Here is a 138,925-nt window from a genome sequence, read left to right on the forward strand (position 1 = left end):
AAGTGGCTATCTGACTATGCATCACGTTTATTGCAGGTCACAATAGCAAAATTGTGTTCTACTAAGTAATAGAGATGCTTGTTAAAAACTGTTGAATAATTGAGAGAGTGCAGTAGTCAGTAAAAGTGAAATTTTGTTCTGAAACTGGGGAATCTACTTATGTTAGTTGCGTCGAGCAACTTAAATTCTTCTTGTGTGATTAGGTTATTGCAAACATCAAAATGTTTGTAAATTTTGCTAATAAACAGAATTTACAATGCAGGTGGAATCATTTTAATTTCAAGTTGCAAATGTAACTGCCTATGAAATACACGACACCTTAAATTTAAAACTTTATTCTGATGGATTATGAAAGCCGGAAATGAGGAACATTACAGGTGATCACAATAACAGAGGAGGAATTTGGTTTAATAAAAGTACATGTTAGTGGTTTGGAGTTAAGACATACAGTCATCATTATTTCCATCTACATTCTGCATTTTTTACATTCTGGTCTTTCACACTTGGAATCTTTGTTTGATGCAAAGCTTTATACAGTATTTGAGCCTTTTGCTTTAAAGCATGTGATAACAAATTCAACGTATCACTGTATAAGCTCAACATAATTAGCAGGGAAGAGCCCACGGTGTCCTCTGCAGCATCCACTCCACCAGCCCTCATCAATCATCTCAATATCTGTGATAAGGTCCTGAGGTTGAAATGAGATCTCATCATCTCCACCTGTGAAGCACAAGCCAAATATATCTATTCAATCGGCAGTCACTTGAAATATATTCTTTAAATGTCTTAATTTACACAAGTCTAATTTGTTTGCATATCTGCAGTTGTTTGAAAAAGTGTTTGTCCTCTTGTCTTGATTTCCTATACTTTGGCATGTTTGTCACAATTAAATGTTTCAGATCACCAAACAAATTTAAATATTAAACAAAGATAACACGAGTAAAGACAAACTACAGTTTTTAAATGAAGGTCTTTATTATTAAAGGAAAAAGAAATCCAAACCTACAGGGCCCTGTGTGAAAAAGTGATTGCACCCTAAACCTAATAAATGGTTGGGCCACCCTTAGCAGCAACAGCTGCAATAATGCATTTGTGATGACTGGCAATGAGTCTTTTACAACACTCTGGAAGAATTTTGGCCTACTCATCTTTCTCATCTTTGCAGAAGCATTGTAATTCAGGCACATTGGAGGGTTTCCGAGCATGAACCACATTTTTAAGGTCATGACACACCATCTCATCTTAAGGTTAGGACTTTGACTAGGCCACTCCAAAGTGTTTTTTTTAAGCCATTAGAGGTGGACTTGCTGGTGTATTTTGGATCATTGTAGTGCTGCATAACCCAAGTGCACTTCAGTTTGAGGTCACAAACAGCGGCACAATCTCCTTCAGGATTTTTTGGTAGACAGCAGAATTCATAGTTCCATTTATCACAGCAAGTCTTCTATGTCATCAATCAGCAAAACAGCCCCAGAACATCACACTACCACCACCACCATATTTTACTGTTGGTATGATGTTCCTTTTCTGAAATGCTGTGCTACTTCTATGCCAGATGTAATGGGACATACACCTTCCAAAAAGTTCAACTTTTGTCTGATCAGTACACAGAGTATTCTACCAAAAAGTCTTGGGGGTCATCAAGATGTTTTCTGACAAAACTGAGACAAGCCTTTATATGTTTTTATTGCTCAGCAGCAGTTCTTATGATGGAGTCATGAATCCTGACCATAACTGAGGCAAGTGAGGCCTGCAGGTTTTTGGATGTTGTTATGGGGTCTTTTGCGACCTCTTGGATGAGTCGTCACTGCGCTTTTGGTTATTCCTAGGAGGGTTCACCACTGTTCCATGTTTTCACCATTTATGGGTAATGGCTCTCACTGTGGTTCGCTGGAGTTCCAAAGCTTTAGAAATGGCTTTATAACTTTCTCTAGACCGACAGATTTCAATTACTTTGTTTATCATGTGCTCCAGAATATTTTTCGATCACGGCATGAACTCTAGCTTTTGAGGACCTTTTGGTCTACTTCACTGTCAGGCAGGTCCTATTTAATTGATTTCTTGATTGAGAACAGGTGTGGCAGTAATCAGGTCAGAGTGTGGCTGGCTTGGGAATTTGAATGAAGTTTCCCAAAAATGGGATAAACCACAGATAATTTATGTTTTAAGGTGGAGGGGCCAACACTTATTCACACAGAGCCCTATAGGTTTGGATTTCTTTTTCCCTTAATAATAAAGACCTTCATTTAAAAAACTGCATCTTGTGTTTACTTTTCATATCTTTGTCTAGTATTTAAAATTGTTTGGTGATCTGAAACATTTAAGTGTGACAAATATGTAAAAGAATAGTAAACTAGGAACGGGGCAAACATTTTTTCACGCAACTGTATATGTTCTGTACAACCATCAGATGGGCTCTTCCTTACCTCCATATGCCTCCAGCTTTATACAGCAGGACACATCCTTCATCAGATATAAATAGAGGATATGGAGTAAATTGGTTGAAAAAGATATTTTATTATATAAATAAGTATAGCAAGTAGAACAAGTGAGTAAAGTGCATCAAAAACAGACAAACCAACAGTGCCAGCTAGCAGAAAAACATGGTTAAAAGTAATAAGAATATCACTAGTACTGAAGTGTCTGCTACAGACCTTTCTATTTGTGGTAAGCCATGCCTACTCTCATGTCTTGTGCATTGCCACTTGGCTATAAGGCTTTAAGGGCTTCTTCCTTTTCAGTACTAGTGATATTCTTATTACTATCAACCAAGTTTTTCTGCTAGCTGGCACTGTTGGTTTGTTTGTCTGTCTTTGATGCACTTTACTCACTTTTTATACTTGCTATATGTATTTATATAATAAAATATCTTTGTAACCAATTTACTCCATATCCTCCCATATTTATGTCTTATTTGGAGTTGGTTATTTCCCTTTGGGATTTATTGGACATCCTTGTGTGGGCAGCACGGTGGCTCAGTGGTTAGCACTGCAGCCTTGTAGCGCTGGGGTCCTGGGTTCGAATCCCACCAAGGACAACATCTGCAAGGAGTTTGTATGTTCTCCCCGTGTTTGCGTGGGTTTCCTCCGGGCCCTCTGGTTTCCTCCCACATTCCAAAGACATACTGATAGGGAATTTAGATTGTGAGCCCCATCGGGGACAGTGATGATGATGTGTGCAAACTGTAAAGCGCTGCGGAATATGTTAGCGCTATATAAAAATAAAGATTATTATTATTAATTCTTTATGCAAATAGTATGCAACCTGGTTTCTTGTTTCCATACTCCATCAGACACCCTATTTTGGAGATATTTTTTTCCTAAAAGCATTGCTTCTTAGTTCTTACCTGTAGCACCTAACAGGACACAGTATTGCTGAAAATAGTAAAGTTTTCAATCCAGCAATACCAGTGATTTAAAAAACAAAATATCTTTATTCCAAATATATTAAAACATAGTGAAAAATGACCTCCTTATGTGATTTCATTACCCTCTTCCCCTTTCTATTTTTCATGTCCAATTTGTCACCATGTTTTTAAATAGTTTTGGAATAACGATATTATTTTAAATCCTCGATAGCTGGATGAAAACCGTGCTATTTTCAGTATTACTGTCACTTAAGAACCAGCTGGGAGTCATCATCCGTGTATCCCTTTTATCTCTGAAACTTTGGTTCCGAAAGTCAGACAAACTGTGGGTGAGCTGATAATTTTACTTTATATTTTGTATGTTACCACCTAGAATACCTACAGCCCTATAGTGCAGAACTGCAGTGGGCACCATCTGCCACCATAAAGTCTTATATTTTTATTTCATGCTAAAAGGAGTCACCTTTGGTATGTCTGTTAATGAATATTGAATGGTATATGTCTGGATCTGTTGTATTTGCAGACACTGCCAATTATAAGGAAACATGTATAAACAGAGCATGAACTAAACTGTAAAATAAATCCAGGATAATTCATAGTGCTTTATAGTTAGTTGCACTGTTCTCTATTCAATAATATGAGTAACATTACTCGATTCAACAAATTATCCCTGGTGACCTTGTTTGTGTAGTAAAAACGTAATCCTGAGATCTCGCTAAACCTACTGTGACCATCTGGCGGATATGTTGCTTATTTAAACAGATATATTTGTGAAAGTCACCATTGTATATAACACTAGCGATATAAAACCTGGCAATCAAGGTCACTGAGCAGACATGCAGAATAATGCATCATGTAAAAATGCTAAATGCACTTTAAACTGGTTGTTACTTCTGCATGGTACTGTGATGGTGTGAGCTGGAGTAAGTGTGTAGAAAACGACTGCTCTCTACAGAAGGACCAATCTTTCTAAGTAAGAAGATTATCCAAATGAATGACTAATGAGTTTGATTAAAGCGGACACATGTACAGTGAAATGACAGAAGACTCAGCTAACAATCTAATATGCGTAGAGGTTCCAGTTCTACCCTACAAATAATGATCAGGGAAATAAGGTTAGAAAATAGAATTTAGCACCTTACCCTTTTGTTTTCCAGGAGATTACCCACTGCCCCAGAAGTCTATCAGCAGCTTTCCCCACTCTTTCTGCAGAAAACATGTGAACATTCGGCTGCACTGTAAGTGCCTGTGTATTAGGGGGTGCGTATTTTTGGACTCCATATAAGGGGCAAATAATTGAATAATGAACGGCAGAGAAAGACATTGATCCAAATATAATCCAGTATGAGCTACACTGTACAAATTGGTCTCAGATCATCAGTGACCTCTCATGATTACCTCTTTAACAATATCTTATCTGTCGCACTTCTGATATTTTTCAAGAAATGCAAAGACAGCTTACCTCCTTCATAATCATACAACGCCACTGCAGTGATTCCTGAGGCTCCTGTTTGACCACATGGTTTAGAAGATTCTGAAAACAGAGACATCTAAATTAGCACTTACCATATTGCATGATTTCAAGTCCCTGGGCCCCAATGCAAAATATATAACAAGACCCCCATCTACCATGTGCCACATACAATACTGGTAAATGCTTATGTGGCAGAGGGGCTATTGTAACTCCTCAGGTATTAGCACCTATAACTGATAAGTCTTTAACCCCAGTAAGAAGAAGGATCAGACCGGGGGTACCTCTTTTACGCCGGGTCCGTAACTGTTGGGGCCGTGTCCTCTGTTGTCAGGGGGAAAGCTTAGAGAACCGGGCCAACCTTTGCACTTGTTAGCAGGGGTTGTGGCTAGGTTAAAAAAGCCAGAGCGCACGCGGAGACAGGCAGACTTGGCGGGAAGAGACAACGTGCTGCAGGGAAAAGGTAGTGCTCTGTCCCCCAAGCACCACAACAGCGCAGGCCCATGCCGCAGCATACACTCCGTCGGTCACTGGGACTGTGACCAGAGGTGTGCTGAGCGTCCGTTGGATCCCGCGGCGCAAGGTGCCATATACTCTGGGCTCGTGAGTACCGCGTGCTTGCCGCCTAAGAAAGACCGGGCTCACTACCATGAACTGTACCCTGATTCCCCGGTGCATATTGGTCAGGCTGTGACTGTGACCCGCTCTATACTCTGCATCTTGGGACTAGGAACCCACTACAGACATCAGAGACTAACCGCTGCTGTCAGGACCCTGCTCATCTACATCATGCGGAACACATTGGACTAATCGCGCGTTAACCATTGTTGGCGCCATCGTCTAGCCTCGTGGACTCTCTAGTCTGGGAGCCGTCTGGACCCGATAAATTATAACTTGAGAACTGTTGTTACTTTTCCTCTGCCTGCATTCAACCCCCAAATTGCATTCCCTCATCTCACATTATCCGCAATTACCCAGTTTATTCTTCATCTCTCTGCGTGGAGTATATACCTGTTAAAAGTAAATACGTTAACCCTTGCTCTGCCTCCTGTCCGTTACTGCATCCCGCAACCTGCTCACACTCCTATAGCTATGCCTTAAAAATGTTGGGCCCCAATGCAAAATCTATGGCAATACACAAATCCCTCAATGTAAAATTTACAATACTAATATCTTCTTATGTGGCAGAGAACCTCTACTGGGCTCCAGAGCCCAGCTGTGATTGCTCATGCAGCTATGCCCATGTTTCCAACTTTCTTATTTATGCTATGTACCATGTTTCCCCAAAAATAAGACAGGGTATTATATTATTTCTTTGGTCCGAAAAATGCTCTAGGGCTTATTTTCAGGGGATGTCTTACATTTTTCCATGAACAACAATCCACATTTATTCTTTAACAAAATATCAACATTTATTCAAATATATTCATTATATTCATGTCATGACATTCTGGAGCATCATCATGACTCTCTAAACCCTGAATTCCATGATGAAATTCTTGAGATCCTACGGTCTTTCCATTTCCCTTGTACAACAATCTACATTAACTGGTATTCATGAAAAAAAATCAACATTTATTCAAACAGTCATGTCATCATGTTCTGTATCATCATAACTATATATATATTATATATATATATATATATATATATATTGTAAGGCAGTGACCCTTGTCACATCTAGGGGGTGCTGTGTGTTCTCCCTAGGATGCGTATGGAGGTGTATTGAGGCTATGTGTTAGGCGTCAGGTTCCTGCCTCTGCACAGGAGGAATCCCGAGCCTTGCCTACTGCGGTCTCCCATTCGGTCCCAACCGCAGAGGAGCATGCCCAGCAAAGACGTCGATCCCGGCGTCTTGCCCAGACTAGTTATGTAGGTCTGGTTGCTGCTGCCATCTCTGGTTCAACTACAGCAATCTGCACTAGTCAGTCGCGAGCAGCTCCTGAGACTAAGTCCTTCTTTCAGGCTACTGAGCATGCCGGTGGTTCAACCTCCATTGGAGCTCAGGAGCCACATGCTCAGGTCCTATTGCTGTTCCGATTGGACCATGGGTAAGGTCCTGGAAGGACGCTACTATAAAAGACTTGCATGGCCACACGGGCATTCGCTAGTATAGACAGTTATTGTAGCTTGTGTGTGTGATGATGGATGCATGTGTGGCCCCCCTGAGGCTCAGTCGCCACAGAGGTACTGCACCTTCTCCTAAGGTGTGGTGCCCCACCATCCAGGTAAGTTGGAGGCTCCTGACCACGCTCCAACACTCGCACCCCACACAATAGAGTAGTTCAGCAAAACCACATTGCGGCTCCTTGCTTAGAGAGAGAAGCAGAGCACCTTTGGTGGTTCCCTGCTTGGAACACTATACATGCTGGGAGGTGGGTCGAGTTCAGAATATATATATATGAGCGGGATGGTTTAGGATTACAAGTCAGTCTGACAGGAGGTCAGTGAGAGAGCAAGCCACTCGGGAGGAGTGGGGATCCCTGGAAGAGGGATGAAGGAAGGAGTGCTGCAGCTGCCTCAGTGATCTGAGCCAGCTGGCGCGGGAAAGGAAAGAAGGAGAAGGACATTGAACTGAAGCCTGAGCTTCCATAGAAGGGAAAAGACAAGTATGGAACGTAGGAGTAAAAGGGAACACAGAGGACGTGGGTGAGATGAAGAACACTGCCTAGAAGTTCTAAGCGCAAGGCCGGGGCCCGGTCCCCGAGGTTGTATGGACACTAATGGTTCTGCAGCAGACACCGGTGGAGTAGTGGGCTGTAAATGCACTACTCCCATCTAAGACTTGAGGGCACAACAGCAACACGGATAGAGAGCCGGGACTTAGGAGTAGAGAGTCCCCGAAGCAGGCTACAGCTGTCTGCCGTGCAAGTAGAGTTCTTGGGAACATCTGTCAGGAGGAACTCCAGTGTAACACAGTACTAGGAGATCTTCACACTTAAGGCGCTATAGAGGAGACGTTCAGAAAAGGCACATACAGTAAGTAGGCGGAGTGTGGAAGGGATCATTCCATCTTGCCTGGAGGTTGACTGAGTCCCTGACCCAGAGGACACAGCACAGAAGTGGGTACTACAGACTGTGAGTAAAGCTTTGGAACTACATGCCCTGGTGTCCTCCATTCCTTCCTGCGTCTGTCCGCCTGGCACTGCTACATCCCCTGCGCTGGACACTACACCATCTAAGTGTCTCCACATCTACACTGCCCTGGGACAACAGCCCTGCCTGTGGAGGGCTATACCATCCTTGCTGCACCACACCATCTGTCCCAGAGGATCTGTCTGCAGCGTCGGCTTGACACCTCCCTTGCCGAACACCACAGGTGGCGTTACAAACTATTCGTTTAATAACATTCCCATCTTCCTATTACTTGGGCGCCCAGGGCCACGGTCCAGGTCACCGCCACTGCGACACATCCCGCTGATACCGGCCCGGTACCGAGTACCCCACGGCCCTGTGAGGGCGATCCGCATGTAACTGGTGATTGACTCATTATGAAACCCCTCCCTTTGATACGCATGTTGTAGGGTTATCTTAGTCTGAGTCGGCGCCTTGCGCTAGTCTAGCGCCACAGTGCTTCCAAGTCAGAGCACCTCTCTTAGCGCCATATTGTGCCATCCAGCACAAGGCACTTACTGTAAGTAGCAGCATCCGCCAGCGCGGCGCTGTGCGCAGGTCTAGCACTTTCCTTACCCAGTTAGGGTGGCTAGTGGAGTCTGCGAGAGCGGTGAAGTGCACACTTAGTGCGTTATTATTCAGTTTCTTTCTTGCTGGCACCGCTCCAGTGGCGCCGAGCACTAGTGGACTAGAAGGACTCTAACCCCGTGTCCTTAGGGCAGAGTCCTGTGTCTGTATTCTAGCGCTCATCCGGCCGAGCCCTGTGAGCTTAACAGGCTTCGGCATTTACATTGTGCGGCAACGCGGTTCTGTGAAGCAACAGAACTCTCTCCTGTACACACCGGGTGACGCTAACCTGCGTGTGTTCATTTATTATTTGCCGTATAGCCTCCGCCATTACTGAGAAGCAGGTAACAATTCTGCATGGTGGACCCTGGGCTGTGAACGCACCTTGTTCCTATTCTTTAGTACTGGGTGCGTTCCACTAGCCCTAACACCATGAAAGTGCACTGCAGTCACAGGCGTAGCTGTGGTTGCAATGCAGACTAAAGTGAGTATAGGTCTTGGACTTTTTGCTTTGAACTTTGCTGGGTCAGTGTCTCATCACTGCATACGGTGTTACTGCTGCACTACAATATATATACAGTACATACATATATATATATATATACAAATACAGTATATATATATATATATATATATATATATATATATATATATATACACACACATATACGCACACCAAAAAAAGCAGAATCAGTAAAAAGGTATCCAGGCAGTTACCAAACTGGTAGGCAAGATTTTTATAATGTCTTCATGAATATACATAATTTAATGAATGCTCCACTCAGGGTTACTACAATAGTTTATAAGTTCATATCTTTCCCTATTTATTTGCTATATGTGGTGCAACACAGCAAAAAGTAAAAGTTTATACTAAAACATAACTTTTACTAGGTCACTAAAATGAAAAAAAAAAGTGCTGCCTATAAAAGGGAAAAGAGGCTCCAACCAGAGTACCGCATATAGCCTTTGGCAAAAGGTGGAGGACCACCCTTTTTTTTAAAAAAGAGCAAGAGTAAAAAAAAAAGTTAAAATTCTCATCCGCCAACCACAAGTGAAATCCAGAATCAGAAAACACTCAGGGTATGGTGACGTGACATGGATAACAGCAAGACATCTAACCACACACTACGATATTTCAATGCTGATCTGGGTAAGAAAATGTCTATCTGGCAATCACAAATCATTGCTGGACATAAAAGTATCTGGCTAATTATGACCGGATATAATTCGAGAGTGGTCAGATTCTAAAAGGTCATAATGAAATATTAGCTTACAGTGGTCAGATATGGTGCAGAGAAACAAGCCACAATACCCATATTAGATCATAGTGAATGATAGAAGTGAGTACACCCTACACATGACAGTAGTGACTGCTTGGGCGGGCATCCTATAAACAGTTTACGGCATGTAACACAACTAAGCAATGAAAAAATAGGAACATCCTCACCCAATTAATGTTCATTCATGTAGGGGCCTGTGATGTCAATCCTTGTAAGAATCCATCCCTATGATATGGGATACAGTTTGGGCCTACTGTACATATCCATATTGGGATTACAACAGCCTATTGAGATTATATATTAACTTGATTTGGTATATATTATTTATTGTACTGCTTGGTGGTAATAAGCTGGACATGTTTCTTTTGGGGTGTCTGCTTTCTTTAATTAAAGGGAATCTGTCACCTATTTTTTGGCATATAAGATGGGTGTCTGGGTCCGGTGCCTCCCATCTTCTAGCGATGGCGTCCTCTTCCTTGCTTCTGTCATGGCTCCTGCGCAGGTGTACTGCTCTGGCCTGTTGAGGGCAGAGCAGAGTACTGCAGTGCGCAGGCGCCGGACCTCTCTGACCTTTCTCGGCGCCTGCGCACTCAACAGGACAGAGCAGTACACCTGCGCCGGAACTGCGACGGGAAGCAAAGAAGAGGACGCCATCGCTAGAAGATGGGAGGCGCCGGACCCAGAACGCGACACCCATTGGACCAGGACCGGACCAGACCGCCCTCTCTGTGAGTATAATTTAACTCGTTTTTCTTATCTTTCAGGTTACATTGGGGGCTTATCTACATCATTACAGAATGCTGTAGATAAGCCCCTGATGGAGGTGGCCGCATCTTATAAGCGAAAAAATAAGTGGCAGATTCCCTTTATGGGTCCTGCTATATTCTTTAACTTTTTTTAGGTGCCTGGTCATTTCCTCATTGAACTGCAACTAGGGCTTATTTTTTGAGTAGGACTTATATTTCCAGCCTACTCCAAAAAGGCCGAAAATTCCTTCTTGCGCTTATTTTCGGGGAAACATTGTATCAACAAGAAGTATAATTCTAGGCTGCCTATAAGCTCACCAGTATTGTTCATATTGACTTCAACCACTCTTACCCTCCTTTGGCAATTCTTCATATAAAGCATCATTTTGAGCATTAGGGGGGTCCATGACTTCATAATCTTCAGTTTCTTCCTCTTGTAACCTTGGTGGAGGATCTGGAATATCCTCATACTCTTCGTCTGAAGCACGGTGTGGCACAGAAATATCTTCATAGATCTCACCCTGATTAGATATTTCATCTGGAGTCGGTACACTAGTCTTCATCATAGCAGGGAGTCTCGGTGGAAGAACTGGAGGGGCCTCATATTCAGAATCCACAACTGGAGGAGACTCATATTCAGTATATTCAGAATCCACAACTGGAGGAGACTCATATTCAGAATCAGGAACTGGAGGGGCCTCATATTCAGAATCCAAATCTGGAGGGGCCTCATAATCAGCATACTCAGAATCTACTGATATCTAAATAAGACATAATAAATTAAATTAAATTAATGAAAATGGCTCATAGGGTTTACTTTTTAATCTATTACGTTTACAAGCAGATATTTACTTTTTTTTCAGGAGTTTGTGGAGTCACAGAAATACGAGGAACTGGGACAGGGACAGAGATTGGCTGCTTCAGAGACAGATCAATGTCTGACCTTTGTTGACTCTGCAAAAAGAGAGGGTGATTATATTAATTTACACTCATACCCAACCTCAACATATAGTGGGTGATAAATGTTCAGAGCAAGCAAATATCATGTCACTCTGCTTTCTTAGGGACATTAGGGAGATTTATCAATAGTGGCGTAACTATAGTCCAGTGTGCCTCCCATGCAAGATTTGGACCTGACCCCCCATCCCGCATGTTTATCAGATGTATGGGCTTTTGTAGTATTCTAAATCCTATAGGGACATAAAGTTGCATCTCCTTTCCCCATTATGTAGTAATGTCCCTTCTCTGGCTCCTTCCTGGAATATATGTTCCTTGTCCTGGGTCCATCCTAGTATACATGTCCCCCATCTTGGTATATATGTCCCATATCCAGGACCCCATCCTGCTATATATTGTATATCCCCCATCCTGGTATATATGTCCCTTATCCTGGAACCCCACCCTGCTATGTATATATCCCCCATCCTGGTATATATTGTATATCCTCCATCCTGGTAAAAGTCCCCCATTCCACCACTGTTCTATCATGCATAGAAAAAAATAAAAGATTTTTTGAAGCCTACAGTTGACTTCAGCATGCAAGTGACGGGAGCACATGACATCACTGTCATGCGCCCCCAGTCACATGCACACCGACGTCAGCAGATGGCTTCAGATTAGCCACCATCTGGTCTCAGCACCGCAGTATGCTTCAGCTGAATGTGTGTCTGAGGATGTAAATCCAGGTAAAGTTTGCTTTGACGTCAGAGGGCTCCTCACCTGCATGAGCCTGGTCGTGGTTGCGACCTCTGCGACCATGATCCTTACGCCCCCGTTTATCAAGCTGTCTTATAGAAAAAGTGTGCCTTGTTGCCCATAGCAAACCAGAGCTTAGCTTTAATAAAGCTAACTATGAGGCCGGGGTCAAACGGCCGTATGATCTCTCAAGCGAGAGAATCTGGCCGATTATGTTAGAGATTGAGCCGAGTGTCAGCTGTGTGATTCGATTCTGAGTTTCAGAATCCAAAAACAAAAAAAATCTTCTTGCATAAAAAGCATTTTCTTGTTTGACACCTCCATGTGCAGGATTTAACACTTTTTCAGAAGCAAAAAATCTGCAAAATGTAAAAAATACAAAACTGCCATGGTGAAAGTTCACGAATGTTTGACAATACCATAGTAACAAGCATTTTGGCCAGAAACATAAGAGATTATAAAAAAAGCAAAAAAACACACACAATCATGGAAAATACATGTGCAAAAGCAAAAAGTGAAAAAGCATCTGAGAGACAGATTAATGGGTTAAATCACATATAAAACAGATTAATGGATTTTTACGGTTTATTCATGAACAAAAATAAATTAGATCGCATATATAACCACTTAATAAATATAAAAGAAATCATTTTTGGAGTTCATACCTAAGGGGAATCAGGTATTGAGTTTCAGAATCCAAAAAGCTTCTCGCATGAAAAGCATTTTTTGTTTGTCACCTCCACGTGCAGGATTTAACACTTTTTCAAAAGCAAAAAATCTAAAAGATGCAGAATTACCATAGTGAAAGTTCACAAAATGTTTGGCAGCACCAGAGTAACAAGCATTTTTGCCAGAAATATTAGAAAGGTGCTCAGCAGTTTTTTTTTGAGTTTTCTAGAAGTACATCCTATATAGTGAACATTACATATGTTACAAAAAATACAATAGACGACACTTTGGGAATTGCAATTAATAAATGAAGAAATCTTTTGAACAAATCCAGGATCTGAGAAAAAAAAAATGTCTTTAGTTTTATCATGGGCAAAGCTGCAAACATTACAGCGGCTATCTGCACATTTGTGGAAACCTTCCACAGATAACCATGATTTTTTGCATGAACGCTCTTGGAATAAACTAGGAGAAAGCACATTGCTGAGACTGAAGCCCCTTTTAGCTACATAATGGCATCCTTCACTAATAATGGAGCTAAGTTTGTCATCTTGGTTAAGAACAGGGTGATATTTCTGAATAATTGTTTTAATTGCATTGAATTGAGGACTATAAGGTGTGGAGAAAGTAATTGCAGAGGTAGAAGGCTATGTGCACACACTGCAGATTCACCTGCGGGTTTTTTCCCGCGGAACCGCAGGTAACGTGACCTGCGGTTTTGCCCTGCGGTTTCACACCTCTACTATGTTAAAGGTGTGAAACCGCAGCAGAATCCGCATAAATAATTGACATGCTGCGGGAAAAAAAACCGCAGCAAAACCGCAGCGTGAGCACTGCGGTTTTGAAAACCCATTGGCTAACATGGTAAAGTACCATGTCTGCGGAACTGCTGCGGTTCCGCAGGGCCAAAACCGGAGCAAAACCGCAGCAAAAACCGCAGCGTGTGCACATAGCCGAAGAACCTGTTTTGTTAGAAAAAAATCTGGATTGTTCAGATACCTGATTGAAAGCATGTTTGATTGCACGTTCATTGTAGCCTCTGTTCAGAAGGCGCTGAGAGACGATGCGGCTTTCATTAAGGAAAGAATTATAATCAGAACATAGACTTCTGGTTCTATTGAACTCCCCATAGGGGATTGCATTGATGGTGTGTCTGTCATGTGAGGAAGAAGAGAGAAGCAATGTATTACAGAAAAACAGAAGTATGAATTTTTTGATCCTGAATATTGCCCGATAGCCAAATATCAAGAAAAGACAGCTCGTTACCAATGCCACTGACAGTAAATGATACATTCAAATTATTGGTATTCAAAAAACATGAAAAGAATCTAGAATTTTTTGTGGACCTTTCCAAACAAAGATCAAATCATCCACATATCTACCGAATCAGTGGATATCGGGAGAAAAATTATTAATATCAGAAAAAATATTAGCTAATTGTTCTTCCACCAAATGCAGTGCTCTCCCTGTTTTTTGGTCCATATCTTAGCCAGTATATATCTTGTTTATTTTTATTCAAAATATAATAGATGTTCGCATCCATACATCATTACCACAGGTTTTTCTACATTTTGTTTTAATGTTGGTTGGTTAGAAGGTCCTTTGTAGTAGGCCTGAACCTGCTACTCATTTTTGGAGTATTGGTGTAGAGCCATTAGAAATCGAATTCATATAAGTTTAGAAATGGGTGCCTAAGGCATATGTAAACCGTTGATAACATAGCCATATGTGTGGTCTTATTAAATCCTGTGTTTTGTTTTACATTGTAGTGACTGATGTGACGAGGCGTAGGCGCAGCTGTAGGGACACATATAGGAGGGAGAGACAGCTGAGGGCCCGTAGTGAAGTGGCCGGAACCACCAAGAGGAAATACCTTTACTTCGACCGCCTACATTTACTTGCTCCTGTGATGGATCTGAGACCGTAAGTGCAGGGTTTAATTTTGTACTTTTTATTTTCTGAATGCAAAATATTAATTTTTTTTTTTTACATTGTAGCACCGAGTCAAACCTTACAGAGAGGGAGACGGGTTCCGACTCTGATGTGGTGATAGATTCAGTGTCTGATGTTGCTGCAGGGTCAGGCCCATCTGCAGAACTTCCCAGAGCCACACCCCCACCACCAAGATCTCCACCACCAGAATTTGGTAGCCAGGCAACACATGATGACCAGGGCAACAGTAGCAGGCTCACCATGCCACTGGATACCTCTCCACAGTCGACGAGGCCGGCGCAGGAGAGAAGGAGCAGCTTCAGGAACAAGGAGGCAGGTTGACCAAGGTGTCTTGGACTACTTGTCCACAGCTGCTCATAATGATGGGGAGGAGGCTTATGGGCGCAGTCTGGCACAGTATTTGAGGGCAATTCCCCGTGGGTACAGGCTGCGTACCAGAGGGGCTCTACAAATCGTTTTAGATACCAGCACACCACCCAATAATCCCCGCACTGTGGTTCAGTTTTTAGAAAGGTGGCAGCTGTCGGAGGAAAATCAAATAGATAGGCTGGCTGGACTTGATGTGGCAAGTCAACCATCCTTGGAACCTCTTCCTCCTCCTCCTCCTCTGCCACGGGTGCCAACACCTCCACCACGAGTGGCAACACCTCCGCCTGCACACATCCAGAATGTGGATCCACAGGTCCAATATATGGGCCAGGGCGCACATGCACAATATGGCCACTTTAACTTATGCAATATTGGAGGGTGGCCTCAACATGGGTATGATAGACATGGCCATATTGGGGGATATGGGAAATTTGGGCAGCCCTACCATCAGGACTACCCCCAGCAATTTCCAAATTACCCCTACCCAAACCCCCAAATTGATCCTGCTAGGATGTAACAGATGCCAGAGCCAACTGGCAGCGCACAGGGGGACAGAGATGTGGCCCAGCAACCAAGGCCAAATGTCCAAGCAGGACCACCCCCAACCTACCATGACTTGTAAGTTTTCCTTTGGGACTTTTTTTTGGGTTTGGGTTTTATACAGTGTGTATATTTTTTGTGTCCGAATGTTACATAATAATGTGCTGCTAACATTATGCCATATGGTACTAATATGGTTATTTTCTTTCAGCATTCAAAAAAAAGAAAAACAAGTAATAAACTTGTTAAAATTGACAATGTGTGCCTGTTCATGTTCGGACATGTTCTGTAATGTGTTAAGCCCCCGTTACACACTGCGATATGGCTAGCAATATCGCTGTAAAGTCACCGATTTTGTGACGTTACAGCGATATTGCTAGCGATATCGCTGCATGTGATACTTACCTCCGACCGGCTCCCCCGCTGGTTATCGCTGATCGCGCGAGAAGCTGCTGGACCATTCCTCGTCGTCCACTTCCTGCGGCGCTTCCTGCTGTGACGACGAGCGACGCGTGGAGCCGGGCGGGAGGACGCAGGATCGCCGCGTCTGACAGGTAAGTAGCGATCCCCGTCCCCAGCGATGTCGCTGGTGAGATCTGCCTGTGTGGCAGCTCACTAGCGACCACTCAGCGATTCACCAGCGATCCTGACCGCGTCATATCGCTGGTCGGGATCGCTGGTGAGTCGCTAGGTGTAACGGTACCCTTAGATACATCTAAAACACTAAAGTAGTCACAAAAACACACAAAAGGGCAAGCAAAAATTCTTTATAAGAGCACAACACAATCAAACCACTACATAGATAAGGCATCATCTTGCCAGGGAGTAGCACCCTGAGGTGTAAGAAAATGAGTAGTGAACACATCACGTACTTTGAGTCCCGAGATTGGACGACGGGGTGGGATTACATGTGTCCTAGGCCTAGACACATTGCCAGACTCAACTTCAGCATCATCATGTGAGGGGCAATCATGAATTCGTGTAAAGTTATGTAGGACCACACAGGCTTTAATAACTTCATTGACATTAGCTTCACTCATCTGAATGGCGGACTGTAGGACCCTCCATTTGGCTGAAAGAATACCAAAGGCGCACTCCACCAGTCGCCGAGCACGTGATAGGCGCAAGTTAAATATTCGACGCCAGTGGTCAAGGTTTCGTCGTGGATATGGCCTCATGACATGTCTGGTCAATTGAAACGCCTCATCTGCTGCAAGAACATAAGGCACCGGTTCCAGATTTGAGTCTGGAAGCTGATGTGGTGGTGGTAGGTCCAGCTGATTATTAAGTAGCCGCCGACCCATAATGGAAGAATTGAAGACTCTGGAGTCTCCAGTTCTTCCATAGGCCCCAGTATCTACAATTATAAACCTGCAGTGAGTGTCGACCAGGGCCAACAATACTACAGAAAAATACTGTTTATAATTATAGAATTGGGACCCTGAGTTAAGCGGCTTACGCACACGGATGTGCTTCCCATCCAGGGCTCCAATACATTGTGGAAACTGGCACATGGCCTCAAATCCACGGGAGATACGCAACCAGTCTGCCATTTTGGGCTCCGGCATTACCACATGATGGAGTCTGGACCAGATTTCTGAGCATGTAGACCGGACAATGCCAGAGATCGTTGATTTCCCGATTAAAAATTCTAAATGCAGACCAGCATATGAAAGGCCAGTTGAAAAGAAGCAAAAATAATTAAAAAAAATCATGAGTACACAGCCCAACAAACAACAGATAAAGCTTAAATCACATTTAGAGTCTATCAATTCTAAAGTATGCATGGTGAACATTAAATTACATGCCATGGCTTGGTTCAGTAATACACAAGCATATAATGTTTCTTGGGAAATGTGCTTGTAAATATATAATATTCCATGGCAAATATCTCTAAGATTCAAGGTCTGGAAATGAAATATGCTGCTTCACACATCATCAACATATTCATAGAATCATAGAATCATAGAATCATAGATTCGTAGAGTTGGAAGGGACCTCCTGGGCCATCTGGTCCAACCCCCTGCTCAAAGCAGGATTCGCTAAATCATCCCAGTCAGATGTCTGTCCAGCCTCTGTTTGAAGACTTCCATTGAAGGAGAACTCACCACTTCTCGTGGCAGCCTGTTCCACTCATTGATCACTCTAACTGTCAAAAAGTTTTTTCTAATATCTAATCTGTGTCTCCTCCCATTCAGTTTCATCCCATTGCTTCTAGTCTTTCCTTGTGCAAATGAGAATAAAGTTGATCCTTCTACAATGTGACAGCCCTTTAGATACTTGTAGATAGCTATTAAGTCTCCTCTCAGTCTTCTCTTTTGCAAACTAAACATTCCCAAATCCTGCAACCTTTCCTCATAAGACAGGGTTTGCAGACCGGTCACCATTCTGGTCGCTCTTTTCTGAACTTGCTCCAGTTTATTGATGTCTTTTTTAAAATGTGGTGCCCAAAACTGGACACAATATTCCAGATGAGGTCTGACCAAAGAGGAGTAGAGGGAAATAATGACTTCACGTTATCTAGACTGTATGCTTCTGTTAATACATCCTAGAATTGCATTTGCCTTTTTTGCTGCTGCATCATACTGTTGACTCATATTCAGTCTGTGATCTTTTAGTATACCCAAGTCTTTTTCACATGTGCTGTCACTTAGCCCTATTCCTCCCATTCGATATATGCTTTTTTCATTTTTATTGCCCAGATGTAGTACTTTTCATTTCTCCCTGTTAAAAACCATTCTGTTAGTTGCTGCCCACTTCTCCAGTTTATTTAAATCTTTTTGAATCCTCTCTCTCTTCTCTAGTATTAGCTATCCCTCCTAGCTTTGTGTCATCAGCAAATTTAATCAGTTTACCCTCAATTCCTTCATCTAAATCGTTGATAAAGATGTTGAACAATACAGGGCCCAGGACAGAGCCCTGTGGTATCCCACTTGAGACATTCTTCCAACTGGATGTGCAGCCATTTACGACCACTCTTTGGGTCCGATCACTAAGCCAGTTATGAATCCACCTAACAGTTGCCTTGTCCATTCCATACTTAGTCATTTTTTCAATAAGGATTGTATGAGAGACTTTGTCAAATGCTTTGCTGAAGTCAAGATATACTATATCTACAGCATTTCCTTGATCCACCCAATCAGTGATACCGTCATAGAAGGAAATTAAGTTAGTCTGACATGACTTATTAGTTACAAACCCATGCTGACTCTGTTTAATCACTTCATTCTTATCCAGGTATTGACATACATGTTGTTTAATAATTTGTTCAAAGATCTTTCCTGGTATAGAAGTCAGACTCACCGGCCTATAGTTGCCTGGGTCCACCTTCTTCCCCTTTTTGAAGATAGGAACAACATTTGCTCTTCTCCAGTCTTCTGGCACTTCTCCTGTTCTCCAAGAATTTTCAAAGATTATGGAGAGGGGTTCAAAAATTTCTTCTGCTATCTCTTTCAGTACTCTAGGGTGTAATTCATCTGGACCTGGAGACTTGAATTCATTTAGGTTAGCTAAGTGTTTCCTCACTATCTTTCTGTTTATAGATATCCTGGATTCTTCAATTCCCTTAATAGGACAGTGAATAACAGTTGATGTTACATTTCCTTTCTGAGAGAAAACAGATGCAAAATAGGAATTTAAAAGTTCAGCCTTCTCAACATCCTGACTTACCATTTCATCATTTTCATCCTGTAAAAATCCTATAGCATCTTTGACTTTTCTTTTACTTTTGACATATCCCCAAAATCCTTTATTATTGCTTTTGACATCTCTTGCAAGCCTCAATTCATTTTCAGCTTTAGATAATCTGATTTGTGCCCTGCAGGTTCTGCAGACAGCATTATATTCTTCTTTAGATATGCCTCCCTCTTTCCATTTTATAAACATTTTTTTCTTTCTTTTTAGCATGTGCTTAAGTTCTGTGTTCATCCATCCTGGTTTCCTTAAATGCTTCCTATTCTTCCCTCTTTTCGGAATTGTTAACAACTGTCCTTTGAGAATTTCATTTTTCAAGATTTCCCATCCTTCCTGGACATTTTTGTCTTTAAGGATATCCAGCCATTGGATCCCTCCAATTCTCTTTCTGAATCCCTTAAAATCTGCCTTTCTGAAATCTAACCTTGACGTCTGAGTCTTCACAGGTCTTCCGCCTCTAGTTATCCAAAATTCTAAAATATTGCTTTAAGACATACCGTAAGGTGAGGAGAAGCCGCTCCTCTGCAGAAATAACTTTGCGCATCCTCGTGTCCTGAAACGTGATACCAGGGCGCACAATCTCCAGCAAAAGATCAAATGTAGCAAGGCTCATCTGACAATATTGAAAGAACTTCTCAGGATGGCTATGCAGAGATGTATAGAGACGGTGGAAATGGCCTTTAGATATCCTGCGCACCAAAAGCGGATGGACCCACATTCGTCTACGCCTCCTCGGATCCACAATCACATGGTATTGATCACCAAAACGTCGGGATATAACCCAATAGAAAAGAACACGCTCAGTGCTGTTAAAAGTCAGCCTGTCTGTCATGTTTAGCACTAAGCAGAGCTAACAAAATCCAAGCACTGACTCTATGGCAAAGGTAGCAGGCTCACACCTGTTGGAGTTCCCATAAATATAGGGCGGGATGATGATTTAAATTAGTTTTAGGCCTAAAAACCGTTATTTGTCCATTTTGCAAAGCTCTGAGAAAAAAAAATCGCCAGACGGATGTCAAACGGATTCTTAGATACGAATAAAATCGGATCATCGCAGGAAATTCGGATGACAGACAGATCCCTGGTCAAGAAACCTTTGTGCGATTTCGGTCCGTCAAAATCGGACCGATTTTTTTTATCGTTGTGTGTGACTCCAGCCTAAAAGGGGCTTCAGTCTCAGCAATGTGCTTTCTCCTAGTTTATTCCAAGAGCGTTCATGCAAAAAATCATGGTTATCTGTGGAAGGTTTCCACAAATGTGCAGATAGCCGCTGTAATGTTTGCAGCTTTGCCCATGAGAAAACTAAAGAAATTTTTTCTTTCTCAGTTCCTGGATTTGTTCAAAAGATTTCTTCATTTATTAATTGCAATTCCCAAAGTGTCATCTATTGTATTTTTTGTAACATATGTAATGTTCAATATATAGGATGTACTTCTAGAACACTCAAAAAAAGAATTGCTGAGCACTTTTCTAATATTTCTGGCAAAAATGCTTGTTACTCTGGTGCTGTCAAACATTTTGTGAACTTTCACCATGGAAATTCTGCATCTTTTAGATTTTTTGCTTTTGAAAAAGTGTTACCGTAAATCCTGCACGTGGAGGTGACAAACAAAAAATGCTTTTCATGCGGGAAGCTTTTTGGATTCTGAAACTCAATACCAGATTCCCCTTAGGTATGACCTCCAAATATGATTTAACAAGCATTTTGGCCAGAAACATAAGAGAATCATTGTTTTTTTTTTAATTTTTTTTTAAATCTCTTATGTTTCTGGCCAAAATGCTTGTTACTCTGGCATTGTCAAACATTTGTGAACTTTCACCATGGCAGTTTTGCATTTTGCAGATTTTTTGCTTCTGAAAAAGTGTTAAATCCTGCACATGGAGGTGTCAAACAAGAAAATGCTTTTTATGCGAGAAGTTTTTTTTTTTTTGGATTCTGAAACTCAATATCAGATTCCCCCTGGGTATGAACTTTAAAAATGATTCATTATATTTGTATTGAGTTTTTATACATGTGATTTAATTTATTTTTGTTCATGAATGAACTGCTATACATCCATTGATCTGTTCTACAAGAGATTTAACCCATTAATTTGCCTTTCAGGTGCTTTCTCACTTTGTCTATTGTACATGTGTTTTTCATGATTGTGTGTTTTTTCATAGGTTAATTTATGTGTATATAATTGTGGTTGTACCAGTTTTATGTTTCCTTTGACTAATAGTGCACACCAGGCACTCGAAACGCGTCAGGAAACTTGATTTTAATATGGCTTAATTTTCCACAATAAAATATATATTTTTTCTTTATTCCTGGAGTGCCGTCATTCTCCTTTTTTCGGTGATATCAGCACCTGGCGCCCAGCGACGGAGAGGTGAGTATGTCTTTTTTTTTTATTTGCAGCAGCAGCATATGGGGTATAATCTATGGAGCCACATATGGGGGCATAATCTATGGGGCAGCATATGGGGGTATAATCTATGAAGCATCTTATGGCGGCATAATATATGGAGCATCTTATGGGGGCAGCATATGGAGGCATAATGTATGGAGCATCTTATGGGGGCAGCATATGGGGCATAATCTATGGAGCATCCTATGGGTGCAGCATATGGGGGCATAATCTATGGAGCATTTTATGGAGCAGCATATGGGGCATAATCTATGGAGCATTTTATGGGGGCAGCATATGGGCCATAATCTACAGTTAGGTCCATATATATTTGGACAGAGACAACATTTTTCTAATTTTGGTTCTAGACATTACCACAATGAATTTTAAACAAAACAATTCAGATGCAGTTGGCATTCAGACTTTCAGCTTTCATTTGAGGGTATCCACATTAAAATTGGATGAAGGGTTTAGGAGTTTCAGCACCTTAACATGTGCCACCCTGTTTTTAAAGGGACCAAAAGTAATTGGACAATTGACTCCAAGGCTATTTCATGGACAGGTGTGGGCAATCTCTTCATTATGTCATTCTCAATTAAGCAGATAAAAGGCCTGGAGTTGATTTGAGGTGTGGTGCTTGCATTTGGAAGGTTTTGCTGTGAAGGAAACATTCGGTCAAAGGAGCACTCCATGCAGGTGAAACAAGCCATCCTTAAGCTGAAAAAACCCATCCGAGAAATTGCTACAACATTAGGAGTGGCAAAATCTACAGTTTGGTACATCCTGAGATACTGGTGAACTCATCAATGCAAAAAGACCTGGGCGCCCACGGAAGACAACAGTGGTGGAAGATCCTAGAATAGTCTCCATGGTGAAGAGAAACCCCTTCACAACAGACAACCAAGTGAACAACACTCTCCAGGAGGTAGGCGTATCAATATCCAAATCTACCATAAAGAGAAGACTGCATGAAAGTAAATACAGAGGGTTCACTGCACGGTGCAAGCCACTCATAAGCATCAAGAATCAAACGGCTAGACTGGACTTTGCTAAAAAAAATCTAAAAAAGCCAGCACAGTTGTGGAAGAACATTCTTTGGACAGATGAAACCAAGATCAACCTCTACCAGAATGATGGAAAGAGAAAAGCATGGCGAAGGCGTGGTACAGCTCATGATCCAAAGCATACCACATCATCTGTAAAACACGGCGGAGGCAGTGTGATGGCTTGGGTGTGCATGGCTGCCAGTGGCACTGGGTCACTAGTGTTTATTGATGATGTGACACAGGACAGAAGCAGCCAAATGAATTCTGAGGTATTCAGAGCCATACTGTGTGCTCAGATCCAGCCAAATGCAGCCAAACTGATTGGTCGTCTTTTCATACTACAGATGGACAATGACCCAAAACATAAAGCCAAAGCAACCCAGGAGTTTATTAAAGCAAAGAAGTGGAATATTCTTGAATGGCCAAGTCAGTCACCTGATCTCAACCCAATTGAGCATGCATTTCACTTGTTAAAGACTAAACTTCAGACAGAAAGGCCCACAAACAAACAACAACTGAAAACCACCGCAGTGAAGGCCTGGCAGAGCATCAAAAAGGAGGAAACACAGCGTCTGGTGATGCCCATGAGTTCAAGACTTCAGGCAGTCATTGCCAACAAAGGGTTTTCAACCAAGTACTAGAAATGAACATTTTATTTACAATTATTTAATCTGTTCAATTACTTTTGGTCCCTTTAAAAACACCCGCACATGGTAAGGAGCTGAAACTCCTAAATCCTTCATCCAATTTTAATGTGGATACCCTCAAATGAAAGCTGAAAGTCTGAACTTCAACTGCATCTGAATAGTTTTGTTTAAAATTCATTTTGGTAATGTCTAGAACCAAAATGAGAAAAATGTTGTGTCTGTCCAAATATATATGGACCTAACTGTATGGAGCATCTTATGGGGCAGCATATAGGGGCATAATCTATGGAGCATCTTATGGGGCAGCATATAGGGGCATAATCTGTAGAGCATCTTATGGGGAAGCATATGGGGGCATTATCTATGGAGCATCTTATGGGGCCCATCATGAACTTTATGGAGCATTATATGGGGCTCCTGAGTCAATATGGATATTCAAAAACATTTATCCTAGTGATGTCTCAATTAATTTTACTTTTATTGGTATCTATTTTTACTTTTGAAATTTACCAGTAGCTGATGCAAGTTTTCCCAGTTTTTTTTGCAAAATTAAGGGGGTCAGCTTATACACGGGTCACCTTATACACAAGTATATACGGTAATTACTACTCTATGTGTGAGATTATGCAAAATCACAATTCTTCTTAGGAGTTCATGTCCAGAGGATTTTCTTTGTCCATGTACTGAGATGCACCTACCTCAAGTTTTTACACAATGGAGCTTTATTGTTTTTTGAAAAATTATCTTGCAATAAATGGAATACACTACCCAATATAATGTTTTATGCTAATTATACACATGTTTGCAAAAGTTATAAAGTTTACCTTGAGATACCATTAAGGGAGCATGCAATAACTAGGGGAAGCTGGTTGTACCTGTGCCCCTGGGAACTTGGTAGGACAACAAAATGCCACTCCGTCTTGCCCAGGATATTCAGAAGCAAGGATACAGCTGCAATTGGTGAGCAATCACAATAATGGCGTGTATTATTACTTTATAAGGGCTTGGTTTACAATTAAAATTTTGTGGGGATATTTTATCAACCTTCTGTAAGGAAGATTTAAACAGATTTTTCTAAGGGGTTGTGCATATGGCGCCTTTTAGATGCCTTCACACTTCAATTGTTTTTGAAGCAGAAGACAATGCAAGGAAACATTGTCAGTGCTTTCCCTGAAGTGACATATTGGATTGTTTTTGCAGCAATGTTTATTTTTTTATTTATCCCATATTTTCCCCTTCATGACCCAGCATATTTTGACCTTAATGACCTGGCCATTTTTTGCAATTCTGACCAGTGTCCCTTTATGAGGTAATAACTCAGGAACGCTTCAACGCATCCTAGTGATTCTGAGATTTCTTTTGTGACTTATTGGGCTTCATGTTAGGCCAGTTTCGCACGTCCAGATAATTCCGGTACCGGAAAAACCGGTACCGGAGCTATCCGTGTCCGTGTGTCCGTGTGGATACGTAGGCCATCCGTGTGTGATCCGTGTACTGTCCGTATGTCCATGTGTACCATCCGTGTGCTGTCTGTGTGTCCGTGTATTGAAAAAATTGGTTTAAATGTTAACCCTATGACTTCTAAAAATGCACACAGATGGCACACGGATGCCATCCATGTGCGGTATGTGTTTACATTACATTAGAATGTGTTTACGTGTGTCAGTGTCTCCAGTACGTGAGAAAACTGTCACTACACATACCGGAGCCACTGATGTGTGAAACTGGCCTTAGTGGTAAATTTAGGTCGATAATTTTTGCGGTTATTTGTGAAAAAAATGGAAATTTGGCAAAAATTTTGAAAATTTTGCAATTTTCAAATTTTGAATTTTTATTCTGTTAAACCAGAGAGTTATGTGACACAAAATAGCTAATAAATAATATTTCCCACATGTCTACTTTACATCAGCACAATTTTGGAAACAAAATTTTGTTTTGGTAGGAAGTTATAAGGGTTAAAAGTTGACCAGCGATTTCTCATTTTTACAACAAAATTTACAAAACCATTTTTTTAAGGGACCACCTCACATTTGAAGTCACTTTGAGGGGTCTATATGGCAGAAAATACCCAAAAGTGACACCATTCTAAAAACTGCACCCCTCAAGCTACTCAAAACTACATTCAAGAAGATTATTAACCTTTCAGGTGCTTCACAGGAACTAAAGCAACGTGGAAGGAAAAAATGGACATTTTCATTTTTCCAACATAAATTTTCTTTTAGCATCAATTTTTTCACTTTCACATGGGTAACAGGATAAAATGGATCCTAAAATTTGTTGGGCAATTTCTCCTGAGTACACCAATACCTCATATGTGGTCATAAACCACTGTTTGGGCGCACGGCAGGGCCCGGAAGGAAAGGTGCGCCCTTTGACTTTTTGAATGGAAAATTAGCTCCAATCGTTATCGGACACCATGTCGCATTTGGAGAGCCCCTGTGTGCCTAAACATTGTAGCTCCCGCACAAATGACCCAATTTTGGAAACTAGACCCCCCAAGGAACTTACCTAGATGTGTGGTGAGCACTTTGAACCCCCAAATGCTTCACAGAAGTTTATAACGCAGAGCAGTGAAAATAAAAAATCTTTTTTCTCCACAAAAATGATTTTTTAGCCCACTTTTTTATTTTCACAAGGTTAACAGGAGAAATTGGACCACAAAAGTTGTTGTGCAATTTGTCCTGAGTACACCGATACCCCATACAGTATGTGGGGGGGAACCATTGTTTGGGCACATGGGAGAGCTCAGAAGGGAAGGAGCGCCATTTTGGAATGCAGAGTTTGGTGGAATGTTCTGCGGGCGTTATGTTGCGTTTGCAGAGCCCCTGATGTGCCTAAACAGTAGAAACCCCCGACAAGTGACCCAATTTTGGAAACTAGACCCAAAGGATCTTATCTAGACGTGTGGTAAATCTCTTATGGAATAAAATTCTTGGACTTATGTGCGCTGCTAGACAGAATATCAAATCCAGATCACGTAGATAAATTAACCTTTTATTTCCCAACGCGTTTCGATGTCCATAACACTTCTTCCTCAGGGGATGACATATATCATCATATATCACAGAAGTTTATAACGCAGAGCTGTGAAAATAAAAAATCATTTTTTTTCCTCAAAAAATGATTTTTTTAGCTCGCAATTTTTATTTTCACAAGGGTAACAGGAGAAATTTGACCCTAAAAGTTGTTGCCCAGTTTGTCCTGAGTACGCTGGTACCCCATATGTTGGGGGGACCACTGTCTGGGCACACGTCGGAGCTTGGAAGGGAAGTACTGACGTTTTGAAATGCCGACTTGATGGAATGGTCTGCGGGCGTCATGTTACGTTTGCAGAGCCCCTGATGTGCTAAACAGTGGAAACCCCCCACAAGTGACCCCATTTTGGAAACTAGACCCCAAGGAACTTATCTAGATGTGTGGTGAGCACTTTGAATCCCCAAGTGCTTCACAGAAGTTTATAACGCTGAGCCATGAAAATAAAAAATCTTTTTTTCCTCAAAAAATGATTTTGTAGCCCCAATTTTTTATTTTCCCAAGGGTAACAGGAGAAATTAGACCCCCAAAGTTGTTGTGCAATTTTTCTTGAGTATGCTGATACCCTATATGTGGGGGTAAACCACTGTTTGGGCACATGTCGAGGCTCAGAATGGAGGGAGCACTGTTTGACTTTTTGATCGCAAATTGGCTGGAATAAATGGTGGCGCCATGTCGCGTTTGGAGACCCCCTGATGTACCTAAATAGTGGAAACCCCTCAATTCTAACTCCAACCCTAACCCCAAACCCCCTAACCCTAATCCCAACTTTAACCCTAACCACAAACCTAACCCTAATCTCAACCCCAACCCACCCCTAACCTTAATCTTAACCCTAATTCCAACCCTAACCCTAATTCCAACCCTAACCCTAATCCCAACCCTAATTCCAACCCTATCCCTAATTCCAACCCTAATTCCAACCCTAACTCTATTTCTAACCCTAACCCTACTTCTAACCTTAATGGAAAAATAAAATTATTTTCTTTATTTTATTATTTGTCCCTACCTATGGGGGTGATAAAGAGGGGGTTTATTTACTTTTTTTATTTTGATCACTGTGAGAATTTATCACAGTGATCAAAATGAAAGAATGAATCTGTAGCCGGCAGAATCTGGTGGTGCCCATGATCCAGGACGGCGGGGCACTGGGACGGCCAGAGGGACATAGGAGGTACCGAGGAGGAGTGAGGGGGAAATCAGAACATGGGGGAGCGGAGGCAAGGGGGCGGGGAGCAGATGTTAACGGCGGCGCCAGTCGGGGGCGGGGGCCAATTGGTGCTGTCAGTCGGTGGAGGTGTCGGATCTCGGTCTCCAGCCATGGCAGATGCTATTGCAGCATCGGCCATGGCTGGATTGTAATATTTCACCAAATTTCATTGGTGAAATATTACAAATCGCTCTGATTGGCTGTTTCACATTTAACAGCCAATCAGAGCGATCGTAGCCATGGGGGGGTTAAGCCACCCTCCCTGGGGTGAAGTACAAAGGGTCATGTGTGTGCGGGTCAGGTGACCTTTGAGTGACCCCAGTCCCCCGACCCGCAGGGGGCAATCAATTCATGACGCCACATAGGCGTCATGGGTCGGATTGGCATGACTTTTCATGATGCCTACAGTTGTGGCCAAAAGTATTGACACCCCTGCAATTCTGTCAGATAATACTCAGTTTCTTCCTGAAAATGATTGCAAACACAAATTCTTTGGTATTATTATCTTCATTTAATTTGTCTTAAATGAAAAAACACAAAAGAGAATGAAGCAAAAAGCAAAACATTGATCATTTGACACAAAACTCCAAAAATGGGCCAGACAAAAGTATTGGCACCCTCAGTCTAATACTTGGTTGCACAACCTTTAGCCAAAATAACTGTGACCAACCGCTTCCGGTAACCATCAATGAGTTTCTTACAATGCTCTGCTGGAATTTTAGACCATTCTTCTTTGGCAAACTGCTCCAGGTCCCTGATATTTGAAGGGTGCCTTCTCCAAACTGCCATTTTTAAATCTCTCCACAGGTGTTCTATGGGATTCAGGTCTGGACTCATTGCTGGCCACCTTAGAAGTCTCCAGTGCTTTCTCTCAAACCATTTTCTAGTGCTTTTTGAAGTGTGTTTTGGGTCATTGTCCTGCTGGAAGACCCATGACCTCTGAGGAAGACCCAGCTTTCTCACACTGGGCCCTACATTATGCTGCAAAATTTGTTGGTAGTCTTCTGACTTCATAATGCCATGCACATGGTCAAGCAGTCCAGTGCCAGAGGCAGCAAAGCAACCCCAAAACATCAAGGAACCTCCACCATGTTTGACTGTAGGGACCGTGTTCTTTTCTTTGAATGCCTCTTTTTTTCCTCCTGTAAACTCTATGTTGATACCTTTGCCCAAAAAGCTCTACTTTTGTCTCATCTGACCAGAGAGCATTCTTCCAAAATGTGTTATTCTTTTTCAGGTAAGTTTTGGCAAACTCCAGCCTGGCTTTTTTATGTCTCGGGATAAGAAGTGGGGTCTTCCTGGGTCTCCTACCATAGAGTCCCTTTTCATTCAGACGCCGACGGATAGTACGGGTTGACACTGTTGTACCCTCGGACTGCAGGGCAGCTTGAACTTGTTTGGATGTTTGTCGAGGTTCTTTATGCAACATCCGCACAATCTTGCGTTGAAATCTCTTGTCAATTTTTCTTTTCCGTCCACATCCACCCTCTTTTTTATGTTTGGTGTGGAATTATATCCAATTTGGCTTTAGGACAATTCTTTTTGCGTTTTTTCATTAAGACAAATTAAATGAAGATAATAATACCAAATAATTTGTGTTTGCAATCATTTTCAGGAAGAAACTGAGTATAATCTGACAGAATTGCAGGGGTGTCAATAGTTTTGGCCACAACTGTATGTGGCATCAAAGGTCGGGATGGGGTTAACACAGTGAAGGCTTCCAAGCTGAAGCCACCAAAAGATGGACTGGTCACTTCTTTTAGCTACTTCGTGGCTTTCAAAGTCATTTTTACATTGCTGTGCATATGTTCATTGTTTTCAAGGTTTTTTAGTGCTTTTTCAGGCAGGTTCCAGGTGGAGTTTGCATGCAAAAGACATTGTGCGCACATGTAAGGAGGAAGACCAGGCTGCGGGTACCTGCATTGAGCCGGGTCTGGAACTGTGCCCCATGTTTCCCAGGGGAAGGAATAGGGGACCAGACAGACCCCTTGACCCGGGAAGAGGGGGCATGTTTAAGCGAGAGCTGAAAGCGCGCAAAGCAGGAAGGAGTTTCCCACCGTCAGGGAGAGTGCAGGGGGGTTGGGAGAGGGCTCTGCACCCCGAGCAGCAGCGCTGCGACATACTGTGGTCGACATCTCCTGAGCACTCCAGTGGGACAGTCATTGTGGGAAGCGCCGTGCGCACGGCTAAACGTAGGACCGCGCTTGTGCAGAGAAGTGTAGGCCGGTTACAGGACAATGAGTCACGATCCCCACTGCTGCATCAGCTCACATTTGTTCCCAGGGATTCCTGCAACTTCTTTAACTTTGTCTATTCAGGCTTATGGACTAGGGGCTCAGTTGGTAAAATCGGAGACTGCCCGCTGCCGCCAGAAGACGGAACGCTAATATTGGACCTTATCGGAGGACTCTACACCGGCCGTTGCCGGAACTACAACCCCCATCGGACTGTGGACTAAGGAGCACCAACAGGAGCCACAATAAGTGTTGTTTGAACTTCAGACTGTTGCATTAATTCTTACTGTTTCTTTAATTCTTGTTTACTGCTTATTCACTCCCTGAGAGGAGATTATTCCATCATTACTGTTAAATTAAATAATATTGTTATACCCTACTGCTCTGCAATCCTTGCATACTGCATATCAGCACCTGCTTACACACATACCCTAATGATCCTTCATTCCCGCACTGCCAGTTTCCCCGGCTACAAAAAAAATTTGTTCAGAAAAATCATGTGTTGTCCATTATGACATTACATTTCCACAAAACTGAAGTAGTTGAATACTAGCGCATTAAGAAACTAAAAGAACTAAAGAGATAATGGGGGAGTAGAGCACATTGGCAACTAAGGTATGGCAAAGACTAGAGTGGTTTCCATAGACAGTGTCTGCACTCACTTTCATTTCAACCTAAGGCTATATTCACATGACTGTATGTATGTTCGGACTGAGTGATGTCCGTGGAAATAACGGGCAGCTCTAGAACCAATGTTATTCGACTTTGTTCAGATAACCGCTTTTTTCACACGGATGAAATGTCAGAGAGAAAAAAAATTGCATTCTGCCGTAGTCTCTTCTACATTTTGGATGAGACTTGCCTATTCAAGTCTATAGGTGAGCAAAAAAATCGGATCCCATATGGATCAACCGTGCAGGATCCAATTTTTTATGCTTACATTGCCATTATTGTCATAGGAAAATGATTTAGGTTTTCTAAATGTTATTCACTGCTGAAGAGAACAAGCGATTCTGTTGGATTGGCAGCATAATGCATTTGGTCAAAAACTTTGTGTAATTATTTCATTAAAATAATTTTTAATTAATATGTGTGTGTGTCTTTTTTAAACCTTTACTACTATTGGATTAATAATGGAAAGGTGTCTTATTGACCCGGCTTAATGTCACCTTTCAATTGCAAGAGGACTTTAATCCCTTATTAACCCACATGCCACCAATAAAGGCAGTGGGAATAGAGAGCCTAAGTGCCAGGAAAGGCTCATCTTACAGATGCACCTTTCTGGGGTGACTGGGGGCAGATGTTTGTAGCCCGGGGGGGGCAATATCTGTGGTCCCTCCCTAGGCTATTAATATCTGCCCTCACTCTCTGGTTTTCCCTCTCTGGCGGAGAAAATTGTGTGGGAGCCCACGCAATATTTTCTGCAATCATAGCCTTAAATTTAACCCCTAGAGTTCCAAATTTTTACTAACACAAACTAATAAATTTATTAAACTCTGACATATATAATTCATTTTGATATGCCATAGTTTACTATATGTAAACCATGTGTCAATATCATGTCGGGTTCTGTAATGATTTTACAGAAGCCGGCAATTGACTTAGCAGCTATTATGCTATGTAGAACTCTATGAACTATAAATATATATGTGTCTCAATGACATACATATATGTATTTTATGTGTATATATCTATTCTTTCGTTTGTGTTTTAACCTGTCATTGGGTTCCATTATATGTCCATTTTGCTAGCCGGCGAGAAAATCTTGTCATACGGATATCACACGGATATTTTGATGCAAGTAAATCGCATCCTTGCATCAAAAAGGGATTATATTCGGATCACTGTTCATGAAACATTGATGCAATTCTCGGTGGTAAAAAACGGACCGATTTTTATACGTTATGTGTGACTCCAGCCTTAGGCTCAATCCAGTATACAGTGGGGCAAAAAAGTATTTAGTCAGTCAGCAATAGTGCAAGTTCCACCACTTACAAAGATGAGAGGCGTCTGTAATTTACATCATAGGTAGACCTCAACTATGGGAGACAAACTGAGAAAAAAAAATCCAGAAAATCACATTGTCTGTTTTTTTTTCATTTTATTTGCATATTATGGTGGAAAATAAGTATTTGGTCAGAAACAAAATTTCAGCTCAATACTTTGTGATATATCCTTTGTTGGCAATGACAGAGGTCAAACGTTTTCTGTAAGTCTTCACAAGGTTGCCACACACTGTTGTTGGTATGTTGGCCCATTCCTCCATGCAGATCTCCTCTAGAGCAGTGATGTTTTTGGCTTTTCGCTTGGCAACACGGACTTTCAACTCCCTCCAAAGGTTTTCTATAGGGTTGAGATCTGGAGACTGGCTAGGCCACTCCAGGACCTTGAAATGCTTCTTACGAAGCCACTCCTTCGTTGCCCTGGCGGTGTGCTTTGGATCATTGTCATGTTGAAAGACCCAGCCACATTTCATATTCAATGCCCTTGCTGATGGAAGGAGGTTTGCACTCAAAATCTCACGATACATGGCCCCATTCATTCTTTCATGTACCCGGATCAGTCGTCCTGGCCCCTTTGCAGAGAAACAGCCCCAAAGCATGATGTTTCCACCACCATGCTTTACAGTAGGTATGGTGTTTGATGGATGCAACTCAGTATTCTTTTTCCTCCAAACACGACAAGTTGTGTTTCTACCAAACAGTTCCAGTTTGGTTTCATCAGACCATAGGACATTCTCCCAAAACTCCTCTGGATCATCCAAATGCTCTCTAGCAAACTTCAGATGGGCCCGGACATGTACAGGCTTAAGCAGTGGGACACGTCTGGCACTGCAGGATCTGAGTCCATGGTGGCGTAGTGTGTTACTTATGGTAGGCCTTGTTACATTGGTCCCAGCTCTCTGCAGTTCATTCACTAGGTCCCCCAGCGTGGTTCTGGGATTTTTGCTCACCGTTCTTGTGATCATTCTGACCCCACGGGGTGGGATTTTGCGTGGAGCACCAGATCGAGGGAGATTATCAGTGGTCTTGTATGTCTTCCATTTTCTAATTATTGCTCCCACAGTTGATTTCTTCACTCCAAGCTGGTTGGCTATTGCAGATTCAGTCTTCCCAGCCTGGTGCAAGGCTACAATTTTGTTTCTGGTGTCCTTTGACAGCTCTTTGGTCTTCACCATAGTGGAGTTTGGAGTCAGACTGTTTGAGGGTGTGCACAGGTGTCTTTTTATACTGATAACAAGTTTAAACAGGTGCCATTACTACAGGTAATGAGTGGAGGAAAGAGGAGACTCTTAAAGAAGAAGTTACAGGTCTGTGAGAGCCAGAAATCTTGATTGCTTGTTTCTGACCAAATACTTATTTTCCACCATAATATGCAAATAAAATGAAAAAAACCCAGACAATGTGATTTTCTGGATTTTTTTTTCTCAGTTTGTCTCCCATAGTTGAGGTCTACCTATGATGTAAATTACAGACGCCTCTCATCTTTTTAAGTGGTGGAACTTGCACTATTGCTGACTGACTAAATACTTTTTTGCCCCACTGTATGTGTGCCCTGAAGTCATTGAGCATGAACAGAACAGCATACAGCACAGGAGTTAATGGACTTGATGTCACAAGGACAAACATATTCTGCAGTCCTTTTGTTCTGCACGCAGTTCATTACTAGGTTCATGAATAATAAATGGCACTACAGTATTATATGGTATAGTTGTTCATTTAATATCCACTTTTTGCTTTATCAGTCATTTTTTTCCCTACGGGTTAAGAATAGTGATGAGCGAACGTGCTCAGAGAAGGTGTTATCCGAGCATGCTCGGGTGCTAACTGAGTGTCTTCGGCATGCTTGAAAAATATGTTCGAGACTCCACGGCTGCATGTCTTATGGCGTTTTGACAGTTGCAACACATGCAGAGAATGCCTGTTTGTAAGCCGCGAGACATGCAGTTGCGCGGGGACACGACCATATTTTTCGAGCACGCCGAAGACACTCAGCACACAAGCATGCTCAGATAACACCTTATCCAAGCATGTTCGCTCGTCACTAGTCAAGAATCTTTGTACACTTACTATATGAGTATACCATGTTTGGATATTAGCAAGGAGAATTTCATTTTTTTCTCACCTCCTTCTTTGCTTGTGCCTCTCGCTCCATCTTATCTTTCTTCTGTCTCCTGGCTCTCTCTTCCTCTGCTTTTTGACGATTTTCCTCCTCTGCTACCTTAGCCATATTCTCAAAACGAGATCTTAGGTTCTGAGCTCCACTTGTCACTGAAAGTATTTTATTCAAAGCAAGTGTTCACTATTAAAAAGTTAAATCTAAAGAATCTAAAGGAATGTTTCACACATCAGATTTTTTGTGCTATCTGTTATTTTTGTTGAGAAATATCAGCCCCATAACATTGAATGTGTCTTGTCATATGTTATTTTTTTGTCTACAAAAAAAAAGTCCAGAGACATTTCATCCATATTGTGGAAGAAAGTGTCCGTGGCTCTGTGGGGAAAAAAAATGGAGAGCACACAAATGTGATCTGTTATTGGGCAGTAGTGGTGAAGAATGTTTTTTTTTTTTTTCATCAGAAAAAATGAATGCAACAATGATTGTAAAAATTAACATACAGACCAAAAATTGATCCAGGTTGCTGAAAAAACACAGATCATTTTTCACGTTTGAGATTAAAAAAAAATATACCGTATGTGAATTGTACTAAGCCATAGAAATGAGAAAAGATCACACTGGATCTCAGATAATTATTGACCTCCAGATTTGAAATTTACTCTTTACAATTCTACATTTCTATGTATTTTGACTGAAGAGTATAGATGAGCGTACACTAAGAATGTTTTAGTAAAGCAGCTCGGGCATACACAGAGATAAACAACTAACATAAAGTGCACAGAATTGAGATGATCACAATATGAAAAGTAAATATATTAATTTTATTAAAGCTAAAAACATGTAAAAGAAAACACAGTAGACAAAACAGACTCTTGCATCTTTCATCCAGCCACTAACATTTCTGGATTGTAAGTCATGGGGAAAGCAAAAGAATTGTCAGTGGATCTACGTGAAATGGTAGTTGAACTGTATAAAAGGGATGCAAAAAGATATCCAAGGAATTGATAATGCCAGTCAGCAGCGTTCAAACTGTGATTAACAAATGGAAGATCAGGATCTCTGTAAAAAAAAACCACGGTCAGACCAACAAACATTTTGTCCACAACTGCCTGGAAAATTGTTCTGGATGCAAAGAAAAAACCACAAATAACATAAGATGAAATACTGGACTCTCTGAAACTAGTGGTGTGGCTGTTTCGAGATGCACAAAAAGGAGGCACTTGAATAAAAATGGGTTGCATGGTCGACTCGCCAGAAGAAAGCCATTACTGCACAAATGCCACGAAGTATCTCGCCTATAATATGCAAAACAGCACAGAGACAAGCCTCAAAACTTCTGGAACAAGGTAATTTGGAGTCCAAAATTGAACTTTTTGTCCACAACCATAAATGTTACATTTGGAAAGAGGTCAACAAGGCCTATGATGAAAGGAACACCATTCTTACTATAAAGCACGGAGGTGGATTGCTGATGTTTTGGGGATGTGTGAGCTACAAAGGTAAAGGAAACTTGGTCGAAGTTGAAGAAAAGATGAATGCAGCATGTGATCAGCAAATACTGTAGGCAAATTTGCAATCATCAGCCTGGAAGCTGCGCATGGGACGTACTAGGACATTACAACATGGCGACAATCCAAAACACAAGGCCAAGTCAACCTGTCATTGGCTACAGCAAAACAAAATGAAGGTTCTGGAGTGGTCATCTCAGTCTCCTGTCCTCAATATCCTTGAGCCACTCTGGGGAGATCTCAAGCGCGCAGTTCATGCTAGACAGGCCAGGAATTTACAGGAACTGGAGGCTTTTTGCCAAAAGGAGTGGGTAGCTTTACCATCTGAGAAAATAAAGAACCTCATCCACAACTACCACAAAAGATAAGCTGTCATTGATGTTAGAGGGGGCAATACACGGTATTAAGAAATGGGGTATGCAGGGAGTGTCTCTAGGGGTCCTTTTTACGGGGCTCGTGGCCTTCGGGTTCAGCGATTACGGCTACCGCGTAGTAGCCGCGGGGACAGTACTCCTTGTAGTATGACACCAAGTCCCCCTCCCGCAAAGCCCGGCCGTGACGGATGGAAGTCACATTGATGTATACCTTTTGGCCGGTTGCGAGGTCCTGAATGAACCCGTATCCTTTTTCCAGATTGGTATACACGAGCCGCCCCGTGGATTGGGAAGCCGCCATGCCAGCCTCCCCTCTCTTGTGGAGCAGGCTCCAGACGTCCCGCTCTCTGGCCTTCTTCTTCTGTATGACCTCCACGACCCAAACGGAGGGTCCAGTGTAGGCCGCGGAGTCCGGTGGGCGGGATACGGCCGGGGCTGAGAGCGGGGCAGAAGCGGCCGCCGACTTCGGCGGCCCAGTAGTCGCTGGGGCCGGACGACAGGCAGGGGCAGCCGTGGTTCCTGATGGGTAGGCCACAGAGCCCGACAAGCAGGCCGCAGCCGACTGTGGGGGTGACGCAGATGCGGCCGCAGGGCAGGCCGCAACCGGAGTCGCAGACGGGGCCAGAGTGGCGGCCGGCTTCAGGTGACAGGCCGCTGCTGGCAGGTGGGATGCAGAGGCGCCGGGCGCAGGCTGGTTCCGCCGGGCGGGGTGGCTCAGAGCGGTGGATGAGAGTGTTGGTTGGCCCAGCGGAGGCCGCAAAGCCCTCCGCAACCAGGGCTGTTGGAAAGCAGGAGGCCGCGCGGGGAAGCCGAGTGGTGTGGTCCGCCTGTGGAGCCGCCGGCAGAGCTGGGGGAACTATCACCTTCCACGGTGCCACGGCCTCCAACAGGCCACCCCGCGGCTCCTCCTGCAGCCTCCGATCTTCACCCCGCCGTCCGGCAGGGCTAGCCTCCAGGCTCGTGGTTCCCACGGAGAGGCTCCACGGCGATGTCTTTGGTGGCTGCGCCAGCAGAGCCCGCAGTCGCTTCTCCTCTCCGCCCGATGTCTGGGGGGTTGTCAGTGGCTCCCGAAAGCAGGTCTCCCAGCGAGATTCGATGTCTTGACGCCACCGCCATTCCAGGCGTCCGAGGCCACGGCAGCTGCAGGGTCGCATCGCGTCCGATGTACAGCAGTCGAATGGCGCCAAACAGCCGCAGCCGGTCTTCCCACCCGGGCCGCTCCTGCCCTTGGATGGGGCGATGGTCGGCTTCACCCATCTTCCCGGGTCCAGTATGAGGGGGTGGCGGTCTCCAGATATACAACGCTTCCCCCAGGGGTGAATTTGAGACGGCCCCAGTCTGTCCAAAGCAGCGGCAAACACCTGGGCCTCTTCCTGGTGTTGAAGTACCACGGCCATTTTGTCCGGCTTCTGGTACCGCCCCGGATCTTCTGATGACAGCCCAGGATCCGGAACCAAGTCTCAAATTTGTAATAAACAGGCGGGTAAATTTGTAATCCACAGGTGAGCAAATTTGAAATCAACAGGAGGGCAGCTCAAGTCCTTTTAGTTCTCCTGATGCAGGCTTTCCGCAAAAGTTGTAGTATTGGCGGCGGCGATCCTGCCGACTACACCAAATGTAGTAGGGCCCAGATTGGGGGGTGGTCCACTGCTTACCACGTCCAGACGACACAGACACCAGGCGATGCAAAGACGAGACGGAGGCAGATTTCAGTTGTAACAGATCTGGGTTTATTGGCCGTCCCCCTGACGACCATAGCCATGCACCGCAGTTCCTTTACAGTTCTCCGTTTCCAGGCCCGGGTACCTTCACCTTTCCTTCTGTCGAAGTGACGTCCCTCGCGGATCTTTCGCTGGGGCTGTCCTAGACCAAACTACCACAAGCGTTTCACCTGCCTGAGATTGTCGTCCAATCGGTACCCCCGGGGCCTCGTCTGTCCTGTGGTCCGTTGTGTCAGGGCCACCCCCCTAACTGTCTTTTCCTGTCAGTCCCCTGGTCGAACTCTTCCACCGGTCTCAGTCTTCTGTTCTGAGTCTTCTCCTCCTGAGCTCCTCCCGGGACTAGCCTAACCTGGAACCCTAACTTGTCCTATTTATCCCCTCTCTCACTGGTTCCTATCTCCCCGCCCCCCATGACTAATCGGTTTCTTAAGCCCTAAGCTGATGTCAAGTCCTGAACTACACTCCCCCTGCCATCTTGTGGTCAATTCTAGGTACTGCACTCCCTTTTCTATCTTTCCCAGCTGTTACCCTTATGTCCTTGCCAATCTCCGTCTATAGTGCACAAACGTCCCCTCCTACTTCCAGTCAAGTCTGTCCGTCAAGTCACCTTCCCCACAGGAGACAACGGGAGCGGAAAAATTGCCAGGAGCAGAAGTAGTAGTGGAACGCCGCAGTGTGTCGGCGGGCGTCATCACTCTCTGTTTAAGGAAGCTATTCCGAGCACAAGAGGCACATGCCCGAATATATTTTTTAGTGTCCCGAGCCCTGTGCGGCCACCAATAAGACCCTGCCAGGAGTTTTGTGGTCTGCATGGAGCCACAGTGACCACCCGCCCTGGACGTGTGTGCCCACGTGAGAACCTTCGGCCGAAGGAGAGGGGGGACAAAGGTCTTGCCCAGCGGCACAGAGTTTGGCCATTGCGGGCCCCGTTACTCTGGGGAACAGAGTGCTGACAGTGGTAACCACGAGTGGAACTTAGTGCCGGACGCACCTCGAGGCTTGCGTGAGACACCTCCATGGACTCTGGGAGTGAACACTCTGGCTCGGGTAATTCCGGAGGTTCAATAAGGTTGGGAGCCGAAGTAACCTTCCGACTGGTTTGAGCATGCTCCAGCCCGTGCTCCGAAAAATGGAGATCAATGCTTGTGGCAATGGCAATCAGCTCCTCCAGACTTACAGGAACCTCTCTGGTAGACAGAGCATCCTTAACATGCTCTGCTAAACCTCTCCAAAACACAGGGATGAGGGCTTTGTCAGACCACTCCAGCTCGGAAGCCAGTGTCCGAAAACGAACGGCATACTGGCTAACCGTGAGAGATCCCTGAGTTAATGCAAGTAGCTGAAGAGAGGTATCGTGCGTGACCCATGGTCCCAGGAAGACCTGCTTGATAGATGTTAAGAACTGAGCAGCGGTCCGAACTTCTGGGTCACCACGCTCCCATAGTGGCGTGGCCCACTCCAACGCCCTGCCTGACAGTAGGGAAACAATAAACCCCACCTTAGCCCGTTCCGTAGGGAATCACGCAGCCAGTAACTCCAGCTGGATAGAGCACTGGCTCACGAAACAGCCACAGGAGGCACCATCGCCAGAAAATTTATCGGGCAACGGGAGGCAGGAAACTGTCGGCGCAGGGGAGGACGTGGAAATACGTGAAAACGCCTCTGAGATTGCCTGTACAGCAGTCTCAGTAGACTTCACAGCTGAGATAGCAGTCTCAAGAGTAGCCAACCGGCCCTTTAGCTGCCGAATGTACTGTAGGAGTTGCTGCTGATCTGCCATTACTAGCCAGACCCTGGCGCTAGTATAATGTTAGGAACGGCGGAACGCACTAAATAAAAATAAATAATAAAGTGCATTCACCGCTTGGGGTCCACCGTGCAGTAGGTGTTACACCACTGCTAGATAATGGCAGATGCACAATATGGCGGTATATCGCAGACGGGTTGAACGTCACCCAAGTGCGGTAAGCAATCTCTGTTTGCTCACAGAGATGTCAGCAGAGGTAAACACAAAAGGCTGAGCCTGTTAGTGTCACAGGTCTCAGGTAAATGCACACATGGTATCTGGTCACAGGAGCAGGACCCAAGACAGAGGAGCTGCGTCCGTCTAGAGTCTAGACCTACCATGCGTATGGCGTCGCTACTGCGGACGCCAAAGAGGGCTGCAACTGCAGCGCGGCGTAGAACACTGCCGCTAGTCGACAAAGCAATGAAGCAAGCGCAATGTCGGACGCTAGCACTGTGGATGATGCTGTAGTGGCTTGAGGCTTGCCACGCGCAGGCGCTGACTCTAATCTAAGTCCCTGTACACATTCGTAATATCAGAGGAAGGGGATCTTAATGAGTCATTTGCAGGTTCATACATCCATCATCATTCACACAGTAGCAACTAGAGACTATACTAGCGCATGGCCGAACGGTCATGCGCGCTTTTTATAGCCGGGACCTTCCGGAAGCTTCCAGATCTCCGAGATGGACCAATGAGATCTGGAGCAGGACCTGGGCACATGACTCCCGATCTCCAATGGGAGATCGTCTCGTGAGCATGCCCAGTAGGAGAACAGAGGGACTTGGTCTCTGGAGTGATCTGCTGCAAAGCCTCTGCGGTAGATAGACAGCAGGAGACTGCAGAATGTGAGGTTCTGGATTCCTGCAGAGCATATGCAGAACCCTGACGCCTAACAGTAAACTTTTGATCAGGGTCATTTGGATGTTTTGGGTTGTCATGATTTAAAAAGAGAAAACACAGTAGTTTCACTATAAATGGCTTCACCCAACCACTAACCGTGACTGGAGAAGAAAGCAAAAATTCTGCCCGGGTATGTAAACTGTATGTCATGTTTCATTTTATAGGTGTTCTTGAGATACTGACATTCAACATTTCAATGAAAGTTTTAGTCTGAGTAAAGCGGATATGGTAGTAATGACCTGTACATATGTATAACACTCACGTGCTTCCAGAGGCTGTGTTTTCTCATAGACAGAGCTGGGTGATTCAATCTCACCAAAACCTGAAGCAGACTGTAAAATAGGATGGAGAATGGCTTAATGTTAAACGTTACATGGTGCTGTATTGATTCTGTGGATATGCATTTAAATTATGACCATAAATTTTTATAATTAACGGTCAGTATCACACGTAAATGATGTCACAGAAAAAAGCTGAGTGATATGTTAGCCAAATGGTTAGATTTTGTAGAGTATCACGCTCATACCTTGTCCACACGGTCAGTCTGCACACCATACCGACCGCCAAACCCTTTTGCATGGTCTGCAATAATGAAAATGATTGAGTGAGTCAAGATATATAAATATTCTGGTATTGAAGATTGGGCTATAGAAACAGAGGCTCTCTCCCATAAGTACTCTCCCAAAATCATCTGAGGTGACAACCAATATACAGTCTCTTCCAGTCATACTTTAAGAGAACTTGACACTTCAGATAATGTTATTTATCTGCAGGTAAAGCGCTAATTTGCAGGTAAATCGCATTAGAAAGGTGATTGGCCGCCAGAATGAAAGTGTGACTCCCAGGAGAAAACTAACTTCATTCTTTCTGGGACCTACCGACTGGTAGTCATACAGGTCTGCCAGCGCTCCTAAAGTCACCACTGAAAGCACTCAAAATGCTGTGAGCGGCGGCTATAAGTAAACTCTAGCATTTTGACTGACAGCCGACTCTGCAGTGATGCACTGCACCGTGAGCTGTCAGTCAAAGTGCAGGGGCGTGCTTACAACAAGCTGTAAGCGGTGACTGTAACTGCACCAGCATGCTTGCATGACTCAAAGCTGGTGGCTCCCACATGAAAAAGTTCATTTTCTCTTGGAAACTGTAGATTAACCGCATATCTGAAGGTAAATAGCATTATCTGCTGTGATAGGTTCCCTTTAAAGACTATGTATAACTTTGTATAGATTTTTGGTAATTTGCTTCCTGAATGCAAAGTTAAACAACATTCTTAATAGTCTTTATTAAAAATGTTCAACCATTGCTGCACAAGGTCTGCAAGTCCTTTATCAAGATCAGGGCTGTGCAAAAAATCACAAATGGTTCGGAGTCCATGCTCAATTCTGGTGACTCTCTCTAATCCTCCTTCCCTCCTCTCATTGTTAGGCCATGTTCAGTATTTGGTCAGTATTGTACCTCAGTATGTGTAAGTGTGGCGCCCCTGAGGCTCAGTCGCCACAGAGGTACTGCATCTCCTCCTGAGGTGTGGTATCCCACCATCCAGGTAAGGTGGAGACTCCTGACCACACTCCAACACCTGCACCCCACACCACAAAGGAATGTAGCAAAGCACCTTCGGCGGCTCCCTGCTTGGAGTATAGCAAAGCACCCATTGGTGGCTCCCTGCTTGGAACACGAAACGTGCTGGGAGGTGGGTGGAGTTAGATTACATTACAAGGAGCAGGAAGAGTTTAGCATTAGAGGTCAGTTGGTTGAAGAGCTAGAGAGAAGAAGATCCCCAGAGAGAGGGATAGATGGATGGAAGTGCCGCAGCAGATCCCAGTGACCTGGGTCTGCTGGCACGGGAAAGAGTGAGAGAGAGCAACATAGACTGAAAGCCTGATTCTCCATAGAAAGAAAGGATTAGTATGGAACGTGAGGAGTAAAAGAGAACAGAGGACGTGGGTGAGAAGAGAACCCTTCCTAGAAGTTCTAAGCGCAAGGCCGGGGCCCGGTCCCCGAGGTTGTATGGATACTAATGGTCCTGCAGCAGACACCGGAGGAATAGAAGTAGTGACCACTCTATTCCCACACAAGACTTGGGGGCACAACAGCAACTGGATAGTGAGCCGGGACTTAGTAGCAAGGAATCCCCGAAGCAGGCTACAGCTGTCTGCCGTACAAGTAGAGTTCATAGGAACATCAGACAGGAGGAACTCCAGTGTAGCTCAGTACTAAGAGTACTTCATCTAAAGGCGCTATAAGAGGAGACGTTCAGAAAGGCACATGTTGGTGGAGTGTTGGAAAGGAGTATTCCATCTGGCCTGGGGGTTGACTGAGTCTCTGACCCGGAGGACACGGCACGGAGGCAGGCACCTGTTTATACAACAGACTGTGAGTAAAGCTTTGGAAGTACATGCCCTGGTGTCCTCCACTTATTCCTGCACCAACCTGTCCAGCACTGCTACATCTCTTGTGCCGGACACCACACCAACTATGTGTCACCTCACTTACTCTGCCCTGGGACTACAGCCCTGCCTGTGGAGGGCTATAACATCATTGCTGCACCACACCATCAGTCCCAGAGGATCTGCATGCAGCGTCGGCTTAACACCTCCCTTGCCAAACACCACAGGTGGCGTTACGAACTATTAATTTCCATTACAAAACTTCATTCAATCTCCCTTTTACTTGGGCGCCCAGGGCCACGGACCGGGTCACTGCTGCTGTGACAATCCCCTCTGAGAGACCGGCCCGGTACCGAGTACCCCACAGCCCTGGCAGGGCGACTCATAAGCCAAATCCAAGAGTGGAACAATCAGAGGAAAAGCATAATAGAAACACGTCACCACTTCTGGATTTATCACCCACTCCTAGTTTTGGCTTACAGATTCTGAGGTAAAATACTGACCAAATACTGAATGTGTGAATATGGCCTTAGGCCGAATTCAGGTGTCCTGTCCCTGTATCATAGTCAGAGTATGGACCATGATGCACAGACTGGCCATGGATCTCATTTCCTGACTTGAATTCAACAGCTTAAAGGGTATTTGTCACCACATTTGACCTATATACATTATTATTATGGGCATATAGGTTATAGATTGCAGAAAAAAGTCCAACCTGTGTGTCTCATGGATGATGCCTTATTTTTGATATATCATTTTTTATCACTTTATATAAATTACCTCTTTCAGGCTATGGGTACGCTGCCTGAAGGATAACTCTGCCTCCAGAGATTATTTTACATGAAGGGGAGTTACCAGTGTGATCTGTAACAGTTACCAATGTTACCACTGTGATGTGTAATGGTTACCAGTGTGATTTGACATGGTTACCAGTGTTACTGGTGTGATGTGTAATGGTTACCAGTGTTACCAGTGTGATGTGTAATGATCGCTATCTACTCTCCTGATCTCACTGCAGAGCTGTGTGTGGTTGTAACTGACACATCTGCAGGTTCCTCTCAGTACTTCAATGGAAGTCTTCAAACAGAGGCTGGACAGACATCTGACTGGGATGATTTAGCTAATCCTGCTTTGAGCAGGGGGTTGGACCAGATGGCCCAGGAGGTCCCTTCCAACTCTACAATTCTATGATTCTATGATTCTACTTCAGCTTCCAGCCACAGGCAGACAGGGTGTAATACTGCTGCAATACACTGAGCTCAAGGAGCTGCAAAAAAATGTGTTTGCAAATAAGACAAATTTCATTTTTCCTGTTCTGTGTTAGTTACTTGTCTCACACTGGTAATTCTTCTTCATGTAAGATAAGCTAGTTATCTTCCAGGCAGTGTCCTCCCCATAGCATGGAAAAGGTCCTATACGTAAAGTGATAAAAGTTGTTTTCTGAACAACAAGGCATCTGATATGAGGCATACAGGGGTGACTTTTTTCCAGCAGTTTATAACCAGTATGGCCAAATGAACAGTTTAGATGTCAAATGTGGTGACAGATTATCTTTAACAGGCTTACATGAGACTGCCAAGTTCAGTTCAGGAGACCTGTGGCCAGTCCATGTGTTGTGGTCCGCACAAGGACCATGATAAATGGACTTCTGAATTCGGCCTTAGAAATAACAGTAGGAAGAAAGGTGGTGGTTGTACATGTGGCACCCCTGAGGCTTCAGTCGCCACAGAGGTACTGCACCTTCTCCTAAGGTGTAGTGCCCCACCATCCAGGTAAGGTGGGAACTCCTGACCACGCTCCACACCTGCATTCCACACACAGGATAGTTCAGTGGGGCCACCTAACAGGCTGGGGGTTAGCAGAGCACCCCTCGTGGAACCCTGCTTCGTAACACGAGATGTGCTGGGAGGCGGGTGGAGTGAGATGATATAAAAGAGTGGGAAGAGTGAGAGTTAGGGGTTGTTGGTTAGTTGGAGAGAGAGAGAGAGGAGAGAGAAGATGGGTGTCTGAAGGACGTGCTGCAGCAGGTCCCAGTGATCTGGGCTGCTGGCACGAGAAAGACCAGAGAAAGAGACTGATAAGATTGATAACCTAACCTTCCATAAGAAAGATAGAACAGATCGGAACGAAGGAGAATAGAAGGACGGTGGGAAGCAGGTTGAGAAAGAGAGAGAACCCTTCCAGTCCAGAGAGCGCAAAGGCCGGGGCCCGGTCCCCGAGGTTGATTGGATCTTTAAGTCCGGCAACAGACACCGGAGGAGTAGTGAGCCGCTAACGCCTTGCTCCCATCATAGACTTGGGACACAACAGCAACTGAATAGAGAGCCGGGACGCAGAGTGGAGTCCCCGAAGCAGGCTACAGCTGTCTGTCATACAAGTAAAGACTAGGAACACCTAGAGAGAGGCATTCCAGGGTAACTAAGTACTGGAGTGCTTCGCATCTAAAGGCGCATTGGAGGAGTCGTTCAGTGAAGGTACATATTGGCGGAGTGTGGAAGGGAGAATCCTATCCTACCTGGAGGTTGGCTGGAGCCCTGACCTGGAGAACACAGTACGGAGGCAGGCAGTTGTGTGAACTGCAAACAGTGAGTAAAGCTTTGGAACCGCATACTCTGGTGTCCTCCAGTTATTCCCGCACCACTACACTTGGTACCAGCCTCCATACCATTCTGCGCCTCTCCTCATCCATTGCACCTACACTGCCCTGGGACTACAGCTCCACCTGTGGGGAGCTATACCATCTCTGCTGCACCACGCCATCAGTCCCAGCGGGTCTGCATGCAGCGTTGGCTCAACATCTTACTTGCCAAACACCACGGGTGGCGGCATGAGCTATTCTAATAAACTTTAACACCATTAACATCACCGCCATTGATATTGGGCGCCCAGGGCCATGGACCGGGTCACTGCTGCTGTGACACCTTCCCACCTTGACACCGGCCTGGTACCGAGTACCCCGCTGCCCTGGGTGTGTGAGGGCGACCCATACACATCACACTGTAGACAGGAGATAAAACATCAACAGTCTCGGGGAGGGCAGAGAAATCAATAGAGAAGGATGAAAGCACATGAAGAAGAGATAAGTGCAGACTAGATACTGTGCTGATATATGAGCTAAAGAAGACAACAGCACCCTGTATACACATATAACTAATAAGCTTCACATCCAGCTTATACTACTGTGAGGGACCCTCTCAAAGAGAAATCTTAAATACGGAGCAGGGTTTAAACTGCATATCAAGGGGTTGGAAAATCAATGAGGAAATGAAGATTGTAGACTGAAACTTAAACAAGTTGACAAGTCCTATCTATCAGCAGAAGTTGAGTGTGTTTTTGTTCAAAACCTTGTCACAAAATATAATTGTTCCACAAAATGGAAAAATGTCAAATACAGAGCATATAAGGGGCTCCTCTCCAATGTAGGCACTGTTCTACTGCTTCATAATGTATTAGACATACAGTCGTGGCCAAAAGTTTTGAAATAGACACAAATTTTGGTTTTCACAAAGTTTGCTGCTTGAGTGTTTTTAGTACAATTATCAGCATTTCATAAGATTTTATACTTTTATTTTCAAATACATCAAGTTTATGCATCTTTTGCATAAAACTTGACTAATGGCAATTTATTCTTTTCTAATCAGTGCTTAAATGTTATCACAATTTCTGTGTTTTTGCTTGTCTAGTTACTTTTTGATGATTGACCACAGATTCTCAATGGGTTTGAGAATTGGAGCGTTTTCTGGCCATGGATGCAAAAATTCAATGTTTTGTTCACGGAGCCACTTAGTTATCGCAATTTTACTATTTCGTTGTGACATGGTGCTCCGTCAAGCTGTAAAAAGTATTGTTCATCACCAAATTGCTTCTGTATCATTGGGAGAAGTTGCTCTTGTAAAATATTTAGATACAATTCTTTATTCATGGCAGTGTACTTAGGTAAAAAAAAAAAAATGCGAGTAAGAACATTTCCTTAGATGAAAAGCAACCCCACACATGAATAGTGTCAAGTTGCTTTACTGTTAGCACGACACAGGACTCATGGTAGCGCTCACCTTTTCTTCTCCAGACAATAATTCTTCCAGATGTCCCAAACAGTCTGAAGGGGGCTTCATCAGAGAAAATAAGTTTACCCCAGTCCTCTGCCGTCCATTCACTGTATATCCTGGAAAGTTATTTTCTCTGATGAAGCACTCTTCACACTGTGTGGAACCACTGGAAGAATGATTGCCCAGAGATGAGTAGCTGAGAGTTACCCTGAGTCATCCCAACAGTAAAGCTTCCTGAGATGATTCTTGTGTGGGTTGATTTTCATCTAAGGCAGTGGGTTCACTCACAAATAAATTTCCCTGAGAAAACGGCCATAAAGAATGGTATCTAAACATTCTCCAATAGCAACTTCTCCCAATCATCCAGGAGTGATTAAGTGAAGAACAATGCTTTTCCAGTATCAAAGAGAACTATGCCACTAGGCAAAAGTGATCAGTAATAAGTGGCTTGGTGAACAAATCATTGAAATTTTGGGTCCATGGTAAAGAAACTCCCCAGATCTCAATCCCATTGTGAACTTATGGTTAATCCTCAAAAAGCTGGTGGCCAAAAAAAAAACCCCACAGAAATTGTTCTAACAACCAAGCACTGATTAGAGATGAATGGGTTGTCATTAGTCAAAATTTGGCCCAGAAGGTAATATCCACCGTGTCAGGGCAAATTGCAGAAGTTCTGAAAAATAAAACATCAATTTGTCAATAAAAGTGTAAAAAATGCTTAGAATTGTATTTCAGCAACCCTACAAACACCTGACTAACTGAAGCGCAAAACTTTTGGACTCGACTGTAGCATAAACTGTCTCCGGGTACTGGTTCCAGAATATACAGTAATAAAGATATTGAGTATAGTCTATGGTACCCTTGAGTCACCAGAATTAGTTTAGTGTGACACTAATTACTAGTGGATACAGCTTTGGTTTAATCTAACACTGATGCATATTCTGTTTCATTAATACTGTATGTTATATCATTGTGCCAGAAAATTATTGGTGGTGCCATTTTGTGGCATAATATTTGTAGTAGGTGTATAAAGTTCTGAAGAAAATGATAATGTTCTGAATGAGATGTGGGCTCACACACTGCAGAGACACATATCCAATCTTTGTCTTGGCTGATTAAGTACTGACTGCATGTAACATATAGAGGAAAACAGAGTACAGAAATAAAAAGAATGGTAAAAAAAACACTATAGACAATTTATGACATTTTTAAGCTTTGTCAATTTTATCTAGTGCTATAGTAAAATGAAGGTTTTGCTGTCACAGAGACAGTTTTTCTTTTAATATAACATATTCCTCACTGAGTACAATAATAATAATCTGATTATTACCTGTCTGAGACTCGTGAAGCTCTACTTTTTCTTTATGGCTCCAGTTATGAGCGGATTTATCTTGTCTATCTTTCTGTACCCCAAATTTTCCCCCAAATCCTACAGAATGATCTGATGAGACAAATTAAACAATATCAAATCGAATAACAGTTATTATTTTCCAGCATGAAGAATCTAAAATAAAAGGCACGTTATGTATACTACAATAATACTCTCCCTTTATGTCTGCTAGGTAAAGCCTAACAATCTCCTACCTGTATGAAAATAGAATAGCTCCTTCCAGATTTTACTTACATATTGGGTTCTGATTTTTTTAATTAATGATAATATTTAAATGAGTTTTTAAAGGCTGTAAGTCATCAATATCAGAGTTGTGACAGCAAATGTTCAGTGGTAGTCAGACCATCACTAATATGATATTAAAGGGCTATCTCTTAAAGGAAGTGTATCATCAGAAAATGTTTATATCAATTTTTTGTGTTACATATATGTTTAAAAAAATAGGCAATGTTTTTTTCTTTTTCATGACACGACCTTTAAAAAAAATAAAATGAGTAATCTTGCAACTTTTACTGGCCACTGACTTTTTAGGCTCTTTCAGGAAGAGTTTACTGGTGTTTTCTTATAAGGAGAGGCAGGTGTACAATGACAAGTAATGCCTCTATACACAGCTTATAACACAAAATCCTTCAATCACAATAGGTAATTTCACACATGACCTTGCTCTTCCTCTCTTCACAGTGACCTTTGCACAGGCTTATCAGATACTTCAGTTCAAAAGATTGACATAAAAGTTTACACATCACTCTAAGGGCCCCGGCACATATAGCGATCTCGCTAGCAGGATCGCTGCTGAGTCACTAGTTTTGTGACGCAACAATGATCTCACCAGCGAGATCGCTGTGTGTGAGAGCGATCTGCAACCGGCCCCCCTGCCGGTATCGCTGATCGTTGATAGAAAGCCCTGGACATTTTTGGGGTCGCTGGTCTCCCGCTGGTCAGCACCCATCGCTGCGTGTGACAGGCAGTAGACCAGCAACCAGCGAGCAGGATCTGGTAACTAAGGTACACATCGGGTTTCTAAGGGGGCGCGCTGTGTGTTTAACAGCTCACCAGCGATGATGTAGCGACTCACCAGCGATCCTGACACGTTGATATCGTTGTCGGGATCGCTGGTGAGTCGCTATGTGTGACGTGTGACGGGGCCCTTAGAATGGCAGTTTGTCAGGTAAAACAATTCATATCAAGAAGAATAATTTCAGAACTTTACAATCTTTAATGTCATAAACCTGAAATCTTTTCAGGTAGAAAATATAAATAAAGAACTAAAATAATGTGGTTGTATAAATATACAATCCCATAAAATAATACTTTGTTGAAGTATCCTTTGAGTTTATGACAACCTTCAGCCTTTTTAGGTAGCATTCATTTAGCATTGGCAATCTTCGGCCACTCTTCCTTGTGTTTCAAATCTATTAGCTTGTAAAGGGGAATCTCCTGTGTACAGCCCTATTTAGGTGAACCCACAGATTTTCAATTGGATTTAGGTCTTGGCTCTGGCTGGGCTATCCCAAAACTTTGACCTTCTGGCAAAGCCAGTTTTTTGATCATCTGAAGTTATGCTTAGAGTAGTTGTCGTGCTTAAACTTGAAATCCTCTTCATCTTATCTTTTTGCAGAAGCCTGAAGTTTTTTTTTCAAAATCAACTGATATATGGAATTGTTCAGAATTTCTCTTACCTTGACTAAAGCCCAAGTTCCAGCTGCTGAGCATGATGCTGCCTCCAACATGCCTCATTGTGGGTATGGAGTTCTTTTGATGATATGTAGTATTAACTTTGTGCCAAACATATCTTTTAAAATTATGGCCAAAAAGTTGAACTTTGGTCTCATTAGGCCATAACATTTTTACCCACATGCTTTTAGCAGACTTGATGCATGTTTTTCTCTGTAAGAAAATGGTTTCTGTCTTGCCCATTGGAAAGGCATATACATAATACCTCTTCTTAGTCTCCCAAACCAATTTCATTACTGTCTTTTCAGCAATTTTTGAGGGACATTCAATTCTAGGTAGTGTCATTATTGTGCCAAATTTAAGCCATTTCTTGATAACAATCTTCATAGTGTTCCTTGGTATACCTAATGTATTAGGAATTTTTTTGTACCCTTCTCCTGAATAATTACATTCAATAATAAGATCTCTTTGCTGAACTTCAAGCTGTTTATGGAGCATAACTTTTCTGCATAATGCAACTAAGATAATGTCAGTCAAATCCGACTAGAACAGCTAAACTGTTTATGGTGTTATTCAGAATCACTATAAATGATGGCAGCTGTACTGACTACTATTTAACAGGAGGATAAAAGTGACTGACTAATTCTGAACACAACCCCATCCCCAATTATATGAGGGTGTTCACATGCAACCACATTATTTTAGTTTTGTTTCTTTATTTTCCCCACAAAATGATTTCAGTTTGACTTTTACTGAATTCAGTTGACATTAAACATGGCAAAAGTTCCGCAATTATTCTTCTTGGCGTGATTTTTTTAAATTACAAAAACATGGCATTTTACAGGGGCGTTTAGACTATTTATATCCATTGTACATATGAGTTTAAAAAAAGTCATAGAGTGGCAAGAGTGAAAATTGCAAGACTTCTATTTTTATCTTTAATACTGATTGTGACATGAAAAAAAAAAGAAAAACATTGCCAATCTTACACAAAGAAACCTGATTTAATTAGTAAAACATACTGTGATTTTTTTTTTTTTTTTACATAGGTCACTGAATGTTCTAAATTGACCAAATATGGCCATTTCCTTTCATGTCCTGTTATTACTTACCCTGCTGGGATGCGTGCTTCTGCAACTGCTCCTTGTATTCAAAGCCTACGGCCGACTGAAACACACAGCACCAGAAATATTCCATAATACAGTTGTATCACAAAGCCAAAGATATAATTATGACCCAATACATTGCCCAAATAATAAATACATAAATAATAATGAATAATAATATATTATTGTCAATATAACCTTCAACCCTGTGAGTTACTGTACATTGCATATGCACAAGATTAGAAAAATAGGGCTACTTTCTTCTAAAACAATGACCTACTTGTCCGCAGACTGTGCATGGTAATCCATCTTAGTCCTTTTCGCATGAATGGATCTAAGGTCCAAAATCAGACACCATATGGGTATGGGCACCGCAGTTCCTAGAAGACAAGAGCCCATCTTTTTCTAATCTCGAACAACTCTTAGTGCCTTATGCACACCTAGCTGATTTGGTCAATCTTTTGCATCCAATTTTTAAGCCATAAAAAATGAGAACCATAAGGGTATGTACATACAGAGGGGGTTTTTAGGGCTCGCTCTACTGACCATATAAATCGGACGAATGCAATTTGATCAAAAAAGGGATTGCACCCAGACCAATATTATTCAATGAGGCACTGCAGATCTGCGTATTTTCTTCAGCTGTATTTGAGGTGAGGAAAAAAATTGCAGCATGCTACGAACTGACTCTGAAATCAGATGGATGTGAGAGAATCACTGGATGCCATACGGATCAGTATGGCATCTGATTTTTATGAATACATAACAATTCTGCAGCATAGGAAACTGTAAATGGCCCTGTAAAAGATAAATAACTGTTGAGTAACAAGCCGATTGCACAAGTGAGAAAAAATTGTACAACTTTTCTGGATGAGAACAAGACCAATATTTTATTTGCTCTGGGGTAGATAGACTCACTTGGCTGCACACGGAGGTAGACACAGGAACACTGCGGCTATAAGACCTTACTTTGGTTTATTATGGACAGCATAAACCAAGGTATAGTAAAACAAACACAGCCCTCTGGGCAAAACAGGAAAAAAAAACAAAATCGTAGCACAAAGCACAGTCCTTCTGAGAGAGGGGTTCCTCCCACTCACCAATAGCAGAACACACACGGTTCAGGTTGGTTCCAGCACAACAACTTCTCTGGAGTGTTCCTCTCCAGACACTAAACCAGTGACTAGGTCACAGCTCATATGACACCAGCCGATTTTTTTTCCTGATTCTGCATCAGAAGCTTGAACAGAGCCTCCAAAATAGGTGTGAACAGTTTTAACCCCTTAATGACTGGTTCAATTTTATAAAATCTGACATGTGTCACTTTATGTAGTAATAACTCTAGAATGCCTAACCCCTTTACCCCCAAGGGCGGTTTGCATGTTAATGACCAGGCCAATTTTTACAATTCTGACCACTGTCCCTTTATGAGATAACTCTGAAACGATTAAATGGATCCCGGTGATTCTGACATTATTTTCTTGAGACATATTGTACTTCATGATTGTGGTAAAATTTCTTTGGTATGAACTGTGTTTATTTGTGAAAAATGGAAATTTGTCGAAACTTTTGCAATTTTCCAATATTGAATTTTCATGCCCTTAAATCATGGCGATATGTCAATCAAATAAAATACTTAATAAGTAACATTTCCCACATGTTTACTTTACATCAGCACAATTTTGGAACCAAAATTTTTTTTGTTAGGAAGTTTAGGGTTAAAAGTTAAACACTAGGGATGAGCGAGTATACTCGTTAGGATTCGGTAATCGGCGAGTAATGCGGTACTCGCGGTACTCGAATCCTGGCGAGTATTTCACTACTCGCCTCGCAATATTCAGCACAGCCCGCACAGTCACCGCACAGCACAGTCCCTGCACAGCCCAGCACAGTCTCACACAGCCTGGCACAGTCCCCGCACAGCCCAGCACAGTCCCCGCACAGTCCCACACAGCCTGACATAGTCCCCGTACAGTACCTGCAAAGCCCAGCACAGTCCCACACAGCCCAGCATAGTCCGCGCACAGTACCTGCAAAGCCCAGCACAGCCCCGCACAGCCCGGTACAGTCTTCTCAAAGGGCAACACAGTCCCGCACAGCCCGCACGGTCTTCTCACAGACCAGCACAGTCCCACACAGCCTGGCACAGTCTTCTCACAGGCCAGCACAGTCCCGCACAGCCCGGCACAGTCTTCTCACAGGCCAGCACAGTCTTCGTACAGTCCCCGCCCAGCCCAGCACACACAGCCCATTACTCTCATTTCCCATAGACTTACATTGGCTCACTACAGCGAGTCCGTATACTTCACTACTCGCTCATCCCTATTAAACACTACAATGATTTCTCATTTTTACAACACCATTTTTTTTAGGGACCACAACACATTTGAAGTCACTTTGAGGGGTCTATATGATAGAAAATACCCAAAAGTGAAAAGTGACATCATTCTAAAAACTGCACCCCTGAAGGTGCTCAAAACCACATTCAAGAAGTTTATTAACCCTTCAGGTGCTTCACAGGAATTTTTGGAATGTTTAAAAAAAAGAACATTTAACTTTTTTTCACAAAAAATTTAATTCAGATACAATTTTTTTTATTTTACCAAGGGTAAAGGGAGAAATTGGACCCCAAAAGCTGTTGTGCAATTTGTCCTGAGTATGCTGATACCCAATATGTGGGAGTAAACCACTGTTTGTGGGCATGGCAGAGCTCAGAAGGGAAGGAGCACCGTTTTGCTTTTTCAACGCAAAATTGGCTGGAATTAAGATTGGACGCCATGTCATGTTTGGAGAGCCCCTGATGTGACTAAACAGTGGAAACCTCCCATAAGTGACACCAATTTGGAAACTAGGCCCCCTAAGCAACGTAAACGTATCTAGATGTGTGGTGAGCACTTTGAACCTCCAAGTGTTTCACAGAAGTTTATAACGTAGAGCCATAAAAATAAAAAATCATATTTTTTTCGCAACAATGATCTTTTCACCCCAATGGTTTTTTTTTCAAGAGTAACAGGACAAATTGGACAACAACTTTTGGGGTCCATTTTCTCCAATACCCCATATGTGGGGGTAAATCACTGTTTGGGCACACAGAAGAGCTTGGAAGGGAAGGAGCACCGTTTGACTTTTTCAACGCAGAATTGCTGTTGCATTTGAAGAGCCCCTGATGTTCCTAAACAGTGGAAACCCCCCAATTCTAACTCCAACCCTAACCCTAACCATAACCCAAACCACAAACCTAGCCCTAACACACCCCTAACCCTAATTCCAACCCCAACCCTAATCCCAACCTAACACTAGTCCCAACCATAACCATAATGCAAACCCTAACCCCAACTCTAGCCCCAACCCTAAGTCTAACTTTAGCCCCAACCCTAACCCTAACTTTAGCCCTAACCCTTACCCTAACTTTAGCCCACCTCACTTTAGCCCAACTCTAACCCTAATGGGAAAATGGAAATAAATACATTTTTTATGTTATTATATTTCCCTAACTAAGAGGGTGATAAAGGGGGTTTTGATTTACTGCAACACTGGGGTTGGTAAAAACCGACCAGAATCATGTTGTCTGGGGTCTCGACTACCCCCGGCAGCCGAGATCCCAGAGAAATTCCAACACTGGGGGGTGCTATAACCTTAAACCTCAGCGCCGTTAAAAAGCAGCGCTGTGGTTTAAGCACCCTTAACTGCTGCCATTAAAAGGTGTATAGGCGGTCGTTAAGGGGTTAAATGTAACTCTCATCATTCTCCCCTGCTTGCGCCGATTGTTGGCAGAGCAGGAGAGAATAATGAGAGCCGTGTTCAGCACCCGGCACCGGGGAACAGCGCTTACTGCAACGATTCTTCCTTGGCGCCCGTCCGTGTGGTACTGATGCAGCACACACATGCCACCCGTGTGCACGGCCAGTCGCTATGACATACTATTCTGTCCATGGTCAGACAGGACCAGGGCACATGAATGGAATAGTATGTCAGCTGTCAGAAAGGGGTTAAACATATCCCATTGATTTTGACATTTTTTTCGTGACACATCATACGCTATGATAATGGTAAACTTAGGTTATTTATAAAAATATCAGAAATTTAACAAAAAAAAATAAAAATTGCAATTTTCAAACTTTGAATGATTATTCCTTTAAGGCCGGGGTCACACTAGCATATCGCATCCGATGCGAGAGCATCGGATGCTATATGCTAATAATCCTAGCATCCTGCTCTGCTGCGAGTGGGAGCCGAGCGTCATGCTACTGTGCTCCGAGCCTCTCTCACAGAGAGGATCGGAGCACAGCTGCGGAGGAAGCAGAGAAACTAATTTCTCCATCTCCTCCATTACCAGGGTCAGTGTATATCGCACATCACCCGGATGATATCCGAGTGATGTGTGCTGTGTCACTCACACCCATAGATTTATATGAGTGCGAGTGAGCCGAGACTCGGATGAGTTTTGGTGCCAATCGCAGCATGCTGCGATTTCTCTAGCTTGTAGAATTGTCAGGAACACCGCACTGCACTTGCTCACTGAGCCAATGCGCGTGTCTTGAGTAAAACAAACTGTGCCCAAATATACCTGTGGAGCGGGGCAGCAGTGGTGAAGATACGTGCTTCAGACAAACAGGACCTGAAGCACGTGACTGCTGGGGGGCGTGGCCTAAGCTCTGGAGAGCTAGGAGCTGAAGGAAAACTTCTAGAAGGGTAACTACGAGACAAAGTTACCAAGGGGTATAGACAGAGACGTAACCCAGATCAGGTCGGGGTCAAAGCACGAGATAGCACGACAGTACCAAAGGATTAGACAGAAAGGATAGTCAGGACGTAGCCAAGGGGTCATACACAGAGAGGGCAGCACAGTACAAAAGGGGCAGGCAAGACTCATAACAGAAACACAGCCAAATCTGAACCAGACAGACGTAAGATAGCACAGGCACAAAGCAGTGGCACAGGCATAACAGGGTCAAACACACTCTGCCAAGGGTCAAAGCATAAGCGACAGGGAATCCCAGAGTGAGGCTATCCACACTCTGTTAACTATCTACCATCTAGGTGCTGATGTCACTATTGACAGGAGCATTTAAAGGGTGAAATGACCATGAACAGTGCAAACACTGATCGTGGCTGATGCAGAAAGTTGTCAGCTATAGTGTACAGCTGACAGCTACAGGATTGTCACCCCTCAGGGGATGCTAGTTTCTTATATCGCAGGTCAGTAAAAAGACGCATTGGTGGTCACTAAGGGGTTAAAAAACAGATACATGATAAAGACCAAATTTGCATAGAGTGATTGTAAACCTGATACTAGGTAACAATATGAGATTTCCATATGGGCATATTTTATTGATTCCTCAAATGTGATGTGAACAAAGAATAATGCTGAATAACTGCTGAGCAACATTTACTTTACTTATCTTCTACTTGTCCTATCCCTGCTACATCATATCACTAATAATTTCTTATCCCCCAGCTGTCCTCCCTCTATCTGTAAGTAAAAAAAGGCCGTGTCCACCTTCTGTGCAAATGATTTTGTACTGTGTCACGGTATTACCTTGTCCACACGGTCAGACTGAACCCCAAAACGTCCTCCAAAACCTTTGGAATGATCTGTAAGGAGTAAAATGAAGCATGAACATATGGCAAAAGTAAGTAACAGCTGGTGGGGAAATAGTTGGGGTTCTGGAATTCCCACAGCAATAAAGTAATGTATCTAAGGAGTGTTATCACATTTGTTATCTGCTCCTCCAAACAAAGGGAAATTGATATCTCAAGGGAAGACCTTGTAAATGAATTACAGTGACATTGATTGTGATTGTGGACCAATGACTCACTCTATCTTTCTATATAAGTTTATTCTTTTTAATTCTTAAGTACAGTGTTTTTAAAGAATATTATTTTCTTGTGTTCCAGGTGAAGTAAAATCCAAATTATTGTGCTTACAATGCACATTAACCCAAATAAACTCCATAAAACACAATCAATTTAACAAATACCAAAAGGAACTGTCCAGTGGAGAAAAAATAATTATAAAGAGACCAGTTTTGGGTCTAGCCTGGTCTGGTCTGAACACACTGACACACTGAGTGTCAATTTTGACTTTTCCTGCCATTTCCTGTGTGTTGAGACCGAACCAGAAAATAGAGTTAAGTTAACTAGAGATAATTTATTTAACTTTTTTTTTAACCAATCTAGGCCCTTTTTAAAATAATAACAACCACTTTTACATATATTGGAATATACCTCAAAGGTGGTAGCACACTGGGGCAAGTTTTTCTTACCTTGTTGTGATGAATGTTTTTCTATTTGAGCTTTATAATCAAATCCAACTGCAGACTAAAACAAAACGACATATCACATATAAGAAACACTACCAGTAGCTTTGAGAACTATGATGTGTAATTGTCTTCTTACTAATAATTACAGTATAATAACAGCATAATTTTGGTTTTTATCGACCACCGATCATTTACATGCAAGCTGATTGGAGGTTGGTTTATTTAGCCAGGCCGACCACAATTCTACGTGCACAGAATGATTGTTAATACCATCATTCTGTGCCCATAGAATATCATTATATCGGAGGCACATTTATATATACAGAACGATATATTGCCAATAAATTTGATTTTTCAGCAAGATTAAAAATCATGGCACCTAATGAACAAGTGTTTTGCTCATTTGGCGGGTTATTGCAGCAGATCTGTTTATATGGGCTAATGATTGGGAAGGTGGGTTCTAACAAACGTTCCTTCATTATCCAGTACAAAGACCTTTCTAATGATCTTTTTACTCTTAGACCTGTGACGGGGATAAGGGGGCATCCTCTACGTCTGGAGGAAAGAAGGTTTAAGCATAATCACAGACGCGGATTCTTTACTGTAAGAGCAGTGAGACTATGGAACTCTCTGCCATATGATGTTGTAATGAGTGATTCCCTACTAAAATTTAAGAAGGGACTGGATGCCTTTCTTGAAAAGTATAATATTACAGGGTATATACACTAGTTTCCTTAATATTGCGTTGATCCAGGGAGCTAGTCTGATTGCCGTATGTGGAGTTAGGAAGGAATTTTTTTTCCCCAATGTGAAGCTTACTGTTTGCCAAATGGGTTTTTTTGCCTTCCTCTGGATCAACATGTTAGGGCAGGTTAGGACAGGATATGGGTTGAACTAGATGGACTTAAAGTCTCCCTTCAACCTTAATAACTATGTTACTATGTTACTATGTCTAAATGGAACTTCAACACATCAGACAGCTGTCGGTTGAACACAGTTCTCACCTGATGCCCCCTTAGACATGCTTGGATAAGCAAGTTTTCTCAGAAGGAAGAGACAAGTAACCTTCTGCCAAACTCTTAGAAGCTTATGTTCCCAAGAACGAAAGTCCAAGGAAATAAAATTAATTTATTATACACGAGCCATAAAAATATGATTGTAGGCAAGCAACATCCATATCCATATAAGTTTTGGTATAATGGGGAAAATTGACTGAGCCAATTTCACCATATTTCTGGCACATTTTGCACCACAAAATTGAATATGGTTGCATGACATTTATTTAATTTCTTTACATGTTTTGTTCCAGGCTAGGCGATGGGACGTGACTTTAACCCCTTCACTACCAAGTGTGGTTTGCACGTTAACTCCCGGGCCAATTTCAACAATTCTGACCAGTGTCCCTTTATGAGGTAATAACTCTGAAACGCTTCCATGGATCTCAGTGATTCTGACACTGTTTTCTCGTGACATATTGTAGTTCATGATAATGGTAAAATTTCATTCAAATAACTTGTGTTTATTTGTGAAAAAACAGAAATTTGGCGAAACTTTTGAAAATTTTCCAACTTTCCAACTTTGGATTTTTATGCCCTTAAATCACAGAGAAATGGCACCCGAAAAACCTAATAAGTAACATTTCCCACATGTTTACTTTACGTCAGCACAATTTTGGAACCAAAATTTTCTTTTGTTAGGAAGTTATAAGGGTTAAAAGTTGACCAGCGATTTCTCATTTTTGCAACACCATTTTATTTTTACGGACCACATCACATTTGAAGCCACTTTGAGGGGTCTATATGATAGAAAATACCCAAAAGTGACACCATTCTAAAAACTGCACCCCTTAAGGGTGCTCAAAACCACATTCAAAAAGTTTATTAACCCTTCAGGTGCTTCACAGGAATTTTTTGAATATTTAAAAAAAAATGAACATTTAACTTTTTTTTCACAAAAAAAATACTTCAGGTTCAATTTTTTTTATTTTACCAAGGGTAACAGGAGAAATTGGACTGCAAAAGTTATTGTGCAATTTGTCCTGAGCATGCTGATACCTGATATTTGGGGGGGAACCACTGTTTCGGTGCATGGCAGAGCTCAGAAGGGAAGGAGCGCTGTTTGACTTTTTCAATGCAAAATTGGCTGGAATTCAGATCGGACGACATGTCACGTTTGGAGAGCCCTTGATGTACCTAAACAGTGGAAACCCCCCACAAGTGACCCCATTTTGGAAACTAGACCCCCCAAGGAACTTATCTAGATATGTGGTGAGAACTTTGAACCCACAAGGGCTTCACAGAAGTTTATAACGTACAGCGGTACAATTAAAAAATTATATTTTTTCCACAAAAATGATCTTTTCACCCCCAATTTTTATTTTCCCAAAGGTAACAGGAACCTAAAAGTTATTGTGCAATTTGTCCTGAGTACGCTGATACCCCATATGTGGGTGTAAACGACTATTTGGGCGCATGGCAGAGCTCGGAAGGGAAGCAGCGCCATTTGACTTTTTTGGCTGGAATTGAGATCGGACACCATGTCGCGTTTAGAGAGCCCCAGATGTACCAAAACAGTGGAAACCCCCAGAAATGACACCATTTTGGAAACTAGACCCCCAAGGAACTTATCTAGATGTATGGTGCGAACTTTGAACTCCCAAGGGCTTCACAGAAGTTTATAACGTACAGCCGTACAATTAAAAAAATCATATTTTTTCCACAAAAATGATCTTTTCACCCTTAATTCTTATTTTTCCAAGGGTAACAGGACCCTAAAAGTTATTGTGCAATTTGTCCTGAGTACGCTGATACCCCATATGTAGGTGTAAATGACTATTTGGGTGCATGGCAGAGCTCGGAAGGGAAGCAGCGCCATTTGACGTTTTTGACTGGAATTGAGATCGGACACCATGTCGCGTTTGGAGAGCCCCTGATGTACCTAAACAGTGGAAACCCCCCACAAATGACACCATTTTGGAAACTAGACCTGTTGTGAGTTCATTTTCCCCTTCACTACTGAGGCCCGAGGAACTCCCTCTTCTGGTAAAGAAAGGTAGTGAGCCTGATTATCAAACACCTGAGGCTGATGATGATGACTGGCTGAGTGGAGTTACTGACTGGATATAAGGCTGCCGATGCCCTTCTGCCCTGCGGGTGATTTCTCTGTGGGATCCTTGGAGACCAGTCTGAATTCCTGCTCCTCTAAAGCTAAGTTTGCTGTTTGGCTTTTTGCATTGGTGCTTTGACTTTGTTTTGCTTTGTTTTTCTTGATTTCTGCCATTCCCTGCTGGGGTGTGCTGAATTCCTTTAGCTCTGTCTTCTGAAAATACCTGAGAATTTCCGCCTACCTTGCTCATTCACATGCTGCTGAGCCAAAGATTCCTACACCTGATGTATTTTTTGGGGATTGGTCTAAATTTTTGAATTTCAAAAATAATTATAAATTATTTTTTGCCTTGAAGCCTAACTCGTCAGGGAGCTCAGCACAGCAGGTTAAAATTGTCATCTCTTTGCTGCGTGGCGATCCCCAGGATTGGGCGTTTTCTTTGAAACCAGATGATCCTATTCTGACTAATGTGAACGCATTTTTTCAGGCCTTGGGGTTGTTGTATGACGAACTTAATGCCATTGATCAGGCTGAAAAGACCCTGCTGGCATTGAATCAGGGTCGTGATTCTGCAGAATTGTACTGTCAAAAATTCCGAAAGTGGGCAGTACTTACTACCTGGAATGATAATGCCTTGGCTGCTCTCTTTTGGAAGGGGTTGTCAGAAGCCGTAAAAGATACTATGGTGGGATTTCCTGTTCCCTCTGGTCTTGACGATTCTATGTCATTAGCCATTCAGGTTGATAGGCGTTTGCGCGAACGCAAAGCTGCACGAGAGATGTTGCCACCTGTTGAACAAATGTCTGAACCTATGCAATGTGATAGAGTTTTTTCCAGAGAGCAGCCTCAGGAGTTCAGAAGGTGTAATAAGTTGTGTTTTTTCTGTGGAGATGCTTCGCATATTATTTCTGTCTGTCCTAAACGAGAGAAACGCATTGCACACACGTTTTCTGTTGAGGGTGTTCAACCTAAGTTTCTTCTGGCTATTACTCTGATCTGCTCCCTCTCCACATTTTCCGCCAAGGCTTTTGTGGATTCCGGAGCAGCCCTAAACCTAATGGACTTGGATTTTGCTAAACGTTGTGGATTTCCGATGACACCTCTGCAGACGCCTATCCCTTTGAGGGGGATTGATGCTACTCCTTTGGCGAAAAATAAACCTCAGTTTTGGACCCAGGTGGTAATGCGGGTCGCCCCAGACCATCAAGAAAATTGCAGATTTTTGGTGTTGCATAATCTGCATGATACTATTGTTCTGGGGTTTCCCTGGTTACAAATTCATAATCCAGTTTTGGATTGGAAATCTGTGTCTGTGGTGAGTTGGGGTTGTCGGTGTGCCTTTAGTGAGGCTCCGGTGTTTTCCACCTCTCCTCAGTCGCATGATGTTCCTGATTATTTGGCGGACTTTTATGATGTATTTAGTGAGAATGAGTCTGCGTCTCTGCCTCCTCATAGGAGTTATGACTGTGCAATTGAACTGAGCCCGGGGTGTAAATTTCCCAAGGGTCGGCTCTTCAATTTATCTGTACCCGAGCACGAGGCTATGCGATCCTATATTAAGGAGGCGTTGGAGAAGGGTCATATTAGACCATCCTCGTCACCCTTAGGTGCCAGTTTTTTTTTTGTAGCCAAAAAGGATGGATCATTAAGACCTTGTATTGATTATCGTGCCCTCAACAAAATTGCTGTTAAATATCAGTATCCGTTACACCTGATTTCTGATCTATTCTCCAGAGTTAAAGGTGCTTGCTGGTTTACCAAGCTTGACCTCAGGGGGGCGTATAATCTTATTCGCATTAAGCATGGGGATGAATGGAAGACGGCGTTTAATACTCCGGAGGGACATTTTGAGCACCTGGTGATGCCTTTTGGGCTCACTAATGCCCCTTCTGTCTTCCAGTGCTTCAATGAACGATATTTTCCGAGATTTTGTCGATAAATTTTTGATTATCTATCTGGATGATATTTTGATCTTCTCCAAGGATTGGGATTCTCATGTGGAACATATTCGGACTGTGTTCCGGATCTTGAGGGAGAATTCCCTGTATGTCAAAGGATCTAAATGCCTTTTTGGAGTACAGAGGATTTCTTTTTTGGGATTTATTTTGTCCCCGTCAACTATTGAAATGGACCCGGCCAAGGTACAGGCCATTTACGATTGGGTTCAGCCCACTTCTTTGAAGGCCCTCCAGAAGTTTTTGGGTTTTGCTAATTTTTATCGGAAATTTATAGCAAAATTTTCTAGTATTGCCAAGCCATTGACTGATTTGACTAAGAAGGGTGCTGATGTGTTAAATTGGTCTCCGGAGGCTGTTTCTTCGTTTCAGGAGCTGAAGCGAAGATTCACCTCCGCCCCGGTTTTGCGGCAACCTGATGTCGCACTTCCATTCCAGGTAGAGGTGGATGCTTCTGAGATTGGTGCAGGAGCTGTTTTGTCCCAAAAGGATCCTGTAACATCTAAAATGAATCCCTGTGCTTTCTTTTCCCAAAAGTTCTCTCCATCTGAACGTAACTATGATGTGGGGAATAGGGAACTGTTGGCCATGAAATGGGCATTTGAGGAGTGGAGACATTGGTTGGAGGGAGCTAAGCATCAAGTCGTGGTCCTCACTGACCACAAGAATTTGATTTACCTAGAGTCGGCTAAGTGCTTGAACCCTAGACAGGCTAGGTGGGCCTTGTTTTTTACACGTTTTGATTTTGTGGTTTCTTTTCTTCCTGGAACTAAGAATGTCAAGGCAGACGCCCTCTCTAGGAGCTTCTTTGCTGATTCTCCTGTGGTGACCAAGCCTGCTACCATCTTAGGCGAAGGGGTAGTTCTTTCTGCCATCTCGCCCGATTTGAGACGTGCTCTGGAAGAGTTCCAGGAGGACAAACCTGAGCGTTGTCCCAGTGGAAAGTTGTATGTTCCTGACCAGTGGAAGAAGAGAGTGATGTCTGAAGTTCATTGCTCTGCTTTGGCTGGTCATCCAGGTATTTTTGGTACTAGAGATCTGGTGAGTCGTTTTTTTTTGGTGGCCCTCCTTGTCTCGTGATGTCAGGAATTTTGTGCAGTCCTGTGGGACGTGCTCCCGGTCTAAATCGTGTTCTCGCTCTAGTGGGTTGTTGATGCCTTTGCCTGTCCCCAAGAGGCCATGGACCCATATTTCAATGGATTTCATCTCTGATATGCCTGTCTCTCAAAGGATGACTTATTTGGGTGATTTGTGATAGGTTCTCTAAGATGGTTCATCTTATACCACTCCCTAAGTTGCCATCTTCCTCTGAGTTGGTGCCCCTGTTTTTACAACAGGTGGTTCGCTTGCACGGGATTCCTGAGAACATTGTATCTGACAGAGGAGTCCAGTTTGTGTCTAGATTTTGGAGAACTTTCTGTTCCAGGCTGGGAATTCAGTTGTCCTTCTCCTCTGCTTTTCACCCTCAGACCAATGGGCAGACAGAGAGAACAAACCAGACCTTGGAGTCATATTTGAGATGTTATATTTCTGCTGATCAGGATGATTGGGTTTCATTTTTGCCCTTTGCCGAATTTGCTTTAAATAATAGAGCTAGTTCTGCCACTTTGATGTCACCTTTTTTTTTGTAACTTTGGGTTTCATCCTCGATTTTCTTCAGGGCAGGTGGAGCCCTCTGCCTGCCCAGGTGTTGACACTGTGGTGGAGAGAATGCACCAGATCTGGGACCAAGTGGTGGATAAGTTATCTCTCTCCCAGGAGAAGGCCCAGCGGTTTTCCAACCGACATAGGACCATTGGTCCCCAGTTTAAGGTTGGTGATATGGTGTGGTTATCATCAAAAAATATTGCTATAAAGGTGGCTTCTCCTAAGTTTAAGCCTAGATTTATTGGACCTTGCAAGATTGTGGAGATTATTAATCCGGTCTCTTTTCATTTGGCTCTTCCTGTCACATTTAAAATCCGTAATGTGTTCCATAAATCTTTGTTGAAGAGGTTTGTTGAACCTGTTGTTCCGGGGGTTGCACCTCCAGACCCTGTATTGGTTGAAGGTAACATGGAATATGAGGTAGAGAAAGTACTGGATTCCCGTCTGGCTAGACGGAGACTCCAGTATTTGGTTAAGTGGAAGGGTTATGGTCAGGAGGATAATTCCTGGGTCTCTGCCTCTGATATTCATGCCAAAAGATTGGTGCGTGCCTTTCATCGGGCTCACCCTGATCGCCCTGGTGGCGTGGTTGAGGGTTCGGTGACCCCTCCTCAAGGGGGAGGTACTGTTGTGAGTTCATTTTCCCCTTCACTACTGAGGCCCGAGGAACTCCCTCTTCTGGTAAAGGTGTTGTCCACAAAAGTTGTTGTCCAATTTGTCCTGAGTACGCTGATACCTCATATGTGGGAGAAAACTACTGTATGGGCACACGTCGGGGCTCGGAAGGGAAGTAGTGACGTTTTGGAATACAGACTTTGATGGAATGGTCTGCGGGTGTCATGTGCGTTTGGAGAGCCTCTGATGTGCCTAAACTATTCAAATTTCCCACAGGTGACCCCATTTTGGAAACTAGACCCCCATGGAACTTATCTAGATGTGTGGTGAGCACTTTGAACCCCCAAGTGCTTCACAGAAGTTTATAACGCCTGGGCATGAAAATAAAAAAATCATTTTTTTTCACAAAAATGATATTTTTGCCCCCAATTTTTTATTTTCCTAAGGGTAACAGGAGAAATTGGACCCCAAAAGTTATTTTGCAATTTGTCCTGAGTAGGCTGATACCCCATATGTGGGGGTAAAACACTGTTTGGGTGCAAGGCAGAGCTTGGAAGGGAAGGAGCACCATTTGACTTTTTCAATGCAGAATTGGCTGGAATTGAGATCAGATGCAATGTTGTGTTTGGAGAGCACCTGATGTGCCCAAACAGTGGAAACCCTCCAACCCTAACTCCAACACACCCCTAACCCTGATCTCAGCCCTAACCCTAGCCCTAGCCCTAGCCCTAACGGGAAAATGGAAATAAATACATTTTTTTAAATTTTATTATTTTTCCCTAAGGGGGTGATAACGGGGGGTTTGATTTACTATTTATGGCGGTTTTTGTATTTGGCAGCTGTCACATGCTAAAAGACGCTTTTTATTGTAAAATAGTTTTTGCATCACCACATTTTGAGAGCTATAATTTTTCCATATTTTGACCCACTGAGTCATGTGAGGTCATATTTTTTGCGGGACGAGTTGATGTTTTTATTGGTATCATTTTCGGGCGCATGACATCTTTTGATCGCTTTTTATTCTGATTTTTGGGACGCAGAATGAACAAAAACCAGCGTTTCATGAATTTCTTTTGGGGGGTGCGCTTATACCGTTCCGCGTGCGGTAAAATTGATAAAGCATTATTTTTGCATCGCTTTATTTTGCGAGCTATAACTTTTTTATTTTTTCACTGAAGATGCTGTGTGGCAGCTCGTTTTTTGTGGGACAAAATGATGTTTTCAGCGGTACCATGGATATTTATATGCGTCTTTTTGATCGTGCGTTATTGCACTTTTTGTTCGGCAGTATGATAATAAATCATTATTTTTTGCTTCGTTTTTTATTTTTATTTTTTAAGGAGTTCGCTAAAGGGGTTAACTAATGGGACAGTTTTATAGGGCGGGTCGTTACGGACGCGGCAATACCAAATATGTGTACTTTTATTGTTTTTTTTTATTTCCAAAAAATGAATTTATTAAGGAATATTTTTTTTTTAATTTATTTAGCGATTTTTTTAAAATTATGTTTACACTTTTTTTTTAACTTTATTACATTTTCCCAGGTGGGACATCACTGTCCTGTGACAGATCGATGATCTGTCACATCACAGATTGCTGTGACAGATCAGCAATCTGTCACAGGCACTACACAGGTTTCCTCCTTGCCTGCGCTTTGCAGGCATGAGGAAGCCAGCTCCTTGCAGGCCCCCGAAGGTCCCTGCCGCCATATTGGATCTGGGGACCTGCAGGGAAGGAGAACCCCGCAGCAGAGCTGCACATTGCGCTGCTGTGGGGGGCTAAGGGAAGCACGGAGGGAGCCCCCTCCCTGCCGATGCTTCCCTTTAACCCCTGGTATACCGTGATCGTGTTTGATCGCGGTGTGCCAGGGGTTAAAGTGTCGGGGGGCGGTCTGTGACCGCCCCTGACACATTGTGCCGCGTGTTAGCTGTGATAATCAGCTGACACCCGGCTGCGATCAGCTGCGCTCACCACGTGGGCGCCGCTGATCGCTATGACATAATATTCCATCCATGGGAATTAGGTCCCAGGTCACATGGACGGAATATTACGTCCATTGTAGGAGAGGGGTTAAACACAATGACAGAGATGTTCAAACAATTTGATATTCAAATTTGCAGCTGATTTTGCTCAAAGTTTTGATTCACAGTGAATAGGTTTGAATCACAATTACTGCAAAACCGCTAAATTGCCATAAAAATTGGTGTAATTGTGATCGAAATCCACTTTCTTTTATGCTTCTCAAACTCCAAATATTAAAGTGTGTTTTGATATATTGAGAAAATCAATACATCACAGCCTTGTATGGTGTACTAGATAGGACTTCTTCTTTCTTAGCACATACTTTAAATAGGGTCACAGGCAAAGGAAAAGTTCCCTCTGAACTAAAACAAATAGTAACTTTAGGGTCGTGAATAGAAAGGTGAAACTTCTTCCCTTCCCATCAGTGTTACATGATCACCATTACACAGAAGTTTTCCCCTCAAGCTTTAAACATGCCTCAATCACACCTATCCTCAAAAAGCCCTCTCTTGACCCATCCTCTGTATCTAGCTATCGCCCTATATCACTTCTCCCCTATGCCTCCAAGCAACTGGAACAACACGTCTACCTTGAACTGTCCTCCCATCTCTCTTCTTGCTCCCTCTTCGACCGCTTACAATCTGGCTTCTGGTCACACCACTCCACCGAAACTGCCCTTACTAAGGTCACCAATGACCTCTTAACCGCCAAGAGCAAGCGACACTACTCTGTCCTCCTCCTCCTGGACCTGTCGGCTGCCTTTGACACAGTGGACCATTCCCTACTATTACAGACCCTCTCATGCCTTGGCATCACAGACTTGGCCTTGTCCTGGATCTCATCATACCTAACAGACCGGACATTCAGCGTCTCCCACTCACACACCACCTCCTCACCTCACCCCCTATCTGTCGGTGTCCCACAAGGTTCAGTCCTAGGACCCCTGCTCTTCTCCATTTACACCTTTGGCCTAGGACAGCTTATATAATCTCATGGCTTCCAGTATCATCTCTATGCTGATGACACACAGATCTACATCTCTGGACCAGATATCACCTCCCTGCTAACCAGAATCCCTCAATGTCTGCCCACTATTTCATCCTTCTTCTCTACCAGATTTCTGAAACTTAATGTATACCCCTCCCTACATGTAAAGCGCCATGGAATAAATGGCGCTATAACAATAAATAATAATAATAATAATAATAATAATAATAATAGAACAAAATGGATACACAAACACAAAATGGATGCTATTCTCTCACACTAAACACACTAATACTTGAAGGTCTCACAGAAAAATTTTTGAAATCTTTAATGCAAACATTGCCTTATTAATGTGCAATTGACCGCAACCTATCTCCATAGGGAAAAACTGATTTTAATTTGCTAACCAGCAGCCTTTTTACAACACAATGTAGCAGCAAAGTTTTTAGGCTATTTAAATAGTAATCCCAGCAAAGAGCAAACAGATGAATGGCATACTAGGGCACACAAATCACCACATTACCAGACGGAGCTATTTATCTGAAGTATTGCGGCATATAATTCAGTCAAAAAATGGAGGTGCTTGCATGAAAAAACATGAATATTTCAATGTGAAGCGAAAAAAGAAGAAATATGCAGCACTCACCGATTTAGCTGAAAAACTGTGCGTCTTTATTTCACATGAATTCCATTAATAGATGTGTGGACATGCAGGACTTTAGAGGAATGCTAGGGGAGGGATAGTAAAAATAGTTCAAATACTATCCTATTTTGGGGGCACATGCCCACTTTGCTGGTGCAAATGGAAGAAGCTATGAATTTGTCACACAAGGTGGTGCAAAAATTATCCCTGTTTGGAGAGTTCCAAGAGTTTTTTCCTTTGCTAGATAAATGAAAGCTTTTGCACAAGGCATCCAAAGTGTATCACTTTATTTAGGGATTTAGTGACCTGCAACAAGTTTGCTATTCTTAAAATGAATAAACAATTAGAAAGGTGTTTCATCAAGCCATCTAAAAATTATACCCGTTTTTAAGAGAACCAAACCATTCAACATGAAAGAAGAAGCAGATTAAACCGACGAGGATGGGACGAGGTGGCCGTTTTTAAGAGAGAAGGAACAGGCTAGCTATTTTCAAAAGTGATGAAGAAGAGACTTGTTGTTCCCAGGTCTTTAAAAAAAATAGCCCTATTTTGCCAGCTGTTTAAAGTTTGTGTACTGTTGAGAGAGTATGTTTCACATCAGCAGTACAGTCTGTCACTATTAAACACAGTGGGCAGGCAGTCAGGAGATATGTGGCTAATGGCTCGACAGCAGCAGTACAGTCTATCAATTGTGGTGGATAACCTGGCTCGCTTTGTTGTAGCAAAACCACGGGCTTCACTGAATACAATCTCTGGCATTACTCTGGAGGGTGGAGATGACAGAATGCCAATAGCAAAATTGTTCATTTCTTACTATTTATCCAATTTTGTGACCCAGAAGTCCATGGGATTGGAGCTGAAGGGTATCTGTCTGAGAAAGGACACAGTTTAGGCATGAGTGAGTCTTTCTATTCAGCCTGTGCATTTCTGTTAAATATCAGCAATCAGATTGTCGCAATGGCCAATAAAATATCTGGGCCATCATGTCAAACATACTGTAGCTATGGTTACTGCTGCCTTGGCTACTTGCTGTAGGGCTAATGCTAACAAAGGGTGGGGAGCATTGGGTCTGCTGGGATCGCAGAAGTGTCTCCTGGTCAGTCAGGCGGTCAGCAGGTGTTGTATTGGCAAAAGCTTTGCTATAAGTTAACTATCAGTGTGGTCTTCATTTTCATTCTTTCAACCTTGTCCCCTGCCTGTGCCATCTCTAAGTTCCCCTCCACATCTGCATGCTGCTCATCCTCCTCTTCTTCCGAATAAACTAAATGGGAACAGAGACCAGGAGATGAACATACACTTACTACAGCAAACCGCAGCACACTGCTACAACAATTCTACTCCAACCACTTAGCTTTAGCACACAGCACAGATTAGAAGCAGCTGAAATGGAACTTCATGCTTTTGACCAACTTAAGAAGGATCGTTAACCTCTTTAGCACCAGAGGACATTGACATGTGAGACAAATCACACCGTCTCTAAAGAAGACCTGAGATTTATTGCCTGATGTGACCGTTTAACTCCAGGTCTTCCAAGGGGACGTGACACCCTTGTGACAGTACCCCGCCTTCTACAAGGGGTCACTAGACCTTCAGGCCCGGGTTTATCCAGATGGACCGCATGTAAATGTAGGTAAACAGCAGGTACGCAGGATGCAGTGACGTGACGCGAGACTAAATTGAACTTTGGCTAAAGAACTTTTATGAATTTTAGCCGCTAGGGCTATACTAAGCAACCAAAAATTAATAACAACTATTGTCCTCGCAGGGACTCTGCACAAACAAACACTTTAAAAGTGAACACAACTAATCCGGCATAATCCTTACGTTGTTCTGAACCCCTTACCATACAGATGAGAATGATAAAGATAATTGTTCCTCCCCAGAAACCCCTGAAAACCTCTCTTTACTGAAGGTATAGAACTGAGTATGAAAGCCATATGCACCAAAAAATGTCGACTTACCAGTGGACTCACTGAGACGATTGTTTACAGAAAACTCAGCTAATAGTAGAAAAGATGACCAATCCCCCTGGTTATCTGACAGAAACACCTGAGGTACGTCTCCAAACTTTGGTTTAGACGTTCAGTGACTTCAAATGTGATGAGGTCCCTAAAAAAAATGGTGTTGTAAAAATGAGACATCGCTGGTTAAACTTTTAAACCTTATAACTTCCTAAAAAAAAAATTTGTTTCCAAAATTGTGCTGATGTAAAGTAGACATGTGGGAAATGTTATATATTAACTATTTTGTGTGACATATTTCTCTGTTTTAAAGGCATGAAAATTTGAAAATTAAAAGTTGAAAAATTATGACATTTTCAAAATTTTTGCCAAATTTCTGTTTTTTTCACAAATAAACGCAAATCATATCAAAGAAAATTTACCACTATCATGAAGTACAATATCTCACAAGAAAACACCATTAACCCCTTTCTGACATGAGATGTAATAATACTATAATACAATCTCAGAATCACCGGGATCCATGGAAGCGTTGCAGAGTTATTACCTCATAAAGGGACAGTGGTCAGAATGATAAAAATTGGCCTGGTCATTAACATGCAAAACCACCCTTGGGGGTAAAGGGGTTAAATAAGTTGGGAATGAGTAGGCGGGGATAAGGGTATCAGATAGTAATTTGATTTAACTCATGAAATCTAAACAGGGACGTAGGCTCCCATCTTTATTTTCAGCAAAGAAGAACCCCGCCACTATGGTCGAAGAGGTGGGTCTAATATGTCCCTAAGCAATACTCCCAGAAATGTAATCCTTCATGGTCTGCCTTTCAGAGCCAGGCAGATTGTATATTCTGGTTTTAGGTAATTTCGCTCCAAGGAGCAAGTTTACTGGGCAATCATGCACAAAATGTCCCTGACCAAGAGATGCAGAGTCAATTGCAAATACGGGGATGGGATTCACTAGAATACTACAGGGAAGACCAAGGTCCCGTGAGAACTAAGCATTCACCAAATTGGCTCCCACCCACTATTCAAGAGGATAGATTTTTTATTAGTTTTCATACCACTTCTGCGGGTAATAAAATCTGAAATACGCATGCGGAGGAGATATATACACCTAGGTTGTTATCCTCCACACAACCCTGGGTTAAAAATTTTTGATAACTATTCCACAGAAAAAAGCACAACTTTGTTTTGTGGCGAACCACAAGAGACTCCTACCAAGGGGAGGCCCCTCCTAACTGCATCGGTTCTTCAGAGCACATAGGGAGAATCTCGGTTTTAGGGAGTACCATTGCAGGCGGAGTCACAACAGGTCTATTTCTGAGGTGTCTATCGATGTGTATGGCCAGAGCCATGGCGACCTCTAACGACTCAGGAGTTTCGTAAAGCACTAGTGCGTCTTTTAATCTTTCAGACAGGCCCTGACAAACTGACTCCTAAGAGCAGGATTATTCCACTGAATTTCACTGGCCCATCTACAGAGCTTACTTACATAGCTTGGACTCAGCAAGGAAGACATGGTCCAGATCATCATACATGATGCCTAGAGCCTCAAAAAAACAATCAACCGACCAAAGAAAAGAGAAAAGGCCCAGGATTGAGGATCTCCTTGAAGGAGAGAAATAACAATCCCAACCTGTTGCTCCTCATTCCCGCATGAACAAGGACAAAGTCTAAAATAAAGCTTGCAGGCTTGACGGAACACAACAAATTCATCCCGTACCCCAGTTTCGGTTCAGCCTGACTGCCCACCAGACTGACAGTCTTTTGCGGTGAGAACATAGATAGCAGGTCTAACAGTTCAAGTGATAGACCCTGCAATTGTTTGGCAAGAACTGCAATGGGATCCAAACCAAGATACAAAATGTGAAGCCGGTGAAAATGTCATGCTGTGACGGTCTTCAGAATGGAAGGGGGACCTCAAATTGTCCCTGGAACTGGGACCCTAACTATCCCTGTCTCGGGGTACTCTTGAAGGTAGAGACGCCTGAGTCCCTGACCTTATTATGCTCTTGTTGATCCCTGATCTGTCCCCTCCCCCACCCCATGAGACATGGGACAGAAATAAGGTAAACAAGACACAAAGACAAAACAGGGATAACAGAAAACATCTATCATACCAATGTGCAAATTGGCTCTTGAGAGAGAATGAGGACTTGAGCCCTATAGCTCCACCTGTTGGAAGTAGCGATCCTACAAGTCACAATTAACCCTTTAATGAGTCTTGCAATAGGACTTAGGATTTTATCCTAAGGATAATATCCTATGCCCTATTGCAATACTCGTTAAAGGGTTGATTGTGACTTGTAGGATCACTACTTCCAATATGTGGTGCTATAGAGCTCAAGTCTTCTTTCACTCTGAAGAGGCAATTTGAATATTAAATTTTCCAGGGAAGCACTGCATGGCGAATAAGCCTCCTTACCTTGACAAGCCAGAGCTGGTATGTTACTCTCCATAAGGAGAAACCTTACCCCTTAGACCTCTATCATACCAAAGCACTAACCAACAATAGGGAGGAGGATAGGGACAGGGAGGAATAAACTAAATAAAAACAGGGACCAGGAGATAAACACACATGCACCACAGCAAACCACAGAACACTACTACAACTCTACTCCAACCACTTAGCTTTAGCACACAGCACATGAAGATGAATCTTTCACTGTTACGGACAAGAAGGTCTGAACAATTTTCGCAGGAAGAGGTAATGACCTGATCAGAAGCAGCTTAAATGGATCTGCATATTTCTGACCAGCATAGAAATGGTTGTTAACCTCTTCAGCACCAAAGGAAACTAAATTCATTTAATATGAGACACAAGTCACATAATTGCTATAGAAGACCTGCGATTCATTACAAAACGTAACCGTTTAACTCCAGGTCTTGACAACCTTGTGACATGAGGTATATAGTTGATAAATTGGGATATTAACCCCTTTACCCCCAAGGGTGGTTTGCATGCTAATGACAAGGGAAATTTTTACAATTCTGACCACTGTCCCTTTATGAGGTAATAACGCTGGAACGCTTCCATGGATCCTGGTGATTCTGACATTGTTTTCTTGTGACACATTGTACTTCATGATAGTGGTAAAATTTCTTTGATATAACTTGCGTTTATTTGTGAAAAAATTTAAATTTGGTGAACATTTTGACAATTTCCCAACTTTGAACTTTCATGCACTTAAATCACAGAGAATCACATAAAATACTTAATAAGTAACATTTCCCACATGTCTACTTTACATCAGCACAATTTTGGAACCAAAATTTTTTTTTTGCTGACAAGTTATAAGGGTTAAAAGTTGACCAGCGATTTCTCATTTTTACAACACCAATTCTTTTTAGGGACCACATCACATTTGAAGTCACGTTGAGGGGTCTATATGATAGAAAATACCAAAAAATGACACCATTCTAAAAACTGCACCCCTCAAGGTGCTCAAAACCACATTCAAGAAGTTTATTAACCCTTCAGGTGCTTCACAGGAATTTTTGGAACGTTTAAATAAAAAATGAACATTTAACTTTTTTTCACAAAAATTTTTACTTCAGATCAAATTTTTTTATTTTACCAAGGGTAACAGGAGAAATTGGACCCCAAAAGTTGTCGTGCAATTTGTCCTTAGTACGTTGATACCCCATATGTGGGAATAATCCACTGTTTGGGTGCACGGCAGAGCTCGGAAGGGAAGGAGTGCCAGATTTTACTGTTATGGTTTGCAGGTGCCATTACTCACTGGGAGAACCCATGAGGTGCCAAAACAGCAGAACCCACCATAAGTGACCCCATTTTACGAACTACATCTCTTATTGAATTCATCTAGGGGTGCAGTGATCATATTGACACCATGGGTATGTCACAGAATTTTATACCATTGGGCAGCCATGCGGAGAGACTCTGGAGGAAAGAGCGCTATTTGCCTATTCAAGTGAATGGGTCTGTGCACATGTCAGAGCTACAACTTAATTATTTAATTATTTTTCCAGTGATGGAGCTGTATTGAGGCTCGTTTTTTGCGGGACAAGATGACATTTTCAGCGGTACCAGTTTATTTATATCCGTCTTTTTGATCGCGTGTTATTCCACTGTGTTTATGTTTGGCGGTATGATGATAAAGCATTGTTTATTGCCTTTTTTATGGGGTTTACTAAAGGGGTTAACTAGTGGGACAGTTTTATAGGTCGGGTCATTACAGACGCGGGGATACCAAATATATGTACTTTTATTGTTTAGATTTTTTTAAATTCAAATATTTATTTAGTGATATAATAAATATTGATTTTTTATTATTGTTTTTTTATATTTTTGCACTTATTTAAAACATTTTCTTTACTTCATTCTATCTTTTACACTTTGCCCCACTATGGGACAATCATTTTGTGCAGGTTGATCGCTTCTATAGGATGCAGATGAAGCAGAATCTGCATGCTATAGAAGCTGTCAGCGCTGCAATCCGTGCACACTGACCTGAGAGACTTACTGACATGCACTGTGCATGACAGGAAGTTTCTCAGCTCTGGTAACCCAGATATCGTCATGACGACATTGGGTTACCATAGCAGCAATCGAGACCCTGCGTGCTCTCGGAATGCTGCAATCGTGTTCGAGAGGAGTATTCTGGGGGTTAAAGTGCTGGGAGTGGTCTGTGACTGCTCCTGGCACTTAGTGCCGGGTGTCAGCTGTGAGAATCAGCTGACACCCGGCCGCGCATTCCCCGTGTGCGTGGCCGTTTGCTATGATGTACTATTCCGTCCATGGGAAGTAAGGCCCAGGTCACATGGACGTAATAGTATGTCGGATGGCAGAGAGGGGTTAAAACAGTTAGTCAGCAAATTTAAATATGTACAGTACAGACCAAAAGTTTGGACACACCTCATTCAAAGAGTTTTCTTTATTTTCATAACTTTGAAAATTGTACATTCACTCTGAAGGCATCAAAACTATGAATTACCACATGTGGAATTATATAATTAACAAAAAAGTGTGAAACAACTGAAAATATGTCTTATATTCTAGGTTCTTCAAAGTAGCCACCTTTTGCTTTGATTACTGCTTTGCACACTCTTGGCATTCTCTTGATGAGCTTCAAGAGGTAGTCACCGAAAATGGTTTTCCAACAGTCTTGAAGGAGTTCCCAGAGATGCTTAGCACTTGTTGGCCCTTTTGCCTTCACTCTGTGGTCCAGCTCACCCCAAACCATCTCAATTGGGTTCAGGTCTGGTGACTGTGGAGGCTAGGTCATCTGGCGTAGCACCCCATCACTCTCCTTCTTGGTCAAATAGCCCTTACACAGCCTGGAGGTGTGTTTGGGGTCATTGTCCTGTTGAAAAATAAATGATGGTACAACTAAACGCAAACTGGATGGAATAGCATGCTGCTGCAAGATGCTGTGGTAGCCATGCTGGTTCAGTATGCCTTCAATTTTTAATACATCCCCAACAGCGTCACCAGCAAAGCACCCCCACACCATCACACCTCCCCCTCCATTCTTCACGGTGGGAACCAGGCATGTAGAGTCCATCCGTTCACCTTTTCTGCATCGCACAAAGACACGGTGGTTGGAACCAAAGATCTCAAATTTGGACTCATCAGACCAAAGCACAGATTTCCACTGGTCTAATGTCCATTCCTTGTGTTCTTTAGCCCAAACAAGTCTCTTCTGCTTGTTGCCTGTCCTTAGCAGTGGTTTCCTAGCAGCTATTTTACCATGAAGGCCTGCTGCACAGTCTCCTCTTAACAGTTGTTGTAGAGATGTGTCTGCTGCTAGAACTCTGTGTGGCATTGACCTGGTCTCTAATCTGAGCTGCTGTTAACCTGCGATTTCTGAGACTGGTGACTCGGATGAACTTATCCTCCGCAGCAGAGGTGACTATTGGTCTGCCTTTCCTGGGGCGGTCCTCATGTGAGCCAGTTTCTTTGTAGTGTGTGATGGTTTTTGCCACTGCACTTGGGGACACTTTCAAAGTTTTCCCAATTTTTCGGACTGACTGACCTTCATTTCTTAAAGTAATGATGGCCACTCATTTTTCTTTACTTAGGCTAATTTCACACTTGCTTTTTTTTGCAGCGCGTTTTTCCCGCAAAAAAACGCATTGAAAAAACGCATACAAAAGCATACAACTGCTGCGTTTTTTTCAAGCATTTTTATGAGCATGCATGAAAAAAACGCAGCATTTTTATGCGTTTGTATGCGTTTTTAGTGCGTTTTTACCGCGTTTGCGTTTTTTCCAAACATTAGGTGGCCCCTCACACTAACCCAAACCATGACTTTACTAACCCTGACCCTAACCCTGACCCTAACCCTAACCCTAACCCTAACCCTGACCCTAACCCTAACCCTAACCCTGACCCTAACCCTGACCCTAACCCTGACCCTAACCCTTAACCAAACCATACTTAACCCTAACCCAAACCCTAAACCCTAACTAACCCTAACCCTGACCCTAACCCTGACCCTAAACCCCCTTAACTAACCCTAACTCTAACCCAAACCCCTAAATTCCATGGTTAACAAAAAAAACGCATGTGCAAAAAAACGCATACATAAGCATGCCAATGCGCACATATGCGCACCCATAGACTTATAATGGGTGTCTTGCTGTAAAAAAACGCATTGCGCGCGCATGCATTTTTTTGAGTCAAGTCGGAAGCACAAAAAATGCAACAGGATGCATTTTGTGCGCCCGAGCGCATACCGCAAAAAAACACATGCGCGCAAAAACGCATACAAACGCGTGTGTATGCGCACATAAGCGCATCCCATGCAAAGTATAGGGAAAAAAAACGCATGCGTTTTTTAGCGCTAAAATCCCGCGAAAAAAAACGCAAGTGTGAAACCAGCCGCTGCTTTTTTCTTGCCATAATACAAATTCTAACAGTCTATTCAGTAGGACTATCAGCTGTGTATCCACCAGACTTCTGCACAACACAACTGATGGTCCCAACCCCATTTATAAGGCAAGAAATTCCACTTATTAAACCTGACAGGGCACACCTCTGAAGTGAAAACCATTTCCGGTGACTACCTCTTGAAGCTCATCAAGAGAATGCCAAGAGTGTGCAAAGCAGTAATCAAAGCAAAAGGTGGCTACTTTGAAGAACCTAGAATATAAGACATATTTTCAGTTGTTTCACACGTTTTTGTTAATTATATAATTCCACATGTGTTAATTCATAGTTTTGATGCCTTCAGAGTGAATCTACAATTTTCATAGTCATGAAAATAAAGAAAACTCTTTGAATGAGAAGGTGTGTCCAAACTTTTGGTCTGTACTGTACATTATACAAAAGGTTTTTAAAAAATGTACCCCAAATACTTTTCAAAAACTTAACAGGGAAAGAAAACCTTGCAAGTTTTGCAACCCAAAAACACAAACCTGCAACAGGATGTATTTTTTGGGTATGTACGGTTCTAAAATTAGACCACTACAACCAACAAAAATGCCACAGAAATTAAATTGTTTAAGGCTGTGTGCCCACGATGCGATTTTTAAGCGTTTTTGCCCCGATTTTCGGCACAAAAACGCTGCGAAAACGTTTAAAAATCGTTTACAGAACTCACCCCATGCATTCCTATGGAATTCCGCACATGCTGTGCTAATTCTGCGCTTTTTTCCGCTGCAGAGTCGCATCGCGGAAAAAAATCGCAGCATGCTCATTCTTTTGTGCGGTATCGCAAAGAATTGCCGCGATTCCGCACCCATAGGAATGCATGAGAATCGCTTACTTCCCGCATGTGGCTATGCCCACCATGTGCGAAGTTAAGCATCTCATGTGCGGTTGGAACCCACGGTGTGGAGGAGAGAAGACTGTCCTCCAGGCCCTGGGTACCATACCCCTGTAAAAAAAAGAATAAAAAATAAAAAATAGGGGTATATTTACCTTCCGACGTCCCGCGCTGCATTCCCGGCCTCAGCGTTTCCAGTAATGCCTTGCGACAAGGTCCTGTGATGACGTAGTCTCGCGTGACTCTAGCGGTCTCGTGAGATCGCTATAGCAACGCGAGACCAACGTCATCACAGGTCTCGCAAGGCATCGCTGGGAACGGGAGCGTCGCTGAGACAGCGCGGGACGTCGGAAGGTAAATATACCCCGATTTTTTATTTTTTTATCATTTTTAACATTCTATCTTTTACTATTGATGCCGCATAGGCGGCCTCAATAGTAAAAATCTGGTCACACTTGTCAAACACTATGTTTGACGAGTGTGACCAACCTGTCAATCACTTTCCAAGCGATGCTTCAAATCGCTTGGAAAGTGCTTGAATATCGCGGCAAAATCGCGAACATAATCGAGGTAAAATCGCGCGGTTTCTAGGAAGGAGTCCGGTTTTCATTGTCCGGATTAAATCGCTACGTGGGCACATAGCCTTAAAAGACGTAAACTTTGTGAAGCAAAAAGTTGCTTTTAAATTTCTAGATTGCAGAGATTTGTGGATTCCCTGCCTGTGGCACACAAGCCTAGGTTCCAAGATTATTGTTCACTAGCAAAATTTAGACACAGGACATTAAACTACCCTCCTGGTTTGCAATTGTAGTGTATGAAGGTTACAAAAATACTGGTATTAAGTGTTGTTGTGCTATTACTAACAGCATATCACAGATCAACAAGTAACTGCAAGTACAGCACTTCCCTATCTCAGTTAATTCTTTGGATTATTATTCACAGACTAACCATCACTCCTTCTTTCAATGTGCTTCACTAGTGAAATAGTACAACACAATCCAATTTTGGACTTTTTCTGTCTATATGTAGGGCAAGCTGTACACACTGACCTTCTATTCCTACACTGTAAAAGCATAAAATGGTGCTGCTTGGTTGGCCCTTATCTTTTATACTTTACTGTGATGGTCTCAACTGATTGGGTGCGCTAGACCATGTGATGTGATAGCTGCAAGGTATAATGGTGAAGCCCGACTGGCTGTACCCGATGTAATTAGTCCGCTCTGTGACTCTTCAGTAATGTGTTTGTGTTAAATGATACTGGGTATTTTTTTGGCCAATCCGTACAAATGGAATCACAAAGTGATTCTTGAATCTGTGGATAGATTAAATCATCTACACAATGTCCACTAACGGGTGGTGTAAACTTTGAATAGATAGCCTAAATGTGCAAAAATGTATTAAATATCATGAACCACTGGTGCGTTTTAAGATCGTTTAGTCTACGTTTTCTCTTATACCAGGATGGGCCCAGGATGGGGGAGATTATTAAAAGAAGGAGCCAAGATGGGGGACATTATTACATGGGAGGTGAACATGTATGTCATTACAGGGTCTAGGCAGTGATTCTAGAGCAATGCTCCCATCCCTTATGGGAAATATGCAAAAACATGCAAAACACAAGCCGCGGAGACACCATCACGTGTTTCTCAACGCAAGCAATAACTAGCCAGGTCTTTCCCCAGGAAGGAACAACCACGGGAAGGGCAGTCTCCAATGAAGGAAACCAGCTATGCCAAAACATGGTATCCATCCACAGACAGCTGTTTCGGGGTATTGCCCCTCATCAGTGTGGAGTAGGAAACTGGCTAGTAGGAGCAATGCCTAGTAAAAGACTGTGAAAAATGAGGATGAATGAACTCATGGAGATCAACATCCAACACTGCGGAGACACCATCACATGTTACTCAACGCAGTGATTCTAGAGCAATGCTGTGCATGGATACCATGTTTTGGCATAGGTGGTTTCCTTCATTGGAGACTGCCCTGTTTTGCATGTGGGTCAATACATTTGACCAACATGTAGGTGGGGACCCAGGTCCAAATTTTGCACCGAGGACCATCGGACTCTAGTTAGTTTGATCTCACCCAATTTCCAGGAAAAGATCTGTGATTTCCATTATATGGGGTCCTGAGTAACATTAGTGGCAGTTCTACATTTGAGTGCTCCGCTTGTAAGGTTGGGAGTTTTAGGCAATATATAGACTTGTATTAACCTTCTAGATTCATTCCTGTAAATTGGGTGAGTTCAAAACATTTATTCGCATGCTCTGTTTTTTATGAGCACTTTTTTTTGCTCATTGTTGGATTGATCTTGCTGATATAAGTCCAACCCCAGTGTATTGATACCTGCATAAAGCCAAAATGAATTTCTTTCGGTTTATATTGTGGAAATCATAAAATCTGTAGAAAAGCCATTATAACTAGCAAATATCAAACTCCATCTTGTATCTATAGGAGTTTTGCAGTTGAATTATTAAAAATTACCAGCCTGTAAACCCGGATTATTTTCAGTATATACTGTATTTACTTACCTTATCACATCTCTCCTTCTGTACACCATATTTCCCTCCAAAACCCTGAGCCGCATCGGTCTGCGAGGAATGCTTTCCCACATCTGCTTTGTATTCATGCCCCAGTGCGCTCTAAAATATTGAAGATTAAGAAGTAAGTGCTCAGCAATTGTGCCTAATCAACATTATAAAAGATGGAGAAAATCTCACCATCCCTAATGAACAGATTGGACCAACTGATGCAGCTATGGTCCTGGAGACTAGCGCTTTAGACCACAACTTATACAATGTATAAGAAGATTTTATACTTATATGTATTATTTACGCGCTTTCACCTAAAGGGTATAGAAACCCCTTAAAATGTAGCACTCTGTGCCTTTAATATTACTTGCTTAAAAAGAATGTGTCACCAGAAAAAACCCTGTTAACCTGCAGATATGGGGTTAATCTGCAGGCTAATAGTGTTACTAACCTGCCCGGCTCCTGCACATAGGCGAACACTGCAGGGAGAAAATGAACTTTATTCTCCCTGGTAGCATTCGGTTTCAATCACTGCTCTGAGCATCTGTAACTGGTCCCCCGGCCCTAACTGACAGCCGGAACCAATGCAAAGCCAGTGTCCGTAAGAGCCGGGGGTGCGGTTATAGTCGCCGCTCTGTATATTGAACCCTTGATGGCGCCGCACCCGTGACTGAAACCTGAACTCTGCCTGGGGAGAATAAAGTTCATTTTGACCTCGCAGTTTTGGCTACGTACAGACACCGGGCAGGTTAGTAATGATATTAACGTGCAGTTTAACCCCATATCTGCAGGTTAACAGCGTTTTTTTCTGGTGACAGAATTCCTGATTGTGTCACTGATGCCTTTTTAGATAATTAGGGTCAATCTGTCAGAAAGTCTACTTGTTACTCCATAAGTGTTTGTGATAGAAGCCCCCATTTTTATACCTCCTGTTCGTAGGATAATATGCACATGAATGCCAGAACCAATCATTAGGTATTCATCTGCCATTATTTTATGTGTCCACAGCAGTTATCCTGCATGTTAATGGTTTCCAGACATGAATGCGATGTCGCCGCTCATAGCAATCTGGCACTGACAACCATAGAGGTCTCCAGGAGGCCTCCGGTTGTCATGCCAACCCACCGTTGACCAGCAATCACGTGACGGGGCGGATTGCTGTAAGCGCTTGTTAAATGCCGCTGTCAGCGTTTGACAGCAGCATTTAGCGCGTACATAGCTGCGGGTGAATCACGATTCCAACCGCAAATGTTCCGGGCACATGTCAGCTGTTCAAAACAGCTGACATGTGCTGGGAAAGATGTGAGCTCACAACCGGAGCCCATATCAAAGGGAGGTAGTGCGACATTAGCGTAAATGTCTGCCCGATGTTGGAAAGGGATTAAAAGGAATCTGTCACCAGTTTTAAAAAAATATAAACAAAAGCCACCATAGACCTGTATGTAAGCCACTAACTTCCCCTTCCATTTTCCAAAAAATATGTTTTATAAGTCTCTCACATGATTTGCTCTGATGGGTGTGACCAGGGGTGGATTAAGGGTAGCCAGGGCCCGGGGCAGTTCAGACTCTGTGGGCCCCCCTCGTCACGTGACGGGGGTCACGAATCGTAGAGCCACACTCTACATAGAGAATAATGGGGCCTCCAGCACCGACCTCCACCCGCAGAGCCGCACTCCACATAGAGAATAATGGAGCCTCCAGCACCGACCTCCACCCGCAGAGCCACACTCCACATAGAGAATAATGGAGCCTCCAGCACCGACCTCCACCCGCAGAGCCGCACTCCACATAGAGAATAATGGAGCCTCCAGCACCGACCTCCACCCGCAGAGCCCCACTCCACATAGAGAATAATGGGGCCTCCAGCACCTACCTCCACCCGCAGAGCCACACTCCACATAGAGAATAATGGAGCCTCCAGCACCGACCTCCACCCGCAGAGCCGCACTCCACATACAGAATAATGGAGCCTCCAGCACCGACCTCCACCCGCAGAGCCCCACTCCACATAGAGAATAATGGAGCCTCCAGCACCGACCTCCACCCGAGGAGCCCCACTCCACATAGAGAATAATGGAGCCTCCAGCACTGACCTCCACCCGCAGAGCCGCACTCCACATAGAGAATAATGGAGCCTCCAGCACCGACCTCCACCCGCAGAGCCGCACTCCACATAGAGAATAATGGAGCCTCCAGCACCGACCTCCACCCGCAGAGCCACACTACACATAGAGAATAATGGAGCCTCCAGCACTGACCTCCACCCGCAGAGCCCCACTCCACATAGAGAATAATGGAGCCTCCAGCACCGACCTCCACCCGCAGAGCCGCACTCCACATAGAGAATAATGGAGCCTCCGGCACCGACCTCCACCCGCAGAGCCGCACTCCACATAGAGAATAATGGGGCCTCCAGCACCGACCTCCACCCGCAGAGCTGCACTCCACATAGAGAATAATGGAGCCTCCAGCACCGACCTCCACCCGCAGAGCCGCACTCCACATAGAGAATAATGGGGCCTCCAGCACCGACCTCCACCCGCAGAGCCACACTCCACATAGAGAATAATGGATCCTCCAGCACCGACCTCCACCCGCAGAGCCGCACTCCACATAGAGAATAATGGAGCCTCCAGCACCGACCTCCACCTGCAGAGCCACACTCCACATAGAGAATAATGGAGCCTCCAGCACCGACCTCCACCCGCAGAGCCACACTCCACATAGAGAATAATGGGGCCTCCGGCACCGACCTCCACCCGCAGAGCCGCACTCCACATAGAGAATAATGGAGCCTCCAGCACCGACCTCCACCCGCAGAGCCACACTCCACATAGAGAATAATGGAGCCTCCAGCACCGACCTCCACCCGCACTCCACATAGAGAATAATGGAGCCTCCAGCACCGACCTCCACCAGCAGAGCCGCACTCCACATACATGGCTGCTCTCAGTGCTCTGTGCTGTGCGCACAGGACCTGTGATGAGGTCACAGGAGGGGAGGAGTCAGGGGTCACATGATCGGGGGCCCTGACACCTTACCTCCTGTGATCTCATCACAAGCCTTTGCACGCTACCAGCAGCATCAGCGTTCACGCTACTTGTAGATGCTGCTGGTAGCAGAGCACATAATGCCGCCCCCACGGTCACTCACTTTTAGGTGGGGAGAAGATGGAGTGCCATTGCAGCAGCCAGCAGGAATGTGGTGGGGGCCCCCTTAGAAGCTCTTGTGGTGGGGGCCCCGAGGCTGAAGCCCCGCCTGCCCTGCCTATAATCCGGCCCTGCGCGGTGGCGGATTATAATGGGGCAATTTACTGGCCTGGGCTGTGGGCCCCTTAACCCCACTGGGCCCGGGGCAACTGCCCAAATTGACCTCATTATAATCCGCCACTGGGTGTGACTGTCCTCCTGCCTTGATTAATGTGCATGATGGTGTTCTACATCGTCAGCAGATCCCTGCAAATCTTGTACCTACAGAGTCCAAGAGCAGGCCAGTGGAGGCGCACTTTGATCTGCCCTACCAAGGATACAGCAAAGTCCTGTAATATACATGCGCAGGTGCTGACTTCACTTTCAGGTAAAAGGCACCAACACATTACAGTATTTTGCTCTGCCTTGGTAGGTAAGAATAAAGTTCTGTGCCCCTTACAAAGTAAGTGCACAGGGGCACTAAGAGGAGCACTGTTTTTGCGCAACACAGCAAGTCCACTAAAAGAGACAAGTACGGCAGCAGCGGCTCAGTATCGGTGCCCGAGAACTGTTGTCACAGCACAGGCGACGGCATACAACACAGGAGGAGGCGGCAGTGCACAGGGGCATGATGGACGGATGAGAGGCGGCGCCCAGACGCAAGACAAGGGGCATGATGGATGGCTGGGACGCGGCACCCAGACGCAAGACAAGGGGCATGATGGGTGGCTGGGAGGCGGTGCCCAGACGCAAGACAGGGGCATGATGGACGGATGGGAGGCGGCTGATTCAGAGGGATACAACACACCTATGGGATGCATTACAGGTATGAGGACCTATTTATAAAAGTCGACATTTTGCCGTTAATGGGGGTCAGAAACAGAAGAGCTGTAGGGAAGGTGACCTGACGGACGGACTTGTCTGTAGGAAGAAGGGATGCTCGGTGCACTGTAGATGGACGTTGATAATAATAGAAGGAACACAGCTGGGGGAAAATGGATTAGGAGTGCAGTACCTAAGTTTGACCACAAGATGGCAGGGGGGAGCGTGAGAACAGGACTTCACAGCAGCTTATGGCTTTAGAAACCGCTTAGTCATGGGGGCGGGGAGAGAGGAACCCAGGAGGGAAATTCCAGAGGAGGAAGATAAATAGACTGGAGAGGGTTCCAGAGGAGAAGAGACAGTGAAGGAGAATGGACAGCAGTGGAGAGCTCGACCAGGGGACTGAGGAGAAAAGACAGTCAGGGGGGTGGCCCCGACACGAAGAACCACAGAACAGACGAGGCCCCGGGGGTACCAAATGGACGATGACCTCGGACTGGTGAAGACGCTGGCAGTAGATAGGCCTAGGGCAGCCCCAGTGAAAGAGCCGCAAGGAACGTCACTACGACAGAAGGAAGGTGCATGTAACCCGGGCCTGAATACGGAGAGCTGTGGAAGTGCTGCGGTGTATTGCTGCGGTCGTCAGGAGGCCGGCCAATAAACTCGGACATCTTGTACCCGAAATCTGCCTCCGTCTCGTGTCTGTGTCGTCTGTTCGCGGTAAGCAGTGGACCACCCCCCGATCTGGCCCTTACTACAGAGCCACCTTCACAGAATGCAGACTTAGTGCTGCTGAAGGTGGCTCTTTTACTTAAAATCGCCCTAGGGGGGTGACAGGTTCCCTTTAAGCCCCCCATACACAATAGATGTCGACAATTTATTACTGGAAAAATATTGATCCATCACGTTCAATATCGAACTGCCGATCGTATTGTCTCTCAGAAATAAGCCACTACCAAACATGTCTGGCAATAATGACTGTCTCATAGAGAGCACAGAAACGGTCAGCCGAGAGAGCTCCTGTGTATGAGAGAAACAACTGAGACTGCTGACAGTCGAATCAACTATTGTGTTTGGTGGGCTTTCCTCTGAGATTTGATCACTTAAGCTATTCAGTAGAGATTTTTTCATATGATAAATGTGTGCACAATGACAATGGGCACAGTAATTCTGAATTTCACAAAGAGTGGGAGCATGTTATGTAAATGACAGTACCTTGTCCATCCTATCTTTCTCTGTTCCAAATTGTCCGCCATATCCATAAGAGGCTTTGGGACCTTGCTGAAATTCTTTCTTTTTCAATTGCTCATGTTCTTTAGACACATTGCTTCTTAGTTCCTTTATGCTGTTTTTGGAAAAACAAAGTGAAGGTTATTTAGTAGGATTTAGAACCTGATGGTGTATGAGCTTGTGTGAGTCCTTTACAAACACATTGGGCTATTGTTGTGTACGACACAGTATAAATAAATCTGTGCCTGCAGTTCTGATTGAAAAGGCAGTTTTGAGGTGGTAGATTTTTTGTTGGATTAAAGCTTTCTTATTCGCAATGCTCCACAGGAGAAAAAACATAAAATGAGCTCTCTACCACAGGAAAGGATGTGGCTAGTGCCATTTTACTGCACTGCTAGCTCAAAATTAAAACTTGATTGTGCTGTATCATTTGTGGAGTAACCATGTACAGTGTGAGGGCCCGTTCACAGGTCAGTATGTCCAGTATGTGTGGTGACAGTTTTCACACGTACCTGAGACACTGACACATGTAGACCCATTCAAGTGAATGGGTCTGTGCACATGTCAGTGTGTTCTCACGGACCATCTGTCAGTGGGCAAAATACTCTGACATGTCAGTTTTTTCAACAGCAGCACAAGCCACAAAAGTCCTGCACATGTGCACACTGATGACACGTGGATGACATCCGTGTGTCATCAGTGTGTGACACATACCGGCGCCTGGAAAGCAATGGTACAGTTGGAGCTGTGCTCTGACGCCAGCTGCTTAAGACGGCTCTAATCATTCTCCCCTGATCTGATGGTGATCAGCTTGAGCAGGGGAGAATGTTGAGAGATATATTCATCTGATAACAGTGACAGTAGGCGGTGGCTAATGGGACTACTACTCTTATTAGCCTACACCTGCTGCAGCTAATAACAGTGAGGGCAGGCGGTGGATGATGGGAGTATTCATCACCCGCCACCTGCACTATAAATAAACAAATAAATAAATATAAAAAACGATGTGGGTTAATTCTCATGGTGATCTACGGTGAACTCACTGAGCTCAACTGTGATGAACTCAGTGACTTTTTCTCACTGGGAACAGCACTAACAGTACTGCTGCTTCTCAGGCACTGGAACGTGTGGTACTGATGCGACAAACGGGCAGCACATGGTTGCCATACGTATGCCACAAGTATTACACACAGACACACGGACACTGATATCTGCGGTGCTGTTTTTACGGTACCTGAAATATCAGGGTGCGTAAAACAGGCCTTAGGGCTCGCTCACAGAAGTGTACAACTTGTATGAGTTGAATCTGATGAAAAAAAACAAATTACACTCGGACCAATGTTATTCAACGAGGCTGTGCAGATCTGCATTTTTTTCAGATGTATTGGACATGTATTCGCATCATGCTGCGATTTAACCTTGAAATCGGATGTGTGCAAGAATAAAAAAATTAGATGCCATACGGGCCATCAGAGTGACATCCAATTTTTAAGGGTACATTGCAATTCTCTAACATAGGAAACTGGAAATGGTCCTGTAAAATGATTCGTAACTGCTGAGTAAAAAACAGGTCCTATCCTGTCTCTAGTATTAAAAGCTTATCTTTTGTCAGCTGACCTCAATGTGAATAAGGGCGGGGGCCTGACTGCTCAGCTTTGTTGTGATGGGATGGCTTTTACGCATTATGATCAAAATAGTGTTAACCAAGTACCCTATGTTATTTACAAGTACTATTACTATTTCCTTATTTATTTACTATAGGGTATATGCTCATTTTGTTTTTTCTTGGGTTTTGTCTGTGAATTGGCAACAGTGTGTATGTGCTCTTATACATTGCAAGTACTAACTTACAGGTGCATCTCACAAAATTAGAATATTATCAAAAAGTTAATTTATTTCAGTTTTTCAATACAAAAAGTGAAACTCATATTTTATATAGAGTCATTACAAACTTAGGACCCCATCACACATAGCGGCTCACCAGCGATCCCGACAACGATATCATCGTGTCAGGATCGCTGGTGAGTCGCTACATGATCGCTGGTGAGCTGTCAAACTGACAGCTTCACCAGCGATCAGGACCAGCGACGCCGAGCGCGCAGCGTCGCTGTGTACTTAGTTACCAGCGCGCTGATGCAGGGAGCTGGTAACTAAGGTACACATCGGGTTTCTAAGGAACGTGCGTCACTTAGAAATCCGATGTGTACCTTAGTTACCAGTTCCCTGCATCAGCGCGCTGGTAACTAAGGTACACAGAGGGTTTCTAAGCACAACGCCGTGCTTAGAAAACCTGCATATACCTTAGTTACCAGCTGATCGCTGGTCTCCTGCCTGTCACACGCAGCGATGCGTGCTGGCCAGCGGGAGACCAGCGACCAAAAAAATGTCCAGGGCTTCCCAACAGCGATCAGCGATACCGGCAAGGGGGCTGGTCGCTGATCGCTGTCACACATGCTGGTGAGATCGCTGTTACGTCAAAAAACTTGTGACTCAGCAGCGATCTCGCTAGCGAGAACACTATGTGTGACGGGGCCCTTAGTGATCTATTTCAAGTGTTTATTTCTGTTAATGTTGATGATTATGGCTTTTAGCCAATGAAAACACAAAAGTCATTATCTCAGTAAATTAGAATACTTTATAACACCAACCTGAAAAAATTATCTTAAAATCCAAAATGTTGGCGTATTGAAATGTGTGTTCAGTAAATGCACTCAATACTTGGTCGGGGCTCCTTTTGCATCAATTACTGCATCAATGCGGCGTGGCATGGAGGCGATCAGCCTGTGGCACTGCTGAGGTGTTATGGAGTCCAAGGTTGCTTTGATAGAAGCCTTCAGCTCATCTGTATTGTGGGGTCTGGTGTCTCTTATCTTCCTCTTGACAATACCCTATAAATTCTCTATGTGGTTAAGGTCAGGCGAGTTTTCAGGCCAATCAAGCACAATGATGCTGTTGTTTTTAAACCAGGTATTGGTACTTTTGGCAGTGTGGACAGGTGCCAAGTCCTGATGGAGAATGAAGTTTCCATCTCCAAAAAGCTTGTCGGCAGCAGGGCCAGCCCGAGAGATTACGGCGCCCTAGGCAAAACTATTTTGTTGCGCCCCTACTATTCTTGGCAGTAGATGAAAACTTACGTATTTTTTTCTCTCGGGCGCCCCCTTAGTGTAGTGTGTGCTAAGTGTGCATTTTTGGTTGTTTGCTTTGCTTTGCCAACATTTGAAAACTTAGGAGCAAAATAAACGCGCGGGATCAAACACCTGTCAGCAGACGATGCAAACGACTCACGTCCGTAGTTTAGCGCCTCCTTTCCGTGCGTAAATTGAAGCTCAATGGTTTTTCTTTTAAATTTATGGTAAAAAAATTTATGTACACTTTTCTTTCCATCCCTAAAACTTTTTGCCTTTTGAAAAGATTTTTTATAATTTTTTCTATTTTTTTCTCTGGTGCCCCCTTTGGGTCGGCGCCCTAGGCGGCCGCCTATTTCGCCTATACGTTCGGGCCGGCCCTGGTCAGCAGAGAGAAGCATGAAGTGTTCTAAAATTTCCTGGTAGACTGCTGCACTGACTTTGGTCTTGATAAAACACAGTGAACCTACACCAGCAAATGACATGGCTCCTGAAAACATCACTGATTGTGGAAACTTCACACTAGACCTCAAGCAGCTTGGATTGTGTACCTCTCCACTCTTCCTCCAGACTCTGGGACCTTGATTTCCAAATGAAATGCAAAATTTACTTTCATCTGAAAACAACACCTTGGACCACCGAGAAACAGTCCAGTTCTTTTTCTCCGTGGCTCAGGTAAGACGCATATGGCGTTGTCTATTGGTCATGAGTGGCTTGACACAAGGAATGCGTCACTTGTAGCCCATGTCCTGGATACGTCTGTGTGTGGTGGCTCTTGAAGCAATGACTCCAGCATCAGTCAACTCCTTGTGAATCTCCCCCAAATTTTTGAATGGCCTTTTCTTAACAATCCTTTCAAGGCTGCGGTCATCCTGGTTGATTGTGCACCTTTTTCTACCTCACTTTTTCCTTCCACTCAACTTTCCATTAATATGCTTGGATACAGCACTCTGCGAACAGCCAGCTTCTTCAGCAATGACTTTTTGTGGCTTATCCTTCTTGTGAAGTGTGTCAATGACTGCCTTCTGGACATCTGTCAAGTCAGCAATCTTCCCCATGATAGTGGAGCCTACTGAAACAGATTAAGGGACCTTTTAAAATGCTTGGGAAGCCTTTGCAGGTGTTTTTTGCTAATTATTCTAATTTACTGTGATAATGACTTTTGGGTTTTCATTGGCTGTAAAACATAATCATCAACATTAACAGAAATAAACACTTGAAATAGATCTCTCTGTTTGTATTAACTCTATATGAGTTTCACTTTTTGCATTAAAGAACTGAAATAAATTAGCTTTTTGGTGATATTCTAATTTTGTGAGAAGCCCCTGTAAATTGTATGCAAAGAATCATTAACTACATCATTCTAATAATATCAAAGAAAGTAAGTACTGAAAAAGGAACAATCAGCCAATATCACGTAGTGAAACTTGAACCCTGATTGGTACACTGACTCATAATCTAAAATGACATTTTCCTATGCAGAGATGTATAAGATTAATTTCCTATTATGAATAGATATAACGACTCACTCTATGTGTTGGGGCCGGCCAGATCCTTGTATAGTTTTTGCCCCCCATCGCTGCTCTTCTTCGGTTATATCGTTCTGAGGAGGAAACATTTTATGGACAATCAGAAATATTATCAACTTCCCATAGGAAAATATAGGTTTTCCTCCCTATCACTAATGATCTGACAAAGCATTTAAAACCTATTATACAATATCATATTTATGGATATATACGTGTTACCCTCCAGTTCTGGGTTATTCTTGCTTTTCTAATGGCCAGCTACCTCTGTGCTAGTCCACACCGGGTAATTCCTCTAATCTGGCAAACATCCCTAATATCATCACCCAAGGCCCTTTAAGGCTGGATCTGGCAGCTACCCACTGCATGAGTGTTCTGAATGTATAACAACTTGCTAACATATGTTTTTGCATTATTTTCCTCACTTCTATTAGATTCAGATCCAGTCAGGTGTGTATATACTTTCCAAGCAACTTCTGTCTGCTTTCTATCAACCAACTTTTACCAATAAACACAAACCAGTGACTCAGGTTGCTTTTTCTATCTCAGATCTGCTGTAATGTTCAAATTACAGTCTCATCTCTGCTTTTAAGTTCGGCCTTCAAGTTCCACCTTTGTCTCTGCTATCAAGTGTTGTTCACACCTTCAAGTAAGGTACCTGATTATATTCATCTCTGCTAGTCCTATTCTGCCCACACTCTCCACTCTTCTCTTCCTGTGAGTGAATGTACCTCTGTCACAAAATACCTGCTTAACTATACACCTACTGTTCCTGTATATAACCATACTGCCAGCTGCCAAGATACCTGATTACATGTACTGTTCCTGTGTATAACCTCATCTCTGTTGCAATATATCTGTTACGCTATGCATCTCTCCTACTGTTTTGCAATCGGCTCAACTAGCTCTACTGTATCTTGTGCTTCCAGCTTTGTTTGCCCATCTGCTTGACTCCATAACCTTCTGCCCTTGTTCTCACTGAACTTCAATCTGTCTGGAAAATCCATTCCCACTATGACCTATGGCTTTTTAGAATCCACCTCACTAGGTAAGCTCATAAAAGTATGTTGGTGTAGGTGTTCACTCTCTCAGGTACCACTTGGAACACGAAGCCACATGGTTTTTATATCACAAATGGAATAGTGTTTAGTTCCACTGGTTCTACAGCACCAAAACAAAACCATAAAGATAAAATCCCTAGCCTTGTCCAGACACTAACAATACATATCCTGGCTACTCATACATGGCTCATCTAGTCCCAGCTCAGTTACAAAAAAAACGCTATCGTCCGTAGCAATCACTGATGCTTGAAGTTTTGTGCACACGGCCTGTGCAGTCTTTTTTCAGGGATGTTCTGGTTTGTCTCTGCAGCTCCAACACAACCCACTCTGCTCAGCTTCCCCAGCTGACTGACCAGTGAACACAATGCCCGGATTTAGTCATAGCTATCTAGGTGCATCTAATTAGGACCTATAGTGCTAGGATTCAACTCCAGCCTACCTGGCTTTCCTACAGTTGAGTGCACTTAGTCAAAACCTTTGAAAAATTGAATAATTTTGGCGCACCTTAAGGCTGTACTAAAATTTTACGACTTCTGACATGCTAACGTGTTGTGAGTTCATTTTCCCCTTCGTCACTGAGGTCTGGTGAACTCCCTATTCTGGTAAAGGAAGGTAATGAGCCTGATTATCAGGAACCTGAGCCTAATGATGATGACTGGCTGAGTGGAGTCACTGACTGGATATAAGGCTGCCGACGCCCTTCTGCCCTGCGGGTGATTTCTTTGTGGACTTCTAGGACACCAGTCTGATTCCTGCTCCTCTAAAGCTAAGTTTTCTGCTTTGCCTTTTTGCATTTGTGTTTTGTTTTTGTTTGCCTTGCTTTTCTGGATTCTGCCATTCCCTGCTGGGGTGAGCTGAATCTCCTTTTGCCTGTTGCTCTGTCTTCAGAATATTCCTGAGTACTGACATAGTCTTTTTGAAGCCTAGCGTCTTCAGGGCCTTTTTCACTGTCAGTCTGTTGGCTCTTATTTTCATAGGGTTTTTCATGGATTGCAGACAGCAGCCTTCCTGTCCTTTCCTATCTAGTTAGCTTGGGCCCCGTCTTTGCTCAGTCTATCTTTCTGTCTGTGTTGTGTTCTTTCTTCTTGCTTCACCGTCATTATATGTGCGGGGCTGCCTTTTGCTTTGGGGTCTGCTCTGGGGCAGTTTAGATTTCCCTTTCTGTCTTTAGGCTATCTAGTCCTCCGGCTGTGATCGAGGGGTCTAGGGCATCGTAGGAACCCCCCACGGCTACTGCTAGTTGTGTTGATAGGTTCAGGAGTCTGCAATCCGATAGCTGCCAGCCTCTCTGGTTTTCTGGACTTAGCTTGCATTTCTGTTTTTGCCTCCTGCGGTGACTCAATCATAACACTAACGCCATTTTTGCCCAGCTCAGACAAAGTGAGCACAGCTGGCCTGGATCGGGGTATGGTTTCACTCCAGCAGGGACTTAGTAGGATTTATAGCGAAACTCACACAGAAGTGTACACGACTCGTCCGACACTCCACATTTATGAAGAGGCATACATTTCCTTATGAATCAGGAGCGTCTGACTTCAGCACACCTCCAATTCAAGACTGGTGTGAACAAAGCTGGTCTTGATGAATTGAGTCCAATATTTTTACAACTTTTTTCCAAATTGCCACAAAGAAGGAAATAATGCAAGAGCTAAGTGATGTAAATCTGTCAGGTGAGAGACAGAATTACTATTGCTGTAAACTATAAACTTAATTGATACATTGAAATCTAAGCCTAAATTTTTACACATGTCTAGTTGCTGACTACTAGTGACCCTGATTAGGATACTGGCTAGATAGGGACAGAGATACACAGAGGCTTGACCAATAATATTTGCTTTTATTATTACAGATCTTTAGTCATTAGAAAAATGCTCTTCAGGGGTATCACTGTTTCCTCTTATACTCCCACACTCCAAAGGCATAGTGATAGGGAATTTAGATTGTGAGCCCCAATAGGGACATTGATGATAATGTCTGTAAAATGCAGTGGAATTATTGGTGCTATACACTACCGTTCGAAAGTTTGGGGTCACCCAGACAATTTTGTGTTTTCCATGAAAACTCCTATTTTTATTAATCAAATGAGTTGCCAAATGAATTGAGAATCTAGTCCAGACATTCACAAGGTTGGAAAAAAAGATTTTTATTTGAAATAATAATTTTCTCCTTCAAACTTTGCTTTCGTCACAGAATGCTCTCTTTGCAGTAATTACAGCATTGCAGACCTTTAGCATTCTAGCAGTTAATTTGCTGAGGTAATCTGGAGAAATTTCACCTTATGCTTCCAGAAGCCCCTCCCACAAGTTGGTTTGGCTTGATGGGCACTTTTTGCATATCATGCGGTCAAGCTGCTCCCACAACAGCTCAATGTGGTTGAGATCTGGTGACTGCGCTGGCTATTCCATTACAGATTTAATACCAGCTGCCTGCTTCTTCCCTAAATAGTTCTTGCATAATTTGGAGGTGTGCTTTGGGTAAATGTCCTGTTGTAAGATGAAATTGGCTCCAATCAAGCGCTGTCCACAGAGCATGGCATTGCAAAATGGAGTGATATCCTTCCTTATTCAAAATCCCTTTTACCTTGTACAAATCTCCCACTTTACCAGCACCAAAGCAACCCCAGACCATCACATTACCTCCACTATGCTTGACAAATGGCGTCAGGCACTCTTCCAGCATCTTTTCAGTTGTTCTGCGTCTCACAAATGTTCTTCTGTGTGATCCAAACTCCTCAAACTTGGATTTGTCTGTCCATAACACTTTTTTTCCAATCTTCCTCTGTCCAATGTCTGTGCTCTTTTGCCCATATTAATATTTTCCTTTTTTAGTCAGTCTCAGATATGGCTTTTCTTTGCCACTATGCCCTGAAGGCCAGCATCCCGGAATTGCCTCCTCACTGTAGACGTTGACTCTGGCGTTTTACGTGTACTATGTAATGATGCTGCTAGTTGAGGACCTGTGAGGTGTCGATTTCTCAAACTACTGACTCTAATGTACTTGTCTTGTTGCTCAGTTGTGCAGCCGGGCCTCCCACTTCCCTTTGAACTCTGGTTAGAGCCTGTTTGTGCTCTCCTCTGAAAGGAGTAGTACACACTGTTGTAGGAAATCTTCAGTTTTTTGGCAATTTCTCAAATGGAATAGCCTTAATTTCTAAGAACAAAAGTAGACTGTCGAGTTTCACATGAAAGTTCTTTTTTTCTGGCCATTTTGAGAGTTTAATGGAACCAACAAAGGTAATGCTCCAGATTCTCAACCAGCTCAAAAATAGGTCAGGTTTATAGCTTCTCTAATCAGCCAAACTGTTTTCAGCTGTGCTAACATACTTGCACAAGGGTTTTCAAGGGTATTCTAACCATCCATTAACCTTCTTACGCAGTTAGCAAACACAAAGTACCATAAGAACACTGGAGTGATGGTTGTTGGAAATGGGCCTCTATACACCTATGAAGATATTGCATTACAAACCAGACGTTTGCAGCTAGAATAGTCATTTAACCCATTAACAATGTATAGAGTGTATTTCTGAATCATTTAAAAATAAAGGAAATTTCTAAGTGACCCTAAACTTTCGAACGGTAGTGTATAAGTGAGTGAAACAAATAAACAAAATTTGTAGACTCACCACAAAATCTGGATCAGTTTCCCAGTCGTCACCTCCGGCAACATCTGTCACAGCTACGTTGTGTCCCACAGCTGCTTTCCACATCTATAGAAACAGAGTCCAGAGGTGAATGACAACTCCGCAAAATATATTTTCCATTGGTACACAGATAATTGGCATGTGTCGTGGCATAGAGTCACAATGATTTGTGAACATGTTGTTAGTTTTACTATAAGACAGCGATATTAGTAACAAATACAAAATAATGAAGATTTGTAGAATCTTCTGGCCACAACCAGAAAACGGAGCAGCTCGGTAAGTGAATACTTCTGGCTGACGTCCTCTGCCACAGACACCAATAACAGCTGATCGGTGGGGTTGTCAGGTGTCAGACCCCGGCCAATCAGACATTGATGAGCTATCCTGAGGAATAGATCATCAATGTAAAAGTAGTGGACAACTTCTTTAAGCTTTACTGCAGCTGTACAATGTTCACTATAGCCCTTACTCTCCTTCTAAAAATGACAGATGCATCACCCCGCACAATATTTTGGTGAGTACTGTGCCCAAACTCTCCTCTGACCCTGTGTACACAATATAAATGCTGTCTCAATTACAAACAAAAAACTGTTGCAATTTCAGCAAATAAGCAATGCAGGCGGTAAGGGGAAGTTCTGAGCAAATATCCTTATATAGCAAAGCATTCATCATCATCATCATCATCATAAGAACTGATTAATTCTAGCATCAAACAGTGCCCTTTGTTAGGATGGACATTTATTTGGTCTGAGCAAACAGCCTTGTTATATTATACCATGGGTTATAATATACTGTACATAAGAACACATTCACATTATAATGATACTTTTTTGTTCCACTTTCCATTGATTTAAATGTAAAACAAAACCGATAGAAACACAAATGATTTGATACTTGTTATTATCATGATATAGGACAAACATGACAAAACTGACGCCTAGATGATGCATCTCCTGTAAAGTAAAAAGTGAAATAGTCTGAACTTAGTTTCATAGCAATGACTGCCATTGTAAGAGAAAAGACAATTCTGTATTTAGCTGCATATTGAAAATCCCATTTTACGGTAAGTAGGTCAGGAAATGTATTGTATCGTTTATTATAACGCAAGTATGAGTATTGTAGTTGTTTGCTAGTGTCTGGTGCCTTGTGACTGCTGTACATTTGCTGTTTATTGTGTAAGAAAATATTTTCTGTATGTTCAGGGAAAGATAAAGATAATCTCTGCTCATGCCTATGCCTAAATTCCTAATTTAAAGGGCCTTTCTGGGCATATGATATTGATGACCTGTCCTTTGAAGGGAGAATAGGAGCTGTTGTGCAGTATTTGTCAAGGGCCACCACATAGAATCATAGAATCGTAGAGTTGGAAGGGACCTCCTGGGCCATCTGGTCCAACCCCCTGCTCAAAGCAGGATTCGCTAAATCATCCCAGTCAGATGTCTGTCCAGCCTCTGTTTGAAGACTTCCATTGAAGGAGAACTCACCACTTCTCGTGGCAGCCTGTTCCACTCATTGATCACTCTAACTGTCAAAAAGTTTTTTCTAATATCTAATCTGTGTCTCTTCCCATTCAGTTTCATCCCATTGCTTCTAGTCTTTCCTTGTGCAAATGAGAATAAAGTTGATCCTTCTACAATGTGACAGCCCTTTAGATATTTGTAGACAGCTATTAAGTCTCCTCTCAGTCTTCTCTTTTGCAAACTAAACATTCCCAAATCCTGCAACCTTTCCTCATAAGACAGGGTTTGCAGACCGGTCACCATTCTGGTCTCTCTTTTCTGAACTTGCTCCAGTTTGTTGATGTCTTTTTTAAAATGTGGTGCCCAAAACTGGACACAATATTCCAGATGAGGTCTGACCAAAGAGGAGTAGAGGGAAATAATGACTTCACGTGATCTAGACTGTATGCTTCTGTTAATACATCCTAGAATTGCATTTGCCTTTTTTGCTGCTGCATCACACTGTTGACTCATATTCAGTCTGTGATCTATTAGTATACCCAAGTCTTTTTCACATGTGCTGTCACTTAGCCCTATTCCTCCCATTCTATATATGCTTTTTTCATTTTTATTGCCCAGATGTAGTACTTTGCATTTCTCCCTGTTAAAAACCATTCTGTTAGATGCTGCCCACTTCTCCAGTTTATTTAAATCTTTTTGAATCCTCTCTCTCTCTTCTCTAGTATTAGCTATCCCTCCTAGCTTTGTGTCATCAGCAAATTTAATCAGTTTACCCTCAATTCCTTCATCTAAATCGTTGATAAAGATGTTGAACAATACAGGGCCCAGGACAGAGCCCTGTGGTACCCCACTTGAGACATTCTTCCAACTGGATGTGCAGCCATTTACGACCACTCTTTGGGTCCGATCACTAAGCCAGTTATGAATCCACCTAACAGTTGCCTTGTCCATTCCATACTTAGTCATTTTTTCAATAAGGATTGTATGAGAGACTTTGTCAAATGCTTTGCTGAAGTCAAGATATACTATATCTACAGCATTTCCTTGATCCACCCAATCAGTGATACCGTCATAGAAGGAAATTAAGTTAGTCTGACATGACTTATTAGTTAGAAACCCATGCTGACTCTGTTTAATCACTTCATTCTTATCCAGGTATTGACATACATGTTGTTTAATAATTTGTTCAAAGATCTTTCCTGGTATAGAAGTCAGACTCACCGGCCTATAGTTGCCTGGGTCCACCTTCTTCCCCTTTTTGAAGATAGGAACAACATTTGCTCTTCTCCAGTCTTCTGGCACTTCTCCTGTTCTCCAAGAATTTTCAAAGATTATGGAGAGGGGTTCAAAAATTTCTTCTGCTATCTCCTTCAGTACTCTGGGGTGTAATTCATCTGGACCTGGAGACTTGAATTCATTTAGGTTAGCTAAGTGTTTCCTCACTATCTTTCTGTTTATAGATATCCTGGATTCTTCTATTCCCTTAATAGGACAGTGAATAACAGTTGATGTTGCATTTCCTTTCTGAGAGAAAACAGATGCAAAATAGGAATTTAAAAGTTCAGCCTTCTCAACATCCTGTCTTACCATTTCATCATTTTCATCCTGTAAAAATCCTATAGCATCTTTGACTTTTCTTTTACTTTTGACATATCCCCAAAATCCTTTATTATTGCTTTTGACATCTCTTGCAAGCCTCAGTTCATTTTCAGCTTTAGATAATCTGATTTGTGCCCTGCAGGTTCTGCAGACAGCATTATATTCTTCTTTAGATATGTCTCCCTCTTTCCATTTTATAAACATTTTTTTCTTCCTTTTTAGCATGTGCTTAAGTTCTGTGTTCATCCATCCTGGTTTCCTTAAATGCTTCCTATTCTTCCCTCTTTTCGGAATTGTTAACAACTGTGCTTTGAGAATTTCATTTTTCAAGATTTCCCATCCTTCCTGGACATTTTTGTCTTTAAGGATATCCAGCCATTGGATCCCTCCAATTCACTTTCTGAATCCCTTAAAATTTGCCTTTCTGAAATCTAACCTTGACGTCTGAGTCTTCACAGGTCTTCCACCTCTAGTAATCCAAAATTCTAAAATAGCATGGTCGCTACCTCCTAGGGTCCCAGCCACTTTTACCTCCTCAACCATTTCCTCCCTGTTTATAAGGATTAGATCCAAGGTAGCAGTTCCCCTTGTTTTCTCCCTTACCTTTTGGAAGATAAAGTTGTCAGCAAGAGAGGATAAGAATTTCCTTGACCTGTTAGTTTTGCCTGAGAGAGATTCCCAACAAATGTCTGGATAGTTGAAATCTCCCATGACAACTATGTCATATTTTTTGGAGAACTTGGCCATCTGATGCATAAAGAGTTCATCTATATCTTCGGCTTGCACAGGTGGCCTGTAGTAAATGCCTACAATGGTGTCCTTTCCATTGTTCTGTCCTTGTATTCTTACCCAAACAGTTTCCACAGAACTCCCAGTCTCTGAAGCTTCAATCTCTGTGCAGATATACGCGTTTCGAACATACAATGCGACACCCCCTCCTCGTTTATCAAGTCTGTTTCTTGCAAATAAGTTGTATCCTTCTAGTCTTGTAATCCAATCATGTGTATTGTCCCACCAAGTTTCAGTGATTCCAATTACATCATATTTCTGTTCCTGTGTTAGTAGTTCCAATTCTCCTTGTTTGTTGCCCATGCTTTGTGCATTAGTATAGAAACATTTTAGTTTGTGATTGGTTTCTCTTTCTCCAATATTTTTATTAATTAGATTCTTTCGTCTTTGTTCTTCCTTTCCACTTCTAATAGCAGAGTTCTCAATAGCATTTGTCAGGTGTATGGCTTTTTCTGGTCTTTTGCTTCCCTTCCCATGTTGTTCTAGTTTAAAGCTCTCCTTACAAGTGTAGCAAGGCGACATCCAAATACATGCTTTCCAGTCTTCGTAAGGTGCACCCCATCTCTAGCAAGTAGTCCATCGTATAAGTAGTTCACTCCGTGATCCAGAAATCCAAATCGTTGCTGACGGCACCATCGACGTAGCCAGTTGTTCACCTGCAGAATCTTATTCCACCTCCTTGTTCCATGGCCATCCACTGGGAGGATGGAAGAGAAGACCACCTGCGCTCCCAGTTCTTTCACTTTCTTGCCTAAGTCTTCAAAGTCTCTGCAGATGATTTCCAGGTCGTTTCTTGCGGTGTCATTTGTCCCCACATGTAGTAGCAGGAATGGGTAGTCATCTGTAGGTCTGAAGAGTCCTGATATCCTGTCAGACACATCTTTAATTTTTGCACCTGGAAGACAGCACATTTCTCTTGTAGTTATATCCGGTCTGCAGATAGCGGCCTCTGTTCCTCTCAGCAGGGAATCCCCCATGACCACCACTCTCCGTTTCTTCTTCACAACATTTTTCTTTCTCCATCCAGGAGGACTCTGAGGGCGTACAAGGTTGCTGTTTGTTGGCAAAGTCTTATCCTGATGTATTTCTTCATCGTTTTCCTGCGTTAGAGCCTGGTACTGGTTCCTGAGCAGTATGGGTGCTGACTGCCTCCTGATCCTCCTGCTTCTCTGGGTCACATGTCTCCATTCCTCTGTTTCTTCAGGTGCACTTCGAATTTCTTCTCTTTCTGTAACATGAAGAGATAATTCTGCTCTGTCCAAGAACTCTTCACCTTCCTTAATGATCTTCAACGTAGCTAACCTCTCTTCGAGATTTTGCAATTTTTCCTCCAACAGGGACACAAGCTTGCATTTGTGGCATGTAAAGTTTGGCTTTTCCACTGGTAAATCTGTGAACATGTAGCAAGAAATGCAGCTCACCAAATGGCTCCTGGCCTCTTCCATCTTGAGATTTCTTAAAAACGATGAAAGATGAGCCAAATTTCGCGCGCCGATAGGCGCACGGTTTTTCCAATTTCCTCTTTTCAGCTGCAACGGCCAAAACCCAGTGATCGTTGAGCTCGCGGAGACTCTTCACTTATCCCAGAAGGCACTGGGAATATGCAAATGATCTCCTCAAGACTCTTCCCCTGGTTTTTTCACACATTAACATCTTCCTGACGTGGCCAATTTCCATTTTTTTTCTGTTTGTTTTTTCCTCTCCTTCTTTGCATTGCCACATGTATGTATGAGAGCTTATTTTTTTTTAGGGACTAGTTGTACTATTGAATGACACCATTCATTTTACTACATGATGTACTGGAAAAAGGAGAAAAAAAACAAGTGTGGTGAAAATGTGACAAAAAATGCAATTTTAAAATTGTTTTTTAGGAATTGTTTTTATGGTTTACACTGTATGGTAAAAATGACCTTCCCATATAATTCTGATCATCAGTACGATTACGGTGATAACAACATGTTCAGTTTTTTATTATTTTTAATGGTTAAAAAAATTTAGATGTTTGTAAAAAAATATTTTGGGGGTTATTATGATGCAATTTCCAAGACCCGTGACATTTTCATTTTTCAGCTGATGGAGCTGTGCGGTGGCTTATTTTTTGCAGGGCGAGACAATGTTTTTATTGATACCATTTTGGAATAGATATAACATTTTGATCGCTTGTTGCAGCATTTTTTTGTGATATTGCAGTGACCTTAAAACATAATTTTGGGGCTCCAGAATTTTTTCCGTTTACTGTGTTTACCAATTGAGTTAAGTAGTTTAATGTTGTGATAGATATAGATCGCACATATGTATTTTTTTATCTTTATTTTTAATGGAGGAAAAGGAGGGTGATTTGCACTTTGATTTTTAATTTTTTTTTTCATATTTTTTAAAACTTTTTTTTATTTGTCAATGTTCTTTTTAGTTCCCCTAGGGAACTTGAAGCTGTGATCGCTTGTGCTATAAACAGCAATGCCACAGCTTTGCTGTTTATAGTAAATATAACAGTATCCATTGAAGCCCGGCCAAAGGCTGGATTTCAAAGTAATGACAAGCACAGAGATCTTCAACAGGTCCCTGGCTGTCATATATTCCCTTAAAAACAGTAATCTTTAATCAATTAATGAGGTAAAAAAAACACCCTCCCAGTGCAATAGACAATAATAAATCTGAACTCATCATCTTTCCTCCATCTCACAGATCTTCCTTACCTGACCTATCTATAGCAATTAATGACCTCACGCTTTCCCCAGTACTGGAAGTCCGCTGCCTTGGAGTAACCTTTAACTCTGCCCTATCCTTCAAACTGCACATCCAAGCTCTTTCTACCTCCTGTCGCCTCCAGCTCAAAAATATTTACAGAATCCGTCCTTTCCTCAACTCTCAATCTACTAAAATACTTGTGCATGCCCTTATCATCTCCCGCCTTGACTACTGCAACATCCTTTTCTGTGGTCTCCCTGCTAACACCCTCGCACCTCTCCAGTCCATCCTTAACTCTGTTGCCTAATTCATCTTTCTCCTCGCTACTCCTCCGCTTCTCCCCTCTGAAATTTCTTCACTGGCTCCCATTCCCTCAGCGTATCCAGTTCAAGTTACTAATACTGACCTACAAGGCCATCTATAACCTGTCTCTCCCATATGTCTCTGAACTAATCTCCCGATACCTTCCCTCACATAATCTCCAGTCCTCCCAAGACCTCCTTCTCTCCTCCACACTTATTCGCTCCTCACCCAACCGCCTCAAGACTTCTTCCGAATAGCCCCTATCCTCTAGAATTCTTTGCCCAACATGTCCGACTATCATCTACATTTGGATCCTTCAGACGGAACCTGAAAACCCACCTCTTCAAGAAAGCCTACAGCCTGCAATAACTCCGCTACCTCCTCACCACTATTGGAGATATCACCTCAACCAACACCGGAACTGCTGCAACCCACCAACCTACTGTAAGCCCAAAATGACAGGGTCCTCTTCCCTCTGTATCAGTCTGTCATTGTTAGTTTGTTTACTGTAAGGGTTATCTGTAATTTGTATGCAACCCCTTCTCATGTTACAGCACCATGGAATCAATGGTGCTATATAAATAAATAATAATAATAATAAATACACAAAAATAGACCAATAACCTATATTGACCCTACACTATCCTGCTATCCCTTCCTAGCAGTGGCGGTTGGCACCCTAATTGGTACGATTTTTGGCACCCCCACTCCGCGGCGGCTGTCCCAGACTAGCCCTGATAAACCCTAATGCATTATGGTTTATCAGGGCTAGTCCGGGACAGCCGCTGCGGAGTGAGGACACGAAAAAATCGTTAAGCATCGTTATGTTAAGCACTTGAATTTTCTTCCCTGGTCCTGAGGACGTTATTTTGACTTCCCTGGCTGTCATAGCAACAAATCAGCAACCCATGATCATGTCACAGGCGCTTGTCTTATGTTGGTAAGGGGTTAACTGACCACTGATCGGTAAATATTTACCGATCGGAGGTCATGTAACTCCTTAACGACCACCAATACGCCTTTTAGGGTATGTTCCCATGGTCAGTAAACACTGTGGATTGGCCGCTGCGTACATCCACAGCGTCCAACCCGCAGCAGCCAGATGTTACAGCAATACCATCTTCAGCTTCCCTGCGTAGACGCACATACGGCGTGTCTTTCTAGACTGCAGCATGTATATTTATCTTACGGAGACTGATCTCAAGTCACCCGTACAATGTTTTTTAACGGTGCTGAGAAATAAGTGTATAGTGCCCCCAGAGTCAGAATCTCTCTGGAGTGTCGGCTACCGGGGGGTAGCTGAGACCACAAAGAACATGATTTGGGTCAGTTTTTACTGACCCCAGTATTGCGATCGCCGTTATTAATGAAATAACGGCGACCGCAAAAACAAAAAGTCTGATTTCCCATTTAATTTCTCTCTCCTCCGATGTGATCGCACATCAAAGGAGAGAGAAATGGGGTCCTCCGATTCCCCCCCAGTAACTCCGGTGTCCCTGAAGCCTCATGAATCCCCCGTTCCTGTCCCCGGCATCTTCTTCCAAAAGAAAATGGCGGGCGCATGCACAATGGCACCCGGCAGCAATAGGAAATTTTTCCGATTCGTTCATTTTGATCACTGTAATAGACCCTATCACAGTGATCAAAATAAAAAAATAGTAAATAAAACCCCCCCTTTATCATCCCTTTAGTTAGGTAAAAATAATAAAATTAAAAAAAGTATTTATTTCCATTTTTCCATTAGGGTTAGGGTTGGGCTAAAGTTAGGGTTTGATTAAAGTTAGGGTTGGGCTAAAGTTAGGGTTAGAGTTGGGGCTAGGGTTAAGGTCAGGGCTAGGGTTAGGGTTGGGCTAAAGTTAGGGTTGGGCTAAAGTCAGTATTGGGCTAAAGTTAGGGTTGTTGTTATGGTTGGGATTATGGTAACAGTTGAGATTAGGGTTAGGGGTGTGTTAGTGCTATGGTTAGGGTTGGGATTATGGTTAGGGGTGTGTTGGGGTTAGGGTTGGAGTTAGAATTGGGAGGTTCCACTATTTAGGTACATCAGGGGGTCTCCAAACGCGACATGGCACCACCATTGATTCCAGCCAATTTTGCGTTCAAAAAGTCAAATGGTGCTCCCTCTCTCCTGAGTCCTGCCATGCGCCCAAACAGTGGCTTTCCACCACATATGGGGTATTGACATGCTCAGGAGAAATTTCACAACAAATTTTATAGCTCATTTTCTCGTGATACCCTTGTGAAAATAAAAACATTTGGTTCCAAAGTAAACTTTTTGTGAAAAATGTAAAATGTTCATTTTTTCCTTCCACATTGCTTTAGTTCTCCTGAAGTACATGATGGGTTAATAATATTCTTGAACGTGGTTTTGCGCACCTTGAGTGGTGCAGTTTTTTAGAATGGTGTCACTTTTGGGTATTTTCTGCTATATCGAACCCCCAAACTCACTTCAAATGTGAGGTGGTCCCTAAAAAAATGGTTTTGCAAATTTTGCTGGAAAAATGAGAAAATCGCTGGTCAACTTTTAACCCTTATAATGTCCTAACAAAAAAATATGTTTCCAAAATAGTGCTGATGTAAAGTTGACATGTGTGAAATGTTATTTATTAACTATTTTGTGTGACACCACACTCTGATTTAAGGGTACAAAATTTAAAATTGTGAAAATTGCAAAATTTTCAAAATTTTTGCCAAATTTCCATTTTTTTTCATAAAAAATACAAGTTATATAGAAGAAATTTTACCACTTACATGAAGTACAATATGTCACAAAAAACAGTCTCAGAATCAATGGGATAAGTTGAAGCGTTCCAGAGCTATAATGTCATAAAGTTTCAGTGGTCAGAATTGTAAAAATTGGCATGGTCATTAAGTACGAAATTGGCTCTGTCACTAAGGGTTTAAAGGTACTGTCACACTAAGCGATATCGCTAGCAATATCGCTATAACATGTTATAGCGATATTGCTAGCGATATCGCTGTGTCTGATACTTACCTACGACCTGCTCTCCCGCTGGTTATCGCTGATCACGCGAGAACGTCCTGGACTGTTTCTCGTTGTCAGCTTCCTGCGGCGCTTCCTGTGGAGAGACGAGCGACGAGCGTGGAGCCGGGTGGGAGGACGCAGGATCGCCTAGTGTGACAGGTAAGTAGCGACCCCCGTCCCCAGCGATGTCGCTGGTGAGATCTGCCTGTGTGGCAGCTCACTAGCGACCACTTAGCGATGTACCAGCGATCCTGACTGCGTCATATCGCTGGTCGGGATCGCTGGTACATCGCTAAGTGTGGCAGTACCTTAAGAACAGTTTACACAGGCAGACTGCCTTTCAGATGTGCAGTGAATGATCTGTAATAGATCACTTTGTCTACATAGGCAGTTGCCATTGTTCTCGGCAGTGCAGATCCTATGTACACAGGACAATGTGCTGCCGAGGACGATAATCTTTTGGGCCAGCTAAAAGATTATTTCACCTGACGAATGAGCATTTTGCTCATACGTCAGTAGAGTGGCAGCCTGTTTACACTGCACAATCATTGTTATATGAGTATTTCTAGAAGCAATCATTTAAGATAAACATTCGGTGTAAATGGACCATTAGATATTGCAAAATTAGTCAATACAGTCTTATCATGAGCTAGGTTTATCAGAGTCATTCATACAGTTTGATAAATCGGCGTATTTCTTGTCTGTCATGTCTAAAGGCCCCGTCACACTAAGCGATCTCGCTAGCGAGATCGCTGATTTTGTGACACATCAGCGATCTCGCCAGCGAGATCGCTGTGTGTGACGGGGATCAGCGACCGGCCCCCCTGCCAGTTATCGCTGATTGTGCTCGAGCGGCCTGGGCCGTTTTTCGATCGCTGGTCTCCCGCTGCCCAGCGCGCATCGCTGTGTGTGGCAGCGAGAGACCAGCGATCAGCGACGCTGGACGCTGGTTGCTAATGTAAATGTCGGGTATCCAGGAGTCGTGCGGCTCCTGGATACCCGACGATTACATTAGAAACCAGCGTCCAGCGTCGCTGGTCCTGATCATTGGGGCTGTCTATGTGACAGCTCACCAGCGATCAGCCTAACGATGTCCCAGCGATCCCATCTTGTCGGATTGTTGGTGGGATCGCTGGGACATCGTTTAGTGTGACAGGGCCTTAACTTAATACCCTTTATTACTTTGTACCAGAAAAGTTGGCATATATGTTGCTGCACATTAGGATACTCCCCTTTTTTAAAAAAATGAGCCACTTCAGTGAGGCCATGCCCCCATGATTGACAAGGCTTGTCAAGAAAGATAGTTTATTGATGCAAACTACTCAAAAAATTCTGATGCATTTAGCAGGATAAATATGCTCCAATCTGTTTTGAAATTTGGAATATGTTTTTGATATGATAACAGTGCCGCATCTACGGGCAGGTCCACCGATAGATGTGTAAGGACGTAGCGGGGACCCTCACGTGCCTCCTTTCTCCTTGATGCTGTTTGCATGGTCGTATGCGGCACCTCACTGTTTACTAATCTTCATATACTGTGATGTCATGTATTGTAATGTGAATGTACTGTTTACAGAATTAGGGTTAGAATAGGATATAGTGTGGTATAGAACAATAGTGGGGTAAGAATAGAGGGGGGCACATTAGTGATAGAGAACAGCATAGAATAGAGTAGAAGATATGCAGCACAGGGGTTAAGTGAATGGGATGGACAGCACAGAGCAGGGAAGTACAATCAGGATATTTCCTGATTAGAATCAGAAGCCTGGGCAGCCTGCCCAAGGGCAGGTCATGTGAGCAGTAGTGAAACAGAGTGCTACAGGCCATGGGAATGAAGCTGTTGTTGCAGTAAGGGGCCCCAGGCCGAGAACAGTGCCGACAGGCACCATCTCAACAGGAACATCCCCAGCAGGATCCAGGGTCTAAGATCGGGAGGGGGAGCAGCTGAGAAAGTGTTCCCGGCACCTCTTCCCATTGGAGCTGGATGAGGGGCTGATAAGGAGCTGGTGACAGGAAAGGCATGGATGGGACACAGACTGTCTGAGGATATAGATGGGACATGGACTGTCCGAGGATATAGATGGGACACGGACTGTCCAAGATATATCTGAGCTTGCCGGTAGAAGGGGAGCTGAATAGAAGATAGAGCCTGTCAGGACGGCAGGGAAAGATATGAGGATGACTCTGTGTTTGCCTTGTGCTGCCTATGTGATGAAAGTACTGCTGTCTAGTAAAGTTGCGTTGTTTGAAAAGACTTGTGACTCCGAAACGTTTTGTAATGCCGGAGTGACAGAACCTGAGAAGAACCTGGTAGTAAGTGTTTTGCTGGGCACACTGTACACACAGCAAGAGAGACATTACATTTCATCTGTGGGGTGCCAAGGTTTGGGAACCGTACAGATCGTTGCCATGACTACCACCCTGGCTGCCTTACAGATGCATTCTGAATGGGGCCAGAACAAAGCGATTTGACAAAATTCAGCTGCTCATTTCCTATAGAAGTGACAACCCTTCTAATAGCCATACATTATTATTAGAGTAGCTAGGGGAGATGGTAGAATCAATTTGCTGGTCTGCGATGCTGGAAGTGAGCCCTGCGAATCTCCTCTTCCCTAACAGCATCTGTGGCTCCTCTTTTGATTAGTCGGGTTAGGCCTCTTTCACACATCCGTTTTGCGCCGTTAGGCGAGATCTGGCTTTTTTTTGTAAAACCGGATCTGGCGAAATGCAATGCCGGATCCGATTTTTCCCCATTGACTTGCATTAGCGCCGGATCGCGCCGGATGGCATTGCGGTTCGTCAGTTTTTTGCCTGATCCGGCTACTTGTCTCATTCCGGCGTCTGGAAAAAACGGCTACTGTAACGTTTTTTGTCTCCGGCGAAAAAGCCGGAAGCGCCGGATCCGACGCTTCCGGCTTTTTGCCACAATGAAAGTCTATGGGCGCCGGAATGCGCCGGATCCAGAAAAAGATGGATCCAGCCACCGGATCCGTTTTTTAAGTCTGCGCATGCTCAGATCCAATTGGCCAGCCCCCAGGAAACAGATATAACCTGCTAGACGGATCCGGCAGAAAAACGGATCCTTTTCTACAGTTCTCCAAAATTTACGCCGGATCCGTTTTTTCTAAAAATAGCTGGATCCTGCCTGACGGCAAAAAACTGATGTGTGAAAGTAGCCTTAGCGTGAAGTCATCATTGTAGTTGGCTGCACATATGAGATGCTAGGCTGTCTAGTCAAAAGAGGTGCTGCGGGTGTTGTCAGGTAAGATGCAATTCACAGGATTGCTCACCAACAGTCACAGAATACTGACTTGATTGTTGAACCACATTCTTGCAAATTAATTCTCTCATCTCTAGTAGATAGCACCTTTTCAACCCCTTGTTACAATTAACCAAAATGGATACTGAACAGAGTGGACGGCATTTCCACTGCAATATCTTCTAACATATCTGTTCCAGTTTGTGCATTAATAAACATTATGTGAGACGAACCCTTTTATGAAAAAAAAAAACAAAAAACAAAAACATTGTGATGCAGCAAAGTAGCAGTACTTTTCTAATGTTGGCAAGTCACTTCCAAGTGAAGATTTAAAGGGCATCTGTCAGTAGGATCAACCCTCCTAAGCTGTCTATATGGACATGTAGGTTATATAAAGTGAATAAAATATGATGAATAAGATACCTTGATATCTGTAATGTGATGTCTTATTCCCGAGAAATCTACTCTCTTTTTCATGTGTAAGTGAGCTGTTAAAATCTATAGGCCAAGCACAGATTTCACTGAGACTATACCTCCAGAGCTTATTTTATCTGAAAGGTGGAGTTACCAGTGTGAGACATGCAGATCTGGAGAACAGACTGTCAGTCATTACATGTCTCACACTGGTAACTCCCCCTTTAATTTAAATTAAGCTGTGGACACAGATTTTCATGGAGATCAGTGTCCCCCCCATACGTCTTAACATCTTATTTACATATTAAAAAAATATAGGATTATCTGAAATAAGACATTGGATCACAGATATCAAGGTATCATTTAATTATACTTTCTGTGACCTACCTGCCCATATAGATGGCTCAGGGGGGTACTCCTACCAACAGATGGCCTTTAAGACTTCATTGATTTATTATTTTTAGTGGTTTATGATACTGAGTAGTATACAGTCCTATATCCTCCCAGTACTTGTGCTTACTGAATGCTATTATCTTTTTTCTTATAGGCTAATATTTAGCAACGGAGTGTGTTTACATTGCTACAAATGACAAGGAGCGCAGGCTCTATCTTATTAGGAGTGCAGCATCCTAATGTTTATAGCAGTCTAGCACACGATTAGATATTATATCTGCCCAAGTGCCCCGGCCCACCCTACATATATTTCTGCCTTGTAACGCTGCACTTGCTATGACAGTGATTGACATGCAGTAGATAGTAACATGGATACAGGCCAATATTTACTCACCTTTGCTCACCTGCTCTTTGCCTTGTTTCTTTAGATTAAGAGCTTCTTTTCAATGTGCAGTATTAAAGTTTCTTTCTTTATATGTAGGTGGTTAACTGTTCCGTCTTTATAGATTTCCTGCTGTCACAGTTCCTCTCTTACGTGAAGCGGCTGTAAAAATTAACTTCCTCCTCTGTGGTTTCTTTTTGCAGTGTTAAAACATCACGGAATGCTTCCCCCATATATTTTTCACAAAACATCCAATTAAAAGAACTCTTTTACAAGACAGCCCACTGAAATGTACAGTATGTAGCTAATGGAAAGGCATTCATTTATAGAAATAAACCTTAAGCCGATCGGAGGGATCCAGAATCATGGATCCCCCACAGATTCTATACTCTCTGAAAGGTGATTTAAAAAATGTAACGATTTATTCGCACTCAGAAGATTTGTCATAGAAAGTCATGAAAATCTACAGTATTTCATACCTTAAAATGGGCTGTTTGCAGCGTTCACATTCAGATGATTGGGACAACTGTAGGATGGTTTAAAAAAAAGGCTGTCAATCGCTTAAAAAATTGAGGAGTGTTGCCACATGAACCCAACTCTTACACCCCAAACTATCCAGGACTGCTATAGTCTTTGTTGTCTGCTAGGGGCTACTACAGACCTTGTTACGGAGGCTAACTGGTTAGATCACCTGGTCAAAGTGTTTCCTTTAAGCATTATCATGTATGTTCAAAGGTTAATTCTTGCCAGCTCACCGCTTTCATAATGAATTCTTCTCCCTCGTCTGATGTGCACTCATGGAATTTGGATAGTAAGAGATATAGTCCAGCATTCTAATTAATAATAATAATTTTTATTTATATAGCGCCAACATATTCCGCAGCGCTTTAGAGTTTAACAGTTTAAAAACACAACAGTCATAAGTAACAACGCTAACAATACAATAATTAAAGCAAAATAAGACGACCCTGCTCGTGAGAGCTTACTATCTACAATGAAGTGGGGGAGATACAAAGTACAGGTGTGTATTTACAATGGTGTATTTACAATGAAGGTCCAGCCATCTTGAGGGAGTGAAGGATGGATGGGGATAGTGAATGGGCTACACATGCACACTTTCACATAAAATGACTTTGATTAGTAAATGTGATAGGCTGTTCTGAACAAATGTGTTTTGAGGGAGTGCCTAAAACTATGCAAATTTGGATATTCCTAATATCTTGGGGTAGAGCATTCCAGAGGATTGGCGCAGCGCGGTAGAAGTCTTGGAGTCGATAGTGGGAGGTACGGATTAGTGCGGAGGTTAGTCGAAAGTCATTTGCAGAGCGCAACGGTCGGTTAGGCAGACATGAGGGAAGTGTCACGGGGCAGTAGTGGAAAGACAGGGACGAGGAACCAGGGCCTCTAAACTGCCCCTCAGGCTAAAGGAGGGCCCTGACTTTCCTTAACTTGGGGGCACACTTAATGGTAGTGAGGCCCAAGTCTCCGACCTGTCCCTGTCTCCTGTTTAGCCCTGAGCTAAACCCCCAACCCCCTCCCCAGGAGGTGAGACAGGGAATAAAGTGTACTGCACAAAAACCCAAAAGGAAAGGATTCAACAGAATGGGGTAAAACAAAACAACACTTAGCTTGCTCTGCTGCAATGCTCCAGGACAGCAGTGTTAGCTGTTGTGAGTTCATTTTCCCCTTCATTACTGAGGCCCGAGGAACTCCCTCTTCTGGTAAAGAAAGGTAGTGAGCCTGATTGTCAAACACCTGAGGCTGATGATTGTGACTGGCTGAGTGGAGTTACGGACTGGATATAATGCTGCCGACGCCCTTCTGCCCTGCGGGTGATTTCTCTGTGGGATCCTTGGAGACCAGTCTGAATTCCTGCTCCTCCAAAGCTAAGTTTGCTGCTCGGCCTTTTGCTTTTGTGCTTTGACTTTGTTTTTGCTTTGTTTTTCTGGATTTCTGCCATTCCCTGCTGGGTGTGCTGAATTCATTTAGCTCTGTCTTCTGAAAATACCTGAGTGCTGATTCAGTTTTTGAAGCTTAGCTGCTTCAGGGCCTTTTTCATATCAGCTGGTTGGCTTATGTCTTTGATAGGGTTTTGGCAGATTGCAGACAGCAGCCTTCCTTTCCTATCCAGGTAGTTTTGGGGCCCCGTCTTTGCTCAGTCTATCTTTCTGTCTGTGTTAGTATTTTCATCTTGCTTCACCGTCATTATATGTTGGGGGCTGCCTATTGCTTTGGGGTCTGCTCTGGGGCAGTTTAGATTTCCCCTTTCTTTCTTTAGGCCTATGTATTTCTCCGGCTGTGATCGAGGGGTCTAGGGCATCGTAGGAACCCCCCACGGCTACTGCTAGTTGTGTTGATAGGTTCAGGGGTCTGCAATCTGATAGTTGCCAACTTCTCTGGTTTTCTGGACTTAGCTTGTATTTCTGCTTTTGCCTCCTACGGTGACTCATTCATAACAGTTAGCACTTGAAAACAGCATAGAACTGAAGCACCACAGAACTCTGTCAGCTCCTGAACTCCAGCTTGGTTGGTCTCCAAAGAGGAACAATATCACCAACAGTTAGCTGGTGCACCTGGTGAGCTTATATAGGAAGGTGGGAGTGGTTTCCACCTGTCTCAACAGATAGACCAGCCATGCAATTACACTAGCGGCCACGAGGGGCAAAAACCCACCAGCAGACTAACTAAACTTGTAGTAACACCAGCGGCCACCGGGGGCAAAAACTGATATTAACCCCCGATGGCCTGAAAGGAAAAAAGGTTATATATGAGGATCCAATCTGACATGGATCCAAAAATGGATCGTGACAGGAAGAGATGTAGGGGGGGCCGCACTGTGGAGAGCATTGTGGGTGAGAACAAGTACTTTGAATTGGATTCTATAATGAATGGGCAGCCAATGTAATGATTGGTGAAGAGCGGACGAGTCCGAGTACCGATTAGCCAGATGGATGACCCTGACTGCTGCTTTAAGTATGGACTAGAGAGGGGAAAGTTGAGTAGCGGGGAGACCAATTGATAGAGCATTGCAGTGTTCCATGTGGGAGTGGATCAAGGCGAGAGTAAGAGTTTTTGTTGTTTCCATGGTAAGACTGGTCTGTAGTTGTTTTTGCAAGATGAGTCGAGAGGGGGTTTCTTTAATAATGGAGTAACAATAGAGTGTTTAAAGGAGGATGGGAAAATGCCCGAGGAGAGGGAGAGATTAAATATTGTAGTTAGGTGAGTTGTGACGACTGGAGAGAGAGACTGGAGGAGATGTGAGGCAATGGGGTCAGTAGTGCATGTAGTAAGACAAGAAGAAGAGAGGAGTCTGGAGACTTCTTCTGTGATGGGATCAAATGTCGAGAGTGAGCCAGGGGAAATGCAGGGAGGGATGGGAGTCACAGCACTTAGTGGTTGGGAGCGGATTTCCTGACGGATGTTATCTATTTTCAATATACAGTGGGAGGCTATGTCTTCAGCACAAATGTCTGTGATAAGGGCTTGTGCTTTTGGCTTGAGGAGGGCGTGAAAGGTGTCAAAAAGTTTCTTGGGGTTGTGGGATAGTGAGATCAGGGTGGTGAAGTAGGTCTGTTTGGCAAGGTGAAGGGCAGAGTGATAGGTTCTTAACATAAATTTGAAGTGGATGAAGTCTTCTGGTGTGCGGGTTTTCCTCCATAATTGTTCAGCACTCCTAGAGCATGGCTGGAGCAGTCGAGTTTGCGATGTGAGCCAGGGCTGTTTTACTCTGTGTTTGGAGGTTCTGAGGGTGAGGGGCACTACTTGGTCTAGGGTGCTTCTGAGAGTGTCATTGTAGTGATGAACATCCACATCAGGACAGGAAAAAGAGGAGATTGGGGACAGTAATGAGTGTAGGGAGTCTGAAAGTGTATGAGGGTTAATGGCTTGTAAATTTCTGAATGTGTGGTAGGTAGGAGTGTGCTGGGGTGTGCAAGGATTTGTGAGCATGAAGGAGAGAATGTTGTGGTCAGAGAGGGGAGGGGTGAGTTATTTAGGTAGGAGATTGAACAGAGCCGGACAAAGACCAGGTCAAGGGTGTTACCGTCTTTGTGTGTTTGAGAGGTTGAGAGCTGTGAGAAGCCGAGAGAAGTGGTTAGTGATAGAAGCTGGAATGCAGATGTGGAAGTGGGACTGTTATTGGGGATGTGAAGTCTCCCAGGATAAGGGTTGGGAGTTCTAAGGACATGAAGTGCGGCAGCCAGGCTGAGAAGTGGTCAAGGAAGTGGGTGGGTGAGCCTGGGGGCCGGTATATGACTACTACTCTGAGGGAGAAGGGACATAAGAGCCTGATGGTGTGGACCTCAAAAGAAGGGAATGAGAGTGATAGAACTGGGGGATGACTTGGAAAATGCATTGTTGGGACAGTTGTATGCCTCCTCCACCACCAAGTCTGTTTGTGGATCTCGGGGAATGGAAGAATTCTAAGCCACCATGGGAAATGGCAGCAGGAGAGACAGTGTCAGAATCCTGGATCCAGGTTTCAGTGAGGGCCAACAGATTCAGAGAGTTGTTCAGAAAGCAATTGTGCAGGAAAGGAAGCTTGATACATACAGACTGTGGATTCCAGAGGGTACAATTAAAAGAGGGAGATGAGGGATTGCAAGTAATATTAATAAGATTAGTGTGGTTTCCATATGAGGTAGAGTAGGGGTTGAGGTTGGGGGATGGTAGACCAGAGTAGGGGTAGATGTCCTCTGAGATCAGTAGGAGTAGGAAGATGAGGAGTGCATGGGAGCTGTACATGGGTGAGGAAAGTATAGAGGGGCTGATGTACATAAGTCATGATGGAGGAGGGATGGGGCGGTGAATGTGGATGGCAAGGGAACACAGGAGGCTATAAATAAAGCACATGGATAAAAGGGAGAGCAAAGTTTGATTTAACTGACTCCTGCCCTGACTAACTGCCACAGAATAACTGCTTTTGTATGATGCTTAGCTAATGCGATGCTTTGCTGAATGTGTGCGACCCCTCACAAGTGTGTTCCCCTTAGAATGAATCTAAATTTATACACCACACTACAGGGCCAAGAGAGAGGGATTGTGGGAGCTGGTTTGTTATAAGTTAGCTACAGCTGCTCAACACATCCTGGTATTGGATAGATGCTCAAAGACGCTAGTCCTGATCACATCTCTATGCTATAGCACCTCTCCAGTGATTCTCCCCCATAGATATACAACAGTAAGTACTGAGAACAATGTAACAGATGAATTATAGCAAAGGAGTTGAATGAAATGATTACCAGTACAAAATGCTTGCTGACATGGAATAGAGTGAACACATGCAGGATGGATCAGTGCAGGAATTGAATGAAATGATTACCAGTACTAATTCTACAATATAAAAACTCGCATTTGTTTCAGAAACATGAAAAATATAAAACGGCATTAAAACCAACGCATTTTGGCTTTAGACTTTGAATGCATTGACTCTTAATGGTTGAGATTGCGGTTTTAGATTTTTCATGTTCTTTAAATAAACGTACTGTAAATTTCTATAGTCAAGGTCAAAACGCATTGACGTTTAACGCTGGAGATTATGGTCACTTACAGTACAGATAAAAACTTGGGCACACCTTCTCATTCAAAGAGTTTTCTTTATTTTCATGACTATGAAAATTGTAGATTCACTCTGAAGGCATCAAAACTATGAATTAACACATGTGGACATACATATACAGTATTAACAAAAAAGTGTGAAACAACTAAAAATACTGTGTTTTATATTCTAGGTTCTTCAAAGTAGCCACCTTTTGCTTTGATTACTGCTTTGCACACTCTTGGCATTCTCTTGATGAGCCTCAAGAGGTAGTCACTGGAAATGGTTTTCAGTTCACAGGTGTGCCATGTCAGGTTTAATAAGTGGGATTTCTTGCCTTATAAATGGGGTTGGGACCATCATTTGTGTTGTGCAGAAGTCTGGTGGATACACAGCTGATAGTCCTACTGAAAAGACTGTTAGAATTTGTATTATGGCAAGAAAAAAGCAGATAAGTAAAGAAAAATGAGTGGCTATCATTACTTTAAGAAATGAAGGTCAGTCAGTCCGAAAAACTGGGAAAACTCTGAAAGTGGCCCAAGTGCAGTGGCAAAAACCATCAAGCGCAACAAAGAAACTGGCTCATATGAGGACCGCCCCAGGAAAGGAAAACCAAGAGTCACCTCTGCTGTGGAGGATAAGTTAATCTGAGTCATCAGCCTCAGAAATTGCAGGTTAACAGCAGCTCAGATTAGAGACCAGGTCAATGCCACACAGAGTTCTAGCATCAGACACATCTCTACAACAACTGTTAAGAGGAGACTTTGTGCAGCAGGCCTTCATGGTAAAATAGCTGCTAGGAAACCACTGCTAAGGACAGGCGACAAGCAGGAGAGACATGTTGGGCTAAAGCACACAAGGAATGGACATTAGACCAGTGGAAATCTGTGTTTTGGTCTGATGTGTCCAAATTTGAGATCTTTGGTTCCGACCACCGTGTCTTTGTGCGATGAAGAAAAGGTGAACGGATGGACTCTACATGCCTGGTTCCCAACGTGAAGCATGGAGGAGGAGGTGTGATTGTGTGGGGGTGCTTTGCTGGTGACACTGTTGGGGATTTATTAAAAATTGAAGGCATACTGAACCAGCATGGCTACCACAGCATCTTACAGCGGTATGCTATTCTATCCGGTTTGAGTTTAGATGAACCATCATTTATTTTTCAACATGACAATGACCCCAAACACACCTCCAGGCTGTATAAGGGATATTTCAACAAGAAAGAGAGTGTTGGGGTGCTACGCCAGATGACCTGGCCTCCACAGTAATCAGACCTGAACCCAATTGAGATGGTTTGGGGTGAGCTGGACTGCAGAGTGAAGGCAAAAGGGCCAACAAGTGCTAAGCATCTCTGGGAACTCCTTCAAGACTGTTGGAAGACCAGTTCCAGTGACTACCTCTGGAAGCTCATCAAGAGAATGCCAAGAGTGTGCAAAGCAGTAATCAAAGCAAAAGGTGGCTACTTTGAAGAACCTAGAATATAAGACATATTTTCAGTTGTTTCAAACTTTTTTGTTAATTATATAATTCCACATGTGTTAATTCATAGTTTTGATACCTTCAGAGTGAATTTACAATTTTCATAGTCATGAAAATAAAGAAAACTCTTTGAATGAGGTGTGTCCAAACTTTTGGTCTGTACTGTATATTGAGCAAGGAACAGCATAAAATTAAATAAAATCAATTCTTTACCTACTATTGATTTGTTTATTCTGCCTCCCAAAAGATCGCAGTAAGGCGCACACTTATCCTACACTCTGCGCTCTTCGCTTACATCAGTGTTTCCGTGGAAATCTCTAAATATGTTTCAGACGGAACCGCCGGCGGATTCCCTACAGCTGTGCTCAAAAGTTTATATACCCCAGCAGAATTTTTGCTTTATTGGCCTTTTTTCAGGGAATATGAAAGATAACACCAAAACTTTTTCTGCACTCATGGTTAGTGGTTGGATGAAGCCATTTATTGTCAAACTACTGTGTTTTCTCTTTTTAAATCATAATGACAACACAAAATATTCAAACGACTCTTATCAAAAGTTCACATACTCTGGTGATTTTGGCCTGATAACATGCACAGAACTTGACACAAATGAGTTTGAATGGTTTCTAAAGGTAACATCCTCACCTGTGAGCTATGACAAATGCCAGGAAAATTTTTCAGGATGCAAAGAAAAACACACAAATAACTTCAGCTGAAATACTGGACTCTGAAAACTAGCGGAGTGGATGTTTCAATATGCACAATAAGGAAGCACTTGAAGAAAAATAAGCTGCATGGTCGAGTCACCAGTAGAAAGCAAAATGACCCTGATCAAAAGTTCACAATGTAATTATTTTTTCTTCATTGCCCAATGGCATAAATTTCTGTGACACACCTGTGGTGTCAATATGATCACTGCACACCTAGATGAATTCATTGAGAGATGTAGTTTGTAAAATGGGGTCACTTATTGGGGGCTCTCCCATTAGGTCATGGCACCCACAAACCTTAAGAGTAAAATCTCCACTAAATTATGATGCTCCTTCCCTTCTGAGTTTTGCACTGTGCCTCAAAATTAGTTCCTAATTACATGTAGGGTATTTACTCAGGAACAATTGCACAACAAACTGAGAGTTCCATGTTTTCCTATTATCAATTGTAAAAATTAAAAATTTGGGGCTAAAACAAAATTTTAACAGTAAAAATGTAATTACTCTTTCTTCATCGCCCAATTGTATAAATTTATGTGAGGCACATGTGTTAACATGCTCACTGCATAGAATCATAGAATCATAGAGTTGGAAGGGACCTCCTGGGTCATCTGGTCCAACCCCCTGCTCAAAGCAGGATTCACTAAATCATTCCAGACCGATGTCTGTCCAGCCTCTGTTTGAAGACTTCTATTAAAAGAGAACTCACCACCTCTTGTGGCAGCCTGTTCCACTCATTGATCACTCTGTCAAAAAGTTTTTTCTAAAATCTAATCTGTGTCTCCTCCCATTCAGTTTCATCCCATTGCTTCTAATTTGTAAAATGATGTCACTTATGGGGGGTTTCTGTTGTTGTGACACCTCAGGGGCTCTGCCAATATGACAAGGCACCCTCAAACCATTCCAGCAAAATGTGAACTCCAATATAGTACTTCTTCCCTTCTGAGCTTTGCACTGTGCCTCAAAAGTAGTTTTTGACCACATATAGGGTATTGGTGCACTCAGGAGAAATTGTACAACAAATTGTATAGGCTATTTTGTCCTATTACTCTTGTGAAAATAAAAAAAAATTGGAGACAAAAACCAACATTTTTGCAGGAAAAAAAATAATTTTTCATTTTCACAGTTCAATGCTATAAACTTCTGTGAAGCACCTTGGGGTTCAAACTGTTCACCACACATCTAGATAAATTCCTTGAAGAGTCCAGCTTTCAAAATAATGTCAGTTGTGGTGGGTTTCCACTGTTTCGGCATATTAGGGGCTCTCCAAACTCGACATGGTAAATGCTAACGAATCCTAACAATTTTCCGTTCAAAAAGTCAAATGGCGCTCCTTCCCTTTTGAGCCCTGTCGTAATCCATAGTTTTACGTACATGTTGGGTATTGGCATACTTGGGAGAATTTGCACAACAAATTTATGGTTAACAAATGTATTGCAGTCAAAGTAAGGCTGGTTTCAGACTAGTGCATTTTACAGGCAGCGCACGGCGCCGCTAAGTCCCGCCCCCTGCCCGGCCCGTCCAGTCATTTCCTCCTACTTTCGCACACGACTGCATGCGATCTGCGCACCTTATCTTTAGCATAGGGTGCGCAGACCGTGCACTGGCCGTGCGCTAGTAGGATTTTTGCGTGCGCTGCGCACTTTTGAAGGTGTGCCGAGCGCACCAAAATGAAACATGGTGCGTTCGGCGCACACCGGCGCACCTTCAAAAGTGCGCAGCGCACGCAAAAATCCTACTAGCGCATGGCCAGTGCACGGTCTGTGCACCCTATGCTAAAGATAGTGTGCGCAGATCGCATGCAACCATGTGCGATAGTAGGAGGAAATGACCGGACGGGGATGGCAGGGGGCGGGGCTTAGCGGCGCCGTGAGCTGCATGTAAAATGTGCTAGTCTGAAACCAGCCTAAGAGGAGTATTGAACAACATATTGCATTCAATCAAAGTTGTATAGCCACCCACTTAGTAACGGACCCATTAATGGGTTCAAATAAAGTTAAGTAAATCCGAAAAAAACAAATGAACCCAAAAATCACAAAAATATAACAATCTTTATTGAATATCAAAGATATACATACGAGGTTAAAAAGTGAGAAACCCAAAATTTAGGGCACCACAACCCACATTACCAGCAATAAGAGGCCGCACATATCCTACAACCCCAATAATCACTCCTCAAACACCAAATAGTCCTGAAGAGAGTATCACTAAGGCATAAATTTCCATATAGAAACAAGACACCGGTGCTATACGATTAGTACCTGTAGTGAGGAAATAAGCTTACCCTCCTGTGGATGATGATGCCAGCCCAAAACGCACGTTTCAGCGTTCAGCCTTCTTCTGGGGGTTGATATCACACCAGCAAGAGCATAACTTTATATTAAGACCGATCCAATAGAAAATCATATAGCAAAACCTATTTAAGTTAGATAAATTCTAATTGGTCATATGGCCGGCTATGACAAAACATATCAACGCCCCAGATCAGAAAAAAACAATGATTTAATAAGCGAGGTATGCCAAATTGGAATAATGGGAGGATTACCTATCTATTAAGTCAGCTATGACAAAACATACCAACGCCCTAAATCAAAAAGAACCAATGGGTTAGTGGGGAAGGTATACCCAAGTATAATAACGGGAGGATTACCTAACTATTAAGCCAATCACATACGTCCTCCATAAAAACTCCTCCTCGAGCCACTCCATGGCGTGTATTCCCCATATACATTGATCATCTAAATTTAAGGGTTCCCCCTAGGGTGTCCTGCTCTATCGGCGCACACTGCACCGACAGATCAGCCCCGAGGAAACCGCGTGACGCGGGCAAACGCTGAGCCCCGGTCCGTGAGCCAAGCCTCGCCCACATCTGACCTGAACCAGAGCTAGGTCACATGACCGGGACCCGGCGCAGGAGGCCACATCCAGCGATGCCTCAGCAGCCGATAAGCGGGCGCGTGTGTAAAACGGGCATCCTGGGTAACCATGGGACAAAACCGGCCACAGAAGAGTACTTATACAAATTCTTGAGCATAACAAAATAATGACATCATGGAAGCACTGGTGCCAATCCTTATATATAAATAGTGATCAGTTAGTATTACATAAAAAGTAGTCAATAAGTATAGCATAGTCGGCCACTGTCTAAAAAAGAATGGTGGTAGAACAGGTGATGACAGGATGGAAAACAAATATGGACATATAAATAGATCTTAATAGATCAAACAGAGACCATGAACAATGAATGCACTGGGGAAAAGACCAAATACGGATATATAAAGCCCAAAGAAAAGAGGGAACATACTGTTAATATATACAATAGCAGCAAGTTATCAAATATGGGGGTAAATCCTAATAAGGCCATATAAAGACCCCATATAAATCATGCATATAATACATATAAAGTTATATTAAATCCCAAAAGTGCACATATCTATATTAAACAGCATAATGCATATTAGATAAACATGGTGCTTATGTTGGAAAATCCCATTCAATCTCCAGTCCAAGATTTCATAACGTTCTAATCCATATGATGACTTATCAAGGATGATCCCATAAGCAACATAAAGATATGCTCTGTGAAACAGAATAAAATAAAAACAATATAATTAAAAACAAGGTGAGATAAAAATTGACACAGACATATCAAAGGAATGGAACAAAACTGCAGGTTTCGTTCAAACCATGTGGATACATGGTCTTCAGAGTCCAAATCCATTTGGTCTCTAACCATGCTAGAGGATGACTGATTTCCCCACCTCTAACATCCAGAAGGAGTCTATCAATGCCTCTAACTTTTAGCCCCTTAGGGTCACATTGATGGTGCAACTTAAAATGTCTCGGTAGTTTACATAAATGATCTACACCCATCTCCTCTTTGGCAGCAAGGATGTCACGTACATATTCTCTAACCTGTATTTTTAGGGCCTTCTGGTTGGAAGGCCTACATAGATTTTTTCACAAGGACAGCGAGCATAGTAAACAACTGCCTTGGTTAAACAAGTAATTGACTGGGTTATCTTATAATTCCTGCTGCCATCCGAGGAAAGAAAAGATGTTGCAATGTTCGGACATGCCATGCATTTACCGCATGGGGCACATCCCCATTTGGCTTTCTGGGACTGGGCAAATGGAAGTTGCTTCTGATCACTCTTACCATAATGACTTTGAACTAATATATCTCTCAAGTTTTTACTTCGCTGGGCCATAATACTTTGAGTTGGTGTCAAATAACTACCCAGTGTGCGGTCAGCAAAAAGTATAGGCCAATATTTAGTCATAGCTTTACGCATTAGATTCCATTGTGAATGGTAAATAGTAACCATTCTGACTTTATTCACTTCATCTTTCTTACTGCTAGAGGCTTTACTTGAGGTATATATCAAATTATGTCTCTTCTGGCTGCTGGCTTTATCATATGCCAATTTGACCTGTCTCTTGCTATAACCTCTAGTCAAAAATCTTTGTTTTAAGTTGGTCACTCTTTTGTGATAGTTCCCATCTGATGAACAGATGCGTCGGACCCTTAAAAATTGTCCGGTAGGTATAGACCTGATGACCTGTGTTGGATGGGCTATCTGCTCGTGTAATAAAGAATTTGTGGAGGTTTCCTTTCTAAATAAATCAGTTTGCAAGAAACCTTTATTGTCATGTTTGACCGTGACATCTAGAAAATTAATAGATTCCATATGATATCTATATCTCAACCGTAGATTGAGGTTGTTGACATTTAAGTCATCAAAAAAGGTAACTAATTGTTCTGATGTTCCCTGCCAGATCATAAAGACATCATCAATGTACCGCGCCCAAAAAGAGACGCGGTTCATTGATGTGTGACGATTCGACAGGAAGAGGTCCCTCTCCCACACCCCAGGAACAGATTAGCATAGGAGGGCGCAAAGGCCGCTCCCATGGCTGTCCCCTGGAGCTGTAGGTAGAGGGACCCCCAAAAAAGAAAAAATTGTGTTTAAGTGCAAACTCTAAAATAGTTAGAATAAATTGGACCTCCTCTTTCGTTGAATTTGTTAGTGTTAAATAATACGCAGCTGCCTTCAGTCCATCCTCATGTCGAATGCTCTTATACAGAGCCTCGACATCACACGTCACAAGTATAGCTCCTTCCTCGATATTAAGAGAATCAATTTTTTTCAAAAAAACGCTCGTATCTCGAATGTACGAGGGTAGTGTTTCCACAAGGGGGCTTCAACTGAGCATCAATATATTTGCAGACCTTCACCAAGAAATTGCCCACACCAGAGACAATATGTCTACCGGGGGGGGGTGTCCTACAATCCTTGTGTATTTTGGGCAAAAGGTACAGAGTAGAAACTCTGGCCTCTGATACCACAAGTGCATCTCGTAGTTGCTTAGAAATAATGCTCTGTTCAAGAGTTATATCCAAAATTTTTACTAGTTTTTCAGAGTATTCCACCAAAGGATTGTAGGACAACCTCCAGTAGCACTGCTTGTCGCGTAGCTGGCGGTAAGCTTCATAAAGTTCATAAAGTTCATAAAACTTCATAAAGTTTGCATGGCCACACAACCACATTCCCACCCTTGTCCACAGGTTTGTAAACAACATCTTGTAGTTGTTTCAATCTATTCAGACTATTACGTTCATCTGATGTTAAATTGTCCCTATAGATACCTGATGGAATCTGTTCCAATTCGTTAGAAACCAATTGTACAAATAATTCTACATTAGGACATGCGGATAAGGGTGGAAATTTACGTGATTTCTGATACAAACAGTTGGGTATTTACTCCCATATTTGATAACGTGCTGCTATTGTATGTATTAACAGTATGTTCCTTCTTTTCTTTGGGCTTTATATGTCCATATTTGGTCTTTTCCCCAGTGCATTCATTGTTCATGGTCTCTGTTTGATCTATTAAGATCTATTTATATAACCTTATTTGTTTTCCATCCTGTCATCACCTGTTCTACCACCATTCTTTTTTAGACAGTGGCCGACTATGCTATACTTATTGACTACTTTTTATGTAATACTAACTGATCACTATTTATATATAAGTATTGGCACCAGCGATTCCATGATGTCATTATTTTGTTATTCTCAAGAATTTATATAAGTACTCTTCTGTGGCCAGTTTTGTCCCTTGGTTACCCAGGATGCCCGTTGTGCGCACGCGCCCACTGATCAGCTGCTGGGGCATCGCTAGATGCGGCCTCCTGCGTCGGGTCCCGATCATGTGACCCAGCTCCGGTACACGTCAGATGTGGGTGGGGCATGGCTCGCGGCCCAGGGCTCGGCGTTTTGCCGCGTCACGCTGTTTCCTCGGGGCAGATCTGTTGGTGCAGTGTGCGCTGATAGAGCGGGACACCCTAGGGGGAACCCTTAAATTTAGATGATTAATGTATATGGGGAATACACGCCATGGAGTGGCTGGGGAAGAGTTTTTGTGGAGGACGTATGTGATTGGCTTAATAGTTAGGTAATCCTCCCATTATTATAATTGGGTATACCTCCCCCACTAACCCATTGGTTTTCGATTTAGGGCGTTGGTATGTTTTGTCAAAGCTGACTTAATAGATAGGTAATCCTCCCATTAATCCAATTTGGCATACCTCCCCTGTTAAATCATTGTTTTTTTCTGATCTGGGGTGTTGATATGTTTTGTCATAGCCGGCCATATGACCAATTAATTTATCTAACTTAAATAGGTTTTGCTATATGATTTTCTATTGGATCGGTCTTAATATAAAGTTATGCTCTTGCTGGTGTGATATCAACCCCCAGAAGAAGGCTGAACGCTGAAACGTGCGTTTTGGGCTGGCATCATCACCCACAGGAGGGCAAGCTTATTTCCGCACTACAGGTACTAATTGTATAGCACCGGTGTCTTGTTTCTATATGGAATTTTATGTCTTAGTGATACTCTCTTCAGTACTATTTGGTGTTTGAGGAGTGATTATTGGGGTTGTAGGATATGTGCTGCCTCTTATTGTGGGTAATGTGGGTTGTGGTGCCCTAAATTTTGGGTTTCTCACTTTTTAACCTCGTATGTATGTCTTTGATATTCAATAAAGATTGTTATATTTTTGGGATTTTGGGTTAATTTGTTTTTTTTCGGATTTAACAAATTTATGGTGGATTTTCTCCTGGTACCCTTGTGAAAATGCAAAATTTGTAGCTAAAAGAACATTTTTGTGGGAACAAATAAGATTTTTTTTTTTTATTTTTCACTGTTCTACTTTATAAACTTCTGTGAAGGTGCTCAACACACATTTACAGTAGATACATTCCTTTAGGTATTTCCACTGTTTAAGCACAACAGGGGCTCTCCAAATGAGACATAACGTCTGCTCTCGATTCCAGCCATTTTTCCATTCAAAAAGTCAAACGGTCCATTCCAAGTCCTGCCATGAGTCCAAACAGTAGTTTTTCTCACATAAGGGATATTGGGTGTACTTAGGAGAAATTGCACAAAAAAATTAGGTGATGATTTTCTCCTGTTACCCTTGTGAAAATAAAAAAAAAATGGGGCTAAAGTAAAATTTTTGTCAAAAAAGGAAAATAATCATTTTTTTCTTTCACATTGCATGAATTCATGTGAAGCACCTGAAGGGTTAATAAACTTCAATGTGTTTTTGAGGACTTTGAGAGATGTAGTTTTTAGAATGGTGTCACTATTGGGTATTTAATGTCATATATGCCCTCTAAACTCACTTCAAATGTGATGTGGTCCCTAAAAAAAGTTTTGTAAATTTTGTTGTAAAAATGAAAATGCAAATTTGTCTCTTCAGAGAGGAAAAGGACTTGATCTCTTGTGCCACCTATTGGTAGTAGCAATTCTACAAGTCAAAATGGACCTTTTAACGAGCCTTGCAATATGACTTAGGATAAAAGCCAAATCAGAATCTCAATTTGTAGACACTGAGTTTTGGGGTATTGCCTCTTGTCAGTGCAAAGTATGAGATCTGATGTGGCTGGGTGACGGGATAAGACTGGGATCTAAGGGGTAGGTTTTCTCACTATGGAGAGTGACCTGACAGGTCTGGCACACCAGTATAAGGAGACTTAAGGACCTGTCACACAAAGCGATATCGCTAGCAATATCGCTATAATGTCACTGGTTTTTGTGACGTTATAGCGATATTGCTAGCGATATCGCTATGTCTGATACTTACCTCCGACCGCTCCCCCGCTGGTTATCGCTGATCGCGCGAGGACGTCTTGGACCGTTTCTCGTCGTCAGCTTCCTGCTGTGACGACGAGCGACGCGTGGATGCGGGCGGGAGGACGTCAGGATCGCCTCATCTGACAGGTAAGGAGCGATCCCCGTCCCCAGCGATGTCGCTGGTGAGATCTGCCTGTGTGGCAGCTCACTAGCGACCACTTAGCGATGTACCAGCGATCCTGACCGCGTCATATCGCTGGTCGGGATCGCTGGTACATCGCTAAGTGTGACAGTACCTTAAAACGCCTTACATGCTCCTCTGGGAAATTAAATATGCAAATTGTCTTTTCAGAGAAGAAGAGGACTTGAACTACAGTGCCACCTGTTGGAAGCAGCAATCCTACAAGTCATTATAATGAGTCTGGCAATATGACTTAGAATAAAAGCTAAATCAGAATCTCAATTTGCTGACACGGTCTTTCGGGATATTGCCACTCATCAGAGAAATTGTTGATCAATTTTTAACCCTTTTAACTTAGTAACAAAAAAAATATGTTTTTATAAAATGATGCAGATGTAAAGTAGACATGTGGTAAATGTAATTTATTGACTATTTTGCGTGACATAACTTTCTGGTTTCAGGGCATAAGAAGTAAAGGTTTGAAAATTGCAGAATTGTTGCCAAATTTCTGATATTTTCACAAATAAACACAAGTCATATCAAACAATTTTCCACCATCATGATGAACTACAATATGTCACAAAAAAAAATTCTCAGTATCAATGGGATCTGTGGAAGCGTTCCAGATTTATTACCCTATAAAGTGACACAGGTCAGAATTGTAAAATTTGGAATGGTCATGAAGGTAAAAACTGGCTTGGGGATGAAGGGATTAACAATAATAAAAAGGAAAATGGACTGATGCAAATATTTGAGCACCCTGCATGGTTACTACCTATCAATTCTGGGCTTGACTGTGGGTACTATTGCTGATTGGCAAGCCTTGTACTATACGTTTATTCATTGGCCAACATCACATCAGAAATTTGACTTGAAAATGAATTAGGCACAAGGGGCATATAAAGAAGCGAAGTGTCTCAATTAATATGAGATTGAACACATGCATTCAAATACAAATCCCCTTTGGGTGAGTTTACCCTATGTGCAGCATACCACCTGTATTAGCCCAGCCAAAGTAATACCGTATTTTGCTGATTATAAAACACACCGGATTATAAGACACACCCCAAATTTTGAGGAGAAAATTAGGGAAGAAAACTTTTTTTAATAAAATGGTGGTGATTTTTATAATCCATGTGTCTTATTGCTTACCGGAGGTGGTGGCTGCAGTGAAGCGGGGTCCCAGGGTCACTGCTGGAGGAGGCAAGAGTGGGGCATTGCTGCAGGCCACAGGCTGGCATGAGGGGGTGTTCCGATGTGTGCCGCTGTGGGTGTTCGGTGGTGCGGGGGATCTGCCGATATTTTATGAAAGCCCAGAGCCTCCGCATTTACATGGTTTACTGTGCGGTGGACTCTGGGAAAATGGCTGCCCGGGGAGGCGCATGTGAAGATGGATATCTCGGCACCAAGATCTTGGGAGATGAGATTGGCTTGGCCATTCTAGCAGCTTTATTTTCTTTCCCTGAAACTAATTGAGAGTTCCCTTGGCTGTGCATTTGGGATCATTGTCTTAATAAAATGTCCACACTTGTTTCATCTTCATTATCCTGGTGGATGGCAGATTTTTGTCAAGAATGTCTCTGTACATTTGTCTGTTCATCGTTCCTTCAATTAGATGAAGTTCACCAATGCCGTATGCTGAAAAACAGCCCCACGCCATGATGTTCCCACCTCCAAAGTTCACTGTCGGTATGGTGTTTTTAGGATGATTTGCAGTACCTTTTGGCCTCCAAATATGGTATGTATTACGGAATTCTAAAAGTAAAATTTTGATCTAATCAGACCAGACTATATTCTCCCAGTATTTTGCAGGCTTGTCTTAATGTTGTTCAGGAAACAGTAAATGCCATTGAACATGCTTTTGTTCAGCAATGGAGTCTTGCAAAATGAGCGTGCTTACAGGTCATGAAGATTGAGTGTATTATTTATGGTTTTCTTTGAAACAACTGTGTCTGCTGATTCCAGGTCTTTCTGTAGCTCTCCATAGGTAGTCTTTGGCTCTTGGACAACTCTTCTGACAATTATTTTCACTCCTCTGTCTGAAACTTTGAAGGGAGCACCTGGCCGTAACCAGTATATGGTGAAATGATGTTCTTTCCACTCCTGGATTATGGCCCCAACAGTACTCACTGGAGCTTTCAGTAGTTTAGATATTCCTCTATAACCAATGCCATTAGTATGTTTTTCAACAATAAGGTTGCAAAGGTCTGAAGACCGCTCACTGGCTAACCCATCATGAGATGTTTTTTCTTTTGTGACACTTTAGTAATGAGACACCTTTTAATAGGTCATCAGTTGAACCAGATGATATTTTTTAATGGAGTGGCAGGATTGTGTTCTAATTACTGATAGATTTCAGCTGATGTGACTTTCGATGGATTTTTGTACCTCTCTTTTTTTGTGTGTTCAATACTTTTTTCCTTTGTTACTTCTCATTATTACATATAACTTAATTTAAGGACATGTATAGTTTGATTTCTGTGCCTGTGTGGATTGTATAGGTTGATACTGACATCTGGTGAGAATTTCATGTCAATAGCACCTTTAGAAATATATTTACTTATAAAAATTGGCGTTGCTTTCAATACTTATTTCACCCGTTGTATACTATGTAGCATACATTGCAATTAATATTTTGCGCTACGTCATTTCCGTTACTTTACCCATTCCTTTACATGCACCCGCACAGAAATATTGCTTTGCTCCTTTTGAGTCTGTTTCCACACAGTATGTTAACTTTTTATTGCCCCCCACACAATATAATGCCACCTATATACCCTTTACATACAATAAGAAGCTCCCTAAAGTACATTTTTCTTCACACAGTATGATACCCCCTGGCAGTGCATTGCCTGATACACAGTATAATAGCCACTACACAGAGTCTAATACATCCATAGTCCATTCCCCAGCACACAGAATGATCCCCCCCCACACATTAAATTTGCCTCCACACAGTATGGTGTCCCCACAGTACATCCCCCCCCCACACACAGTATATTACCCACACAATATGATGCCCCTACATAGCTCCAAGGCAAAATATGATGTCCCACAGTATTCCAATTACAATATGATGCTCCCATAGTCCCCACACACAGTATGATGCCCTCGCAGTAGCCAACACACAGCATACTGTCCACACATAGTATGATGTCCCTAAAGTAGATATCTAAACACACAGTATGATGTCCCCATAGAACCCAATATGATGGCCTTTCATACTCTCAACATAGTATGATGCCTCAACAGCATCCCACTTACAGAATGATATTACATCACAACCCCCAAACACAAAATGATGCCTCAATAGTCCCAACACAAATGTAATGATGTCCACACAGTTCCTCTACACGGTATGACGCCTTTAAAGTCCCCCACACACAGTATGATGCAAATTTGCCTCTCACAGCACCGTTTTTTCTGGTCTCTGCTACCAGCCTAAATCGTGTCTGAAAACCTGCCAAAACTTTCCGATCATGTGACACGACGGTCCTTGCAGGACCTACAGACTCTACCTAGATGGAATAGTGGACCAATCAGCTCCGTGCACCACATTGTACACGGAGCTGATTCAATTGTATCCATGTTCTGACGTGACAGATATAGGTGAAGTTGGGACTTACCCCTGACCTCCCCAGGACAGCTTTCCAAATTCATGATTGTCCCACTAGATCCAGGAAGGTTGGGGTGTATGAAATGAGTTTATTATTCTTATATTTTTGAGGAAACAGTTTTCTTTTTCTTTAGTTTCTGCAACAGAAACGCCATTGTTGAGTTTCACAACAGGTGTTTTATTTTTTTTTTATTATCAGAAATTAAAAATACTTTATACCTTCTCATAACATTTTGTTACAAAGGCTTTTATAGTGAATCATGCTAATATCGCCATCTAGTGCAGGAAAGAAAAAGCTGAATATTAATTTGTTACCTGCTTCCTCCCTGTTAAAATGGCTTATAAGTAGTGATGAGCGAATGTGATCGGATAAGGTCTTATGAGAGCATGCTCGGGTGCTAAGAGTATCTTCGGCGTGCTCGAATACTGTTTGAGACGCCACGGCTGCTTGTCTCACGGCTGTTCAACAGCCGCAACACATGTAGAGATTACCCTGTTTGTTAGGCAATCCCTGCATGTGTTGCTGCTAACAGTCGTGAGACATGCAGCTGTGGCATCTCAAACATAGTATTCGAGCACGCCGAAGATACTCCGCTAGCACCCGAGCACGCTCTCATAAGACCTTATCCGATCACGTTTGCACATCTCTAGTTATGAGAGTTGAGCAAAAGAAAAAAAAAAAAACTCTTCCCCAGCGATCACATTGGTCAGCTGTGACTGCCAGACCAGTGCTCTGCGAACCTCAACTTACTTGCAGACATCCCTGATGCTTCTTCCCATTAGTAGAACCAACGCATGTACAGTGCCTTGCGAAAGTATTCGGCCCCCTGGAACTTTTCATCCTTTTCCCACATATCGTGCTTCAAACATAAAGATACCAAATGTAAATTTTTGGTGAAGAATCAACCACAAGTGGGACACAATGGTGAAGTTGAACGAAATTTATTGGTTATTTTAAATTTTTGTGGAAATTCAAAAACTGAAAAGTGGGGCGTGCAATATTATTTGGCCCCTTTAACTTAATACTTTGCTGCACCACCTTTTGCTGCGATTACAGCTGCAAGTCGCTTGGAGTATGTCTCTATCAGTTTTGTACATTGAGAGACTGAAATTCTTGCCCATTCTTCCTTGGCAAACAGCTCGAGCTCAGTGAGGTTTGATGGAGATCGTTTGTGAACAGCAGTTTTCAGCTCTTTCCACAGATTCTCGATTGGATTCAGGTCTGGACTTGGCCATTCTAACACCTGGATACGTTTATTTGTGAACCATTCCATTGTAGATTTTGCTTTATGTTTGGGATCATTGTCTTGTTGGAAGACAAATCTCCGTCCCAGTCTCAGGTCTTTTGCAGACTCCAACAGGTTTTCTTCAAGATTGGTCCTGTATTTGACTCCATCCATCTTTCCATCAATTTTAACCATCTTCCCTGTCCCTGCTGAAGAAAAGCAGGTCCAAACCATGATGCTGCCACCACCATGTTTGACAGTGAGGATGGGGTGTTCAGGGTGATGAGCTGTGCTGCCTTTACGCCAAACATATCGTTTTGCATTGTTGCCAAAAAGTTCGAATTTGGTTTCATCTGACCAGAGCACCTTCTTCCACATGTTTGGCGTGTCTCCCAAGTGGCTTGTTGCAAACTTTAAACAACACTTTTTATGGATATCTTTGAGAAATGGCTTTCTTCTTGCCACTCTTCCATAAAGGCCAGATTTGTGCAGTGTATGACTGATTGTTGTCCTATGGACAGACTGTCCCACCTCAGCTGTAGATCTCTGCAGTTCATCCAGAATGATCATGGGCCTCTTGGCTGCATCTCTGATCAGTCTTCTCCTTGTTTGAGATGAAAGTTTAGAGGGACGGCCGGGTCTTGGTAGATTTGCAGTATGATACTCCTTCCATTTCAATATGATCGCTTGCACAGTGCTCCTTGGGATGTTAAAGTTTTGGAAATCATTTTGTATCCAAATCCAGCTTTAAACTTCTCCACAACAGTATCACGGACCTGCCTGTTGTGTTCCTTAGTCTTCATGATGCTCTCTGTGCTTCAAACAGAACCTTGAGACTATCACAGAGCAGGTGCATTTATACGGAGACCTGATTACAGGTGGATTATATTTATCATCATTAGTCATTTAGGACAACATTGGATCAGTCAGAGATCCACAATGAACTTCTGAAGTGAGTTTGCTGCACTGAAAGTAGAGGGGCCGAATAATATTGCACGCCCCACTTTTCAGTTTTTGCATTACCACAAAAATTTAAAATAACCAATAAATTTCATTCAACTTGACAATTGAGTTCCACTTGTTGTTGATTCTTCACCAAAAATTTACTTTTGGTATCTTTATGTTTGAAGCATGATATGCGGGAAAAGGTTGAAAAGTTCCAGGGGGCCGAATACTTTCGCAAGGCACTGTAATTGTTGTGACATGATCCACCAACTTAATCAAAAAAAGTGACTGGGATGCCGGCATGTAGTCAGAGGTATGCAAGGCTCTGTCTGGTTCGACAGAGGTGGACATGTCTGACACAGCAGGTAGAGGAGCGTCCTGCAAATTTTGTTGCTCCACTATAGTTATACATGCTAGATTTCTGGAGATGGGTTGTTAATCCAGGACTTTAACCAATTGCTGTATTTCAAGCTGGGAGAGAATTTACCTCAGCACGTTTTTGCCTTTCTAATGGATCATTATGTTCCTATAATAGCACTAATATAAATGGAAGCTAGATAGACCCCTTATAAATTCATTGGACCCTTCTGCTTCTGTTACATAGTAAGATAGTTAGCAAGGCCGAAAAAAAGACATTTGTCCATCCAGTTCAGCCTATATTCCGTCAGAATAAATCCCCAGATCTACGTCCTTCTAAAGAACCTAATAACTGTAAGATACAATATTGTTACGCTCCAGGAAGACATTCAGGCCTCTCTTGAACCCCTTGACTGAGTTCACTATCATCACCTCCTCAGGCAAGGAATTCCAGATTCTCACTGCCCTAACTGTGAAGAATCCTCTTCTATGTTGGTGGAAAAACCTTCTCTCCTCCAGATGCAGAGAATGCCCCCTTGTGACCATCACCTTCCTTGGTATAAACAGATCCTCGAATAGATATTTGTATTGTCCCCTTATATACTTATACATGGTTATTAGATTGCCCCTCAGTCATCTTTTTTCTAGACTAAATAATCGTAATTTTGCTAATCTCTCTGGGTATTGTAGTTCCCCCATCCTCTTTATTAATTTTGTTTCCCTCCTTTGTTTTTTGAATCAGATCTTTTTTATTAAACATTCAGGAATCAATACAGAAAGAATATGACATCTTATATAGCTAGTAAAATTTACATTGAGAGCAAATATTATTTAAAGGGTAAAACTCTTCCTGTGTAAGAATAAATAAAAAGAAGAAATCTCAAAACACAGATATTTGCATAAAATTGAGCCTATAAACAACATGGCTCCACAAATAAACAAAAATCAAAATTATACATCAGTGCCTCATTTCAGCGGGAAAACCATCCCCGCCAGCCGCGCCACTCCGCATCATATTTCGCCCCCCCCCGCCCCCCACGGATATCAGGTCCAATCCACCCCAGCTCCCTCCCACCGCGCCACTCAAAATCTACTTCGCCACAAAGGGCACTAGACTTTATTTTCACCCCCCAAGCATCCCCTCATCGCAAGCACAACAGCAACTGGTCCAACATCGCATCCCGTACCAGTGCGCCCGAGGGAGACCCGGTGACTCCATCCATGGCTGCCAAATTTTGTAAAACTTTCTTAATGCATTTCTTTTTAAATAAGCCCCCCTTTCCAATCTGATGACATTATTTAGTTTATTTTTAAGCTCTGACAATGTTGGTGGCATAGGATCCAACCAATGATATGCAAGTATCTTTCTTGCCTGATACAGGATGCGTGCTATTCCCAGGGCCACTGCAGAGTCCGGGTCAACCCCCTCCTCCCACAAATTCAACAAACATAGACGAGGTGACGGTCGTATTGTGATATGGTATACTTGGGCTATGAGTCCCAGGGTCTGCCTCCAGAAATCCCCAATGTGCCCGCACTCCCACATAACATGCATCAAGTGGGCATCATCCTGCCCACACCTAACACATTGTGTATTGGGCCTAAGTCCCATTTTAAATAATAAGCTGGGTGTTTTATATACCCTGTGAATGAGATATATTTGCGAAAGCCGCTGGCACTCAGAAACCGCCATTTTAGGGACCTGTTCTAGAATATCGGACCACTGGTCCTCCGTCAGGGGGCCAACGTCCCGTTCCCACTTATTCTTAGCAGCAGTCAGTGGATATGTCTCCAGATGGGCAGGCAATAATCTTTTATATAATTCAGAGATAAGTCCCCTAGAAGACTCAGATGTAAGTAGCATATGTAATGTTTGATTATGTGTCACTATCACCGGATTTGTCCTTCTCTGTTTTTCCAATGCATGTCTTAGCTGTAAGTACTGATAAAAGAAGACGTGCGGGAGGTGAAATTCTGTTCTCAATTGTTCAAAACTCTTAAGAGTATTATTTTGCAAAATTTGTGACACCAGATAAATCCCTTTATCTTCCCATCTTCCGAACCCCACCAGCTTTTTGATCTCTTGCAAATCCGGATTTCGCCACAATGGCCACAATTCCGTAGGCCCATTTATCTTCAAAAGAGACTTACCCCTATCCCACACCTTGAAAATCATAGCCAACGTGGGGTATCGTGCCCCATTTATCTGCCGTCTTCCCACCTCCAACCGGCACCCTGGATATTTCCATACCGATCCTTCCCTCACAATATCACCACCATTGTCACACGCCCCGTCTCTACCCCAACCCTTAAGATGTTGCATCTGGGAGGCTATAAAGTATATGAATGGGTTTGGCACCGCCAATCCTCCCTCCTCCTTCCCTCGCTGCAGTATCTCCAAGCGAATCCTAGCCTGTTTTTTCTTCCAAATTAATTCCCGGAATAATGTATTTATTTTTGCAAAAAAGTCCCTACAGATCCACACCGGAGAATTATGTATCAAATATAATAATTGTGGCATCATTACCATTTTGATTAAGTTAGATCTACCAATATTCGACAACGGCAGGCGACACCAAGTATGTACTTTTGCTCTAAATCGCTGCAACAGGGGCTCCAGATTCAGAGCCCGAAAATCCTTCGGGGCAGGACTAACAATTATACCCAGATACTTAAACCTCCGAACTACAGGGACCAGTATCTGCAAATCTGAGAAATCCGCCGGGAGAGGGTCTATCGGCATTAAAGCTGATTTGGACCAATTAATCCGAAGACCAGACCTCAGCCCAAATTCTCGAATGACCTCCATTGCCGGCAAAATCGAGGAATGTACCTTATCTAAATATAGAAGTAAATCATCCGCGTACAATGATATCCTCAACTCCACAGTTCCACATCTGAATCCCATTATTTCTCTGGACTTCCGAATTGCAACTGCCAATGGCTCCACCGCAGTAGCAAATAGCAAGGGCGAGAGCGGGCACCCCTGTCTAGTACCTCTCCCAAGAGGAAAAGACTCAGAGACCCTGCCATTAGCCCCAACCTTCGCCACCGGCGAGCCATACAACAGCCTCACCCAATTTATAAATCTGTGTCCAAAGCCCATTTTCCGAAGTACCGCCCACAAAAAACCCCACTCCAAACTATCGAACGCCTTAGCGGCGTCTAAGGACAAAATTGCTCTTCCCCCCAACTCCCCAGAACTATGTTGAATCCCCAAGTATAGTTTCCTAAGGTTCATAGATGTGGCTCTGCCTGGGATAAATCCCGTCTGATCCTTCTGTATAACAGATGAGATAACTCGGGACATCCTATTGGCGAGTACCTTGGCCAATAATTTAACATCTGTTGATAATAGGGAAATCGGGCGATATGAATCCGGAACCTCTGGATCCTTTCCGGGCTTTAATATTAAAACTATCAAAGCTTCCCTCATAGATGGCGGGAGGACCCTCTGCCTTTCAGCCTCTTCAAATACCTTAAGTAGCTTAGGTAGCAGTAAGGGTGCATAGGTTTTGTAAAACTCGCCAGGCAGGCCATCCATTCCTGGAGCCTTTTCATTTTGCATCTGACCAAGCGCCTCCTCCAACTCCTCCAACAGGATGTCCCGATCCAATGAATCCCTATCGCTATCAGCCAATGCAGGGAGAGAGAGAGCATCCAGGTACTGCTCAATCTCAGTCTCCGTGAGACTGCAATCTGATGTGTATAGTCGCATATAATACCTCCTTATCTCACTCACTATGTCCGCACTGTCTGTCACAGGACCACCCGAGTCCGTTTTTAGCCTATTGATATATGAAGATCCGTCCTGTGCTCTAATGACCGTGGCCAATAAATGTCCTACTCCCTCCCCCTCTATAAAATATTTTTGTTTGAGGAAATAACGTTTATTTGCTGCCGCCGACATGAGGTTTTCCCTGAGCGACCCCTGTGCCTTCTCCAAAGCTTTTTTAGTTTCCTCTGTCGGGTTGAGTATCACCGCAGCCTCCGCAACAGACACCTCCTGGATCAGACTCTGGGTGTAGCGTCTATTTTGGCTTTTCCGTGTGCATATTTCTCTAATATATAAGCCCCTGACATAGGCTTTCATGGAATCCCAGACTATGTGTGATGATGCAGAGTACTCAGTAAGTTGAAAATATTCTAGAATGGCATCATGCAAAGATCCCCCTATAAGCTGGATCCAGAAGGGATTAAGCTTCCAGATAGGTCTAGATAGGGTGAGGGGGTGTCCCCATGAAAGTGTGACATGTAGCGGCGAGTGATCAGATACACTTCTAGGCAGGTAGGCCACCCCTCGTACATATGGGGTCATGAGTGTATTCCCAATGGCCAGGTCTATCCGTGACATAGCGTGGTGGGAGCTAGAGTAGCAGGAAAACTGTCTGGCTGTGGGGTTTTGGACACGCCAAAGATCTACCATACCCAGCTCCACTAACGTTCTAGCAAATGAGGTTGAGGCTGCATCTTCTGATATGTTTCCCGAATGCAACTTATCCAAACAGGGATGCAAATATGTATTAAAATCTCCTATTAGAAGAGTCGGCGCAGGGGGAAAGGAACCCAAAATAGACAAGATTCTTTTTACTGGTTCGACTGAATAGGGCGGGGGGATGTATATGGCAACCAAAATAAATTGTATACCGTATAACGTGCAAAGCAAACATACAAATCTGCCCCCAGGGTCAACCACTGATTTAGTACATGAGAAGGGGATGGACCTGTGCACCAGCACACTGACACCCCGCGCATGGGTCGAGTACGTGGAATGATATTCATGTGAAACCCATCCCTTTCTTAGCCAATGAATATTATCTTTCACCATGTGGGTCTCAGACATACACAGGATAGCCGGGAGAAATTTCTGCATATTAGTAAATATAGCACATCTCTTATTTGCATCCCCGAGCCCCCTAACATTCCACGCTACAATATTAAGTGATATCGCCATAAGAGCAGACTAAAAAATGAGAAATCGGAACATACTCCACTCCCGAGGGAGAGAGGCAATCTCCACCATCCCTCAGTACAATGAATTGGGTGACACGGCTGACGCACATCACATCCCACAGAACAATTAGGGAATACAACAACAAACGAAAAAAACAAAGGAGGGAGAGGGAGCACTGCACACCCGTGCACAGCGCCCCTACCCCCAAACACAAGTGTAACTTGCACATTTCTCTCAAATAGAGAGAATCAGGGCTAGAAAACTCGCCCAGAGTCCATGCAGGGAGAAGGGTCCACAGCTTGTCACTGTAACGAGTGTCCACAGCAATCCGGTCAGCTCCCGCCCTGAATCCGAAATGGAATGAACAGTAGTAATTATACCAGCATAGCGTCCTAGACAAAAAGGAGTAACAACACCTGGTGGCGAAAAAAGGGAGAACTTCAAGTATTCTTCCTCCTCATGGACCTCTCATTAATATCCAGCCAGGACAGCGCCATTCCCGCCGTATCAAAAAAGTGCGTTTCTCCATTCACATCAATCCGCAGTCTAGCAGGGTACATCATGGAATATGTCACCTGTAAGTCACGTAGGCGTTTTTTAATCTCAATAAATTGCGCCCTTTTACGCTGCACCTCCAGGGAAAAATCAGGGAAAATGGAGACTTTCCTCCCATTAATAGCAAGTTCCTTAATGTCTCTGGATCTGCGCAGGATAGCATCTCTATCTTTAAAGTGTAGGAGCTTAAGCAAGATGGGACGCGGGGGTGCTCCCGGCGGGGGGGCACGCGTAGGGACCCTGTGTGCTCTCTCAATAGTAAAGAATGGGGACAAAACATCTTTACCAAAGGTGTCCATTAGCCATTTTTCAAAAAAGCCAAGTGAGTCAGTCCCCTCCGTCCTCTCCGGAACCCCCACCAGTCGCAGATTACTTCTACGGGAGCGGTTCTCTAAATCATCCACCTTGTTCAGCAGTATTGTAATATTTTGCGTGGCTTTTCCCAGCTCCCGTGTTATTGGTGGCAATTTATCCTCCGTCGCACCAACACGCTCCTCCAGTTCCCCCACCCTGGCAGTCACCCCTCGCAGCTCTTGTTTAATACAGGCCATGTCCTTGGTGACAATCTCCATTTGATTACTTAGAGTGGCCAGTGTGGTATTGCAGGATTTAATTGCTGCAAGGATTTCTCCCAGTGTGGGCTCAGCAGTCACAGACTCCGGCTGCTCCCCATCCCCCACTCCTTCCTCCTCCAGCACAGGCCCCTGTGTCTGCACATGTTGGGCTGAAGGGGGGGCCAGTTTACTCACTGTTCCCTCCCTGGAGAGATGATCCTCCAGCTCCACGCTGCATCCAGCGTCTGCCTCAGTCTGTGCACTGGGCGATCGAGCAGCAGCAGGAGGCACCCTTGCATATCGTTCCAGCCTGCCAGCAGCTCCCATCGCTCCACTACCAGCCGACTTGTTGTTTGCTGGCGCCATCCTGGATGTAGCAGAGGCGCGCCCCGGCGTCTCCTTATCTTTTTTACTGCTGCGGTTCGACATGGCCCAAGGATCCTCCGCTGTCTAAACGCCCAGGGAGATATTGCAGCCCTCCAGGTCAGTGGGACTCGTCAGCAGTGCCGGTAATCAGGATTTATTGTCGGATCCGGGCAGGAGCTCTCTCACTCCACGTCCTCCCTACATGAGGTCCAGGCCACGCCCCGTTTCCCTCCTTTGTACTCGCTCTAGTTCCATTATATCCTTCCTGAGCACCAGTGCCCAAAACTGTACACAATACTCCATGTGCGGTCTAACCAGGGATTTGTACAGAGGCAGTATAATGCTCTCATCATGTGTATCCAGACCTCTTAATGCACCTCATGATCCTGTTTGCCTTGGCAGCTGCTGCCTCGCACTGGCTGCTCCAGGTAAGTTTCTTATTAACTAGGATCCCCAAGTCCTTCTCGAGGTCAGATTTACCCAGTGGTTTCCCGTTCAGTGTGTAATGGTGATATTGATTCCTTCTTCCCATGTGTATAACCTTACATTTATCATTGTTAAACTGCATCTGCCACCTTTTGGCCCAAGTATCCAACTTATCCAGATCCATTTGTAGCAGAATACCATCTTCTCTTGTATGGACTCCTTTACATAGTTTTGTATCATCTGCAAATATTGACATTTTACTGTGTAGACCTTCTACCAGATTGTTAATAAATATGTTGAAGAGAATAGGTTTCAACACCGACCCCTGCAGTACCCCACTGGTCACAGCGACCCAGTTAGAGAATATAAATATACAGACAGCAGCATTAAAGGGGTTTTCCACTACTCATCCTACTCTTCTCAAGCAATACCCATGTAAAATAGCCGCTATTTGCACCTCTGGTGTCATCACAGTTCCAGCCATTTCGGCGCCTGGTCTCCCGGGGCTCGTGTG

At 43.1% G+C, this 138,925-nt stretch overlaps 1 protein-coding gene across 5 annotated transcripts; it reads right to left on the reverse strand.

Annotated features, from left to right (window-relative positions):
- Nucleotides 1-319: 319 nt before the first annotated feature.
- Nucleotides 320-110,038, reverse strand: LOC141092946 (hematopoietic lineage cell-specific protein-like). Of its 5 annotated transcripts, XM_073579319.1 has the most exons (17): nt 110,023-110,038; nt 109,841-109,887; nt 95,074-95,157; nt 90,394-90,467; nt 85,725-85,854; nt 80,500-80,610; nt 57,305-57,359; nt 56,578-56,633; nt 51,045-51,099; nt 48,199-48,309; nt 40,962-41,017; nt 40,698-40,767; nt 34,150-34,295; nt 11,398-11,499; nt 10,898-11,306; nt 4,830-4,901; nt 320-720 (listed from the first exon to the last, which is right to left on the reverse strand). In XM_073579319.1, the coding sequence occupies exons 3-17, from the start codon at nt 95,155-95,157 to the stop codon at nt 584-586; spliced, it is 1,668 nt and encodes a 555-aa protein (XP_073435420.1). In that variant the 5' UTR covers nt 109,841-109,887; nt 110,023-110,038; the 3' UTR covers nt 320-583. The 5 variants fall into 5 exon arrangements, with proteins under 5 accessions (XP_073435420.1, XP_073435418.1, XP_073435419.1 ...); XM_073579317.1 differs by lacking the exons at nt 109,841-109,887; nt 110,023-110,038 and adding an exon at nt 109,374-109,795; XM_073579318.1 differs by lacking the exons at nt 109,841-109,887; nt 110,023-110,038 and adding an exon at nt 109,384-109,584.
- Nucleotides 110,039-138,925: the final 28,887 nt, after the last annotated feature.

The sequence above is a fragment of the Dendrobates tinctorius genome, unplaced genomic scaffold (genome assembly GCF_039654945.1).
Source record: "Dendrobates tinctorius isolate UK_male_01 unplaced genomic scaffold, ASM3965494v1 ptg000062l, whole genome shotgun sequence".
NCBI classification, from domain to species: Eukaryota; Metazoa; Chordata; class Amphibia; order Anura; family Dendrobatidae; genus Dendrobates; species Dendrobates tinctorius.

Bases quoted from the DNA above. Each gene is read 5' to 3' on its own strand.
- LOC141092946 (XM_073579319.1), bottom strand. From the start codon at position 95,157: ATGTGGAAAGCAGCTGTGGGACACAACGTAGCTGTGACAGATGTTGCC. The intron at 57,360-80,499 runs GTAAGTAAATAC...GTTTTGTTTTAG, and splicing joins AGAAGGAGAGATGTGATAAG to TCTGCAGTTGGATTTGATTA. The intron at 56,634-57,304 runs GTAAGAAAAACT...TACTCCTTACAG, and splicing joins AAAACATTCATCACAACAAG to ATCATTCCAAAGGTTTTGGA.